The sequence below is a fragment of the Pleurodeles waltl genome, chromosome 6 (assembly GCF_031143425.1).
Source record: "Pleurodeles waltl isolate 20211129_DDA chromosome 6, aPleWal1.hap1.20221129, whole genome shotgun sequence".
NCBI lineage: Eukaryota > Metazoa > Chordata > Amphibia > Caudata > Salamandridae > Pleurodeles > Pleurodeles waltl.
Genome location: NC_090445.1, coordinates 1,449,608,341 through 1,449,752,519, shown reverse-complemented (window position 1 = coordinate 1,449,752,519; position 144,179 = coordinate 1,449,608,341). Strand labels below are relative to the sequence as shown.

Genomic DNA, 144,179 nt, shown 5'->3' with positions numbered 1-144,179 from the left:
GCTCGCTGTATAATGAGGGGCATGTGTGTGGGGGGTACCCTTCACAGAAGGTCTTGCATTGAAGAAAATGCCCATTTGCAAAATTCAGTACAGCATTATGGCGGCAGCACACTGTTAACACTGTCTAGGTGCCCAATAAACTACATGGTAGAAAAACAGAATGCTCGGGGTCTCTCCTGAGAGTGCAGCGGTGAAACATGAAGCAACAGCGCAATCCAGCCCTGCGTGGTACCATTCATGTGCACCCCGGCTTGCCTTTGGATGGGCACGGGAGAGCATTCATGCCCACTCCCAATGGATGCCCCTCTTTCTAGCTGTGCACAGTAACTTAGCAAAGGTGCCACGGGCCTTAATTTAAGTATCGAATACGAGCTGCTTAAAGCCCCTCTTGGTAGTACAGCAATGCGCACAATTGGCTCCTCCCATCCGTGGTTACTGGTGCCACTGCACCTGCTACACTATTGATAAATACGCCCCTGGCTGTGTACCCTTACCTCGTCTGTGCGCAGTTTGTGAGTCTCCCATTCTCTGGAGTCTTTCACCTGCATCTGAAAAGAGGTGCAGGCAGAAGGACAGAGGCTTCCCTTCTCTGCATGTCACACAACATGCAAATCACGAACTCATCACTTTGCGCAGGTGTTTCATGTGCACCCTTATAGCGGCCTTTGTAGGAAGGTTGGTGCAAGCATATGGAGTCCATCTTGAAAAAAGGAAGTGTCTTGGAGAGAAAAAAGTGGGCGCCAGAGCCCACACCATTCCTGTGGCACTTACATAGTATAGCTTCATATGCTTTCTCTTACCCCAAGGGAGGGGAACAGTTCATACTGTCCCAAGCAAAACAATTTTTGTCTATGGTGACCCAAAAAAGAGCCAGTTTGTTACAGGGTCAAAAGCACACAAAAAAAGTATTTTTGAAGATTAACAGCAAGGCAACGCCTGGCAATAAATCAGCTGAATCACAAGTTCAATACCAGGTAGTATTTTAAGAAAGATACGTCTTCAGACCAAAGGAATAAAAGAATAGCGTGTAGATTCGATGGGAGGAAGTGAGCCGGTTTTAAGAAAGAGCCTGGGGTATGAAGGCAACATACAGCCGCAGACAGAGCCCGTGAAGTTTGAAACATCTGAAATGGCGCACCTTCATAGAGAAGGGAGCAAATTCAACACAGTGGAAAATCAGCAGAGCGGGCTGCTGACTGTGGAAGAACGTAACTATCTAGAGCAAAGTCTAAATAGGTACAGTTTCACAATCTGATTGGATAAATACTGGCCTTCTTGTGAAATGCTGAACAAAAAACAAGGTGCCAGCACATGTGTAGTGATGGCAGAGAATATCTCCTTTCTCCAGGTTTTTACGGACACTATTCCAGTCCGCCTGTTTGTGCAATAATGTAATGTATTCTGAATGCTATAGTCTTGTTTGACTCCCATTGAACTGATTACACTACGACGCCAAATGTTTCTGACATACTATATTCAACTTGTTAGTTTCATGTTTTATTTACCTTAACGCCGTGTCCATAAGTATAGCACGTGTGATAAACAGTGTTTTTACCTTTGATTGATGAAATATAGTTAGCTGATTCAATCAGGCAGAATAAACCAATAAGGCCTATTTTTTATTTTCTTTTAACAGTAAAAACAACCAGATTAATCTATTAATATCCTGTAGTTATTAAGGCCAGGCACCACTGATGATTACCTTCTAGGTGCAAAAAAAGTATATTTATTTAACTTTAAAAATGCATTATATTTGCGTAAATAGCCATTCTATTCAGGCTTATATTCTATGGAACATGCATGATCCAGACAACTCTAGAGGCTAGGGGACACATGTACAAAGGTGATAGTTTGAGATTACCAAATAGCAAATTTTTGCAATTTGCTGTTTGATAATCGCAAACACCAATGTATAAATGTGTCTTTGACATATTTTGTGATTCCCAGTGGGTCACAAATAGACCTACCTTATGAATATTAATGAGGAAGGTCTCAGTATGAGACCCAATGGGAATCGCTAAAATCACAGGGATGGTGGCCTGTTGGTGAATGGGTTACCACCTACTTGAAGTAGGTGGTAAAAAGTGAATGTTTTGCGACCACATTTCAGTGGCAAAACATTCACACATATCTCTGCGATTTGGTATTAGGAAGGAACTCCATAAAAACGCTCCTAATACAGAATCCCAAATTCAATTTGCTATTCAGTATTAAGTTACCGAGTCACAAATAGGGCTTTTTACAAGTAAAAAAGTATTTTTGTGTTTGCAAACGAGCAGATTCTGTTAATCAGTCCGTTAGTGACAACAAAAAGCCTTTGTACATGTGGCCCTAGATTCGGTGTGCCAAGAGCGATAGTTTTTCGAACCATGACCCACAATTCTCTACAAGGATGAACACCTCACTGCCGGTCATTACGGACACTCTCCCTGCTCCCAAACGTGTAATCTACAAACCACTGCTTACAGGTGTTACAGGTGTGTTAGTATAATTTGGTCAATGGGAGTTAAACAAGAATAGGGTATCCCGAATGCATTTGGTGTACAGTCTTTAAACATGTAAACAGTGTAATCCTAGAATGTTCCAGTTCAATCAATGCTTCAGTTATGATATAACAATAACTAACTAGCTATATTTTGAGACATGGTAAAATAAATACTGAAGTCTTCATCAGGGCAGACCTACAGAGATCATTCGAGTAGCATCTTTTAAAGAGACCCGTAATGTAGCCTGATTTCAACCTCACTGAACGAGCCTCAAAATTACTCTGCGCTCTTAAGCAGCTACACGTTTTTCAGAGTGCTAATAAAAGTATAACATGATTAGAAATCTTGCATGTAATGACACGTTATTTGTTACGTATCACTGATATCAAGGTAATTAGTTTGAATTACAAGTTATAAGCATGAATAGCTTCATAAAACAAGCTCTTCATTCATTCATTTTTAGTTCAGGGTTGCTTGGCAGGTATACCTACATTAATGGATATGGCTGCAGAGATTTGGTTCCTTGCAAAAATCTATGAAGTCTGCACATACTTTGCAAAATTAATTAACGGAAAAGGACCTAGTTTGGGGTTTACAATTTATATTACAAAAACATGTACTACTTTGCTCGTGTGTGCTGTGTGAGTTGTTGGGTATGTGTATGTGTACTGGAAGATGGAAGAGAGGTGGTGTGTACTTGGTCATTTCCTCGAAGGCAGCAACATCTTTGGTGCTCAATTATTTGCAGAATCTTTTGTGTGAGTTTTACCCCTTTTCCACGTAAGTGAATTTGTCAAAAATCTAGGATTCAAATGCCACTTTTTTTTTTTTTACTATCATCGAATTTTTGGTGGCATTTTTTACTCTATTGTTTATCCAATAAACGGACATCTCCCCCTTTTCAGCATTGACCTGTCCTATTAGAAAATCGTTTTTTAATTAATTTGTATGGTCATTCCCCCATTTATTGTGTATTGTGTACATACTGAATTATTTTTATTTTCACTACTATACCACATTCCTATAAGAAGCCCTGTCATTGTCTACATTACGCTAACCATACCAAAGGAGGTGAGTTATTTGTGTGAGTCTATGAAGTGTTTTATTGAAGGTGAGCAGTGCTTAATTTGATGTAGTGATTGCAGGGTCCACCCATTTTGTAGAACTGCTACTTATGTTTGTTAATTTGTACCTCTGACACTCAACAGCACTGATGGCATCTTCTGAGAAAAACCTTGGGCTCCTACACTTATCCTTTTTGCAAATTAGGCACTGAAGGTGAGTTGCATATAACATTTCTATTGGTGTTGGACTCAATGTACATGGTGCCTAGGTTTGATATTTTGGGAAAAGAGTGGAACTTCTCACCACTGAACGAGATACGTTTGCTCCTGGCTTTAAGATGAAAATAAACAAACATTTTCTTTTGTAGAAAGCAAGCCCCCCATATTGTTTGAAGTGCTTCGATGGTCGTAAGCTACCTCGAAGTTAGTTGATGTCACCACTGCTGTGCAGCCTTCAGAAATACTTTAGCTGTCTTTGTTTGTCCTTTCTTATATACACAGTTTATTCTCAACCCCTTATCTCTACTCATTGTTCCTCACTATTTGATTAATAAACTTGTACTTATCGAAAACGTCAAGTCCCGGCACAAATCTCAGAGAAATTCATACTCAGGGTGTCCACCATCTTTTATCCGTAAGAAATTGTTCTTCCAGGCTTTTGTTTAGAGTTTGGATCAAAGACTTAACAATGTAAAGTGTATCAATATTTACTTAGAATTGTAAACCTTGGAGTCAAGCCACTCACCAAGCACTTCCAGGAGGCTGTTGCATTCATAGCTCGATTCACTCGGTGTCACCTGACAAAACCCGAGAGATCTCAATCATGGAGAGTGAAGCAAGAGAAATGTGCACATGTATGGATCTGTATGGATTAACAAGGCATGGTGTTGTGTGTTTGAACATAGTGGGGATATTTCGTGTTATATTTTAGTCTTTTGGTTTTTCATAGGCAATCTTCCTTAAGATTTTTATGTTTGTTCTCTGTGGATATGTTAGTATTCGTGATGCATGTAAACGCTTATTTGGTTTCTTTCATATGCATTTTCACTGTTTTCGGTTTGATCGTGATGGGGGGGATGATATGTTGTTATGTTATGTGTATTTGTAAGGAGCACTATAACCCATGAGGATATCCTGAAACAAAGCATGTGCACATCCCTAGACCTGTATAGGGTAGGTTGGTTAATTCAAAATCCAGGTCTTCAGTTTCTTGCTGAATTCAAGAAGAGAATAAAAATTAGCACTTGTATAGCGCACTACTCACCCGTTAGGGTCTCAAGGCACTGTACTCATACCGCTATGGAACCCCTCCTGGCTTTTCCCTGTGAGGCACCCACTCCTGAGCACCCCCAGGCATCCAAGCGCTGTTGGGGCCGTTGTGGAGATTAAGCAAGCTATTGCCCAGAGTTGCAGAGTGGGACCCATGAATTAGATTAGGCACCGAGGCGAGAATTATCTGGTCAAGGGGAATTGAGCCCAAGACCTGCCGAAGCAGGACTTGAACCCTGGTCTTGAGCCAGATCTCTGCTTCAGGGTCTGCCGCTCTAACCATTGAGCCACACTTCTCCACAAATAGAAGGCTTTAATGTGGAGTCGGAGGAACAGGCTTTAGGAGCAATTTAAGAGAAATCTTGTCTTCCTGATCTGGTTCTGTGTATGAGTGGGATGTATGCGAGTAGGAGTCCTGCGGAGTGGAGGTGTCTTGGTGGAAGGTGCTAGTGGAGTGAGATGCGACTGTTCAGCTACATGGGGCTAGGTTGTGAAGTGCCTTGAATGAGTGTGAGGAGTTTGAAATTAACACGTTTGAGTATCAGAAGCAAGTGAAGTGCCCTGAAGTGTGGTGTGACGTGATTTCTGTGTGAAAGCTTGAGGATGAGTCTGGCTGATGAGTTCTGGATGGTCTGGAGTCGTCTACTGAGCTGCTTGGTGATCCTGGAGCAAAGGATGTTCCTGTAGTCCTACTTGCTGGTCACTAGGGGATGAGTGATGTTTTTTCCAGGTTTGTTTGGGAACTTCTTGAAGTTCTTCCTCAGCATCTTCAGGGTGTTGGAGCAGAATGAAGTTATGTTGATTTGTGTGGTCATGTCCAGTTTGCTGTCAATGATGGTTCCGAGGTTCCTGGTGTGGGTGCTGTGTAAAGCTTTGGGGCTCAGTTCAGCCACCTACCAGTTGGAGTTCCAAAGTGAGGTATTCTTGCTGAAGAGCACTACTGCTGCCTTGTCTGTGTTAAGCCTGGGACAGTTAGCTTTCATTCATTTAGCTACTTTGGTCATGCAGGTTGGTGAACTTCTTTCTTGAGTTGGGAGTCTCTTCCAAGAGGGAAAGTATGAGTTGTGTGTCATCAGTGCAGGAGAGGATGTTGATGTGGTGTGCACAGATGAAGTTGGCCAGAAGGAACATGTATGAGTTTTAGAGGGTGGAGCTGAGTGGTGAAACTTGAGGTACTCCACAGATAAGGTGTGGGCTTCCAAGGAGTAAGGTGCCAGCCTGACAGCTTGTGTTCTATCTGTTTACAAGGAGCAGATCAGAAGATAGCAGGTGTTTGGATGGAAATATCAAACAGGCCCCTGATGAGGATGTGGTGTGAGACTGTGTCAAATTCTGCAGGGAGGTGCAGAAGAACGAGGGCTGCCTTGTCTCCTGTGTCAAGGATAATACAGATTTTGTCTGTGACGACAATGAGTGCTGTTTCTCTACTGTGGTTGGGCGTGAATCTGGACTGAGTTGGTCGGTGAGGTGTTGGTTGATTAGTTTCTCTAAGACCTTGGTTGGGTACGGTAGGAGGGAGATGGGTCCGTAGTTGGGGAGCGTGGCTAGTCAACAGTTGATTTCTCTAGCAGGGACGTGATGGTGGAATATTTACAGGTGTCGAGGAATGTGGCTGAGTAGATGGAGATACTGACGGGTGTTAATGCTTTGCTGATCAGTGTGTCCTTTGATGAACGTGTGGTGGGAGCAACGGTCAAATGGGGCCCCCAAGTGCTTCATAGTAGCTGTGGTTTTGATGGTGATGATGCCAGACCATAAGGACAGGGTTTATTCTTCAGCCATGATAGCAAGTTGAGTTTCAAAGGTGATGGGGTCCAGTTGAAGGTTGAAGTTGCTGTATATACTGTAGAGGTGTTAGAAATGGGGTCTTTGGTTGACAGTCAGGTTACCCCCTGTTCAAGCAAGGACCCTCACTCTAGACAGAGTAAAAGAGAATCACCCTCAGCTAACCCCTGCTTACCCCCTTGGTAGCTTAGCAGAGCAGAAGGCTTAACTTCAGAGTGCTAAGTGTAAAGTATTTGTACCAACACACAGTAACATAATGAAAACACTACAAAATGACACAACACAGGTTTAGAAAAATAGGAATTATTTATCTAAACAAAACAAGACCAAAACGACAAAAATCCACAATACACAAGTCAAGTTATCAATAGAAATGCAAAAAGAGCCCTTAAGTAGTTTTAAACACACACTACCACTGTTAGTGTGAAAAAGTACCTTGGTTGCATCAAAAATAAACCTGCACAGGTGAGTGTGTGTAAAAAAAGCCTTGCAATGCGTTTATTCCACTCACGAGCGGTACCTTACGTGGTTTCTCCTTTTGTCAGGGTGCATTGTTTCTTCTCTCCGCAGGAGAGCGATGCATCGATCCGGTCAGCACTCTCGGGTCCGGGCAGGCCTTGCGTTGTTTTTACATGCCCAGCGGATCTTGCGGCAGAAATCCAGCCGCACAATGATTAAAAAAACATGCAGCGTGGGTTTTGATCTCCAAGTCTCCGTCAGCGATGCTTCGCGTCGTTTCTCCTACTCCGTGCATCGATTCTTCAATTGCGTTTCTGCCGAGCGTCAATGTTCAGCTGCAGCGCACAGTTTCTTCAGCCGCAGATTGGAGTCGCATCAATCTTTTCCCCGCATGGCGCTCTGTGCGTGGATTTCCTTTTCTTTAGGCTGACTGCTTCTCCTTTCAGGGTCCCAGGAACTGGATGGTCACCACATGGCAGACTAGGAGTCTCTCCAGAGACTCCAGGTGCTGGCAGAGAGAAGTCTTTGCTGTCCCTGAGACTTCAAACAGCAGGAGGCAAGCTCTAAATCAAGCCCTTGGAGAGTTCTTCTCAAGATGGAAGGCACACAAAGTTCAGTCTTAGCCCTCTTACTCTGGCAGAAGCAGCAACTGTAGGATAGCTCCACAAAGCACAGTCACAGACAGGGCAGCTCTTCTTCCTCAGGTCTTCAGCTCTTCTCCAGGCAGAGGTTCCTCTTGTTTCCAGAAGTGTTTCTGAAGTCTGTGGTTTTGGGTGCCCTTCTTATACCCAATTTCTCCTTTGAAGTAGGCCTACTTAAAAGTAAAGTCTCTTTTGGATGTGAAATCCTGCTTTACCTAGGCCAGGCCCCAGACACTCACCAGGGGGTTGGAGACTGCATTGTGTGAGGGCAGGAACAGCCCTTTCAGGTGTGAGTGACCACTCCTCTCCTCCCTCTTAGCACAGATGGCTCATCAGGATATGCAGGCTACACCCCAGCTCCCTTTGTGTCACTGTCTAGTGTGAGGTGCAACCAGCCGAACTGTTAACTGACCCAGACAGGGAATCCACAAACAGGCAGTGTCACAGAAATAGTATAAGCAAGCAAATGCTCACTTTCTAAAAGTGGCATTTTCAAACACACATTCTTAAAATCAACTTTACTAAAAGATGTATTTTTAAAATGTGAGCTCAGAGACCCCAAACTCCACATGTCCATCCACTCCCAAAGGGAATCTACACTTTAATCAGATTTAAAGGTAGCCCCCATGTTAACCTATGAGAGGGACAGGCCTTGCAACAGTGAAAAACGAATTTAGCAATATTTCACTATCAGGACATCTAAAACACATTACTATGGGGGTCATTCCAACCCTGACGGTCATCGACCGCCAGGGTGGATGGCCACGGAAGCACTGCCAACAGGCTGGCGGTGCTTCAGCCGCGGTCGCCCAGCCGGGTCCGGCGGTTTCCCGCCGGATTTTCCCCGGCTGGGAGAATCCTCCATGGCGGCGCTGCAAGCAACGCCGCCATGGGGATTCCGACCCCCTTCCTGCCAGCCTGTTTCTGGCGTTTTTTTCCGCCAGGAACAGGATGGCGGGAACGGGTGTCGTGGGGCCCCTGGGGGCCCCTGCACTGCCCATGCCACTGGCATGGGTAGTGCAGGGGCCCCCTAACAGGGCCCCAGCATGATTTTCACTGTCTGCTATGCAGACAGTGAAAATCGCGACGGGTGCAACTGCACCCGTCGCACCCCTGCAACACCGCCGGCTCCATTGGGAGCCGGCTTCTGTGTTGCAGGGCCTTTCCCGCTGGGCTGGCGGGCGCTCCCTTGGCGGGCACCCGCCGGCCCAGCGGGAAAGTCTGAATGGCCCCCGCGGTCTTCTGACCGCGGAGCGGTCATTTGACGGGGTAAGTTTGGCGGGCGGCAACCGCCGCCCGCCAAACTTGGAATGACCCCCATATGTCCTTTCTTAACCATACACTGCACCCTTCCCTTGGGGCTACCTAGGGCCTATCTTAGGAGTGTCTGACATGTACGAAAAGGGAAGGTTTAGGTCTGGCAAGTGGGTACACTTGCCAAGTCGAATTTACAGTTAAAACTTCACACACAGACACTGCATGGCAGGTCTGAGACATGACTACAGAGCTACTTATGTGGGTGGCACAACCAGTGCACTTTACTAGGGACTTACTAGTAAATCAAATATGCCACTCATGGATAGCCAATTACATACACATTTTGTAAAGGCGCACTTGCACTTTAGCACTGGTTAGCAGTGATAAAATACCCAGAGTAACAAAAACAGTAAAATCAGAGTCCAGCACACATCAACAACCTGGGGAACAGAAGCAAAAAGTTAAGGGAGACCATGCAAAGGATGAAAAGTCTAACAAGAGGTGATTTTGTGATTGGAGGTGGTGAAATCTTTGATGATGGCGAAGATTTACTTGCTGCTCTTTGTGCTGCCATTGACATGTTTTGCAAGAGCTGTGCACTTGTTGTTCTGTATCCATTGGTGATAAGTCATAGTGTGAAAATGTATTTACCAGTGGAGTCTTGATTTGTTCTCCATTTGCACTCTAGTTGCTTACAGTTTCATCACCCTGAATTCTTCTGCGCACCAGCTAGCCAGAGGTTGGACTCATGTCATTGGGTTGCACTAGAGGGAAGCCAGGGAGTTGGAGCATGCAGTGATCCAGATGTTGAGGTTCTTGATGGCTTGTTTGTATCCTCAAGTGGGTGGAAGTCCAGTCCTCTTCTGTGATGCCTTTTCAGCTGTGGCAGGCGGGTCCAATGGTAATAGGTCTGTGGTGATGTGGGATGGCTATACTGAAACTGGTGATGGTGTGGTCTGTCCAGGTCATAGTTGTTGGCTTGTCGAATGTGATGTTGCTAATTGAGAGGAAAATCAGGTCAAATGAGTGTCCAGCACTGTGGCTGGGTTTGGTAATGTGCTGGCTGAGGCTGTGATTGCTGAGGTTTTCTAGAAGGGACCTAGAGTTTGGGTCAGTGTGCTCTCTTGCATAAAAATTAACGTCTCACACGAGGATGGAGGTGCTGGCATTGGTAATTACTGGTTGAGTGCTACAACGAAGTCCATGATGTCACTGGCAAAATTAGTGGTGCATGGTGCTGGTAGTCTGTATACGAGTGGTGTTTCATCCAGGGAGACATTGGCCGTGATGTGTAACTTGAACATGAAGTGTTCCATCTAGCTGGTGGGAGTATCCCTGTAGATGGTGCAGCTGGAAGGTTCTTTGAATATGATTATGACTCGGCCTCCAGCCTTTTGCAGATTGTCTTGCCAGGCAATCTTGTTGTCAGCTGTGATGGCTGTAGACATATTCGGTGCAGAGGTTGGGTTTGTGAGGAAGAGCAGCTCCGGAGTGTGGTCATGCAGTAGGCCCTATATTTCTGTGGCATGTTTAGTGAGCAATCGGGTATTGATGAGCATGTTTGAAAGTGTGGCATGTTGCATGTGTGGTGGTTGCACTGTGTAAGCATGAGTGGGTGGTTTGTTTGTGTGAGTGTGAATGAGAAGGACGCTGTGTGCTGTTGGTGTGGGGATTGGTGGGTGTGGGAAAGTGCTTGAGAACTTGCAGGAGGTGCACGTGAACACTCCTTCCATATTGTGTGGTGTAGTGTGCTGCAGTGCGTTGAGGGATGTCTGAGTTTGCAAGAGGATTGGAGAACAACAGGGCCGTGGTGGGTAGGGAGAGGTCCATGTTTCCTGGTGCTGGGTGCAGTCCAGGTGTGCAGACAAGCTTATCTTTTGCCTGACTTCTGCAAGCCAGAGATGCACCTGATACATGTGTTCACTGCACCTCCATGCTGCTTCTGCCATTAAGTGGTCCTGAAAGGGAGGAGAAGTGCAGGAAGAGGTGGGGAGTGTGCAGATGGATGATGGGAAATTAAGTCCTCTTGCTTGACTCCTTTTAAAATAGTTTTTGGTGGGTGTTTCTTCTCCATCAATAATACAGTATTTACCCACTTTTCAGAAATCTACCTTACCATCAGGGGTATGAGAGAATACCTCTGACACGTTTGTGTTATATAAATGACAATTCTGAAATAATTATAGACTATGTTGTAAGAGGTATTATGTTGGTACAAGGTCAGGGTTGTGGACTGGGTAAATAACAGGAGTAACCTGGTACAAGTTAGCCTGGGGAAGGACTTTAGTTCCTCCAGTTGTTGCTAAAGTAGGTCGAACAAGGTTTTTCCATGGACGTTTGGATGACTATGTATTGCCACACTAGTGAGACACAAATAGGGCCTAAGAAGGAAAGGACAGGACAGATGGACACCACCTATTAAATGAATGGAAATGCTTTGCAATGCACTAAAGTAGAGTCACCCAGATTACCTGCAGGAAATACACCACCTTGCAGTTTGTGAACAGCAAAAAACAATTATTATACTACACTGACTATAGGGAAGAAAGACAGATTAGGTACATAGGAGGAAGACCGTTTTCAGTATTCCACATTAAGTATGTACATGTTGTAACTTTGCAGCCTAGTGGAAATAAAACAGTTTGTGGGAATTGCTTCAATACTCCCATACTCCCACCACTCAAAGTGCTGTTGCATATCGAGGAGTTCGAAAGACCAATCCCATATTGATGGCACAGATTCTTTCAGACTGCTCATCTGCACATGAGTTTTGAAGGGAGTTGTGAAAATTATTTTTAACCTTTGGGAAATTGAAACAGCTCCTGACCATTTCAGTCACTCGTTGTTGCTCTCCTTGGGGTCAGTTTATTCTGCTAAAATATTTGCTTTACTTACCCTCTTTGATTCCTCATCTTGATCCAGTTCTTTATTCAAAGGTTCATACTTTGGACCCTTTATTTTGGAAATCTCCCCAGGTGAGCATGACTTTGCCAATACCTGTGGCTTAATCAGACCACTTTTTGCTTCTTTTCCAGGTCTCTTTAACTTCCCTATCCCTTACGCCAGAAGGTATTCACCTCTGACTAAGACGGAATTGGTCTAGTATCTCACCAGCATCCTTTATAGCATCTTTGGGGGTAAATTGCTGGATCCTTAGAAGCAACCCATATACATCAAACTCACAAGTAAAGAATTGGATTAGCAGTGCACTTGATGGTATATCCCTACTGACTACCTGCAAAACCACTCAAACCCAATCATCAGTGAAATGGTTTAATGACAAGCTCTGCCTGCTACAAAAAACTGCAAGTGCCTTGAATGCCAATGGCGTAAAGAATACAATGTCACTTCAAAGCTACAACTACAATAAAGCACAGAAGTCCTACTATAAACAGATCAAGCTAGTACACAGTCAATTTTACACTCATAAGATTGAGAAAGCACAAAATGAATCCTATGAACTGTTTCAGATAGTGAAATCTTTGTCTTCCTTGGAACACGTCTCCCCGCACTGGTGCCTTTGGTGGAGAAATGTAATGAAATTTCTCATTTCTTTCCAACAAAGTTTCTATGATATATAAACCAGAGAGATATTCAATCCCATTATCTGGCCAGAGCCATCTAGTTTCTCCAGTAACTTGCTCAGGATTACCACCCTGACCATATCAGAACTGCGTATGCTGGCCCTCAAAGTAAAATTGGGCTCCGCACTTGATCCAACCCCTCCAGGGATCGTGGAGCGAGGACTGGAGACCATTTCACCCAGTTTATGTGACCTACTAACCAAGACATTTAGTACAGGTCAACTTCCTTTGAATTGGAAACAAGCTGTAGTAATGCTCCTGTTGAAAGAGCCCAATCTGATACTCATTGCGGACAAAGGCAAAATTGCAGCAGGGGTCAGTCTGGATTTGAGTGTGGCATTTGACACCTTTTCCCATGGCCTTTTAGTTAATTGGTTGTGGTCCTGTGGGGTGCAGACCTTGTCCTAAAGTGGCTGACCTGTTTTCTTCAGAACTGCACTTATCAGGTGGTACAACAGTCATGTTCCTCGGAGGAAGTCACACTCTATCAGGGGTCCCACAAGCCTCTACACTGAGCCCGACTCTTTAACTTGTATATGCATCCTTTAGCTGACATGGTTGAGCGTCATGGTGTAAAAATAGTGTCATACGCCAATGACACTCAACTTATTATCACCCTGAGACAGGACAATAGGATCTCCGCGACAGCTTTCGAACCTGCCTGTCTACCCTGGTAGAATGGATGGATCATAGCTGCGTTAGAATGAATGCAGAGAAAACTGTACTACTCATGGGGAAACAGCCATCAATCTGGACCACAGTGATGTTTTAGGATCTCTGCCATCTCCAAAACCAAAAAAGAAGAACCTGGGAATCTCATTTGACAGCAATCTTATGTCTGACAACCAGATATCCAACTAGCAGGGGAATGTTTTGGCAGACTGAAAATGCTACGTAAGACCTTTGATCTTCTTCCGGAAACAGCCAGGAAAATAGTAATCCAAGCAATCCTGGTCTCCAGATTTGACTATTGTAACATACTCTATCTGGGGGCTACTCAAGGTAGATTGACGATGCTCCAGAGAGTACAAAACACAGCAGCCCAGCTACTCCTGAATATCCCTAGACGCTCCTCTCTGGGACTAACTCATACAAAATTGCACTGGGTCTGAATTGATAAAAGAGTACCATTCAAAGCTCTTTGTTTCTGCAATACAATCCTGAACACCAAAGCCCCCCGCTACCTTCATACTCTGATTAAGCCCTACGGTCCTAATAGATGCCTCAGATCTTTCAAAGCCAGGCTATCAGCTGTGCCAAGGTTGGAAAGAGGACGGGTTGGTGGCCACTCTTTCAACCTTCTGATCCCCAAACTGTGGAACTACTCCCTCTTGACCTGAGGTGGAAAATGCCAGAACAGACTTTCCGAAAAAAAAAAAAAAAAAAAAAAACTTGGTTGTTTAAAGCATCTTAATAGTCTCTTTCTCTGTAGTTCTGGTAGTCTGACTTCCTAGTGTGAGTACACTCCAATTTGGAGCAATGAAGCACTCTATAAACACTATAACATACATAATATTCTCGTTGCCAATGCAGGATCAATGCAACTAGGCAAGGACTCAAAGCAGATGAGCCCATGTCGGAGCTAGAGATTTAAAAAACTAAAAGAGTGGAAAACAAGTTTTAAATTCCCTACTCACCCGCTTGATTGATGGGCACTCGTGAGTTGGTGCCAAGACGAGCATTGGTATCTGACTGCAGTGGTACATCATCAAAGCCCTGCTCCCGCGAATGAGCACTTATTAACAGTAACTAGCAAGTAAAAAGTCTACTCAGAAAATAAAACAAAAAACTGGAAAACATCTTATGTAAAAGATATTCGTTTTCAGCAGTCTTCCCTGTATGGATGGTCAATCACCCACAATTCTCCTCACTCTCTGCCTCTTTTTCTTCTGTACACAGTTTCCCAAACACTTGGGCCCATATTTATACTTTTTTAGTGCCTCATTTGTGTCATTTTCTGATGCAAAAAACAGCGCAAACTTACAAAATACAATTGTAATTGTAATTTGTACGTTTGTGATGATTTTGCATCAAAGAACGATGCAAATGTGGCGCTAAAAAAGTATGTGAGCAATGTGAGCAAATTTGTAATTGGATGTGCAGTTATTTAAAAAATGGGGACAGTTCGAGTATATGATGTAGGAACCAGAGTTTTCCCATTTTCATCACTGACGCACTTCCAATGAGTCATGACGATTTCCTGCTTCAGAATGTTCCTGAGCGGGACAGTCTGGAGCAGGATATTGTAAAAAAAATTTTCAAAATAACAATAAAAAGCCTGCTTCCTCCCATGGAGCAAAACTACGTGTTGGGAGGTCTGTCTGTACAATGCGCGGCCGGTGTGCAAGAGCATCATGCAGGTATCTGGCTTTCTACTTTTCAAAACTAGACGTGGAAAGAATCTGAAATCGCACAGTGCAGTGCCAGTAGTAAAAGAAGACATACTAAGGGCTCAAGGATAAATCAATTTAATGTGCTACTATAAGTCTTCATGTTTTGTGTCCTGAACCCTGAAAGGCAATGTGGAATAAAATTGTGGCTTGGCTAAGAAGGAAAATTGACCAGTTGACACCAGAATTTGTGAATTTTGCAGAGTGCGCACTAATGCGAGACTCTATCATCATCAATTGTGCAAAAGATTGTTAAGAGAAATCATAATTTAGAAAGAACAAAATCAAATATCTAGCTTGGGCTATTTCTTCCTACTGCCTCTTTCCTTTGTCCCTATGTCTAGCAAGGCTGCAGTACTGTGCATTAACACCAGCGAAGCTCAAACTCTAATAGTTTACCAAGGCTAAATCGACCTGCATTTATTGTAAACTCATAAATCTAACTTGTGGGAAGATTTCCAGAGTGGTATATACCATACCTATCAACAATCTTCAACTGAAATAAATGTTATTTCCAATAGAGCCTCCATGCCACATAAATTACTTTATGCATTTTGGGGAACTGTTGGAGCTTTTCCCATGTTTCCAAGGATCTCCCGTTTCTGAAAGAAAAAAAGCACTATTATAACTGGTTCTTAAAGGACGCATTTGTGGATGTGGAACCCCGAACCCCAATATCTAGAACCGTACCCCAATAATCATGACCCCCTAATTTTTAGATCACCAAAATTTACCTTAGGTAGTTACACTCCAAGTTGATCTTGTACTAAAGGTACCCTCCTCAACATCAATGTACCAGATTAGTATAATAAATCATAAAGATCATTCAATAAATTCTCAAAAATCAAGTGGTACAGAATAAAAGCCATGAAGGCGCAAATGCAAAGTTATACAGAGTAATCAAATTCAGAAAAATGTAATGTTCCAAATAAGCAGCCAAATCATAAGGAAATCAGACAACGTCTGCAGCAGAACTTCAGGGTCTTTGGAAACTCTCTGTCACGCCACCAAAAACAAGGGGTTCTTATACACAATCCTTGCATGACATTTTAGGAGAAGTGGACATTCACAATGGCATGACCACAAACAACATCTTTCCTGGCAAATCAAAATATTATATGTCACTTCTAAGTTTCTAAAGAATTAGCCTATTTAAAGAAAAGTCTTCCATGTTTATTTCCCTCTTGATATGTTCAAATTAGTATGCAACATTTGAACAATGTCTATTCACAGTATGCCAAGCAATGCGACTACAGTGAAATGGCCTTAATACGTGCAACAGTTAGGAGCATTAGAAAGTTTCTTACGAGCACAATGGTAAAATCCATGACATAAGCCTATTTTTGTTCTGCAGAGCTTTGAATGGGGAACGTAGATGCATAGGGGAACCATATGTGAGGGGATGCATACAAGAGTGAGTAAATGACAGAGCAGCATTGAAACAGCATCCTTTTTATCCAAAGTGGAGTTTTTATATAAATATGGCACGACTATACTACACTAATAAACACACATATTAAATATGTTTCAAATGTAAACATGTTACGTCAGCATTTGCATATTTGATCCATCATAAAAATCTAAATTAATTAATATTATTTTTCATGAAAATTGTAACCCTAGAAAACCACTACTACATATGCATAGCAAGAATTGATCTAAGCAAATAACAATTTAAACAAGCATTTGCAATGCAATGGGTCTCGCTTTTGCTTGAGTTAGAACTATCAGCGTTGTAAATTCCTTACTGGACTTTTCTTGCCTCATAAATTGAAAATGAAAAGTAAAACAGTTGACATAAGCAAGCTGATTCCAAGGACCACGGCCACCATGAGCGAGAGTTCAAAGGAGAGACACTAAAAGGAAAAGAAGCTTGCTGGCAGTTAAATATATAGGCAAATGTGCAATTATCCATGTAACAGGGTCGATGGCTGAGGCGGTAACAAAAGCTCCCCAGGGAGGGACAAATGTAAAACATTTACCAATGATAACAAAGGACTTTTGAAAGGCAAGCCCATGAACGAATGATAGTGATGGGAGTGCTGTAAGCCTGGTTAAAAGCCCACAGATAGATTACAACAGGTCAGCGCGATTGCGCACCCGACCTAAAAATGAACACTGTGATAACCTAATGACCTAGTAACATAAATATTACATTCACCAGCACTTAATTTGCACCGGTGTTTGCCAGTGCTTTGCACTAACACTTATTTCTTGGCACTACCACTTATTGCTGACAGCCAACTCCATGGAGGCACTGTCTTTCTATTTTTGAACACTTCAAAACAGCAGAGTATTTAAAACAGCAATATACAATAAAATCAAAATAATAATTTAGAGCTTTGGGTAACACAGAATAGACCAAACGGATGCATTTGTTAAAGACTGATGGTTAATACACAATAGTGATACTGGCATTTGGCAGCCCTGGCAAGAGCAGTGGGTGGGTTAGGTTAGTTGCCTTCTGTAAACACCTCAGGCCCTGGTGCTTATTGTTTTACAAATTAAGCACTGAAATTAACTAATATAAAACCATAACCGCAAATAATGATCACAAAAATGTTAATTAGTGAATAAGTCTCCTGTTCAGTATGTTTAGTGAGAAAGTTAGTTTCAGTGGAAAGGTGTATTTTTCTGAGAACTAAAACAGTGCTTCATCAGGGATGTTACTAGGGAGTTATTTGGACAGATTATAATAAACACTCATAGGTTTTGATGAAAGGCCCGAATCTAATAGTCTAGCCAAAACGGGCTCTGCATTAAAAATGAACACATGAAGCAGGCATTAAGTAGGGGTGGTCATAACTTGTGTACGTCCCTGTACCGTAATCACACAGAATTACCTAAGAATTCAGAGGGATTGGATGGAATTACACAAGAAGAGTAATACTGCTTTAAGTGCCATATTTTTTAGCACAAAAATGTCCCCTTGTTTCCAAAATGGATGAAAGGATGCATTTTTGCACTATGAAATAATAATACATGCAACAGAACACGAACAGTGAGTGTGAGCTTTCAGTTGCTAATAATGCTCTTGGGGTAGGGTTTTCTCCCAACTTACTAATGGCATTTATCACTATTTCTTAGCTCACAATGCTCCCGTGCATCTAACAAGGATGCAAAAATGCTTGTGCACTAAACAACAAGGCTACATGCAGAAGAACTCGAACAGAGATCACAAACAGCCACTCGTTCTAGCTAAATGTGCTCTGGCAATCGGATTTTTTTTCCCCAAATTATTCTTAATTATGTAAGCAGCAGTAATTGCGTAATTATCAGTAATTCTACATCAAAGAGTAACAGAGAATTACCTAAATTACTCTGAATATTCTGGTGTAATTTAAATTCTGTCCAGGCCTATCATTTGCATGAGGAATATTTATATTTCTGCAAAACAATGGACGTTATATATTCTGTGTGTGGAATTGTTTAGAAATGTGTTCAGGTGTAGGATTTGTACTGGAAGGACATGCTTTCAGAATAAATAATATGCTAGAAAATGCATACTCACCTCTGCACCATGGGGTGAAACTCAGTGTTGTGCATGGAAGCCGAATCATAGGACCAACACACGAGCGGGCAGCTGGTCAGTCTCAGTAGATATTGTTCTTCACTGTTTTCCCCTTGTGCAACACAGCTCAGTAATTTATTTTCTTGTGCTGCTTTGCATGAAAAAGGAGTAAATCTGCTGCCATGCCTCAAACTCAGTTTCACAGTTACCTTTTGCTGTCTCTAAGACTGTCTGAGAAATACAGCTTTGATGATTTTCTGTATCAACAGCAACACATGAGAGAGGTTCACAAAATGAAATCTTGCATGCTGCTCACTGTAACTTGAAAGTGTCTCTTAGCCACTAAGGTTCCAACATTTACTAGGTTATGGTTTCATTACTCGACGCACTTGAATTCATACATAAAGTAATGCAATTGCTGTGTTTGAGGGCTGCATTACTAAATGATGTCTTCCACTTTAGATCTGAGGAGCGCGGGAGCACTGCAACTCCACCACAGCCTAGCTTCCACTGCTGATGGCAAAGAATTCACTGACCTCTTTGTGGGTGCAAAAGATTCGACTCATGCTCCAGTTTGCAGTGAGAGTGCAGGATTACAAGTCCCCATGCTTCTGGACCATCTCAAGCTACGTGCTCACCAGCAGAATGCAAACAAGGTACTCATTAGGTTGAGACAACATGACTGGGGGAAAAAGCATCTCCACCAATAAGGGGAACAACCTAACGCTGACCAACAGTCTGGTTAGAGCTCAACTGAGACCTCACAGATAGTAAACCACTTCAGGGGAGGCATCTAACACTTGAACTGTTACACACCTAGTAAGGGTTCAGCATAAAGGTCAAGCCTGAGGACACCAGTGGTAAAAGGTTCTGATTGAGCAAGTAACCCCTGACTTCAAGTAACCCCTGAAATGAATCTTGAGTCTCTTCCATCAGCACTCATCCGTAACACAGGGCATCTTGCACACTCCAAAATGGGTATCTTGCAACTCTGACACAAGCATTTCAACCCTCACGCAAACAGTAGGCAAAGGGTGTCTTCCAACCCTCTCTCATCCTGAACCACAGGACATTACATCAATTTGGAAAAGCATCTCTTTTAACTCTCAGTGTAATAACGAAACGGGTCTACTTCAACCCTCACCGTAATAACAAAATGGGTGTCTTTCAATCACTTGCGCTAAGGTAGCAATTAATAAAAGGGTTCTTTCAACATCACTCACACATAACTAAAACAGGCAAGGGGTATCTTTCAACCCTCGATCATCATTGTACCACCGGATACTATATTGAACTCATTAACAATTATTCCCTGCAAAATTGAGGGCCTAATCACCCCTCTACTATACACACCCAAGAGCACACACATGCTTGCTTAAGACACAGTGCCCTTCAGTGTACACCTAATAGGACCAGGGTCGAACATTTGCACTTTATTAACAATAGACCTTAGCATAGCATTTCACAAACAGTTAAACATTCAATGCAGCATTAAAATATTCAGCATCTCTAATGAAATTAACATTAAAAGAACACCATTCTTCAGCAGGTAAGATTCAGTATAGCATTAATCATCTCAAATTAATTGCAGCATCTCAAAATACATCAGCATTAAAAATTCTGTCTCTGGCTGGTGATTCGTCTTTCACCCCGGTGAGTGACCTCTCACTCGAAATTACTCTCAAGTCCCGATACTTGGAGACATTTCACAGTACTTCTCAAATCACAGTGGAGAGACCAGTCCAATGTTCATTACAAGTCGCCTGGTCCTCTTAATATGCGGTTCCGTGTGATTTTACGCAAAGTCCCTGGGCGAGTGCTCCAATAGCCGTGCAAATATGGAAACATTTCCTGGCCAGAACGCTTTATTATACACAGCCACAATGTAATGCTGGCCATGTTCTAGTCTTTTTCCTGTTGCTATGATGTAGGATTATATGCATTGCGGCCACTCTCCCTGATGCCACTCGTTTTCCAGTCTCTTTTTCCTATTGTTGTCACATCGGATGGGGTCGCACAGTTGTCAGCATTGACTCTCCCAGCTGACACAGTGCTTGGCTTGCTCCTCTGCACGTGGCCTTGACCAGCCCTCTCCAGAGAAAGTTTAATGCACCTCCGCTGGAGCTGCCACGTCACAATGACCGATGCTACAGCAACATGATGCACTATCTAGGTTAGTTACATGCGCCGGTTGTGCATATTTTGTAATAACCTTCACACCTCAGCATGCATTCTCACCATATGGGGGCTAAATCCTCCCACAAGTAGCAGCACTGCCATGTTTTGCCAAACCTGCCTCCAGTTGACCTCTACTTGACTTTAATTAAGGTTGTCAATTGTTCATGGACATTTTCAACACAGCACAGAGGGGGCAGACATACGATCAGACTGTATATTGGCGCTACGTAAGTATTACTGTTGAATAAGCCAAATCCAACCTTGATGGTAAGAGTCACAATAAGCCAGCATGCACTTTAAAATTAAGCAAGTCCAGCACCAGTTGACCCATCACTATGAATGCCACATGCACTGTACAAGTTACGCACTGTCCTCTCCAGTTACACTGCGGCTCTGCCAGTCATTACAAGGATGAATACTACCTGTGGACCCTGAATTCTCAATACAGTGTCAGCATATGGTTGAAAAGTAAGCAGGTCCTAAATGCCCTTCACAAAACGCAATCTGAAATTGGCACATACGTCATCATAAATCAGCATAGACTTTAAATTTAAACAGGTTAAACGCCCAAGACTGCAGGCTGACTGGTCACAAAGACACTAGTGGGGCTTTCAGGGCGTTTCTCTTTTCTTCTTATGTTTAAATCACCTTTCCTCTTTGCTTCTTGTAGCCAGAGTCTGAAACTTCTATAGTGGTGATTGGATGGTGTAAGTTCCGAAGGTGTTAGCCCTCACAGAAAAATTGGAAGCAGAGTAGGACCTCTTCACAGCATCCTCAACCGTTTTGTCTACCACATCAGAAGGATAGGATTCTTGTAAATGAATGGCCCCGTGGGAAGATGGCCTGGCCATTGGTAAGTCCGTCTTCACTATTTGTGGAAACTCAGCTGCAAAATGTTTCAAGGGACATCTTAGTATAAGGAATCTGGGAATCATTTGATGTTGCACGTTCATACTTTTCCTTGTTAGCACTTTTTTTACACTGTCTCATGAAGAGAGAGATAAGTTGCTTTTCAAGTTTATGGCTTTACGTTTATTTAAGAGTTTTCAGGTTGGTAAATAGTTCTCTGTAAGAGGTGGAAACGTCTTGTTATAATGAATGATGAAGACGGATGAAGAGATAATGGTGAGACTTGGTGAAGGATGACACACCTGGTCCCACACAGGAAAATATGATCAGTGTCCCAACGTAGTGGGATAATCATCTCAGCACTTCAGGAACATTTATTTTTTCAATGATTTTTAAACACTTTCTGCAAAAATTCTGCAAGTTACACTTCCCAATACTGAATGTCAAAAATCTACCTTTTCCATGATTTTGAAACACTTTCAGCAAAAATACTACAAGTTACAATTTCCAATACTTAATTCAAACAGGGTAAGTTGCAGCATCAAGAAAGCCATTGAATGGGACTAAGAGGTGACTAAATCTTCTTGCAATCCCTAGTCCCCCTTGTGACTATGTTCCTGAACTAACACCACAGAACTAAAATGCAATAAAAGCTATTAAGGCTCATGCCACACCCTGGGCTCATTAACAAGCTGTGTGGTTCCTGTAAAAGAAGCAACCACTGCTGACTTCTTTTTCCATGAAATGCCATAAGCCTGGTAACAGAAAATTAAATATTGATTTCATATTGGTGTTCCTACTGTCGTGTGAACTCAAAGTAGGTTTTTTTTTCTTCAGACGAAGGCAGACAGACAGAATCACTTCCTACACATAGCTGCCTGAGACTGTCACCTTACTGTTAGGAAGGGCTGTTTTGATTAGTTACGGTTGCATACATGTGTTTGCATCTCCAAAACTGGAAGGGAGCAACAGAGGCTGGGCAGTGGAGGCCCAAAAAATAATCAAAACGTCAAAGAGGGGTGGGGAAAGCAATGGACGAGCTTGAGGTGAGGAATAAGGGAACAACATGGAGAGTGCAGGGTGGAGGTCAGGTGTTTGGGTGAGGAAAGCAGCGCACAAAGCAAAGAGCGATAAAACACATGCCCTTGAATGGAGAGCCGAAGGAAACAAAATAAATGTAGTTCCCTAAATCTGAGTATTGGAATGATACAAGGCATCGAGTCAAAAAGATTGCAAAGAGGCTATACTCCAGGGAAGAAATAAACAGAAGAAGGAGGGGGTAAACACAGGATTGATAAGGAAACCCATTGAATACAAAGCAAGCAAATAAGAGTGATAACTGAGGCAACCAATAGTAAGCCATGGGTTGGGCGAAAGCCCACTGTAAGTTGTTGGTATAGCCCATAATAGGTTTTCACCTACCAGACAGTAAAAATCTGTCTGGGAGGGGAGGCCTAAAAAATAATTGGCTGTGGCTTATCAGTGCTCTCTCGTGGCCATTGGTGGAAACATTTCTTTATTGTTAAAAAAAAAAAAGTTTTTCCCTGATGAGGATTGAGGTGGGTAGGTAGACCTATTCAATATTACTAATGCATTTTATTTTATCTGACTTCATAATTTATTGTAACCTTTTTTGTAGAAACTCCTTTGTGGCATTCTTCAATGCAGGTAAAATCAAAACTTTCAGCACTAGTCCACCTTGTACCATTAGAACAAGTCCCTGAGTCCAAATCATGAGAGGCACAGGTATGCTTTTAATCATTCAACAGTGATATGTCCGGTACTGTTGCATTAGGTAAAAGTTAAACACGGTTACGCTTAGAAGCACCACAAATAATGCTTGATGCACTATATGAAACAAGTAATAATAATACAACTAACAATCGTCATTATTATTATTAGCATTATTAGTATTATTATCATAATCATCATTAATGATGATGACGAGAATTATATTGCCATTAGTAGTAGCACTACCATCTCACGTGTCATGGGTTTGTGGGCACCGCTATTTCTTGCCAGAGGGGTTTACACTAGAGCGTCTTGTAGCCGTTGTGTAATACGTTTGGGTTTCCCGGAGGCCTTTCTTCGTTGTTGCCTCCTGCTTGTGCGATTTGTACAATCTCGGACATGACCATTGGTGGGGGAGGGGGTCTAATTTCCAATGGACCAATTCACGCCCCCGTCCGCCTTCTGAAGAACGCACAAAGGCCCCTCTGTCTCAGCCGCTGCAGAGTGGCGCAGTCTGCCCGCCTCTCCCTGGCTGCTCTGCGTGCGCTTCCTGAGTGGAGGGGACAGGGTCTGCTGTGTGCGGCCTCACTCCTCCCTCCCTCCCTTTCTTCTACAGCTGCCCTGGTCATCTCTTCATCCCTCCGTTGCACTCTGTGGCTCCCGGTTCCATCTAACGCTGCCACTCTCTTTCCAGTCGTTCTCTGTACCCCCATTCACACCCTGTGACTTCCCTTCATATTTCCAAATGTGCTCTCATTCATACACAGTTACTTCCCTTCATTGCTCCCTCTGTACCCTCAGTCACAGCCTGTGACTCCCCTTCATATCTCCCTCTGTACCCTCAGTCACAGCCTGTGACCCCCCTTCATATCTCCCTCTGTACCCTCAATCACAGCCTGTGACTCCCTTCATATCTCTCTATGTACCCCCATTTACACACAGTGACTTCCTTTCGTATCTCCCTCTGTACCCCCATTTACACACAGTGACTTTCCTTCATATCGCCCTCTGTACCCCCATTCACAGCCTGTGACTTCCATTCCTATCTCCCCTGTCCCCCATCTCACTGTGGAGCTCTCCATTGGCTTCACGCCCCATACACACATAACCTTTCCCCTTCCCATCGCACAGTTCCCCCTTCACACTTGTGACTCAAACAGGACTTTGCTCTACACCAATCCCCACAGTGTCTCACTCTGTGACCCCCTTTACTCTCCCACTGCACCTTAATCACAGTCTGGGAGCCGATGCTCCCTCCTGCCTCACTCTGTGCTCTCGACTGCAGCCGCACTCTGAACTCTGCTTCTCGCGCTGTTTCTCCCTCTCCGCCTCTGTTCCAGTCTGTGACCCCGTTCCCGGTGACCTCCATTCACAAGCCGCGAGTCCAGTCCCCTTTCTAACTCATTCGGTAAAACTCTCTTGTACGCTACCTTCCGAAGGCCCGACTGGCCTTTATTCCTTTGGGGAATTCCCCGGGGGTGAAGCATTGGAGGCAGTTTTTGAAAGTCCAGGACCACCACTGCTGCATCTGTCTAGTCCCCCGGCCTCCCGAGATCAACTGCAGTGAGCACAGGGGGCTTCTAGAGAGAAAGATAGCGAGGGCGGGGGTAGAGAACGAGATCAGCGAGGGAGGAGAAATAGGAGAGAGGGGATGGGTGGGTGTACAGGAAGGTCACAGGCTTCTTGTGAACATCTTTGCCAGGGCTGCTATTGTGTCCTCAGCGGGCCCTGACCCTTCCTATCTCAGACTGTAAGACCCTCCTATTCTACAATATTCCAACCATTTATTTCACCCTGTGCCCACTTAGGTATTCTTCAACCCAACCACCCTTCCTGGCACAGACCCCGTGACTTCCCTTCACACTCAGAGTACCTTCAGAAACGACCTTAAAATTCCTACACCCTCAAAGAGAGCTGCATTCTTATCTTCAACAAATCTTGAATCGTCAAATCGTCAACAAAGTGGAAATAAAAGTATGTGTTGGAGTAGGAGGGCACTTCTCATTTCCTGCGTCTGCCTTATATCAGATTGAAGGTTGCAAAGGATCGTATATATTCAAAACTGACTTGTACTTACTTCCAATCAGTTTTAGATCAACAACTAGTCTACAATAAAATGGAAATGACTCTGTGCTGCAGCAGCCTTGATGCTACTTTATAAATGTGGAGGTTTTCCTTTATCTCACCCTTTAAAAGAAATGGCTGGGAAGCTCTTCCACATGTGTTAGTATGTGTGTGAACCTTTGGTCCTAGATGAACTCTAATCTCTACTGGAAGCTGATATTAAAGCTTTTATAAGTGGTTTCACCTTTCCGAATTCCACAATGGTACCTGCTATTCGATTTGCATTAGGTATCTGTTTTCGCACCTAATCGCAAAATGTCACACTGTAAATTGTATGGCCAAAAATTGAATTTGAGGGTGTAAAATTGTCATTATTCAAGGAATTGTGTTTCCAAATCTGATTCATTTGATATTTAATTGTATTATTTTTCGGTCTGGCGATTTAACTAATATTTTACATGAAAAATGCTTACAAAGGCTGTCATCCAGACCTCTTGGTCCATTGATTTGATATTGAGTCACTCACATTTCTCTTCTGTCCAATACCGCACAGAGAAAAGGGTAAGACCTTTTTTCCCATTGGCTAACTTCACTGTGAGTGATGGCATTGTGCTCTGTTACAAGGTGCAGAGTGCACGCCCACACACAAACTCTTCCCTTCAGTGCCAGTGACTAGTACGGTAATGTGCCCATCTTGAGACACAAATATAACTTTGCTTTTAGCTAAAAAACATAATTTCAGATTGACTAGGGCCCTGCAGCTTCCAGTACAACAAAATATTCGCAAAACCCATTGGAAAAAAAAAAAAAACTAAACAAACTTTGACAAAGATAAAAGAATGTTGGTCAATGCCAGAAGTTGCAGCTTTACAATGCTTGTTGTATTTGCCTGTTATTTGCACTTACATCATATTAATTTTATAGCATGGCCGTACTTTTCATTCTATACCTATTGTGCTGGCAGGGGAAATGAAACGTGGATTTGATATATGCATTAGGCAGATTTCTAATAATTACTGGAACATTTTATGTAACTTGTTAATTGTTTGTTTCAATTGTATGTTTTAAGAGTTATGACATTCAAAACGAAATACATATTTTAGCTTATAAATGTCCCAATATAGCATCCAAATGGCCCATAAAAGTATAGCTGCCAAACAATTATTTACAAAAACAGCAAGCTCCAAATACTCTTCTACATTTTGATCCAAAATCACTCCAAAAACTACCTTTGTATTGTGACCCACAGATTCCCCAAAAACCTTCCAACTGCCTTCCTTCAAATTCTGATCCACAAAAGCAAAAACGGACCTTCATATCCTGTTCCCCCAAATGACAGTATAACCTGGAAACGATCCCTCAACTTCTGTCCTACTAAAACACACCACTCAAAACCTACCCTTCGGATTTGTATTTCAGCATAACACGTCCCCAAAAGTTATTTTTCAAAGTATGTCTCCCAAAAATAGGACTTTTATTCAAACTCTGATGTGCACGATGCCTTATCTCATTAAACTGCACCATGAATAAGAAACATAACACCTTTAAAAAGAAAACATGGACTGTCAAATGTCGACCACAATAAAACCCGGAAATATCACAGATATTAAATCCTTGAACAGGAACATGCCACTATAACTCCCCGTATATATTATATAAAACGAGCGCTCTCAGTCTAGAAATGTGTACAAAGACACCAAGGGCACATCCAGCAGAAGAGGGGTGCACTACTCTAAGATAAACTAGTGGCACACCAGTGCTGGGTTATCTTTATGAAAAGGGCGCCAGCAGCTAACCAGGTCCGAATGTGCCCACATACACCTCCAGGGAAGTGGTGCTGGGTACTGAAATTATGCGATCCTGCAGCTGTGCGTTTTTCCAAATAATTATTGATTTGCTGCATTTGTCACCTAATCCGTCATCTGCTACATCGTTTGCAGATATTATAAAAAATGTTTGTAACTCAAACGGATCAAAAGTTACTAAAAACGTGACCACACGTGTTGCTGTGCAGTGGAAGCCTTTTACCAAAGGTTGACTGGTCACCTTTTAGTTGCACATTGCGTCGAGTGCTTAGCAGGGTCTAAAGAGCTGCTACCTTTGCCCACACAATGTTAACATCCGTACAAAAGGAATGATGGCTGAATTAGTATTGCTATTACAAAATATGCCTCATTAAACTGAATAATCGGTCTCTCCTTGACCCATAATTTAGTCAATCATGAGGCATAATTTGGCTCTCCCTTTTCGCAGATTTCTATTGGCCCTGTGTCTATCCGTCCCTCTATCCATTCATCCATCCTCCCACCCACTCTGACATGAGTTGACTTCGAAGAGAGGTCTTTTCTACACCTCCTTGTGCCTACCACACGAAGGGGGGAGTGTGTGATTCAGGAACCGCCCCTTTCTAATATCCCGTCACTCCGCCTCCCCACCTGTTGCTGCTGTTCTCCCAGCCTGAGATCACATGTGCTTGCCTCGCTGTCAAAACGCTCTTCTTTTGATCCGCTCTCGCATTTGCACAATCCCTTCTGGGACTGCATATGCAATGTCTCCTTCTGCCCTCTATTTCCTCATTCACCTTTCACTCTAGCCCTTTACTTTCCCTTTTCTTCGCTTCCTTTCACCCTCTCATTTATCTCTTTCTCTCCCCTTGTCTTCTCTTGCCTCTTCCTGTTGCCCCTCTCATTTCATCATTCTCAATTCTCTGCCCTCTATCTTTTCTCCTTCCTGACATCTCTCCCTTCTCACCCTCCTCTTCCCCACGTCTTTCCGTTTCTCCCTTCAAACTGCTCCCAATCCTCTTCGCCCATTGTTTCATTTCCCTCTGCCTTTATCTCATTTCCACCCTTTCTCTCTCCTAGTTCCCATTCTCTCCATAGACCACCCCAGGTCGCATCCTCCTCGTCCCTTTTCTCTTAGTGTCCTTTCCATCCTATTGTCTTTTCCAGCACGCACCCTTCTCTTTCTCGCTCTGTTCCCATTTGTCCTGTGCCCCGCGCCATCTCGTCATTCTATATTTTTAATTATCTTTCTTGCCTCTTCCTTGTTTTCGCTCACACGTATTCCCTCGTCTCCCCACCTCGCGGCCCCCCTCGTTTTATTCCCCCCTCCACCACATTCATCTCTCACACCACACTGCCCCGCTCCTTCCATTCTGTCTCTCCTCTCCACCTAGCTCCCCGCAGCCCTCTCCCTCCACGCGCACACTCCTCCCTCCCCGTCTCTCCACATCTCCCCATCTCATGCTTAACTTCCTGTGTCACTCCTGCCCTGTCTCGCGGACAGCGATGAGCTGCTGATGTCCCCAGCTCTGCACTGTGTCCAAGAACCGCAGCCCCGGTAAGCACCGCCGACATTTACTACTTATGTATCCATCACAGCGCATGGTCCGCCCGAACTCTGCAGGGGTCCTTCCTGCTCCATTCCGGACTTCGTGCGAGTGGTCCGCGGGGTGTTAGGTATAGCTGTGGTTGTGAGGCGTGTGTCATTGTTTGGTGGAAGGACTTGGCGTCAACCAAGTGTGGAGGAGACGAGGGTTGACAAACGGATTTGCGTGAGGGGTACAAGATTTTTGTGGGTTCTCGTTGCTGGAATTGAGATGCTAGAGTGGTTTTGGTGCTGAGCTCGTGGGGTTGTTGGAGGTGAGCAGTGAGGACGTTGCGTGTGCTCTTTTACCAAGAGGAGAAGTGTGTAGGGTGCATTATTTGCTGTGTACAGTGAAGGCGGCGACGATGGGTTGTGTGTAGCGGGATGCTGGGTATTTTAGAGGAGCTGAAAGGGAGACTGGGTATTTTTATGTTGCTGCTAGTGGTGGTGCGGAGATGCTTGCTGTGCGAAGAGCGAAGGAAAAGCGCTGTGCCTGGCCTACGCGTGCTGTTTTGTGTGGAAGCACAGTTGTGCGTGGGTCCTTGTTCTGGAGGCTCGGTTTCTGAAGGGAAGTGTGTGGGTGGCGGAGGCGCGCTTACAATGGTCTGTGTGTTTTGATTTTGCTTGTCATTGGTAAAGATAAACCCATCGCTCAAGTCCACGTTTCTCTTTCAATTTCAACATCGCATTTGATGTCTTTCCGACTAATTTTTAAGGATGTGCCTTGGCAATCTGCCTGCCACTGTCTTTCTGAAGGGCAGTCTGGTGCGAGTGGGAGAATGATAGCTGTACTCTCGGTGATATATCAAGCGGCAGGTGTCTTAGGGGTGGGCATTGTGTTGGCTACCAGCAAGCTGCTCTGTGGCAGTCACTCTGTCCTCCGCGGTCTCTGCTGCCAGAGGGCTGCTCTGTGGCAGTCACTCTGTCCTCCGCGGTCTCTGCTGCCAGAGGGCTGCTCTGTGGCAGTCACTCTGTCCTCCGCGGTCTCTGCTGTCAGAGGGCTGCTCTGTGGCAGTCACACTGTCCTCCGCGGTCTCTGCTGTCAGAGGGCTGCTCTGTGGCAGTCACACTGTCCTCCGTCACACTGTCCTCCGCGGTCTCTGCTGCCAGAGGGCTGCTCCGTGGCAGTCTCACTGTCCTCCGCGGTCTCTGCTGTCAGATGACTGATTTGTGGCAGCACACTGTCCTCCGTGGGCTCGGCTGTCAGGGGCTGCTCTGCTCAGTGGCAGTCACACTGTCCTCCGTGGCCTCGACTGTCAAGGGGTGCTCTGCTCTGTGGCAGTCACACTGTCCTCTGTGGTCTCTGCTGTCAGAGGGCTGCTCTGTGGCAGTCTCACGGTCCTCCGTGGTCTCTGCTGTCAGTGGCCTGCTCCGTGGCAGTCTCACTGTCCTCCGCGGTCTCTGCTGTCAGATGACTGATTTGTGGCAGCACACTGTCCTCCATGGGCTCGGTTGTCAGGGGCTGCTCAGCTCATTGGCAGTCACACTGTCCTCCGTGGCCTCGGCTGTCAGGGGCTGCTGTGCTCTGTGGCAGTCACACTGTCCTCCGTGTGCTCGGATGTTAGAGGGCTTCTCTGTGGCAGTCACACTGTCCTCCGTGGGTTTGGCTGTCAGGAGTCTGCTCTGTAGCAGTCACACTGTCCAGTGGTGTAACGAAATTTGAGCCCCCCTCCCCTTCATCCCTGAACATTAAATGGACCCCCGTCCCCGGACTCACACAGGAGCTCCGAGGTCAGAGTACTGTGCTGAGGGGGCCCCCTGGAGTTCGCCCCCTAACCACCACGCACCACTAAGGCTGCGGGGGCCTTTGTTTCGCCACTGCCACCTTCCTCCGCGGTCTCTGCTCTCAGGAGGCTGTTCTGTGGCAGTCACACTGTCCTCCGAGTGCTCCGTTGTAAGCAGACATATGTGGTCATTTCTGCAGCGAGTGATTTTTGCCTGTAGACTGGTCTCTTTGTTGACAGCTGTGTCCAGGTGGCCCTGAGACAGAAAGAACATCACTCTCAAAGACAGGTGTGTGGAGGCTGCTCTGTTATAGCCTGCGGTCCCCAAGGTTTACTGTTTCCAGCCTCCTCGCTTGCAGTTCTATTGCCCTTTCGTTGTGCGTCAGACTTCTTGCCGCTTTGTGGCACTCGCATTTAACTCTCTCTGGGCTGCTGGCTGGGGAATGTTTTGCTGCACTCGCACTGTCCTCCGTGTGGGCAGGGGTCAGGAGTTTTGGCAGTTGTAGCCTCGCTGCCCCCATGTGGGTGCTGTCCGTGGTCTGCTCTGTTGCAGTCTCACTGTCCTCCACGTGGACAGCTCTGTTGCAGTCTCACTGTCCTCCACGTGGACAGCTCTGTTGCAGTCTCACTGTCCTCCACGTGGACAGCTCCTGCAGATCGCTCTTTGCATTCTCGCAGACCTCTCCACGGAGCATGTCTGCAGCACGCTTTGTTAGAGGCTCGCTGTACTTCCGGTAGGCACCTTTGGATGGGCTCTTCTGCTGGGGCCTCACCCCTTCACTGCAGGTTGATGTTGGCAGTCTTATTGTCGTCTCTGCGGGGAACTTGCAAGCAGATGTCTCCTGCCTGTCCTACAGGAGCCTCGTTGTCCTTTGTGCAGTGTCTACGCTATGCTCTGCTGCAGTCTCAGCGTCAACATTCTGCCTAGATGTCTACAGACTGCCCCAGTTTTTGAAATGTCCATTTTTTTGGATGGTGTCTCTGAAGTGCTCTTCAGTCTCCCGGGGATTTGCACCTCAACTAATACACCCTTCTATCAATGCTACCCTCAGACCCTCCTATCAACGCTTTTCTAGCCCTCCTGCTCTTTTCCACGCGCATCTCCACTCCCTCTCTTCCTCGCCTCCCTCAAACCACGAGGGAAACTAACTCCTCCGGCTCCTTTCTGAACCCCTTTTAGTGCACAATGTCTCCCTTCTGTCCCTCACATCCCCCCGCAATCACCACGAGCCCAGCTCTCACATCTTATCCTTTCTCTTGATACAACCCTTATCCACCGTTCGTCTCCTCGTCACACCCACACCAGTCTCTGGACACCTCACACCTCGCACTGTCTGTGAGAACCGGCTGTTCCTAGTTGTCTTCCACTCCCCATTCACGCCGCTCCCTGGATTGCCCACGCTCCGGTGTTCTCTCACACCTCCTCCTGGTCCCACGCGCCTCTTTCTTCAACTATTTCCTTCACTCACTCTAGATTCTCCAGTCTCCACATTGCACCCCAAACACCCTTCTTTTCACCTCATCTCCTTTCTCTCTCATTCTTTCCACTCAACTCCACCACCCCCACCCCGTTGCTCCCCATTCCTAGGAATAATGCAACTACCTTATACACTGTTTTCTAGTAATATTTTTTATTAAGCATTCTGACTCTGAGGTTTTAGCGTAGTAACAATAAAAGTGAGCAATAAATATGCAAGTCTGTGGTGCGGAATTGAAGGGGGTGAGGCGGGGCATCGAGCGAGTGCTAAAAGGCGAAGCTGGGAATTTTATTGGGCCTGTGTTTTGTCTATTCGAGTGGGCAGTCGCCTTTTTTCCAGATTTCTTTGCAGGCCTTGTCCTTTGACACATGTGCTGCTAAATACAGGGGTGAAGGGGGCATCGGGATAACAGTGAAAAGAAAGTGCTTAGCGCAGGGAGTGGAAAGAGAGAAACGCTATTGTGTTGCCTAGAGGAGAGGAGAGAGGAGGCTGGCAGGACTGACACCGACATTGTGCTTCTACTGCTATATGTCGTGCACGGAGGATTTTTTCAGTCGCCAGGGTGAGGGCACCGCCCTCCTTTCTTTCCTGCTCGAAACCAGCCTGGAGAGTGATTTTGTTAATCCCAAGGTCCCCCGCGTCTTGGGTGTTGTGTAGGATATGAGTCTTTTGGGAGCTCCACCATAGTAGTCTCTTCTGTCACCAATCGCTGATTGCCTTAATGTTCGCATGTTGTTGTCATGGTTTAATCATTTGCGTGCTCTCGGGTTAGGCCTCAGCGGAGATTGACAAGATTCGCTCTTGCCTCAGTATGGGCCAGATGTACTAAAACATTTTTCCATAGACACAGAATGGGTAAAACCCTTTGATACATCTGGCCCTATGTTCTTCTGCTTTAGGGAGAGTGATTATATAAAGCAGCAAGTTAGTTGCAGCTCGTATATCATTCAACATGATTCGCAGCGAGTTCTGTACATTCAATATAAAGTTATAGCACAAGTTTGTACTTGGATGTTTAAATTGGATAGGAACGTATACCTTATGATTTTTTAACCCATTTCCAGTAGAGGTGGGCATAACTCGCATAACTTGTTGTTGCGGAATTATGCGGAATTACGCAAGCAGCTTGACCCTGCATTTAGCAATAATAGCCCAAAATGCACCCTCTTGCCCAAATCGCACCAGGAGATGGATTTTATGGTAAGGAAATATTGCGAAATACAAGAGTGCTCGCACCGTGTTGTTCTTGGGTAAGCATTTTATCCCAAAACCACACAAAATTACATGAACAGGTTTAATTAATAGTTTTCCTGTACTTTTTTGCTTCACAAGAGTAACACAAACCACTGAAATTACTCTGATTAGTCTGACGTAATTACCATTTTACCCAGGCTTAATTCCCACCTATCCCATTTAAATGTTTATGATACATTTAGTTTTGGTACCTGTGTATTCCTCACAGCGCTGGTCAAAAAAGTTATTTATTTGAGAGGTGTTTCTCTCTACTTTGTTTTAAGAGGGGCATATCTATTAATGCAGTAGGTGCAGTGGCATTGGGTCTCACAGCCAGTGCTTGAAATGGAAAAATAGAAATGCAGCTACTCTGTACCAGAGTACCTGCTCGTTTCTGAGAAGTGCCGGTACTCTCCAATTAATAGTATTACATTTTTCTTGAGAAGTGCAGGTACTCTTTCTCTCAAAATAAAAATGTGCCTGTACTCAGTACCTGACAGTACCGGCCCATTTAAAGCACTGCTTAGCGGTGTTGGAGACCCACTTCACCCAGATTAGTGACTGTTTTCTACTATAAAACTAGGGGACCAAATTCCTTCCTTCTATTAGGACCTGGCACTTTTGCTACACCCTTTACATAATGAATCACTGTTTTGTGCTATTTATGTTCTCATAGGCCATAGAAACAGTCTGCCTCAAGCAGCACACTTAGGGCAATCTGAGGGAGATGGAAAATCTTTACCATCATTTTCTTCATTGTAGACTAACTTGGGAGACTTCTCCAGAACTTTCCAAATTCCACTCAGCGAGTGCAATAGAATTGACCCATTCCTAAGCATTGCCAGGAGGTAGGCTTGCAAGCCGCTCCAAATCCTGTGGTAAACTCATCATGCATTTTCCGGCTGCCTCCACTTTTGTTGTTGAGCGGTCAGGTATGGGTTCCATGACTTAGAAGTGGCAATGGTAATGGCAAAAAATGTAAAAGTTGTAATTCATTCAAGGGATTGAAGTCTCAAAGAAAATACAAATATGGGCATCTCTGTCTTGAGATCTTGGGTCTCTAGACCAGTATTTCCAATTGCCCTTGTTTATCTTCGTGGCGGTGTGTTTGAAATATCTGGCAGTATGTTGCTGACTTTGCATTTTGGAGGTAAACAACGTTTGCCCTGCTTATTTTAGCATGTCTCTTTTAGCATTGGTAATTTATGAGTTGCTAGGCACTAACATCCAGTTTTTCAAGGAAATGCTAAAGCCCACCGTAACCAGAGGTGGACTCTTCACCATTTTAGAGATTAGAATGAAGAAGGAAATTCATCTGACAGATTCTTTTTTGGATGCAGCATTTCTTCCACCTACCAGAAGATTCTGTATTGACTCTCAACAAATGAATGGCTAAATATGGGTTAATGGAGATTGCTCGAGTTCATGCCACAGTTCATTTCTATCTGCGAGTGGTCCATCATTCCCTGTATCCACGAGGCACATTTTTGTTAGCAGATTCAGAGAGGCCTAACCTAAAACTCTTTCATATGGGGAAAAGAAACACTTGTCATCCAACCTGTTTTGGATGATGCTGAAGATTATTTATATATTTTTAAGATCATTTACAAATAAAAGTTTGGCCTTTCTATCTCTCTGACTGTTTCCCTGTTGAATTTTGCATCCTCTGGTTCCCTATTCTTGTAAAAAGAAAGAGTGCTACTATTTTTTTCAGACCTTTGGAACCATTCACTTTTGCATGCTCAGGTGAAAGATTTTATAATTAACAGGTATATACCATTCTGGTAATACGTATGTATGTATGTTTGTATGTGTGTATGTATTGGTAGTTATATAACACAAACCTATCTAAGAAGCAGCAGAGCTCTGTACATGACATGAGGGGTTGGCAGATGATCTTCAAGATTGCGTACATCAATGGGGATTACTGAAATACATGTTTGCACACATTACATTTCTAGGCACAAGGAGATTAAGTGATTTGCTGAGAATCACACAATGTTCACTCAACCACTGACCATCCAGGATTCTTCAGTAATCTGAAGAATTAATTTCAGAGACGAGGAGGATGCAGCACTTTCTTATTTCTAAGATCATTGATGACTCCTTTACTCTGTTTCGATGCAAACTGGCTTGAAATCTTTCCTCTATTTTCCCTTAATTGTCTATCTTCAGGGTCACTCATAGATTGGGGCTCATCTTTAAATCATAAGAGGAGGGTCCGCCTTCAAAATGTTCTATTCACATTACTAGAAGTGTGCTGTAGCATACAGAGTGGAAGTGATTTTTAATCAGTCTTCCTTTTTACATGCTTTAATGAAGCCCAGACATTTACTCCAGAAGGATTCTCGTATCTTTTTAGCCAATGAGGGTTATAGAATCACTCCTGCGGTTTTTTTCATGGCTTGTTTTTCTGCTGTTTTCAGATTATTCAACATGTCTTTCGCGCACACTCACCATCAAAACATTTTATCCGGGGACACCTGACAGGATGTAGAATTTGTGCCATGCCTAGTTAGAGTGGGTGCTCCTTACAGACATTGTGCATCACTTGTAGGTCTGCTCCGGAGACAGCTGTAGCTGTACGCCAGTTCTAAGTACTACGAAAAAAACATAAATGAAAATACGTACGTATTTACACACAAAGATTGGCTTTAGGTCAGCCCCCTTCATCTTTTAGTCTTTTAAAGCACTATTCACATTTTGCTTCCTCCCACCACTGCATGCAGTATGGTGAAATCGGGCATCTCATTTCAGCCATTGACTCTCTTGCTCTGTGACCTATGGCAAATTTCCTGCTCACGTGCACCTCCACGTAAGAAGAAATGCACTTCAGTGCCACGGCTTTGGTGCTATTCTCGCCTTTCCTTTGATATTTATTTATTTTCTTACCTTTCTTACTTTTCCAAATACTTAAAAAAAATAATAAATAAAAAAGCATTGTACACTTGCCAAAGTCAGAACTATGGACTTACTAAATACAGAACTAATTGTATTGTCATGCCCTTGTCCCATAACTGACCAAACGAAGTGCCTGATTTAGATCGTGGCAAATGGGTTGCTCCGTCACAATGGTGACAGGTATACCATCCGCTGAAATGTAAATCTCATTGGATACAATGGCATTTAGGTTTTGTTGGACCTGATACCCGTCACCGCTGTGATAGAGCAACCCATCCACTGAGTTCTAAATCAGGCCCTTAGTTGCCCTGAACATTTTGCAGTAAGACCTATCCAATGCTTCAGACATTTTTTTTATTACTGTCTTGTCCACTCTGTTCCAGTTGAGTATTACCCAATAATGAATCTTCGTTGAACTTTCCATGCATTTGTAAGTGTGGGGATTCTTCATTGGGGTCTACTGCCCAAACAATGGTAACCAATTTATGATCATCTTCACAAAACCTGCAACATCTCCATCTTTAAATGTTGGCCAATTTGGTAGCAGAATTATATTAGTTTTTTTTTTTAATGATGATGGATGCTCACTACTGGTTGATGGAAAATTCGGCTTTTATAAACTCTAAAGCATGCAGCACTGATTCCAGCCCTGTTCTGGAACTTATGTTTATCAGTATTCTTCCCATCTTTTTCTTGTGCTTTGGATTTTGATTGAGGCTCAATGCTTCTGTGGCCCTCTTGTTTCCAAAATTATTTAATTCGCAGTTGGCTAAGGCCTTACCTTTAAAACAAGTGGAATGCTAATATGATACTCTGTTGGTACCACTACTTTCAGATGATCCACAACTATGTCTAGGTTACCTGAATATCATACCTGTGGCGTCCTGTGTGTTCTGATGGCCGATTTGTTTCATACAAGATCCAATTCGTCCTTGCATACATTTTTATATGAGCGTTACTTTTGTGTTATCCGGAAGCGGTATAGCCTTATTCAAGACTTTTTGGCTTAGAATTTTAATTGTTACCATTTTCTCAATTTTGTCTTTCATGCAGCTTGCTTGAAAGCACCTGCACATCTCCAGGAATCATTGGCTGTTGCCTCATCACTGAGTGATGGGTTGCATTGAAGCTTCCTTTTAATTGTGTGAATGATGCCTGCTTTTCGTTAAATAAAAAATCGCACCTTGGTCGTTCTACTTCCAGTTCCACACTTCTCCAGTTTAGAAAGGTTCTGTATCTGTTGTCAAAGTTTTCTGGTTCTGCACAGTCCCCGATTATCCAGGGTTTATTTTGGTAGGTTAAGCTAAATACGCTCGCTTGTCCCTTTTCTTCCTTTCTTCCTGTTTTTCAAATGCACAACTGTCCAAGTAGTGACTCTGAGACAGAAACTGTTGTCTTAATGACTTTTCTCAATGTCTCCATAATTTGTCTAATTTTCATTCACTTGTTCTTCATTTCCTAATGCATTATTAAAGGCCACATCAATTCTGCTCTCACTTGAGGTGCTGGTTAATGGAGTGCTATGATCTGGAATTTTAAATTTACCAAGGATTTATGCTCCTTTTCTCTTCAAAATGATGGTATTTTTCTCTAATATTCTCATATGTTGATCTGGAAAGAGCAAAGTTTAAAAGATTTTCCCTTTCGAGACTGGGCAGGTCCACTTTTTTCTCATTTGACCCTCATATGTGAATGCATCCTGTTTTGTGGTTGAGGGGCGAAGCTTGGTTAGTAAGATTGGAGGAGTATGAGTTTCGGATTTTCCATCAATTACGTTGACATATGTTAAAACATATTTTATGACAAGCAGGGCACATACGAGGAGCTTATGGGGCAGTGGAAAGGTAGAGGAATGCGGATTGGTGAGAAAAAGCACAATATACTGTAAAATAAACATTTGTGAAGATTTTTAGAACAGAGTGAGGGAGAGAGAGTGTGTGCGTTTTTCTGCATGCATATAAACATTCCAGGTGAAATCCAACAGGCACCTCACCATACCCGACTGAAAGCACCTGTACCCAACTATTGACCAGAAAATACATTTATTACAGAGGAGGTGTAACACCCCAACCCCACCTCCCTCCCGAAGCTACGCCACTGTGTGTACTGCTATGCATTTTCCTTGCTTCCTGTTGCAAGACTTGCATAAATGGGTGATGACTTTGTGTTGCAATAATTCTTGTCTCAGGGAAGGAAACTGTGGGTTCTGCGGCTCTTTTTAATAAAGCTGACCTTGGAGTTTTTCCCCTCTTCCCAATTTCCCGTACTGGCTTTGGTATCCAAATCTTCTTAACAAATCTTAGGTTATTATCTTATAGTCATCTCTTTGACACAGATATTTTCTACTCATATTTTTTAGCATATTTGATTCTACATATATGATTTAATGGGGCCATACACGTGTTTGCCCTCTTTTGACATTCTTAGTGAAGAATTCAGCAGTGCAGTTCTGGAAATAGAAAGCATTTACTCCCAAAACTCATAAATTGAGAGTCAAGGTGTGGCAACAGAATGGGGATGGTGTCTCGAGGAAAAAAGTCCAGGAAAGTAGTGCCTGACATTCGAATCCTGCATTTATTTTTTTAAACTCTGCAACATAGAAATTGGCAATATGGACAAATGTGACAGCGAGTCTGTTCTGGCTTCTTAATTGGTCAGAACGAGGCTGAATTTTAAAATATCTCACAGGATTAAGGTGCCTGCTTCCTGAGCCACACTTTTTTACAAAAGCATCCCTGGCAAAAAATGCTCAAATCATCCTGCCCCCTGGTTGCCTTGTTCTATTTCTCTCTTCATCCATTGTCACCATTCTCTCCACTCTCTTTCCCTCTCCCTCTCTGGTCCTCTTTCTCTCTCTCTTTCTCTCCCTCCCCTTCCCCTCTCTTTCGCTCCCTCCCTCCCTGCAACCTTTGTCTCTCTCTTTCTGTCTCTCACTCTCTCCCGCATGACATCGGGATTTACTTCATGATTTGGGGATCGTGACTGTGGCACCAGAAGCGACCTAACCCTTTCTTGGCTCCAGCTCAATGGGGGAATGGCGGGTGGAATAAAAAGAGAGTCCAGCCCTGCCTATTGCAGAGATCGTTGTGTTCTCAGCAATTTTCAGGGGATAATAAAAATGGTAAGATTGCTGTGGTGGTTAATGCACTTCTTAAAGAAATCTGTGTTTGTCTTGTCATAGTTGTGACTTATTACATAGTATACAGGATAAATGTGACTAGTGCTAAGTACATTCTGTAACATGCAGATCACTGATTTGCATTTATAAATAAGTAAGCAGGTTACTGCTTTTAACACAGAGGTAATTTTGTTACTTGCAGTTCACAAGTTGCAGTCATTTTAATATAGGGTTGTGGCCTAGGAACTGGCTTTGAGGAGCTACATGCAAACTGCAAGACATGGGTTGAGAACCCTTTTGTTATTTTCACAATCAGTTGTGATTCTAAGGTACCTTAAAAGTGTTCTTTTGAGCAGTAATAAAGTCTCATTAGCACATGTAACCCATCCACTGAGTTACTTTTTAAACCCTGACTTTGTGTTTCTCCTGACCCTGCAGTCAACATAAAAGGCCTGATTTAGAGTTTGCCGGCTTGGGTTACTCCATCACAAATGTGACGGAAATCCTGTCTACCGTATTACGATTTCCATAGGATATTAAGGAATTGTAATACGGCGGGTGGGATATCCGTCATGTTTGTCACAGAGTAACCCATCCACCAAACTCTAAATCAAGCTCATAATGCCTACCAGTATGGATGATATGTGACTCCTACAGCCTGCTACCCTCATTGTCATAAGTAACATTTTAGGCACATTCATGGACACACTTATATAATTTATTGTCTCTGTTTAATGTATGTGTGTTCAATGTAAATATTTCTGATACCCTACATTCTGATGAGTAGCAGTACAAAATAATTAATTAAAAAAAACAATTGAGTGCTATTTAAATCATTATTTGTGTCATTGTTCATACAGACAGACACACCTGGCATTCTTATAGAGCATGCATATCTATTACCAGGAAGCTGAACCAAGTCAAAAACCTGCCTCTAAATCACAGCTTCTCTTAAGCACTTGTGAAGTGATAAGAAGTTGAATGTCTTTGTTTCCCTCCATTTCATTGACATCTAGGTTTTAGGCTGTAGGGAGCTCCCAGCAAGGGTGGGATTTAACCAAATGAAGGGCTGATGGCCTTTAACTGAGGTCTTTATTTTGGTCACCGCTGGAAGTAAATTAAGAAAGCCACCTCTCCACCTGCAGACATGTGTGCACTGCTGAATATGCTCCTGTGTCAGCAAATTACACCTGGACAAATTCAACATATTTCCCTTGATCAAGCCCGGATCTGGCTCAGTAATAGCATCTGGATACCCATCACTTCTTGTACTCCTGCAGTGTTATTCCCTTGTTCATGTGAAAGGAGTTTGATGGCAACTAGCTCCTTACATAGATCCTTTCCATGCATTCCATTTCCACCCATTTCAGAGAATGATCTTCGTTATCTTGAAATGACAAATATTTTTATCCTACCTGGAAAAGCAGTCTGTATGTTCTCATTATTTGTTTTTGTTATTGATCCCAATTAATATAAGCGGTTTTAATATTAAAGGTGAATCCTCTTATATCATTTTGTCTTGCATGCAGGCTCATGCAGGGTGTGTTCTCTGAAGTGATTCCCCCAAATACTAGCCTCCTGATGTATGCTTGTTCCACACAGCACTGGAGTTCTAAATAACTTCATCATCATCATCATCATCATCGTCATGTTGATTTATTTGGGTAGATCCTGTCAAACCACAGCATAAAATACACTAAAAACAACAATTATTTATATTCTATTATTATGAAAACTACAATTTAATACCTGCATACTATTTGTTTAAAATAATATCTAAAATATTTATATATAACAATATTACAGATGATTATTTTAAATCATGTACCAGTCAATGGATGTGATAGTGCTTTAGGATGATTGTGTACTAATGGTTTCAAGCTATGAGATGACAAGGGTTAAGAGTCAATGGTGTGATAAAGAATCAATATATGAAGCAATAAGGTTTAGGGTTATATTCTGATGGGGATCAGCCAATTGGAAGTAATGTTGTAGCATGTGGTGATGTATAGCGCACAGCAGCAAGTGGCGTGGCATTGTAGAACTGGTGCCTTGTCCTAAAAGGGTGATGGACCAGAGCCTGGAGAAGCAGTTATAGAAAGACTTAGTAATATTTGAACCAAGCAAGGTAGTCAGGGCATAGAATTAAAAACAGAAAAAGAGCTTCAGTCCGATGATTCATAATGTACAAAACATTGTTTTCTCTCTCCTGCTTGAACTAAGAAATACAAATACAATATTAAAGCATTATACTTCAGACCGTACTGGGACATTTTCATGATTAGTAAGTCGTAGGAGTTACAAGTCGATGATGTGGTAAATTTGTGTATGGTGTTGTTTATGACTAAATGCTACGTTATGATTTTAATTTATTTTTTACATTTTCATCTGTATTCATTTCCCCCTTATTCGTTGTTTATTGGTTTTTAGTTTGTGTTAAATAGGAAAATGAAACTGCAGTCAGTCAGCACACTGAAAAATACTCCCCTTTGGAAATATTGCAATTGTTACACAGTTTAGCTTTAATAAGGAATCTTGTATTTGTTAACACTTCATGCTCTGACCGTGCACGTACATTGGCTTGACAGTCAGCACTAACAACAAGAAGAGTATCTCAAACAAGGTTTCTGTTTTTAGGTATTATAAAACATATTGTTTCATCTTAATATACGTTTAAAAATCAATATAAGTCGAACTCAGGAAGCCTTTTTTATGGTGGGATAAAGGCTACTCTGGCTGCTAAATGTTATACATATGCCTAATATTAGTCGATAACATGATAAACGTTACCGATTTGATACAAGTCACCATTCTATGGTGTGATAAGGTTTTTGAGCTGATGCTGTGATAAACCTCATCAATCTATGGTGTTTTAAGATTTAGCATTCAATATCTTGATACGTTATAATTCTGTTATGGGATATGGGCTATACACTACTGATTAAAATTATCTTCATCAGTCTAAGATGTAATAAAGGTTATCACTTGGCAGTCTGATATGTTACGTATGTGATAGGGCTAGTCACACCACATTTCGGTTTAGTACATTACCAGTGTTTCATAAGAGTTAGCAGATGGTGTGCCATAGAGCAAAGGTATTATATTTGATAATACAATGATGTGAAGCGTATCATTAGTGTATGATGTGGTTACAATTATTAGTAGGTCATATGATCAGTTTTATTTATGCGTACTATCAGTCTGTAATATGACAAAGGTTATAAATATTGACACAGATCTCCATTAAATGGAGTGATGAGGATTTTCAGATGGCGATAAGATCCATAAATCTGTGGTATTTTGCATATTAGAATTCAATATCTTGGTATGTTATCATTTTATTACGTGATAATATTAAGTAGTTAATGATGTGAAGAGGATTATGAATCAGTGTCATGGTAATAGGTATTAGGAAATGTGATAATGTTTCTGGGTATATGATATGACGAGTCTCTCTCTTCATTGATATGTTTTAGTATTTGATGAGTAGTATGCTTCCTCCCTCTCAATGTGGAGTCTTGCAGGGATTATCCCTGTCCCCGCTTCTTTTTAATCCCTAGATGTGTGCTATTTGCTCAACAACTTGACCATCAAGTAAAATTTAAGATATATGAGGACATGCAGATAAAAAGCTATCTAAAGAACAGTATATTGAAGCATATCAGCAATGAGGAATGCCTAGCCAGTTCCATTCCTGGATGGAGGGAAGCTATCCATCAGGGTCGGACTGGGGCAGGAAATAGGTCCGGGCACTAAAGTAAGTGTCCCCCATTAGTGAATTAGATAGCTAAAAAATGGGCTGAAGTTTTAATCACACCAGGAGCACGTTCAGTTTCTTTTTGATTCTGTGTCCACCTTACCTAGGTTCCCCTCTCAAATAAATTTGACTCAGACCTAAGCTTCAGCCATCAAATTAACCAAGTGCTTAAAAGAACAATTTTCTGTCTGATGCTCTTCTTCACAGAATCCTCTCGTTCTGGCAAACTGACCGAAAGATAGAGCTTACACGTGCTCTTGCCATAGTCGTTTGTTTTTTTATTAGAAGTGTTTTCTCCTTTGAGGGCAATGGAAGAATGGCATATCTAAGTTTCCCAACCACAGCTGCCTGGTTTTCCTGGAATGTGTACTTCATGGCTTACTATTTTCTTTTTTTACTTCCTCTCTTTACTCGGAGCACGGTGACCACTGTTTCTGAAAGTGACCGACCTGAATGTTGAGCTATAAAAAGTCTCAAATAATGGAATAAATAAGCACATCTATATTGCAATATGTATTTATTAGGTTTGCAGTCTGACAGAGACTATCTATTAGGTGAAGCAGCTTATCACTTCAATATAAAACTTTAATGCACTATGTTGTAACAAGAGTCATCAGTTAATGGTGAATAAGATCATTAACCAATAATCTGATACAGACTATAAATGAGTGATATAATAAGTGTTGTGATGTGATAATGTTCCTGAGTCTATTGTAGTTAAGTGTGTGAAGTCACACAGGGTTTCAGTCTATGATGTGTCTTTGATGACAAAGGGTTATCAATCAATGACATGCTACATATTGGTAACCTGTGATGTTGTAAATGTCTGTTATGATTAATTATGTTTTTTTCTTGTATGATAAGGTTAGTTAGTAAATTGTCTTATGTTACAAAGCTGTTGACTTGAAGTTTAGTGACTGTTTTATATGCTGCACATTTTAGCCCATGGTGAAATGTAATAATAGTCTACATTGGAATAAAAGCCATTGATTCATAATATCAAAAACATTTTAGTCAATGGTGAAAATAAAGGAGTTGTCAGTCCATACTGTAACAAATGTCATCAACATATAATACCATACGGATTATCAATTTAAGATGATATTTGTAATCAGTTTAGGATATGATAATGGTCATATGTCTATAATTTATTATGTCAATAGCATCTGACATAAAGCAGATAATTCAGTTGCCATGGCCTGTCATGTGGATTCATTTGTGTTGTATGAGCTCCTGATGTAGGTTCGGGTTAGCATACCCTCTTCATGTAGGGCACCACAGTGTTCTACTGTCATGTGTTTTAAACAGCAGCTTTGCTTTGTGTCCTGCCTTTCCTCACAGCTGCATTAAAACACAGCTGTAATAAGTTACAGATGAACAGCTACTTTATTTCTTCATTATAGGTGCATCACAAGTCACCTGTAATAAGGTCATTAGAGGCCGGTATTTATACATGTATTGTAGTGGTAATTCCTGGCTTGTTGTGGGCATCCATGACAACATATGTTCATACATGGTGATGAATAATAGAGTCTATCCATGTGCCAGCTGTTCATGGAAATTAAAAATTTATATTTTGTGCACTGTTGGAAGGTGGGTCATTAGTTGTGAGACCCGCAAAAGTAATGGGTCAGCACGCGACCACCACTGGGAACCAAACACACCATTGTAGCTTTTGACTCTCATAGGATAGTGTTGCAGAGCAGTCCAAGGCTTACTCAAGGGAGGTGGTGGGGGCTGTTAATCCACATTCACGAGCACACAAGCATGACCCTCACTAAATGATTGTCCAGTCTATGATAAAGTAAAAGTACGTTTGTGTGTATACACACACGCACACACACACACACACCCTCAATACTATGCAACAATTTACAAATATACACAAAGTGATGGAATTACTCTTAGATGACATTGTGTAATCTCTCATGTCTCCCCCAAGGAGGAATATAACCCCACGTGGTAAAATAATCCCCAGTATCCCAATACAACATTTTACTGTAATGTTAAATGAGCGCTCCTAAATCTGCAATTGAGTACATCTACCTTGCCAAGAGATGGCTGTCAGTCTCATTACTCAAATTTGCATCAACAAGGAACATGTAGAGACATCTTTAAGCAATTTAAAGTTTAGGATTACTTTTGGATTACTTTCAAATTACTCTTGGTTAATGTTCAGATTACTGTTGATTAACATAGAATAACACCATCCTACACTCCTAAAAGACACAGTCCCACAATCCAGAACAAATGTCCAAACAAGCTTGTGCTTCCCCTAGCATTGGAACCCTTAGGGGGTTACCATTCTTTTGTCCCACCCTACCTAGGGTGGGGACACAAACTGCATCGGGGTGAGGCTGCAGTGCTCCTGGAGCTCCCCCTGTCGATGGGCACTTGCTTGGTGGTGGCCCCATCTTCCTGGGACCACCACAAGCTGGTTAGGGGCCTAGACCCAGGCTGGTGCCCCACAAGGCATGCTGGGGCAGGTCACATATTAAATGAGCAGCTCTCCCACTGAGCTGGGAAGAGACGTGGTGCTGCCAGAGCTGGTGTTCTTTCTTGGGGGTGCCCGGTCTCACCCAGACACCCCCACACCCGGTATGTGTTCCCTCATTGGGGGCAGTCCAGGGAGCCCACCCCTGGCCACCCACGCCGGCTCCCCACACGACCAGCACCTCTGTGTGCTGCTGCGGGAGCAGGCCTTTCCTGTGGTGCCTGCCCGCTCCTCCAGGCGGATGCATGCAGGGGTTGCTGCCAGACGGGCCACCTGGGGGAATGCAAATGCACTCCCCCCATCTCCTCTGCTGCTTCGGGGCCCCAGAATGGGGTCCGGGGCACCTCCTCACCTTCTCCTCCCCGACGTCGTCCTCTTCATGACTTGGCTTCTGGTGGGGCCCCGGGATTGGGTCCAGGCCCCGGATCCAATCTTCAGGGGAAGCGCAACGGCACTCCCTGGCTTCTTCTTTGGCCACGTCCCATTCCACATCCGGTGGCCATCTTCCAGAGTGCGCAACGATGTCCCCCCACTCATCCTTCTTCAAAGGGCCCTGGCATTCACAGGGCCCTGGGATGGTGTCTGGGCCCCCGTTCTACCTTGTTCACGGGGTGCGCCATCGCACTCCCCGACTATACTTCAGTCGCAGAGGGCCTCGGGATGGGGTCTGGGATCCCTACACCACTGGGGCATAGGGAGAGTGCAATGACATTCACCCTGCTCCTCTTCCTCTTGGGGCCGCCCCGTGCCTTGGCCCACCCCGGGGGGCACAGTCTGGAGCAGCGGCAGAGCCCCAGGTGCTTCGTCGCTGCATCTGGAAAGGTCAATGTTTGAAATACTTCTCCCCTTGATATCTCAGGCCCCCAAGGGCCGATTTTTGTGATAGGGGGCCTGTCCCACTGACTCCCTGCGCCAGCCTTTCCTCTGGGTGATCTCCATTCCTTCTGGGCAGCGTACTCTCCTGGAGCTAGTCTGCTCTTTCCCCCAACTAGTCCTCGGGGGGTAAGGGGCCAGCTTACCTGGCCCTGGCATGTGCCTCGCTGGGCCTGAAGTCCTTCAGGGGCAGAGTCCCTGCCCCAGGGGACAGTCAGGGGATTCTTCCTTCCTGTTGCCCATGACGCCTGTCTGCAGTCCCAGTGTCCAGCAGTGAGGCACAGCCAAGAGAGAGAGCTCTCCTCTGTGCAGGACCTTTTAAGTGGGGGAGAAAGTGTCCAGCATGTCTGCACCTCTGGCATATCCAAATGTGCCACATCATTTCCTTGCCCCTCTCCCCTCCTTTCTGCACAGTCTTCTGGGATAGCTCAAATGGCATCATCCAGGAATTAGTTGTCACATGTGCGCTGAAAGTCTCAGCCCCTCCTCCCTGACATTCCTCCCAGGGCCCCTCCAGCCTGCTCCTGGCATGAAATGACAGCTGGCTGATTGATGCAAGGTTCTGCTCAAGCAGCTGGACAGAGCAGGAATTGGCCCTAATCCTGAGCTGAGTCAGAGAAAGATGACATCCCTGGATGACCCATAAGTTGTACAACCATGCTCTTGTAACCTACTGCATTATTCTTTTCTTACAGGTTACAGTGTACCTTGGTGTGACTCTGGTCTCGGTGAACTCCAGAGGATGGGAGTTGCACCCTAGGCCATCCTTTCCCAATCGAGTGTCCCTACAGTGAAAAGACAGTAAGCACCCTGACTATCCCTCAAATGTGTACACCCTTCTCATGAGGCCTACTACCAGATTACCACCTACTCTGCATAGTCCCTCCTACACCAGGCTTACCTAAGCACAGTTCTTGGGCTGCGCACACCTCGAATCCTCCCCACGCAGCCCTCACATGGGTGCACATGCGTGTGCACATATGATCACGTGTAACCTGCCCGGGGCTTCCTACTCTTGCTGCACCACAGCACCCTTTCCTTAGCACGACGGCACCAGCGGTAAACATGCGCAGTCCATTTTACCATGAGTTTACTGTGTGTGAGTCCCCACCTAGGAGGCTCCCTCACAGTAAAAGGTCTAAAAACCAGGTTGAATTTTTTTTTTTAAAAAGGATGGGCCAGGGGTCAGTACTGCCCTCTCACAGGCACTGATTATTAAATTTACTCAGAATGAAAATATGGTATAAATGCAGACATTTAAGTGATAGTTTGTAACTATGTATGAAACCTATAATGTTTGAACAGAAACACTATTTGGTAAACTCAGTAAATCTAACGCAGTTGAATGATAATTCCTTGTCAGCCTTGATTTGGGTGGGTTGTTCCAATGTTGCAAACATTTTGTCCATTGCTATATTTAGTGTCCTTGTGGTGATGGCTGTCAAGACGTCTCAGGCAGAGGTGAAACAAGTGTATCAGGATTAATCATCCATAGTTATCATTAACAGCTGACGACCTCGGAGATCATAGAAATTTGCATTTACATTGACCTAAGGCCTCCTTATTTTGCCCCCCATAGCTTTTTATTTGTTTCTTTTAGTGTCCTTTAAAAATCATTTCTTCCAAGTGGTTAATTTTTCCTATTTGTCCCTTCTTTTAATTGGTTGTTCACTCACAATGAGCATGCCTCAGTTCTTGTGCACTTACACAGTAGTCCATTTTAACAGCTGTAAAATTGAGTACTTTTTCCTTTGTCCAACAGCACTGCACAGGAGTGCTCAATATTTCAGTGCTCCAAGCTCCCACTTTCAGTAAACAATCTGTAATTCTTGAGGTAGCTTGTATGATTTTGGAGGTCGCACAGCTTTTATTTTTTCAGCATGGCACCTGCTTCACGGCCGCCACGCTTCATGTCCACTGTGCTTCATTTTTCAGCCACACCCCTAACTTTTATCTACACAGCTTTTTTATTTTCAGTGAGCTGGACCTCGCTGAACTGCACATGCACCGTGTCCTCCACGTGCATCACTTTCTAACAAACATGGGCCCCTCCCTCCCGTTAATGTCCCAACTGCTTCTGCTTTCAGCCGCTCGTGTAACTTATCTACATGGTGCACGCTTTTATTTCTGCCTGGTTTCAATGAAATGATAGTATCCCCTTGTAACACGTTGCTCTGTGGGAGTGGCTTATAAATTGCCTCTTCCTAAAATGACTGATTCAAAGATGGCTGTGGACTGTTCTTTAATAGACATTTGAAAGGCGGAGGCCATCTTCAAGTGCCTGATTTTTCGTTGAATTTGGAAGTATTCTGTATGAACCCCATTCGCACAATGACCGCGCGTTTGTAAGAGGGGTCATCAAAGCACCAACGAGTCTCAGTGTGCACAAAATCATGCAGTATCACGGTGTGCATTCAATACATCTATTGTGTATCTCTCCCTTGAGAACTCATGACAATAAGCCCCAGAGCACACACTCTGACAGTGAGTGCTCTATCTACAGGTGGAGCGTAAACATCTTACGCACATTTTGACTCACCTGGCACCATATGTGCACAACCTGCAGCCCAGCCAGTCTATGGTAAACTAAGGGGGTGAGTACTGAGTGCAGTGAAATGGTCTGACACTGTCACACATAAGAGAAAATAGCAGTATATTTTCTGCTAAGTTCAGTTCAGTTCATAAAGCTTTATTCAGCACATATAAATGACCATGAAAGCATGAACAAAGAAGAAAAAAAAAAAAAAAAAGGCAACAGTACATATTTACAAAGACATTGCAATTAAAACTTACAGTTATCAATTATAGTTAATGGCTCATTGAGTAATACATATGGTCATTCATAAATATATAAAATGAATAATAAAATACATTAAAAACTCATACTTTTCCTGGAATTGATGCACTGATTTAAAAAGGTGGCAGTATAAAAACAAATATCTGCCGATTGCAGATTAAAAATTAAAGCCATGGCATGTTTAACTGTACGTGTTCCGTATTTAACAAACAGAGGTTTCAAAAATACTATACGAAAACATGTATACAGTTTACAGAACAGCAGAAGGTGCACAGTGCTCTGTGTAGATACATTATCGCACCTACATGGCCCAATCGGGTGTTTCTTAATATTTGGATGGGCTACTAAACAATGTGCCATCCCAAATCTTAGTCTGGTTAGCACAAATTTATGAGAATTCCTAGTCACCGTAGTTAGGTAAAATGGAAAACCCTCCATTAGATTGTATCTATTATAAAAAATGACGGAGGACAATGATCCGGCTATGGTTGCTCGTTTCCTTTCTGCATAAGTTAGAAATATACTTTTCATTTCTGCTTTGGAGATCGTGGTTGCTGCACTAGGATTATTTAAAATATTCAGATTAAAAATGTCTGAAAAACAGACAACAACATATTTAACCCAGGGAATATCTCGATATTTATCCAAACGTAAGCAATCCTCAAGAATAGTTCTGTTAAGTAGCTTCTCATCGCCAAGCCAAAAAGACCGCCAGATCATCAATGGTCTAAGTGATATCAGATCAGTTAAATAATTAATGGCTAATTCGCGGTGGCTTAATTCAGTTGAGGCAGAGATGGGCAAAAACAGGAGCTTTTTTAAAAACATATTTTCCTCCAACTGTAAGTTGTAGGTACAGCTATAACCCCATACTCCTGCCCCATACAGAGCAATAGTCACACATCTAGCTTGGTAAATCTTGAGCATATCCCTGGTTCGACGATCCCCAACTTTTGCAGCAAATCTATAAATACCATAAGCATTTTTTGCCATTTTATTCCGGATGTTATTAAATTCATTGTTCCATTTCCTGTCGTTAGAGAAGGTAATACCTAGGTAACAAAATGTATCCACCTGTTGCACCTTTTCGCCGTCTATAAAAAAGGCATTTAACGTTTTGGCTTTAGCTCCGCAGGTCATGGTATGCGTTTTTCCCTTATTAATTACTAGTTTTATATCTTTAATAAAGGAGGAAAAACTATCCATTAGTCGTTGTAATCCGACAGGTGTTCGAGAGAGTAAAACAGCGTCGTCGGCATATAGTAACACCGGCACCGGGACACCGTTGATCTGAGGAGCATCAGCATTAACCTTTTTTAAAATATCATCAATTCCATTAATGAATAAGATAAATAAAAGAGGTGCCAAAACACAACCCTGTCTAATTCCTCGTGTAACACAGATTTTTGGAGTACATTCTCCTCTGGTTCCAAAGCGTACGTTGGTTTTCAATTTCTCGTATAACCTAGCGAGGAAAAAGATTATGCCTTCTGGGGCTCCTAAATTTAACAGAGTTGGCCATAAAATGGAATGATCTACCATATCGAATGCGCTGCTCAGGTCAGCAAAACAAAGATACAGTGTAAGGAAATGCCTCCTTGGCATGGTTGCCCCCTGACTTTTTGCCTTTGCTGATGCTATGTTTACAATTGAAAGTGTGCTGAGGCCTGCTAACCAGGCCCCAGCACCAGTGTTCTTTCCCTAACCTGTACTTTTGTATCCACAATTGGCAGACCCTGGCATCCAGATAAGTCCCTTGTAACTGGTACTTCTAGTACCAAGGGCCCTGATGCCAAGGAAGGTCTCTAAGGGATGCAGCATGTCTTATGCCACCCTGGAGACCTCTCACTCAGCACAGACACACTGCTTGCCAGCTTGTGTGTGCTAGTGAGGACCAAACGAGTAAGTCGACATGGCACTCCCCTCAGGGTGCCATGCCAGCCTCTCACTGCCTATGCAGTATAGGTAAGACACCCCTCTAGCAGGCCTTACAGCCCTAAGGCAGGGTGCACTATACCATAGGTGAGGGTACCAGTGCATGAGCATGGTACCCCTACAGTGTCTAAACAAAACCTTAGACATTGTAAGTGCAGGGTAGCCATAAGAGTATATGGTCTGGGAGTCTGTCAAACACGAACTCCACAGCACCATAATGGCTACACTGAAAACTGGGAAGTTTGGTATCAAACTTCTCAGCACAATAAATGCACACTGATGCCAGTGTACATTTTATTGTAAAATACACCACAGAGGGCACCTTAGAGGTGCCCCCTGAAACTTAACCGACTGTCTGTGTAGGCTGACTAGTTCCAGCAGCCTGCCACACCAGAGACATGTTGCTGGCCCCATGGGGAGAGTGCCTTTGTCACTCTGAGGCCAGTAACAAAGCCTGCACTGGGTGGAGATGCTAACACCTCCCCCAGGCAGGAGCTGTGACACCTGGCGGTGAGCCTCAAAGGCTCACCCCTTTGTCACAGCCCAGCAGGGCACTCCAGCTTAGTGGAGTTGCCCGCCCCCTCCGGCCACGGCCCCCACTTTTGGCGGCAAGGCTGGAGGGAACAAAGAAAGCAACAAGGAGGAGTCACTGGCCAGTCAGGACAGCCCCTAAGGTGTCCTGAGCTGAGGTGACTCTGACTTTTAGAAATCCTCCATCTTGCAGATGGAGGATTCCCCCAATAGGGTTAGGATTGTGACCCCCTCCCCTTGGGAGGAGGCACAAAGAGGGTGTACCCACCCTCAGGGCTAGTAGCCATTGGCTACTAACCCCCCAGACCTAAACACGCCCTTAAATTTAGTATTTAAGGGCTACCCTGAACCCTAGAAAATTAGATTCCTGCAACTACAAGAAGAAGGACTGCCCAGCTGAAAACCCCTGCAGCGGAAGACCAGAAGACGACAACTGCCTTGGCTCCAGAAACTCACCGGCCTGTCTCCTGCCTTCCAAAGATCCTGCTCCAGCGACGCCTTCCAAAGGGACCAGCGACCTCGACATCCTCTGAGGACTGCCCCTGCTTCGAAAAGACAAGAAACTCCCGAGGACAGCGGACCTGCTCCAAGAAAAGCTGCAACTTTGTTTCCAGCAGCTTTAAAGACCCCTGCAAGCTCCCCGCAAGAAGCGTGAGACTTGCAACACTGCACCCGGCGACCCCGACTCGGCTGGTGGAGATCCGACACCTCAGGAGGGATCCCAGGACTACTCTGATACTGTGAGTACCAAAACCTGTCCCCCCTGAGCCCCCACAGCGCCGCCTGCAGAGGGAATCCCGAGGCTTCCCCTGACCGCGACTCTTTGAATCCTAAGTCCCGACACCTGGGAGAGACCCTGCACCCGCAGCCCCCAGGACCTGAAGGACCGGACTTTCACTGGAGGAGTGACCCCCAGGAGTCCCTCTCCCTTGACCAAGTGGAGGTTTCCCCGAGGAACCCCCCCCTTGCCTGCCTGCAGCGCTGAAGAGATCCCTAGATCTCCCATTGACTTCCATTACAAACCCGACGCTTGTTTCTACACTGCACCCGGCCGCCCCCGCGCTGCTGAGGGTGAAATTTCTGTGTGGGCTTGTGTCCCCCCCCGGTGCCCTACAAAACCCCCCTGGTCTGCCCTCCGAAGACGCGGGTACTTACCTGCAAGCAGACCGGAACCGGGGCACCCCCTTCTCTCCATTCTAGCCTATGTGTTTTGGGCACCACTTTGAACTCTGCACCTGACCGGCCCTGAGCTGCTGGTGTGGTGACTTTGGGGTTGCTCTGAACCCCCAACGGTGGGCTACCTTGGACCAAGAACTAAGCCCTGTAAGTGTCTTACTTACCTGGTTAACCTAACAAATACTTACCTCCCCTAGGAACTGTGAAAATTGCACTAAGTGTCCACTTTTAAAACAGCTATTTGTGAATAACTTGAAAAGTATACATGCAATTTTGATGATTTGAAGTTCCTAAAGTACTTACCTGCAATACCTTTCGAATGAGATATTACATGTAGAATTTGAACCTGTGGTTCTTAAAATAAACTAAGAAAAGATATTTTTCTATATAAAAACCTATTGGCTGGATTTGTCTCTGAGTGTGTGTACCTCATTTATTGTCTATGTGTATGTACAACAAATGCTTAACACTACTCCTTGGATAAGCCTACTGCTCGACCACACTACCACAAAATAGAGCATTAGTATTATCTATTTTTACCACTATTTTACCTCTAAGGGGAACCCTTGGACTCTGTGCATGCTATTCCTTACTTTGAAATAGCACATACAGAGCCAACTTCCTACATTGGTGGATCAGCGGTGGGGTACAAGACTTTGCATTTGCTGGACTACTCAGCCAATACCTGATCACACGACAAATTCCAAAATTGTCATTAGAAATTGATTTTTGCAATTTGAAAAGTTTTCTAAATTCTTAAAAGACCTGCTAGGGCCTTGTGTTAGATCCTGTTTAGCATTTCTTTTAGAGTTTAAAAGTTTGTAAAAGTTTGAATTAGATTCTAGAACCAGTTTTAGTTTCTTAAAAAGTATTCCAACTTTTAGAAGCATAATGTCTAGCACAGATGTGAATGTGGTGGAACTCGACACCACACCTTACCTCCATCTACAGATGAGAGAGCTAAGGTCACTCTGTAAACTAAAGAAAATAGCAATGGGCCCCAAACCTACCAAAGTACAGCTCCAGGAGCTTTTGGCAGAGTTTGAAAAGGCCAACCCCTCTGAGGATGGCAACTCAGAGGATGAAGATAGTGACTTGGAGGGAAATTCCCCCCCTCCAGTCCTACTTAGGGAGAGCAGGGCTTCTCAAGCCCTGACTCCACAAATAATAGTCAGAGATGCTGGTTCCCTCACAGGAGGGACCAACAACTCTGAAATCACTGAGGATAACTCCAGTGAAGAGGACATCCAGTTAGCCAGGATGGCCAAAAGATTGGCTTTGGAAAGACAGATCCTAGCCATAGAGAGGGAAAGACAAGAGATGGGCCTAGGACCCATCAATGGTGGCAGCAACATAAATAGGGTCAGAGATTCTCCTGACATGTTGAAAATCCCCAAAGGGATTGTAACTAAATATGAAGATGGTGATGACATCACCAAATGGTTCACAGCTTTTGAGAGGGCTTGTGTAACCAGAAAAGTGAACAGATCTCACTGGGGTGCCCTCCTTTGGGAAATGTTCACTGGAAAGTGTAGGGATAGACTCCTCACACTCTCTGGAAAAGATGCAGAATCTTATGACCTCATGAAGGGTACCCTGATTGAGGGCTTTGGATTCTCCACTGAGGAGTACAGGATTAGGTTCAGGGGGGCTCAAAAATCCTCGAGCCAGACCTGGGTTGACTTTGTTGACTACTCAGTGAAAACACTAGATGGTTGGATTCAAGGCAGTGGTGTAAATAATTATGATGGGCTGTACAATTTATTTGTGAAAGAACACCTGTTAAGTAATTGTTTCAATGATAAACTGCATCAGCATCTGGTAGACCTAGGACCAATTTCTCCCCAAGAATTGGGAAAGAAGGCGGACCATTGGGTCAAGACAAGGGTGTCCAAGACTTCAACAGGGGGTGACCAAAAGAAAGGGGTCACAAAGACTCCCCAGCAGAAGGGTGATGAGACAACCAAAACTAAAAATAGTAAAGAGTCTTCTACAGGCCCCCAAAAACCTGCACAGGAGGGTGGGCCCAGAGCCTCTTCACAAAACAATGGGTACAAGGGTAAAAACTTTGATCCCAAAAAGGCCTGGTGTCATAGCTGTAAACAGCATGGACACCAAACTGGAGACAAGGCCTGTCCCAAGAAAAGTTCCACTCCAAACTCCAATCCAGGTAACACTGGAATGGCTAGTCTCCAAGTGGGATCAACAGTGTGCCCAGAGCAAATCAGGGTCCACACTGAAGCTACTCTAGTTTCTGAGGGTGGGGTGGATTTAGCCACACTAGCTGTCTGGCCGCCTAACATGCAAAAATACAGACAGCAACTCTTAATTAATGGGACTAGAATAGAGGGCCTGAGGGATACAGGTGCCAGTGTCACCATGGTGACAGAGAAACTGGTTTCCCCTGGCCAATACCTGACTGGAAAAACTTACACAGTCACCAACGCTGACAATCAGAGAAAAGTACATCCCATGGCAATGGTTACTTTAGAATGGGGAGGGGTCAATGGCCTGAAGCAGGTGGTGGTCTCCTCAAATATCCCAGTGGACTGTCTGCTTGGAAATGACCTGGAGACCTCAGCATGGGCTGAGGTAGAGCTAAAAACCCATGCAGCAATGCTGGGTATCCCTGAACTGGTGTGTGTGAAAACAAGAGCACAGTGCAAGGCACAGGGTGAAAAAGTAGAGCTGGAGTCTGGAAAAATGGCCCAGCCTACCAAGAGAACAGGAAAGTCAGTTGGGAAACCAACTGCAACACAGCAAAAGAAAGGGAACCTCTCTTCTCAGGAAGAAGTTCTGCCCTCTGAGGGAACTGAGCCTTTGGAGCTTGAACCTTATCAGGTTGAGCTCTTAGGCCCAGGGGGACCCTCAAGGGAGGAGCTGTGTAAGGGACAAGAAACCTGTCCCTCTCTTGAAGGCCTTAGGCAGCAAGCTGCTGAAGAGTCCAAAGGCAAGAAAAATGGAACACATAGGGTCTATTGGGAAGATGGGCTCCTGTACACTGAGGCCAGAGACCCCAAACCTGGTGCCACTAGGAGAGTGGTAGTGCCTCAGCTGTTCAGAGAGTTCATCCTAACATTGGCCCATGACATTCCCCTTGCTGGACATTTGGGACAAACCAAGACGTGGGAGAGGTTAGTCAACCACTTCTACTGGCCCAATATGTCCAACATGGTTAAGGAGTTTTGCCTCTCCTGCCCCACCTGTCAAGCCAGTGGTAAGACAGGTGGGCATCCAAAGGCCCCCCTCATTCCACTTCCTGTGGTGGGGGTGCCCTTTGAAAGAGTGGGTGTGGACATAGTTGGTCCACTGGAACCTCCCACAGCCTCAGGAAATATGTATATCCTGGTAGTAGTGGATCATGCTACCAGGTATCCTGAAGCTATTCCCCTTAGGTCGACTACTGCCCCTGCAGTAGCCAAGGCCCTCATTGGTATCTTTACCAGAGTGGGTTTCCCTAAGGAGGTGGTGTCTGACAGAGGTACCAACTTCATGTCAGCATACCTAAAGCACATGTGGAATGAGTGTGGAGTGACTTATAAATTCACTACACCTTACCATCCACAAACTAATGGCTTAGTTGAGAGATTCAACAAGACATTAAAGGGCATGATCATGGGGCTCCCAGAAAAACTCAAAAGGAGATGGGATGTCCTCCTGCCATGTCTGCTTTTCGCTTACAGGGAGGTACCACAGAAGGGAGTAGGGTTCTCACCCTTTGAACTTCTGTTTGGTCATCCTGTAAGGGGACCACTTGCCCTTGTTAAAGAAGGCTGGGAGAGACCTCTCCATGAGCCTAAACAGGACATAGTGGACTATGTACTTGGCCTTCGCTCTAGAATGGCAGAGTACATGGAAAAGGCAACCAAAAACCTTGAGGCCAGCCAACAACTCCAGAAGTTTTGGTATGACCAAAAGGCTGCACTGGTTGAGTTCCAACCAGGGCAGAAAGTCTGGGTTCTGGAGCCTGTGGCTCCCAGGGCACTCCAGGACAAATGGAGTGGCCCTTACCCAGTGCTAGAGAGGAAGAGTCAGGTCACCTACCTGGTGGACCTGGGCACAAGCAGGAGCCCCAAGAGGGTGATCCATGTGAACCGCCTTAAGCTCTTCCATGACAGGGCTGATGTGAATCTGTTAATGGTAACAGATGAGGATCAGGAGGCAGAGAGTGAACCTCTCCCTGATCTTCTGTCATCAGACCCAAAAGATGGCACAGTAGATGGAGTGATCTACTCAGACACCCTCTCTGGCCAACAGCAGGCTGATTGTAGGAGAGTCCTACAACAGTTTCCTGAGCTTTTCTCCCTAACCCCTGGTCAGACACACCTGTGTACCCATGATGTGGACACAGGAGACAGCATGCCTGTCAAGAACAAAATCTTCAGACAGTCTGACCATGTTAAGGAAAGCATCAAGATGGAAGTCCACAAGATGCTGGAATTGGGAGTGATTGAGCGCTCTGACAGCCCCTGGGCTAGCCCAGTGGTCTTAGTCCCCAAACCTCACACCAAAGATGGAAAGAAAGAGATGAGGTTTTGTGTGGACTACAGAGGGCTCAACTCTGTCACCAAGACAGATGCCCATCCAATTCCAAGAGCTGATGAGCTCATTGATAAGTTAGGTGCTGCCAAATTTCTAAGTACCTTTGACTTGACAGCAGGGTACTGGCAAATAAAAATGGCGCCTGGAGCAAAAGAAAAGACAGCATTCTCCACACCTGATGGGCATTATCAGTTTACTGTTATGCCCTTTGGTTTAAAGAATGCCCCTGCCACCTTCCAAAGGTTGGTGAATCAAGTCCTTGCTGGCTTGGAGTCCTTTAGCACAGCTTATCTTGATGATATTGCTGTCTTTAGCTCCACCTGGCAGGATCACCTGGTCCACCTGAAGAAGGTTTTGAAGGCTCTGCAATCTGCAGGCCTCTCTATCAAGGCATCCAAATGCCAGATAGGGCAGGGAACTGTGGTTTACTTGGGCCACCTTGTAGGTGGAGGCCAAGTTCAGCCACTCCAACCCAAGATCCAGACTATTCTGGACTGGGTAGCTCCAAAAACCCAGACTCAAGTCAGGGCATTCCTTGGCTTGACTGGGTACTACAGGAGGTTTGTGAAGGGATATGGATCCATTGTGACAGCCCTCACTGAACTCACCTCCAAGAAAATGCCCAAGAAAGTAAACTGGACTGTGGACTGCCAACAGGCCTTTGACACCCTGAAACAGGCAATGTGCTCAGCACCAGTTCTCAAAGCTCCAGATTATTCTAAGCAGTTCATTGTGCAGACTGATGCCTCTGAACATGGGATAGGGGCAGTTTTGTCCCAAACAAATGATGATGGCCTTGACCAGCCTGTTGCTTTCATTAGCAGGAGGTTACTCCCCAGGGAGCAGCGTTGGAGTGCCATTGAGAGGGAGGCCTTTGCTGTGGTTTGGTCCCTGAAGAAGCTGAGACCATACCTCTTTGGGACTCACTTCCTAGTTCAAACTGACCACAGACCTCTCAAATGGCTGATGCAAATGAAAGGTGAAAATCCTAAACTGTTGAGGTGGTCCATCTCCCTACAGGGAATGGACTTTATAGTGGAACACAGACCTGGGACTGCCCATGCCAATGCAGATGGCCTTTCCAGGTTCTTCCACTTAGAAAATGAAGACTCTCTTGGGAAAGGTTAGTCTCATCCTCTTTCGTTTGGGGGGGGGTTGTGTAAGGAAATGCCTCCTTGGCATGGTTGCCCCCTGACTTTTTGCCTTTGCTGATGCTATGTTTACAATTGAAAGTGTGCTGAGGCCTGCTAACCAGGCCCCAGCACCAGTGTTCTTTCCCTAACCTGTACTTTTGTATCCACAATTGGCAGACCCTGGCATCCAGATAAGTCCCTTGTAACTGGTACTTCTAGTACCAAGGGCCCTGATGCCAAGGAAGGTCTCTAAGGGATGCAGCATGTCTTATGCCACCCTGGAGACCTCTCACTCAGCACAGACACACTGCTTGCCAGCTTGTGTGTGCTAGTGAGGACCAAACGAGTAAGTCGACATGGCACTCCCCTCAGGGTGCCATGCCAGCCTCTCACTGCCTATGCAGTATAGGTAAGACACCCCTCTAGCAGGCCTTACAGCCCTAAGGCAGGGTGCACTATACCATAGGTGAGGGTACCAGTGCATGAGCATGGTACCCCTACAGTGTCTAAACAAAACCTTAGACATTGTAAGTGCAGGGTAGCCATAAGAGTATATGGTCTGGGAGTCTGTCAAACACGAACTCCACAGCACCATAATGGCTACACTGAAAACTGGGAAGTTTGGTATCAAACTTCTCAGCACAATAAATGCACACTGATGCCAGTGTACATTTTATTGTAAAATACACCACAGAGGGCACCTTAGAGGTGCCCCCTGAAACTTAACCGACTGTCTGTGTAGGCTGACTAGTTCCAGCAGCCTGCCACACCAGAGACATGTTGCTGGCCCCATGGGGAGAGTGCCTTTGTCACTCTGAGGCCAGTAACAAAGCCTGCACTGGGTGGAGATGCTAACACCTCCCCCAGGCAGGAGCTGTGACACCTGGCGGTGAGCCTCAAAGGCTCACCCCTTTGTCACAGCCCAGCAGGGCACTCCAGCTTAGTGGAGTTGCCCGCCCCCTCCGGCCACGGCCCCCACTTTTGGCGGCAAGGCTGGAGGGAACAAAGAAAGCAACAAGGAGGAGTCACTGGCCAGTCAGGACAGCCCCTAAGGTGTCCTGAGCTGAGGTGACTCTGACTTTTAGAAATCCTCCATCTTGCAGATGGAGGATTCCCCCAATAGGGTTAGGATTGTGACCCCCTCCCCTTGGGAGGAGGCACAAAGAGGGTGTACCCACCCTCAGGGCTAGTAGCCATTGGCTACTAACCCCCCAGACCTAAACACGCCCTTAAATTTAGTATTTAAGGGCTACCCTGAACCCTAGAAAATTAGATTCCTGCAACTACAAGAAGAAGGACTGCCCAGCTGAAAACCCCTGCAGCGGAAGACCAGAAGACGACAACTGCCTTGGCTCCAGAAACTCACCGGCCTGTCTCCTGCCTTCCAAAGATCCTGCTCCAGCGACGCCTTCCAAAGGGACCAGCGACCTCGACATCCTCTGAGGACTGCCCCTGCTTCGAAAAGACAAGAAACTCCCGAGGACAGCGGACCTGCTCCAAGAAAAGCTGCAACTTTGTTTCCAGCAGCTTTAAAGACCCCTGCAAGCTCCCCGCAAGAAGCGTGAGACTTGCAACACTGCACCCGGCGACCCCGACTCGGCTGGTGGAGATCCGACACCTCAGGAGGGATCCCAGGACTACTCTGATACTGTGAGTACCAAAACCTGTCCCCCCTGAGCCCCCACAGCGCCGCCTGCAGAGGGAATCCCGAGGCTTCCCCTGACCGCGACTCTTTGAATCCTAAGTCCCGACACCTGGGAGAGACCCTGCACCCGCAGCCCCCAGGACCTGAAGGACCGGACTTTCACTGGAGGAGTGACCCCCAGGAGTCCCTCTCCCTTGACCAAGTGGAGGTTTCCCCGAGGAACCCCCCCCTTGCCTGCCTGCAGCGCTGAAGAGATCCCTAGATCTCCCATTGACTTCCATTACAAACCCGACGCTTGTTTCTACACTGCACCCGGCCGCCCCCGCGCTGCTGAGGGTGAAATTTCTGTGTGGGCTTGTGTCCCCCCCCGGTGCCCTACAAAACCCCCCTGGTCTGCCCTCCGAAGACGCGGGTACTTACCTGCAAGCAGACCGGAACCGGGGCACCCCCTTCTCTCCATTCTAGCCTATGTGTTTTGGGCACCACTTTGAACTCTGCACCTGACCGGCCCTGAGCTGCTGGTGTGGTGACTTTGGGGTTGCTCTGAACCCCCAACGGTGGGCTACCTTGGACCAAGAACTAAGCCCTGTAAGTGTCTTACTTACCTGGTTAACCTAACAAATACTTACCTCCCCTAGGAACTGTGAAAATTGCACTAAGTGTCCACTTTTAAAACAGCTATTTGTGAATAACTTGAAAAGTATACATGCAATTTTGATGATTTGAAGTTCCTAAAGTACTTACCTGCAATACCTTTCGAATGAGATATTACATGTAGAATTTGAACCTGTGGTTCTTAAAATAAACTAAGAAAAGATATTTTTCTATATAAAAACCTATTGGCTGGATTTGTCTCTGAGTGTGTGTACCTCATTTATTGTCTATGTGTATGTACAACAAATGCTTAACACTACTCCTTGGATAAGCCTACTGCTCGACCACACTACCACAAAATAGAGCATTAGTATTATCTATTTTTACCACTATTTTACCTCTAAGGGGAACCCTTGGACTCTGTGCATGCTATTCCTTACTTTGAAATAGCACATACAGAGCCAACTTCCTACATACAGGGAACCGGGTTTCGCTTCAGTATACTTCCCGATCAGTAGATCAAGATTGATGCACTGGTCGAGCGTACCTCGTCCCTTCCTAAAACCAAACTGGCTATCAGCCAGTATGCTATCCTGCTCAGCCCATTCCTCTAATCTTACTAGCATCACTCTACTCATAACCTTGACTGAGGAGTCGAGGAGAGAGATCGGGCGATAATTCTTAGCGTCAGATCTACTTCCCTTTTTATGAATTGGTACAATGATTGATTCACCCCAAGTAACAGGGGCCTCGGCACACACGGCAGCATTAAAAACAATGGTTAAAAGGGGGCCCCAGACATCTGGCGCGGCTTTATAAACGTCTATAGGTACCCCGTCCGGGCCCTGAGCTTTCCCTCCTTTGCTAGCCCGTATACCATATTTGACCTCACTAACGGATATTCCAAAGGCAGAGTAGGCCACTTATTGGGACTAGGATCATTGACTTTGTCAGAGTCAAAAATGCTGGAAAAATGTGCAATCCAACCCTCGCTAGAAACGTTAGAAGTCAACTGTGGTGTTTTTTCATCCCTTAGAAAAGGCGAGTTGACCGTGGCCCAAAATAATGTACAATTAGATAATTCAGCGGCTTGGTTGAGGGAATCCCAAGCCTGTTGCTGCAGTTCACCCTTCCTCTGTTTGAGCGCACATTTATATTCCATTCTTAATTTATTTACCAGTTTTTTGTCCCTGGGCCTCGCTGCTAAAGCCTGCTTGAGGCCAGTTAGTGCGGAAGTGCAAAGGTGATTAAACCATCTCGGTCCGTTCCTACTTTGTCTACTATTGCGACTGGTAAACTTAGCATCAATAGCTTTATTAATTTGGTTATAACAATATAAAAACCTCTCAGAGTCAGAACTATTTTGTAAAATAGAAGCAATGTCCAGCAGGCTCTCATTAATTATGGAGCTAGTTAAATCATCGGCTCTTTCACCAATCCATCTTAGCCTTACACCGTTAGTCCTATGTGGTTCTACATTAGAAATAATAATTCCCACATCCACCGAACTACCTGCCCAAAGTGTAGTGTCCAGAATAATACGGTTGTGGTCACTTAGGGTAGTTACTTCAATTCTTGGTGGATCACAGTAAGAACTAATATTAGAAGATGTGATCACATGGTCAATGACCGAGCTGGTGTGCCAATTTTTAAAAGTGGGAATGGATAAACCATTAACATCTTTACAGCACTCCACTATTTCCAGGTCATAGCAGCCCATGAACTTATGCAGTGCTTCCCCATAACTGTTATGTCCAAAATGCGGGACATCCCAGCCGGCACTGTTAGTAACCCCGCAAACCCTTTGTGTAGACAAATCGCACAAAGTAGTATTGAAGTCCCCTAACCAGATGAAATCAAATACAACATTCTGTTCCAGACATAGATTTTCGACAGCGCCGGCTAAGTCTGTTACTACTTTGACCCGGGTAACATCAAAAATGTTATTATAATAGTTGATCAATAAAACATTATGGTCTTTGTCATCCACAAGCCAGAGGATCTGCACAAGGTCCCCTACAGGTATATACTTTTTAACCACAATAGGACGACAGATCGTTACAAGTATAAGGAGACCGCCTTTCGCTCTACCCATACCACCTCCCAACGCCGGTAAATTGTAAGAAACGAATCCCTCATAGTTAACTTCATCTTTACACCATGTTTCTTGAAGACATAAAATGTCATGGGCATTAACAAACGTTAACCATCCCGGATCCCTCTCCTTCGATTTCAGCCCTGCCACATTCCAACAAACAATAGTAATAGTATCCTTACCCCTAACACAATTACTATCAGGCACCATACCATTGTTTCGTCCCCAATTCGCATTCTGGTTTGAATTGCTTAAGTCCCCACAATCGGGCGGTGCCCTTATATCCACCGCCAATTCAATTTCTGTGTTGTTGGGCATCTCTCGGGCCATGGTATTGTCTATACCGATATCCACACAGGGAATAATGATCACCTGGGGTAAGAACTGCCCTCCCTCATTAAGTCAATCATTTGCATCCAGAGAACTTAGGGGTTGAAACCGGTTTTGCATTGAAATATCAGGGTATAGCCTGTGTGTAGCAGGGCATAATCTACTTCCTCTACTCCCATAAGGGGCATATTTATGATGGCTGTAAAAGAAAGCAAGCGAGCGGGCACACACATTATTATCAGTAATTGGTAATGAGGCAGCTCTTAATAATACAGTGGCAGCATGTTGAGGGTGTTTAAAGTTTATAATGACACAGTCACCACTAAAACTTTTCTTAGAGCTCCCTATCCAATTTACCCTTCTGGTAGTCAGAACTTGATCTGAGAGTTCAGTTGGGAATCCACAATGCCTGTGCATCCAGGAAACGGTTTTATTTTTTAAAGACTCGTGGGTTTCCTGATGATTCCCCTTTGCAACAGGGGGAACATTAGCTAAAACTACCACATATGGTGCGCAGTCAGGAGGGAGATTAGTGGCGCGCCTTTGCCTTACCTCAGTCCAATCCTCTTTTCTATCAGGTATTAAAACAACCTGGCTATCATTACAGGCTAAGGACTGTGCTATCGGGTAGTTCTGTACAACACTCCTACTAATATCTAAACCTGTAACATCATCGGGAGGAGCAACCTGAGTATCATGATTGCTTATTGTTATTGGGGCTGACACACTATCTGCTTCCACCAGTGTTTTTTTGAGGAGATCGCCTAATCTATTAACCTCCGCGGTTAGCTGATCAATTTTTACCATAAGAGGTTTGACAATACCCTTGATCTTTAAGTCAATAATACTTACTAAGTTTTTTGTTTTTTCTGCATCTAGTTTAACGTCGTCGATATTTGCCATACTATCCTCATCCTTATCTGGATTCTTGAGGGGGCTAACTAATCTTTTTTTGGCGGGCCGAGCACCCCCACGTTTATTCTGGGTCTTTCTACATGCTCTAACCACTCTAGGTAGTGGGGTGGGTGGATGTTGCACTATGGGATCAGTAGAAACCTCTAGATCGACTAAGGTAGAAGTATTCTGCATAATCATTTCCCTATCAGGAACACCGGAATTAATGCAGTCACTACTACTGTCATCCAGAGCCAATGGAGCAGGTGAAAGTTGCACACTAGATAATGAGGGGGGGCTGCTAAGCCCTAGGGATTGTCTCCTCTCGCAATTAATTTTACTAACAATCTTCACTAAATAATTATCCAATGTCTGGGGTATAGAGGGGACTTTTTGTTTTGACATGCTTAACAGTCACAAATTATCACTCCTGTAGTCCCGTATAGCGCCTCACCAGCTCTTTCCCAGCAGTCTCCAACAATCGCAGCCCCTCCAGGGACTACGGCGACACAGGTATCGAGATGCCTCCAAAGCGCTCTGTCCTTTGCTGCCCACCTCGGCTACTTCCTCACTCTATGCGGCTGTCTCGACAGTACACAGACACCGACAGAGCCCGCTCTCGACGGCACACAAACACCAACCGAGCCCGTCGCACAGACACCGAAGGGGCCTGGTCCTGGCAGTTTACAAACACCGACAGAGCCCCTTGCTCTGCTCCGTCTTTGCTCCGTCTCCACACCTTGTCACTGTCTCGCTTCAGTCTCTGTCACTGTCTCGGAGCCCGCGATCCTCGCAGCCTAAGGGAGACTCGGGCCGACGCCACTCATCCTCAGGAATAATGTCATTACTTATTCACATTCACAATCGTCATCTGGGTTGCTGTTACCCACTTATATGCATGGAGCCTCTCTCTTCCCAGGCGCGACTCTCGACCGCCGGCTTCCCAAAATGCATACACTCCAGGAGGAACACTTCAGATCATAGAGCCCTCCGACTCCGCTCGCCCTGCCTCTCACTTCTGTGCTAGGTTTGCCTATCCACCCGCTCTGTTATTATTCCGGGCAGGGTCTGGTACCCAGCAGTGTACCCAGCAGTGGGCGCGCAGTCAGCAGCCGATGGGTCTCCGCACACCGGTCTTTTCTTGCACCCGTCCACCGCTCTGTTAAAAGTGTACAAAGAGCCGCTATCTGGGCTGCCAGAGGGTCCGTGCGTCCTCCCCCACGCTTCCTGTAGCGGAGATGTGGATGCGTCTCACATGCAGAACGTCGAGGTGCCTGCTTCCAGCAACCACGGCATCGCGCCTGCCGGATTCAGTGTCTACCCCCGGCCGCCTCCTCTGCTGTGCGGTCCGATGCAGCCACGGCAGGTCGTGCCCTTCCGCAGGCCCGCTCTCTTCCTCCCGCAACCGGGATTTCCAGGGGGAGCCGGCCCCAGGGCTCGCACAGCTGCTGGTCCGAGCACGCCGGGTCCCCTGCAGTCCCGCCCTCCGTCACTCCTCGCTCTCGCTCTCGGGGCCGGAAGTCAAGCCGGAAGTCAATCCCGGGTCTGCTAAGTATATACAGTCTTTGCTCCGGTGCTCATGTGTCATCCATGTGTCATCCACACATGCATAGCTTTAGCCAAGCTTCATTGTTGTACACCCATATCCATTCAGTATGCATTGCCACCCTTCAGAATTTATAGCCGTGGGCGCGCACGTCAGCAACATGGGATATTTGTGCAGCAACTGTTATTACACGTACTGTGACAGGTTGTATACTTTGTGTACTCAAATGTGTATCCATGCACCACAAAATCAGACACCACACACACACAATGCAGACCCCCGCAAAGCAGCCCTGGAAAGCACTAGCATGGGGTACCACTTGTGAAACCAATATTCTTCGTACAAGAATGTACCCACAGCCAACAGCACATATGCATAATTGCAAAACATACACTGTATGTACATGTTATGTGTGTAACACAGAGGTCTTTCTGTGCCTGCATCAGCAATAAGTGCCAGGCCTGCACCCCAAAATCAGCCGCTTTCACACGTGCTCTAGTGCACATTACTGAAAGCAGCATGGCACCAGTGGAACCGATCGTGGTCAAGTCAGGTTGCAGTCACACCCTCACCACGACGCACTAACTTTCCAGTATTCACTACAGCCTCACTGCAACATCCTTCCACTCGAACACTCACTAACCCCCTCACTGAGGCACATTTCCACTAAAGTACTCACTACAGCCCTCATTGCAATGCCCTCTCACTCCAGCACCCACTAGATCCCTCACTGAAACACACTCCCACTCCAAAACTCACTACAACTCTCACTGCAACACAGTGACTCTTCAGCACTCACTAAAACTCTCCCTGGAATGCCCTGCTACTCCAGCACTCACTGAAGCCTCATTGCACCACACTCACCCTCCTGCACTCACTAAAACCCTCACTGGAATGCCCTGCTACTCCAGCACTCACTAAAGCCTCACTGCAGCACACACACCCTCCTGCACTTATCAAACTATTCACTGCAACACACTCCAACGTCAGCACACGCTACAATCCTCACTGCAACACGCTCTCACTCCAGCACTCACTAAAACCCTCACTGTGACACCTACCACCCCAGCAGTCACTACAACTCTCATTGCAACACACTCACTCTCCAGCACTCGCTACACCTCTCACTGCAACACGGTCACCTCCAAAACTCACTGAATCCTTCACGGCATCCTCAGACAAATCTCTGCACTGACAAACCTCAGCTGTAACTGCACCCGCTTCAGTCCTCTCTGACCCTCATTGCACCCTCCTAGCCCTCATTCTGCCTGCTTCGATCGTGAAGCTCACTGCATACTCCTTCCCGATACTAAAGCATTGGCCCTCATTGCCCGTGTCTGTAGATTTACGAGCACCACGAGGAAAACAAACATACGGAGACTTAGGGGGTGATTCTAACCCTGACGGGCGGCGGAGGCCGCCCGCCAGAGTTCCCCCCTCCACAATACCGCACCGCAGTCAAAAGGCCGCCCACCAGCCCAGTGGGAAACACCCTTCCCACGAGGAAGCCGGCTCCGAATGGAGCCGGCGGAGTGGGAAGGTGCGACGGGTGCAGTTGCACCCGTCGCGAATTTCACTGTCTGCAATGCAGACAGTGAAATTCTTTGTGGGGCCCTCTTACGGGGGCCCCTGCAGTGCCCATGCCATTGGCATGGGCACTGCAGGGGCCCCCAGGGGCCCCACGACACCCCATACCGCCATCCTGTTCCTGGCGGGCGAACCGCCAGGAACAGGATGGCGGTATGGGGTGTCTGAATCCCCATGGCGGCGCAGCGAGCTGCGCCGCCATGGAGGATTCAGAAGGGCAGCGGAAAACCGGCAGGAGACCGCCGGTTTTCCCTTTCTGACCGCGGCCAAACCGCCGCGGTCAGAATGCCCTGCGGGGCACCGCCAGCTTGTTGGCGGTGCTCCCGCCGACCCTGGCCCCGGCGGTCCTTGACCGCCGGGGTCAGAATGACCCCCTTAGTGTGCTTGCAGCCACACACGAGAGTGCGTCACTGCAGCTCTCTCTTTATTATATACTCGTGCTCCGTGCCCCTCCCGGACACGCAGAGCACGTTATACAAACAAGGAGAGCCAGCATGGCTCTCCGCTTATTCTCTACATCCCCCCCATGTTTTACTCCACATGGAGATGGATTAACTGAGTGAAAAAAACTGAAAGAAACAAACTAAAGAACAAAACTCAAACAGTACAATTCTGTAACAACCAGTACCCCATCTTTCCACACTGTCCTCTTTAGACGCCCGGAGACATTCTCACACTGTCCTCATCAGTCTCCAACAGTGCTCCGTCATCAAAAGATGATGATGATATGCAGCTTACGACTAGTCAACTTGACAGACAAAGGGGGTCATTCTGACCCTGGCGGTAATTAGCGCCAGGGCGGAGGTTGGCGGTAGCACCGCCAACAGGCTGGCGGTGCTCCGGCGGGCAGAAGCGGAAAGCCGGCGGTGTACCGCCGACTTTCCGCTGCCCATGGGAATCCGCCATGGGGATTCTGACACCCCATACCGCCATCCTGTTCCTGGCGGGTCGCCCGCCAAGAACAGGATGGCGGTATGGGTGTCGCGGGGCCCCCGTAAGAGGGCCCCACAAAGATTTTCACTGTCTGCTTTGCAGACAGTGAAAATCGCGACGGGTGCCACTGCACCCGTCGCACCCCTTCAACTCCGCCGGCTCAATTCTGAGCCGGCTTCCTTGTTGACGGGGCTTTCCCGCTGGGCCGGCCGGCGGTCTTCTGGCTGTCGCCGCGGTCAGAATCACCCCCAAAGTCTTTTAGCTTACTACTTGGTGCAGGATTGTGGCGTAAGTCATACCTCACACTTCTAGTGTGCACATTTCCATGCCCAGGAACACAATTAGGCTGGGTTTGTTCAGTCACAGCTGATCCAGATGTACTTTCCATCTCTCCGGATGTCATGAAGGGACCACCATTGGTAGCATCCATCTCGCATTCTTCTTCTTCCACCAATTCTCTCCGGCCAGCCCTCCGAAAGTGTGACACATTTCGGGTCACTCTCTGTCTACCTCTGGACGCAGTTATCATTGACCCTTTTACTCCAATGACTTCCCATACTTCCGGCTCAAACGGTGTCCTAAACTTCCCTCCTCCTCTCCGACATCTTACTACTACTCAATCGCCTTCTTGAAACCCTCGATATTTGGATCTTCGTTTCATACTGGCCTTCTGATTAGTAATTGCTCGTCGTCGTTGAGTGGCCTTGACATCCAGCGCAGGAGGTTTCCATTTAGCACCAGCTGGAATGCAGTCACGTGGAGACACCTTGAACATCAGAGCAGAGGGAGCACACCCAGTGGTACTGTGAGGCGTTTGACGATAAGCACTCAAGAACTGATGCAAACACTGTTCACTGTCTTCCTTCTGCTCAACTCCAATTCGGAGGGCCCTATTCAAAGTTCGCATAAACCTTTCAACATCCCCATTTGCCTGAGGCCAGTAGGGCATTATCTTACGATGATGAATTGCCAACCCATCAAGATATGCACGAAACTCTTGCCCTTGGAATGGGGGCCCATTGTCCGTTCTAATTTCGTCGGGCAGGCCAAACAACGCAAACGTCTTTTGCAGAACTGGTCTTACATTTTCAAACGCCGTAGACGATACCAACTCGACCACAGGGAATTTTGTATACGAATCAATCAGGACAGCCGTCAATCTTCCATCCGGAAAACTTCCGAAGTCCATGCTCACCTTTGCCCATGGTTTCAAAGTAGCAGGTTCAGTTGCCACTGGGCAACTCGGAGGTTCCATCGATGTGATAATACAGGAGTGACACTTCCCCACCACTTCGTCCACTTGCTTATCCATACCAGGGAACCACACTTTGGCACGTAGCCTCGCTTTAGTTTTCCCAACACCTTGATGTCCTTGATGAGCCAACTCAACTACTCGAGACCAGAGACACTGTGGAAGCACGATTCTTCTTCCTCTTAGAACCAAACCATCATTATCTGTAGACAATTCATCACGCACCTTCCATATACCTTGCATAGCCAACTTCTGATCTGGGCATGACACACTAGTCTTCTCTAGAAAGTACTTCCATTTCTTATGGGTCAACGCCTCCTTGACATGACTCAGAACCACATCGTCCCGGGTAGCGGTGACGATGTCAGCTATAAGCAGAGCATTGGGACACACCGACTGTACGACCATGCTGACAAAGACCTCGGTACTTTCCTCATCTTGTTCTTGGTGTGCATCGAATACCTTTGGAGAAGGGTGACGAGATAGATAGTCTGCAGGATTACTCGCCCCAGGGCGATACACGACCGTGAAGCGATAGGGCTGAAGCAGAACGGTCCATCGTTCAATTCTCGGGGGCGCAAGGCGTGGGTTGCCCGCAAACAACAACACCAACGGCTTGTGATCAGTGACCACCTGAAACTCATGCCCATACAAATAGAGATGAAAATGGCGGCACGCCCATCGAATGGCCAGCGCTTCGCGTTCAATCTGTGCGTATCTAGTCTCTACCGCCGACAAAGCCCTACTTGCATATGCGACAGGGATCCACTCTTGATGTCTCTGTTCTTGCAATAAAACCGCCCCTAGCCCAACGGGGCTCGCATCCACCACCACTTCCGTTCTCCTGTGGGGGTTGAAATAAGCCATAGTTGACCTATCAAGCAATGCAGCCTTAATGTCCACAAACGCCTTGTGGGCCTCCTGAGTCCAGTCCCAGCGATGTTGCCCTTTCGTGAGCTTTCGAAGAGGTTCAGACATGGTGGCAAGTTATGGTATAAACCTTCCACAATACGTGGCCATTCCTAGAAAACTACGAACTTTCGTGGGACTTTGTGGAATGGGGGCCTGACGGATTGCTTCCGCTTTCCGTGGATCTACCTGCAGGCCATCTTTCGAGAATATATAACCAAAGAAATCTACAGATGTTTGATAAAACGCACACTTCTTTTTGTGCAGCGTCAGTCCCGCATCAGCTAACCTCTGCAAAGTCGATCTCAGATGACGATGATGCTCCTCTTTCGTCCGGGAATGTATCAAGATGTCATCACTTAAATTGATCACTCCCGGTAATCCGGACAATGTCTCTCTGATTGCATTCCGAAAAACCTCAGCAGCCGAAGATACCCCAAAACTTAGTCTCTTATATCTTCTTAACCCCACATGGGTCGAGAAAGTGGTGATATTCCTACTTCCAGGGTCTAGTTCCAACTGATGATACCCTGCGTTAAGATCCAGTTTCGAGAACCACTGTGCCCCATTCAAATCCGCAATGATATCATCCATTGTGGGCGTTATGTGTCTCTCTCTTTTAATGGCCTTGTTCGGCAACCGCATATCAACACAGAGACGAATCTCTCCCGGTTGTTTAGGCTTTGGCGCGATCACCAACGGTGACACCCAAGGTGTAGGCCCATCTACCTTTTCAATGACTCCTTGGTCCTCCAGCAGCTGCAATTCTTTCTCAACAACAGGACGCAAATGGAACGGTACTCGACGATGTCTTAGCGCCACCGGAACCACACTGCGGTCTAGGTGCAGTTTGATGCTCTTTCCTTTCATCCGTCCCAACCCTTCGAAGAGCTGCGGGAACTCATTGAGGAGCTGTTCCACCTGAGTGTCATGGACTTGACGTGCGAAGAACACCAATTCTAACTCTTCTGCCGTGTGACATCCAAGTAGAGTGCCACGATCCCCAGCCACCACATAAAACTTTACATCCGTTGACTTACCCCCGCTATGCACTGCCACCTCTACTGTTCCTTTGAGAGGAAGGGGGTCTCGTCCTCCATAGTTATATATTTTTGTCGACGTTGGAGTGAGTATCGGGGCAGGTACTAACTTCTTGAAAAGAGTTTCATCCATAACATTAACGGACGCCCCTGTATCAATGAGTACGGATACAGGCATGCCATTTACCTGAACGTCGCTCATGGGAGGCGGTCTCTTCTTTAGTTGTCTCCCTCCAGTGAAAGAAATTACAAAAATGTCCTCTTCTTTGTCTTCATCGAAAACTGGGCCACTCACCATGACATGGTCCCTTACTTCTTTTGTGCTTTTGGATACAGCTCTAACACTAGCATCTTTTCCTTTCATTTCTGTTGGCTTATTTCTTCTGGATCTGCACACTTTAGCAAAATGGTTTGCCTTACCACAGCGGTTGCACGATTGTCCTTTCGCCAGGCACCCCATGTTCGCTCGGTGCTCATAGCCACAACTTCCACAAACCCTGTCATTGGATTTGGCCGGGTTTGGTTTGCGCGGTGTTACCTGGCGTGTCTGGACAGCATCCACCTGTTCTTCCTTAATCTGGACAGCACGAGTTGACGATGCTGCAGCTAACGACTGGCCCCTTACGGCTGCCATCGCATCTGCTCGTACCGCAGACAGTTCATGCGATCGTGCAAGAATCAAAATATCGTCGAGTGACATACCCTGCTGTCGAAGAATAAGCTTCCTTAAGGCATTGGACCGGCAACCTTGGATGATTTGCGCTCAAATTTCCACTTGCTGGTTGAGTCCTGTGCACGAGCTCACCAGCTTTCTCAACCTGGCATAAAACATATCCATCGACTCAACTTCTGTCTGTTGCGCCTGTCTCAATTTAAAACGTTCAAAATCAGAATTAAGCTGAGGATCAAAGTGTCTATTTAAAGCAGTTACCGCTGCATCAAAATCAGACTTGTCTCCTGTATCAGGGAGAGAATCAAACAGCTCTTGCAGTTCATCTCCTCCCATCAACAGCATTACGGACCTACTACGGCCCCATCCGTTTCTCTAGTTGCGCAAAAATAGTTTTCTAGGCGATTTATCCATAAGCGCCATCTGGGCACAGCAGTGGCCGGGTCAATCAGTTGGCTAAACGGTAGTAATGACGTAATTGAGGAGTGCATACTATTATTCAACTGTGCTGGGAGTTGGGGATTACCTGGTGGAGGTGGTGGCGGATCGGCATTGTCCTGGGGCGGGGCACTCATATTTGCCCTCTCCACTGATTCACAGAAATCAACGTTTTATTTGATTTATTTACTTTAGAACAGTCTTTGTATTAAATAAATCCTGGCTCACCCACACTTGTTTTGTGTTTGTTGGTTACTACTGAGAGAGAGAAGAGAGAGAGAAAAAAAAAAACTCTCTTTTTTTATTTATTTTTATTTATTTACTTGATCGCAGGCCTCTGCCTGCCAGTAGTGCCTCCAGCTATCACAGGCACTCGTCTCCTGTGTTCAGAGGCGGTTGCCTCACTCTCATATATTCTATTCAATTCGTTTCCCCCAGCTCCAGGGGAAACATTCAGTTCGCTGCTCTTCCGCAGCGGCAGAACACTTCGAGGCAAGCACCCGATCCGGACGGCACCTGTGTCACTGTTGCTCTCCCGGCAACAGGACGCTTAAATCAGGCGCGCTCGACGAAGCGTGTCACACCACGTGGTGCGCACTTCAGGCAGGATCTCCCGTCACCAGGATTATCCAATCGGAGCGCTCAACGGAGCGTTTCTCCCCCCGTGTTTTTTTTTTTCTCTGGGGCGGGGCAGGGCGTGTCCCATCGCTCACCGTATTCGGCTTCCCCAGGCAGGGGCCAAGCCGCACGCTCTCCGGCACACACCACACCAGGCGGTCAGTTTCCTTTTCAGGCGGCCGACACCGCACCACTTTTGGTATGTTTATTCTTCTTCGTTTTTTTTTTTTCACCTCGTCACTCACTTGAGGTTTAATTCCTTGAATGTGTGGGACATCGACAACCCGCTCGTCGCCATTGTAGATTTACGAGCACCACGAGGAAAACAAACACATGGAGACTTAGGGGGTGATTCTGACCCCGGCGGTCTTAGACCGCCGGGGCCAGGGTCGGCGGGAGCACCGCCGACAGGCCGGCGGTGCCCCGCAAGGCATTCTGACCGCGGCGGTAAAGCCGCGGTCAGACCGGCAACACTGGCGGTCTCCCGCCAGTGTACCGCCGCCCTATTGAATCCTCCAAGGCGGCGCAGCTAGCTGCGCCGCCGAGGGGATTCCGACCCCCCCTACCGCCATCCAGTTCCCGGCGGTCCGCCCGCCGGGAACCGGATGGCGGTAGGGGGGGTTGCGTGGCCCCTGGGGGCCCCTGCAGTGCCCATGCCACTGGCATGGGCACTGCAGGGGCCCCCGTAAGAGGGCCCCTACAAGTATTTCACTGTCTGCTTGGCAGACAGTGAAATACGCGACGGGTGCAAATGCACCCGTCGCACCTTCCCACTCCGCCGGCTCGATTACGAGCCGGCATCCTCGTGGGAAGGTCGTTTTCCCCTGGGCTGGCGGGCGGCCTTTTGGCGGCCGCCCGCCAGCCCAGGGGAAAACTTGAAATACCCGCCGCGGTCTTTTGACCGCGGCGCGGTATTTTGGGGGCGGAGTGCGTCACCGCAGCTCTCTCTTTATTATATACTCGTGCTCCGTGTCCCTCCCGGACACGCAGAGCACGTTATACAAACAAGGAGAGCCCGCATGGCTCTCCGCTTATTCTCTACAGTGTCCAACCCTCACTCTACCCCCACCCGCCAGCCATCATGGTCCCTCTCTGACCCTCAGTGCATCAATCCATCTGTCAGTGAATCCTCCCTCACCCTCACTACCCCAGCTTCACCCTCATTGCACCTTAATGCCCCTTTTACACCCCCACTCTCTCTGATAACTCGGGGCAGTCGTTGGGGAGGAGCACGTTCACGGGTTGCAGGTGGAAGCTGTCAACTCCATCTTACCCAGTAAGTCCCCCATCACCCCATTCCCTGGTGAAACTGGAGCTCTGCGTTCAGCTGCCTGTAGCTTGTGCACACAGTTTATTATGTCACTGGGGACACCTGACTGCGGCGCAGACCGGTCCAGTCGGAGGCCCCAGTAAGACCAGGGGGTGGTACTTAGTTTCTCTGCTGCACCCCATGCTCCCCTCACACTATCTCCATTTACTTGCAGAGCACAGTGAGATTGTGGTGCGCCCATGGGAAGGTTGTGTTACATATGAAGGGGCTACAACGCTTCTAGCGTAATTGTGGGAGCTATAGAACAGTTCCACTGCCTAGCTGTAGTCTTACTTTCCACGGCCAACTTCACCCGATTGCCAAAGCTGGTAGATCTTCCATGGGCGAGACCTATTAGCTTTGTCAATGCTTGTTCACAGTAGTTATTTTTTTGGCATCGCCATCTATTGTAAGCAGGTGTGTAGTTGTACTACACACATCATTTCGAGTATTACAGCTTTTGGAAGTGCATGTGTTGGTATCAAATCAATATATCTGTTCATTTCACTTCTTTCTTTTATGTCCCTAGTAACCTGGTTGTTTCAATTAGTCAGAGTTTGTTGCTCCAACGTTGCATATTGCTTCATAGCCCTTGTGTTTCAATCAGGGCAACCAACTTTCTATAATAGTGAGTGACATTGAATTTAATGTGTTGTAGATGAGTGGTTTGTTTGAGGTAACTTGTGAATTCTCCACAGCAGTTTGTTCATTTTAGGAAACTCCTCATTTTATTTTCAAATTGCTTTGCCATTTCAGGTGTCATTACATTTCCATTGTTTAGCGATATTCTCTTTACAAGAAAACATATTCACATAATTAATTTCTTGCATGTACTTTTTTTTGTCAAGAGTTAGCCACAACGTATTCATTGTTGTTCAGCTTTGACGAATTTGTCCTCTGCATGTAATAAAATGTTGTCACTCACGGTGACAGAAGAAGTCATTATTAATAATTAAAGGTAGATTCTTTTGGGGGGTTTGCTCGGTTATGTGTGCCAATGTTCATGTTTTAGGATTTTGTGTGTTAGGGATTGTGGGCCTTGATCATTCAGTTTGCGCACCTTAGAAAAATGTCGTTGAGTAAAACATATCTTATCTTTCCGCAAATCCTGATTCGCAGAACCAGTAGATGTAGGTATTTATGGTCACGGATGGCATTTACCACTCCAAAAAGTCTGCTAGATGATGATTTTTTTTGCATAAATGTATTTGCGGGTTGAAAAACGTGTTCTAACCATGGGCAGGGGCATACCAGATGCCCCCACAGTGCAAGGGTCCGCCAGACTTACCCATACTGGATGGCCCCCTCAGCCCATACTGATGTGTGTGTGGGGGGCCCCCTTCAGCATATATTGCGGGGGGAGTCCTCACGTTTTGTTACGCCACTGCCCATGAGAGAGTGGGTGGGTGGTTAGGACTGACATCAGGAATATAGGGAAACTCTGAATTTTGGGTATTCCCAATTGTATTGCATACCTATTCTTAATTCGGGTAAGCGGGCATTTAGGGTGGGATAGAGCGATATACACTCGTATGTTTTTAGGTGTTTTAGGGAAAAGGGGCTTTTCACAGAAAAATATTTTCCATGTGGCGTTCGGAAATGTAAAAAGAGGCAGGTACACATTAACTCTAACCTGGAAACGCTAATCCAGACTCCCTGTAGAAATGTTAATTGTTCATAGATTTTGGAGCATACACCTTGGGACTTTAAAAATCCTCCAGTTTTGTAAATCTGTGCAAATTGTAAGCATAAGTGAATGGTGCATGAATTAATTCATTTTATCATGAGTCGGACCTCATTTTGTTTATAAAATTGACAAATGTTACAATTCTTTATCTGATTCTAGGTTACTCTGAGCCTTCAAATATTTTAATAATAACCATACAAATATACATTTGTGGAGGAGGGTTGTCCCACTCCTATTCATTTTGCTGTTAAAATGGTTCATCTTGACGATGTTTACTGGTGTATGTGTTAAAAATGTTTAGTTGAACATACAACTATTAACATAATTCTCATTCACTCTACACTTTTTTTAGGTGAGTAAAAGATACCTGAGAAAGTACGAGATTTTATCACTTGGCTTTTCTCATAGACGGCTACACAATACTTATTTTGAGAAGCCCCGTACTTTGTCTATGGAATTCTGAAGTTTGTTGCTGCAACAAAAAGCTGACTGGCAAATACACCCCATATTCTTCTCTTTCTGTCCCTCATCAGTGTATGGGGAGAGCTTGGGTTTCCTGTGCTTTTTGCTAAAATATTGATATGAATTGCAGTTTTATTTGCTTCTAAATATTTTCAGCATGATTAGCTAGAAACCAATGGCATTCGTATGGATATATGAGCTCCAGGAAGTTGTAATCATGGAAAATACATGTAAACTGTTGCCTGTCCAAAATAAATGTGTGGTTTGTTTATAGCTTCTACATCTAACCAAGCATTTTGATATCTGGTCTGTAGATTTCTGGAAATGAGAGTCAAGTAAGACTCACTTGATGTCACATATTACTAGTCACGTAAATGTCAGTTTCAGGCTTAATGCAAATTAAAATGTATTTTCAATGGAAGTGTACCATTAACTCAGAATACTTATTGTATGACATTATTGATCACAAGAAAGGGCTGGTTAAGTTTATAAAGTTAACACGGGTCATCCAATAGCTTTTCATGAATTTCAAAATCAGAGTTACTTACTGTAACAATATACTTTGCTAAATTACTATATGGATAGATGAGGATTGAGATTACTTACTTATGTCATATTTTTTGTTGAAATAATATTCATTTTGTAATAGTTTTCTGTTTGCTTGGTTGACTTTATTGTTATTTTCATTTCTCTTGATTAAAACGCAATGATTTTTTGATGATTACAAAAATTATGGAGGTAGTAAGAATGCTACAAGTTAAAATGAATAATGTATGTGTAGTTCATGTATGGAAAGGGTTAGTGGGGTGCTTCTGTTTTTTGTGTTTTGATTGTTGAATGCCAATATTCTTGATTGTAAAAGGAACAAACAAATCACTGAAAGAAGTATGGAGTGAGAATTCTCTATTTGTGTCAACTCACAGCCCTGGTTTTTAATACCTAGCTACTATATAATTTTTCAATTCTTATTTTATTATTTTCCTAAATTGCCATTCTGGTTTATTAGAATTATTACGTGTTTCCACACCATTCCACACAATAATGTTCATCCCACTCACAAATCCCCTGATCTCCTAATTCTCAACCCTTCGGCCCCTCAGTACTCTGAATCCTTTTCTCTCTGTCCTCATTTTTGTTTTCTTCATTGTTCATGATCTTTCTCCAACAAAGTGATACCCAACTGTTTCCGTTTTTCACACTATTACATAGGATTGTTCTTCAAACTCCTCCTTCTTCATGTCCCACGGTTTTCAAACTGCTACTCTTATCAGGCTGAATTACTGCAACTGCTTGTTTTTAGGTGACTACATTTTTCTGTGCTTGCACATTCTCAGTCACTGCATCCAGAATCTGGAACTTGTGCTCTCTCGTCGCCTGAGAGCAAACATCTAAAATAAATATGGTCCCTAAAATGTAATTACCCATGCAACAACCACAACATATCTCTTTTAAATAAAATCTGGCACCAGTACACTATTTTGTAATAAGGCTCATTGAGAAGGATATTAAATCCAAGCCTAGTTCAAGTTACAGAAAGACTTCTGTTTTCCAGCTGCTGTTTTTCAATTTCTTAATGAGATAAAGATTTGAATATGTGATCTTTATATACCTTCTCGGTGTACTTAGAAAGGCTTTTGTGTTCAATTTACATAGCATAGTTTGACTTTCGGTGGATGAAGTTTGACATAAGCATCAAGGTTCTTTTTGTATAACAAATGTTATTGATTTTCCTGTTTGAATATTACAGCCCAATTTAACAGGGTCGGGCATGTATTGCTTAAGTGCATCAAACTCGACATCAATGTTCCCATGCCCTATACCCCACTTGTGATGCCTCAAAAGAGATAAACATCAATAGAACAAACCCATATCCCCCTTTCCGCAACATACAACCCTCAGGCTTTGCTGTGTAAACCAGCTGCCTTATCAGTGTCATTCGTCACCGTCAGTGATGTTATTTCTGCTCACGTAATGCCTTTCATTGATTAGCTGGGTTCTAGTCCCATTGGGGGGACATATCGTGGCATAGATCATGTCACTGGTATAAAAGTAAGGTAGTGCTGCAGTGGAGTCTAAATTTTCTCAACATTTTGTTTTACTATTTCCAGCACGTATTATGTTAGTTTCTACAGGGCCATTATTTGCCATAGATTTCGTATCCACTACTCTGTTGGTGGTGCCATCCTCTTTTTCCAGAATGCTGTGATTAATAGTTTAGCTGCCCCTAGAAGATGCCTCAACATCACTTTGTCTCTGCCATCCCCCTTTTCCTGGGTGTCCAACTTCCATTACAAACAGAACCAAGGCAAGTCCTCTCAAGAATGTGAACCCAATTATGGAGTCTACGTGGCTTAAGATTTATTTCCAGAAAGTCTGAATTGCTGGGCATTCCCACCAGACGTGAATGAATGTTCCTTTGTCTATACCACATCTCCAGCAGCAGTCTGATGCGGAAGAGTACACGATCTTAAGTTCATTACGTGTGAAGTACCACCTCCTGAGTAGTTTATACTCCACCTATCTCTATTATAGACTATTGACATTTTTGTGGATAGCTTTTCATCATGAGGTCAACTTTTTTATCTCTGTATGTGTTTGCCACTTGACTTTCCCATGCATTTTGGTAGGGCCATTTCAATGCTGCTGCTTTGTCCATCAAGATTTTATAGAGTGTCCCTATGGTCCCTGTCATGATGTCACTTAAGTGCTCTGCAGTTTTTCAAATGGTGCAAAGGTTCTGATTGCCTGGGCTTTGATCTCTGGGTGCATAACCCAGTGTAGTATTTGAGCATTTTGCATTTTATTGGATTTGGTTACCTTGAAACCTCTTTTGCAATCTTGGAAGGTTTTTACTGTATCCTTGTGGGAACATGTTGTGTTTCATGAGACAACCCCCTTTTTTCAAGTTCCGGAATCTCCCTGTGTCAAGGCCCAGAGTGAAACAGTGTATATGGTGCCATTGATGTGGAGAGACCTTGGGCCAGATGTAGCAAACTTCCAAATTGCGACTTGCAATTTGCGAGTCCCAGCGACTCGCAAATTGCAACTCGCAATTTGGAATGCAGTACGGTGTCTCAGACACCGACTGCGACTCGCTATGGGGTCGCAATGACCCACCTCATGAATATTCATGAGGTGGGTCGCAAATTGCGGCCCCATAGCGAGTCAAGGCACTTGCAAACACGGAGGCCTGCTGTAGTCAGCAGACCTCCATGTTCGTGACTGCTTTAAATAAAGCAGTTTTTTTTTTTTTGAAGTGTAGCCCGTTTTCCTTAAAGGAAAACGAGCTGCACTTAAAAAAAAAACCGAAACCTTTAGTTTCGGTATTTTTTCAGGGCAGGGAGTGGTCCCTTGGACCACTCCCTGCCCTGAAGAAATATTTTTGGGTCCATTCACAAAGTGGAAGGGGTCCCATGGGGACCCCTTCCAATTTGCGAGTGGGTTACCATCCACTTCAAATGGATGGTAACTGCCACTCCATTTGCGACCGCGTACGCGGTCGCAAATGGAATTGCATCCCACTGCGAGTCGCAAATAGGAAGGGAACACCCCTTCCTATTTGCGAGTCGGAAATGCATTTTGCGAGTCGGTCCCGACTCGCAAAATGCATTTCTGCATAGGAAACTCACATTTGCGACTCGCAAACGGCCATTTTTGCCGTTTGCGAGTCGCAAATCGTTTCCTACATCTGGCCCCTTGTGTCATGTATATGTCATCCCATATTTCTAGTGTCATTTTAGTTATTTCTGATTGGTAGCACGATCTGGGTCATTGAGATTTAAGCAGCCACGACAGCTCCCAAATGTCCTATCCTGCCACCCCTATATCCATAAAGAGCAACTGTTTTTTTTAGATTCACGCTGTGACCATTCTGGTAATATTCAGAAATTGGCTTCTTGATAACAGTAAAAAGTTAAAGGGTTATTACAAAATTCAAAAATAAGTGACACAGAATAAATGGCATAAAGGCTGTCAAATGCAAAGTTACACAGGGTATGCAAAATCAGAATTATTCTAAGTACCAAATAAGCAGCAAAATAAAAAAGAATTCAGACAGCATCCGTAGTTGAACAGGTAAGTCTTCTGGCTCACCTCCAAAATTAAGGGGTCTTATACTCACATAACAAATCAGGCAAACTGTGAAATCAATGTGGCGTGAGCACCAGTATAACTTATTTTGCAAATCAGTACACAAGCAAAATTACACATTATTACTTTAACACATAAGCCTCATCCCATTAAAAAAAACGTTTTAGAATCCTCTATGCCAGTGGTCCCCAAACGTTTTAGAGCCATGACCCACTTTTTAGTGCAACACACTTTTGCGACCCAACTACCTTTAATGGACATGAGGTGAGTGATTTTCAAATGCGACAAGAATCTTGTGGTATTGCATTGTCATTTCCAGACAGCACATTTTCCATTGAAATGGCTACTACATTTTCACAAGTAGACAGTTTTACTAATAAAACGGTATCACAAATAAATGATAATGTGTGAAAATCAGGATTCTGTGAATATGTATAATTTATACATCACCAAATAAGTATCTTGATTTGTTTTAATCCTATCGAAATTGCTTTATTTTTACTTTGCTAACTGCTGGAAGCATATAATTCATTTACAGGTATTTATATTTTGTTATGTATTGTAAAACACAACATCCTGCTTTGTCACATAATTCACTTTAGAAAACTCCTCTCACATTGTAGTCAGAGAAAGAAAAGTAAACCCCAACCCTCATGTTAAAACAATAAAGCAGCCTGACACTTAACCTCTGTCTTTGAATCAACAGTAAATGTGACAAGGTAAATACATAATTTGAAGCCATTTTTATTTTATTATTCTGACTTTAGCTAACACTATCTGGAGATGTTTTAACTGCCATGAAACATTTAAACAATAGAACTTTTAGGAAATGAACGAACTGGTATGCACAAGATAAGGCAGCAGAACAGACCTTGATAATATTTCAAAATGTCAGAGATTAGAAGAAAGTTAATTGAAAGCAACAACCATTACACATCAGCTTGACTGTGGTCTGAGGAGTCTGTGTGAATCAAATACATGCTGGGGGGAGGGGAAGCAAGAGTGCGTGACATTGATGGCATCTGTCTTGTCTAAGATGATGTGTAACAGGAAAATGTGACATAGCTTTAACACATTAATAAACACACTTTTACACATATTATAAAAAAAAAATAAGTTTCAATTGTAATCGTATTAATTCACCCTATATATGCTAAATAAAATGTGAAACCTTATATTAATCATGGTTATTAGTGCACAAAATGTAAACCCTGAAAAACAATCTAACACCATTCCAAGAACACATACAACTTTTCACTAATCATGATGCATCCCTTCTTTGTTAAGCTTTAGGAAAGCTACAGGTTTCCAGCTATGAAGGGTAAAACAAGTGTTAGCTGCCTGCAACAAAAATAAAAATAACCAAAAGAAATTAAAAAAACGCCCACCCAACTGTGTACTAACAAGAGACAACTCCTTTATAGAAATAAAAAGCTGGAAGAAGCCAGATAAGATGTTAAAAGAATAAATATATTGACGTGTGATACAAATCTAACACATGGACTAATTAGTAACAAATTTATCTGTGTCTAATTGTGATGATTATATTTGTCTCAAATATTCTATTAAGCCAACATTTGATGACGTGCTAATTACATTTGTTGGTATTTAATCCAGAGGAACTCTTATCCTTACAATCTCACAGTGTCAGTCTCCAAAACTTATATTTAGTTCTACTATCTTCTAAGATTTTAGGGATGACTCTGCAAAGACATATTGGCACATTCGAGTTACACTCACTGATAAAGGCAGTTTAAAGGGAACACTCAAAGATCACCCCCATTGAAGAGATTTGGCTCATATCATAGGAAAATATTAATTCATCCTTTTAAAATGCGACACATATTAACCACAAAACCACCCAAAATGCAAAACATTAAGAATGCTGACACGTTTGTTTTTTGTTGTCGGCATTTGTATAGCAAACAGAAGGCTTTACACCTTAAGCAGTAGTCCAGGACATTCTTCCAAAAGATTATGAGTTTTCCATTGAGGACCAGACCCTGACTCAATTTCTGAAGATTTCCTCTAAGGTGTTATGAATGAGTTTGTTACAATGTTACAATACTGTATCATCTTGAGTAAGCTATGACTAAATGCTCCTGGAAGGTGAGACTAAGAGGGGCTATACCAAATCAGTTAGTGCATACTCATAAAGTATTAGCGCACCCAAGCCCGGCAGAAGTACAGTTGTGTAAGGCAGTTTGTGGTAATGAGTGACCACGTGTGTCATAATAGCCCATAAAATGCATTTTGGCCCGTGTGGGATTTATATTAGGAATTCTGCCTTCAATTGTTCTTTTCTATGACATTGCGTGATATGTACAGATGGAGTACGCTGCTGTGAGTATAATGATGGCCATCTCTATAGTGTACTTGTTGTGCAATTGAGTGCAATGTTCTGTCTGAAGTATACAGTTGAATGTTGTGCACGTGGTGTGCAACTGGAAATGTGTGCTGTTGTGAGCTCAGTGGTGTCCAGCTGCACGTCGTCTGTGCTTAGCTGATGTACATGCAATGATCCGCTGATTGTGTGTTCTGTTGTGTGTTGTGTTCATGCCCACAATGGTTCTGGGAAACCAGAAGTAAAGCTGCAATCCACCCATTAAAATTAAATCTGAAATGCAGGAGACTTGGGGGGGGGTAGAGGGCAGTATTTGCAAAAGGGGGGTGAGCAAAGAGAAAGCACAAAGAACAGAGAAGAGACAGTGTACAGTTGAAAGCTGTAGAAGGTTTAGAGGCAGGTTTGATGTACTGTACTCTACTGAACTATGGCACAAAAGAGGTAGGCACTAATGGAAAGAGCTGCAAAATTGAAAACTTATATTTTTTGGTTCACAGCTCTTTTGGGGAACATGCAAAACATAAATTCACATGAAAATTGGTGCATATTTGCAAAGTTTATAGTTAAGCCTTTCTTTGTACAATATGTGGAATATACAACTGAGTGATCATCAATGACAATGATGCAGCTAGAGCTAAGCCGAAGGATTTGCAGTTTCGACGGTGGTATTTTTCTGAATACCACATAAATACATATCATGTACATAGTGTGCACTACATTTTGCGGTTGCATAAAATATTGTATTGGTATGCATACTAAATTCCCTTTTAAACCAGAAACAAATGCAATTGCAGTTGATGAGATTTGACCTCTGTTTCAAGTTATGCTTGTTGTTGCCCAGTTCTATCATACTTGGAGAACTTAAAGGTCAGGCTCATTGTTGCTGCTGCAGAATAATTTGTAGTATATAACATAGGGGTGTGCAGGTTTGCACAGATACCAGTGCAGAGTTTCGTTTCTGAGCAGCCTATCCCCATCAATGCACAGGCCACTTGGTATGTTTCATAAAATGTTATGCTGAGGATATTGTTAAAGATGACCCCTATATATTTGGATTGGGGATGATCTACCCAGGACATGATCCACGGTGGAGTTGATGGTCCTGTAAAAGGTTATACTGAGAGAAAATTGCAAGCACCATCAGGTGGCTTGCTTTCTATGATCCATTACGCATACAAGAGCAGAACTTACTGGAGGGCTCTGCTGGCAATATAATAGTGCTAACAGTGTATGCTACTGGATTTCTGCATGGGTTCCTGCAGGGTCAGAGACACTTTATTTGTAGGAGGGCCTTCCAAATGCAGATAAGGCGCTTCAAGTTCCACGGCCGTTGGTGAAACATCTTTTCTTAAGACACCGTGATTGGGAGAATGAGCAGCAGCATTCAGTATAAAACCAGCCTTTTGTTTGAAGAGTTGTGTTACAGAGACGCATAGGAAGAGTCTCCCAAGCACTCCAAGGATCTGAAAAGGTAACCGGTGACTCTGTATTTCCCAGTAAAGGGGGTTTTAAAAGACACTTTTTCCCATCTAGGATGGCCCACTACCCTCCTCTGTTTGTTGAAGACCATTTTAGCTCAAGTACCTTGATAAGAAGTGGATAGAAATGGGCAACAAGGTGTTTTCATGGCCCATCTGGTTAGAGAGTGATTTCAACATGTAATCTCTCTCCATCTGAGAATTTCCACTTGTGTTAAAATATGCCTCCTACCTCAGCTAGTGTCCATTGTATGTGAAATGTCTCCTGGACATTCAGTGGTTCTCTTGTGGAGTTGTTTAGGACAAGGCTGTTCTGAGACACCCATATTTGGATCTGGATTGGGCAGGTATGAAGGATCGGATTTAGGGAGAACTGAGTTGTACAGGTAGTTTCACGCCTTTCTATGTTCTTTTTCACAGTGGCAGCACATTTTTGCATCTGAAGCATCACTTTTAGTTTACATCTTTACTTAATACTTTTCAAGCTAGATTCAGAATTTTCTTTAAATGTGTCCAGGAAAAGGAGGAACTAATTTTTAAGTTATCTCCTTTCAATGCTTTGATTTAACTATCTCATTACCTCCTCGTCCCTCTTCTTCTCACAGTCCTCTCATCTGACTTTATCTCTTTATCTGCAAAAACCTAATTATCAAACCTGACTATTCATTCCCAATCCAAGATGGCCCAATTCAAAGGTAATACAAATATCTCACTTCCTGAAAAGAACTTCCTGTTTCTTTTTTCTGCAGCCAATTGCCATCGTGGCTACAGGTATGTTTTTCTATGTTTTTGTTGTTTTTTATTCAGACCTGCTGTAGCGATTTGTTTTTTTAGGGATTTTGGTGGTCGCTCGCATATTCAGGCATGCAAGACCACATTGGGTATCTGTGGCCTGATGGGCTTGTGACGGCCTCGGGAAGGTTTTTTATGTGTGATTTATTTTTCATTTCAAGTTATTCCCCTGGTTGTCTTATTGGTATTTTGGGCTTCGGTGCCGGGTGCATGGCACTTCTTGCACTGCCCAGTCCGTTTATAATGAGATCTGATGACGGTTAGCGTCTTCCTGATCTTAAAACAGCTCCTCCGCTTTGCTGATGTGGCACATCTGAGGTCTCCCGCCTGTCTTTTTTGGATGCGGGAGTGTGCACCATACTGGAGTGTTATCATGGTTTCCAGACGGACTTTATCTGGAATTTGGTTCTTGTGTTGGTCTGGCTCCCGCTTCCTCTTGTCAGCGTTTGAGGTGGCTGCGCAGTCAGTCTTGGTGGTCCTTGGTGTCCTTTCTTGTTGCTGGCTGCCTGGTGGTGTTTGGCAGCAATGAGTGACCCAGAGGACATCTAGTGGTGGCTGGGCCATCCACAGGGGACTCTTTAACCCCTGATCTTCAGGGTATTATTGCAGCTGCAGATGAAGCTGTGTTTCGGGTCAGGGAGGGGGCTCCAACTCGTTCAAAGGTGCCTATTTTGGATCCTCCCATGGAGGGGGATGAGGATGACCAGAAGGGCGGTTTTGTGTAGGGCACAGATTTGGCCGAAATTCTGAAGCATGTCTGAGACAATTTGGGCTTTGCTGTGTCAGGTCAGACTCCGGCTAAGGATGATTTTCTCTTTCGGTATCAGTGGGATGAGCTTGAATCTATGCCCTTACGCACTTCCATTTGCTGTGTCCTCACAAATGAATGAAAGGATGTTGGAAAACAGTCATTCCCTTGCTTCTTGTTGAAACATTACCCTTTGTATCAGTTTCCAGGAGGAATTCCCTTCTTCCATGAAGATCGAAACATCATGGCTGGGTTGTCCACCAAAGGGGCTGTGGTGTCGGAGAATGCCCACCCTTCTTGACAAGATGCTTGAAGGGGCAGTGAAGCAGGCTTATGTGGCTTTGAACTTTGCGGTCTATGCTAATGCCCACCCCATATATACCATTCAGTTCTTCCTTAAGGACTTCCATTTCTTGGCAGATAAGGTACAGGAGGGTGCAGATTTTTTTACCCTCTTGGCATTATTGGAGCAGCAGGTGCACTTTCTCTCAGACATCACATTTGACACTCTCTGTGCCTCTGTGGCAACTTCAAGCACTGCCATTGTGGCCCGCCGCATCAGCTGGATGCTCTCTTGGAAGGCCATGCTGTTCAAAAGGCAGTACTCTTGAATCTCCTGTTTATGAGTTCCAAGGTGTTTGGCAGTGATTTGGAGAAACTGATCAAGAAATATGCAGAGAACAGAAAACTGGTTACTCCTGTCTGGCTTGTCCCTAGGAGCAGGAGTTTTGGTTACATATGAGGTTTTCCCACTGGGGGTACGGCCCCTCAGCACCAGCCCTTTCTAGGCAGGGTTCACAACCCCGCCCCCACTGCTCACAAATCCCAGTACTCTGCAGCTTTTGCCCCCACCTCTCCCACGACATGACTGCTCTAGGTTGTGGTCTGGGGGGGTAATCTACAGTACTTTCAGGACATTTGGGCTTGTTCCATTTTGACTGCATGGGCTGTCCAAGTGGTCTTCAAAGGATACAGCAAACATTTCAATAGTGCTCCACCTCACCATTTCTTCAAGACTCCTGCTCCTTGCTCCCCAGAGAAGTTTGCTGCACTGCTATAGAGGATTCGGTTGCTCCTCCAAGAAAGCAGTCATCATTATGGTGCCTTCTGGAGAGACTCCATGGTTATTAATCTTTGCTTTTCTGGGTGAAAAATGGGTCGGGGGAGTTCTGTCCTGTGTTGGACTGAAGGGGGTCTATCACTTCATCCCGCCAGTGCCATTCAAGATGTTGCCTCTCCAGATGATTCTGCCCCTCTGTGAGAAAGTAGCCTCTTTAAAGCCTTGTTACCCCCACTTTTGGCCTATTTGTGAGTATATGTCAGGGTGTTTTCACTGTCTCACTGGGATCCTGCTAGCCAGGGCCCAGTGCTCATAGTGAAAACCCTATGTTGTCAGTATGTTTGTTATGTGTCACTGGGACCCTGCTAGCCAGGACCCCAGTGCGCATAAGTTTGTGGCCTATATGTGTTCCCTGTGTGATGCCTAACTGTCTCACTGATGCTCTGCTAACCAGAACCTCAGTGGTTATGCTCTCTTTACTTTACAATTTGTCACTAACAGGCTAGTGACTATATTTACCAATTCACATTGGCATACTGGTACACCCATATAATTCCCTAGTATATGGTGCTGAGGTACCTAGGGTATTGGGGTTCCAGGAGATCCCTATGGGCTGCAGCATTTCTTTTGCCACCCATAGGGAGCTCTGACAATTCTTACACAGGCCTGCTAGTGCAGCCCGAGCGAAATAACGTCCACGTTATTTCACAGCCATTTACCACTGCACTTAAGTAACTTATAAGTCACCTATATGTCTAACCTTCACCTGGTGAAGGTTGGGTGCAAAGTTACTTAGTGTGTGGGCACCCTGGCACTAGCCAAGGTGCCCCCCACATCGTTCAGGGCAAATTCCCCAGACTTTGTGAGTGCGGGGACACCATTACACACGTGCACTGTACATAGTGTCACATGTACAGCGTCACAATGGTAACTCTGAACATGGCCATGTAACATGTCTAAGATCATGGAATTGTCTCCCCAATGCCATTCTGTCATTGGGGGGACAATTCCATGATCCCCTGGGTCTCTAGCACAGAACCCGGGTACTGCCAAACTGCCTTTCCAGGGTCTCCACTGCAGCTGCTGCTGCTGCTGCCAACCCCTCAGACATGTTTCTGCCCTCCTGGGGTCCAGGCAGCCCTGGCCCAGGAAGGCAGAACAAAGGACTTCCTCTGAGAGAGGGTGTAACACCCTCTCCCTTTGCAAATAGGTGTGAAGGCTGGGGAGGAGTAGCCTCCCTCAGCCTCTGGAAATGCTTTGATGGGCATAGATGGTGCCCATCTCTGCATAAGCCAGTCTACACCGGTTCAAGGATCCCCCAGCCCTGCTGTGGCGAGAAACTGGACAAAGGAAAGGGGAGTGACCACTCCCCTGACCTGCACCTACCAGGGGAGGTGCCCAGAGCTCCTCCAGTGTGTCCCAGACCTCTGCCATCTTGGAAACAGATGTGTCTGTGACACACTGGACTGCTCTGAGTGGCCAGTGCCAGCAGGTGACGTTAGAGGCTTCTGATAGGCTCTTACCTCTCTTGGTAGCCAATCCTCCTTCCTAGGTAGCCAAACCTCCTTTTCTGGCTATTTAGGGTCTCTGCTTTGGGGATCTCACCAGATAACAAATGCAAGAGCTCACCAGAGTTCCTCTGCATATCCCTCTTCACCTTCTGCCAAAGGATCGACCGCTGACTGCTTAGGACCCCTGCAAAACCGCAACAAAGGAGCAAGACGACTACTAGCAACCTTGCAGCGCTTCATCCTGCTGGCTTTCTCGACTGTTTCCAGGTGGTACACACTCTGGGGGTAGCCTGCCGCCTCTCTGCACCAGGAGCTCTGAAGAAATCTCCAGTGGGTCAACGGAATCTTCCCCCTGCAACCGCAGTCACCAAAAGACTGCATCACTGGTCCTCTTGATCCCCTCTCAGCACGACGAGTGTGGTCCCTGGAACTCAGCAACTCTGTCCAAGTGACTCGCACAGTCCAGTGATTCTTCAGTCCAAGTTTGGTGAAGGTAAGTCCTTGCCTCCCCACGCTAGACTGCATTGCTGGGTACTGCGTGATTTGCAGCTGCTTTGGCTCCTGTGCACTCTTCCAGGATTTCCTTCGTGCACAGCCAAGCCTGGGTCCCCGATACTCCTTCCTGCAGTGCACAACCTTCTGAGTTGTCCTCCGGTGTCGTGGGACTCCCTTTTGTGACTTCGGGTGGACTCCGGTTCACTTTTCCTCTAAGTGCCTGCTTCTGCGGGTGCTGCCTGCTTCTGTGAGGGCTCCCTACTTTGCTGGGCACCCCCTCTGTCTCCTCTTCCAAGTGGCGACAACCTGGTCCCTCCTGGGCAACAGCAGTACCCAAAAACCTCTACCGCAACCCTTGCAGCTAGCAAGGCTTGTTTGCAGTTTTTCTGCTTGGGAACACCTCTGCATGCTTCATATCCATCCTCCAAAGGAGAAGTTCCTAGCTCTCTTCTTTCTTGCAGAACTCCAAGCTTCTTCCAACAGGTGGCAGCTTCCTTGCACCCTCAGCTGGCATTTCCTGGGCTCCTGCCCACTCTCGACACTGTCGGGACTTGGTCCCCTTGTCTTACAGGTACTCAGGTCCGGAAATCCACTGTTGTTGCATTGCTGGTGTTTGTTCTTCCTGCAGAATCCCCCCTATCACGACTTCTGTGCTCTCTGGGGGTAGTAGGTGCACTTTACACCTACCTTTCAGGGTCTTGGGGTGGGCTATTTTTCTAACCCTCGCTGTTTTCTTACAGTCCCAGTGACCCTCTACAAGCTCACATATGTTTGGGGTCCATTCGTGGTTCGCATTACACTTTTGGAGTATATGGTTTGTGTTGCCCCTATACCTATGTGCTCCTATTGCAAGCTACTGTAACTTTACACTGCTTGCATTACTTTTCTTGCTATTATCTGCATAATTGTGGTTTGTGTACCTATATCTTGTGTATATAACTTATCCTCATACTGAGGGTACTCACTGAGATACTTTTGGCATATTGTCATAAAAATAAAGTACCTTTATTTTGAGTACTTCTGTGTATTGTGTTTTCTTATGATATTGTGCATATGACACCAGTGGTATAGTAGGAGCTTTACATGTCTCCTAGTTCAGCCTAAGCTACTTTGCCATAGCTACCTTCTATCAGCCTAAGCTGCTAGAAACACCTCTTATACACTAATAAGGGATAACTGGACCTGGCACAAGGTGTAAGTACCTCTGGTACCCACTACAAGACAGGCCAGCCTCCTACACCCTCTTAGGGAAGGGCAAGTTCCTGAGTTCCTGAGTTCCATCAATCTCTTGAATGCTTATCCCCATATCTCAGTATATTCTTCTCACCAGAGGTTCCTACGGTTTTCTGTCCAGGACAACCACTACCAGTTCCCGGTCTTGCCCTCTTGGGTTGGCGTCAGCACTAAGTGCATTCACCAAACTTTAGGAATCTTTGGGGGGGGTCATTTACATTCTGAGAACATACAGTTCTTCCCTCATCTTGATGACTGGCTGATTGCCTCATCTTCTTTTTTCAAGGCACAGGTGGAGGTTCTCCATGTGACCATGCTGTTGCAGGAGTACAACTTCTTGATCAACTGGAAGAAATCCCAGGTTAAGCCATCCCAAGATCTCCTCTTCATGGGAGCCAGTTTCAGGATGCACTTGGGGGAAGTTTTTGTGAAGGAGAAATGTTGTGTTCATTTCCACTCCCATTTGTCCTCTCTCCTTCTTCGCCCTTTGGCATCTGCTTGGATGTGGCTTTGCACTCAGGGGAGATGTCCTCCACATTGGGCATGTCCCTTGGGGAAGGATGCACCTGTATCCTCTGGTTCACCATCTGGTGAGGCATTGGGACCCATTGTCTCTGGAGTGTTAGACTATGGTTCTGGTGACTCCTTGGATCCGCAAGGATCTCGAGTTGTGGTTGGATCCGCTTATCTGAGCAGAGGGTTTTCTTTGCTTCCTCTCCCTGTTCTGGTTCTCATCACCGATGCCAATGGGATGGATTGGTGTGCCACTTTAGGGGATTCCACTGCCCAGGGGCAATGGAGTCAGTGGAAAGCTTTTCATTCTTCAAATTGGAAGGAGCTAGCAGCTGTCCTGAAGTTTTTTTTTGTTTCTCCGGCCCCTGCTGTTGCAGTCCGCGGTGTGAGTGCGGAGGGACAATCAGATTGTCCGTTCCTATCTGACTCAGCAGGATGGCACTGGTACCTCGCTGTTTCTCCTTTCCTGTGGGCCGGATCCCATCTTCTGTCTCTTTCTGCAGTCTACCTCTTGGGGAGGGAAAATGGGCCTACTGATGCTCTGGGTCGGAGGTTTCCATCCTCTATGACATTGTGTGTGGTCCTCGTGATCTTTCAGTCCATTCTGTTTCGATTCGGTCACTCATGGCTGGATTTATGTGCCACCGTGAAGAATGCCCTTTTTCCCCACTGTTGCAGTCTGGTTCTGTCTTCAAGGACTTTGGCAGTGGATGCTTTGGCAAGGCCCTGTCCCAGTGATTTCCTGAATTGCTATCCCCCATTCCTCTTCTCCCTCTGGTGGTTCAGATGGTGGTTCAGGACCAGGTGGAGATTTTGTTGATTTACTCATCTTGGACGAGGTGCCCTTGGTTCCCTTGCCTTCCCCATTCCTCTGTCAAGCCCCATTAGGTTTTGCCAGTCCATCCATCCCTGCTCCGTCAGTCGCTTCTTCCTCTGGACACTCTTCCGAGGTTGTGGCATGCAGTTTGACACTTGAGTGGCAGCCCTTTTAGCTCAAGGATGTTCTTTGGATGTTACGGTATGGGTCCAGCAGTCCCAGTGGCCATCTACCCTTAAGACTTATGGCCGTCATTGGCAGAATTTTGCATTTGGTGTCATGATAAGGTTTTGTCACCTTCCTCATGTGACCTTGCAGCAGTGTTGGTGTTCCTTATGGATGGTTCCCAGCTTGGTCTGGCTGTACCTCCGTAGTCAGTGGGTGGCTGTTCAGCTTTTTGGGAAGGCTACTGTTTTGTCTGCTGCTCCTCTGGCAACTCACTTACTGCAGGGCTGTTTTCTTCAGTGTCCTATAGTTAATTTCCCTGTGACTCCCTGGGTTTGCCTTTGGTTCTGAGTGGTTTGTAGGGGGCCCTGTTTGAGCCTTTGGAGTCAGCAGACTTCAAGTTTCTTTCAGCCAAGGTTGTTTTTCTGGTGGCTATTTGCCCTGGAGGAGGGTGGAAGAGATTGGGTCTTTGTTGTTCTCCTCTCCTTTCCATCATTTTTTTCTGGATGAGGTAGTGCTTTGTCCTAGTCCGGCCTTTCCCCTAAGATGTTTTAACATTTCATTTGGAGTCTGATATTGTTTTGCTTTCCTTTTGTCCCTCTCCGATGTCGGGTGAGGGGGTGTGTTTGCATTCCTTGGATGTGCATTGTGCACTTTCTGTGTAGTTGCAGTGCACTGCTGGGTTTCACAAGACTGATGCTTTGTCTCCCATGGCCTGGCTAAGAAGGGTCTCAAGCTTTCTCTCTTTACTTTATCCAGTTGGATTAAGTTGGCTATTTCTCAGTCCTACTCCTTGGCTGGCCAACCAGTCCCGGAGTCTTGCCCTGGGTGGTCTACCAAGGGTGCTTATGCCCCCAGGGGGCTTTTAAGGTGCTTCCATTAGTGACATTTGCTTTGCTGCCACATGGGCTTTACCGCATACTTTTAACCGCTTAGGTGCGGGCGTCGGCCACTGGCCGACGCCCACACACCCTCCCTGGTGCGGGTCACGACCAGTGGCCGACACCAGGAAGGGCATTAATAAATCCTCGGGTGCGTCGCACCCGAGGATTTATTTTTTATTTTTTTTTCCCCCCCCGGGAGACACGGAAGCTACCGTGTCTCCCCCCGCCCCCCACCCGCCCCTTTGTGACGTCAGCGCGCCGCGAGGCGCGCTGACGTTGCAAAGGTGTTTTCCCCATGAAGGCAGGAAGCAGCCTTGCGGCCGCTTCCTGCTTTCATGGGGAAAACGGCCTTTTTCACGTTCGGGAAGGCCTCGTAAGAAAGGGGAGAGTCTCCCCTTTCTTACGAGGCCTTCCTGAAAGTGTTTCCTGGCCCCCGATCGCAGCACAGCTGCGATCGGGGGCCAGGAAACACTTTCAGGAAGGCCTCGTAAGAAAGGGGAGACACTCCCCTTTCTTACGAGGCCTTCCTGAAAGTGTTTCCTGGCCCCCGGTCGCAGCTGTGCTGCGATCGGGGGCTAGGAAACACTTTCAGGTTTCCTGGCTCCCCCGATCGCAGCACAGCTGCGATCGGGGGGGTCAGGAAACATTTTGAAAAGGCCTCGTAAGAAAGGGGAGAGTCTCCCCTTTCTTACGAGGCCTTCTGAAACTGTTTCTGGCCCCCGATCGCAGCACAGCTGCGATCGGGGGCCAGGAAACCCCAGTAGACACCAGGGATTTCACTTTTGGGGGGCAGCCCCCCCCGGAAAACGGGCCGCCCCCCCCCCGGATAATTTTCCGAAAAAAATAAAAAGGTAGGTGCCCCCTGGGGAGGGGGGGGGGGGGGGCGCGATCGCGCCCCCCCCCCCCCAGGGGATTTAAAAAAAAAAAAAAACAATGAAATGACAGGGGGTCGCCCGTGGCAATTTTTTTTTTAGATGTTGTAGGGTTTCCCTGGGGGCCATTTTGGCCCCCAAGGAAACCATACAACAACTAAAAAAAAATATATGTATATATCTATATATATATATCTATGTAGATAGATATATCTAGGTACATGGATATATCTATAGATATATCTATGTAGATATATATTTATATATATATATATATTGGTAGATCTGTATCAAAGAGATTTATAAAGCGCGCTACTCACCTGTGAGGGTCTCAAGGCGCTGGGGAGGGGACGGGGGGGAGGGAAAGGGGCTAGGAGGTTCACTGTTCAAAAAGCCAGGTTTTGAGGCCCTTCCTGAAAAGAAGTAGGTTTTGGGTCTTGCGAATGTGGGTTGTGAGTGCGTTCCATGTTTTGGGTGCAATGTAGGAGAAGGATCTGCCCCCGGTGGTGGTGTGTTTGATGCGGGGGTCAGAGGCGAGAGAGAGGTCAGCTGAACGGACGTTTCGTGTGGGGGTGTGGAAGGTGACTCTCGTTGAGGTAGGCAGGGCCTGTGTTGTGGAGTGATTTGTGTGTGAGGATGAGGATCTTGAAGGTGATCCTTTTGTCAATGGGGAGCCAGTGGAGGGATGTTAGAAATGGGGTTTTTGGTTGGCAGTTAGGTTGCCCTCTGTCCAAGCAAGAACCCTCACTCTAGTCAGGGTAAGTCACACACAATCCAAAATCAGCCTGTGCTCACCCTCCGGTAGCTTGGCACGAGCAGTCAGGCTTAACTTAGAAGGCAATGTGTAAAGCATTTGTGCAATAAATCATACAACACCATAGTATAACACCACAAAAATACACCACACAGTGTTTAGAAAAATATAGAATATTTATCTGGATAATTGTAGGTCAAAACGATCAAAGTTGCAATACGAATTTGTAAAGATATCACTGAAAAGTGATATTAAGAGTCTTTAAGTCTTTAAAAAGCAATAAAGTGTCTTTCAAGCACAGAGTACCTGGTTTCTGGTGGGAAATCTCCTCAGAGGGCCACAGGAGAAGAGATGCGTGGAAAAAGGGGTGTGTGCGTCGTTTTCCGCTCAGCACACACAGACTTGCGTCGTTCTTTTCCACGCGGGGAAGTCGGGCGTCGTTTTCCGGCGCGCAGACAGTCTCTTTTTGTGGATCGCGAGGATTACCAGATGTCCCGGGTCTGTGCGTGGATTCTCCTGCTTATTTTCCGGCTGCGCGTCGTTCTGCGGGGCTGCGCGTCGAAGTTTCGATCTCACGGTAGGCGTCGCGTCGATTTCTCCTTGGAAGTCGGGCGGCGTTGTCCTTGCGAGGCCGTGCGTCGAAATTTTGGTCTCACGGCAGGCGTCGCGTCGATTTCTCCTTGGAAGTCGGGCGGCGTTGTCCTTGCGAGGCCGTGCGTCAAAGTTTCGCACTCACGGTAGGCGTCGCGTCGATTTCTCCTTGGAAGTCGGGCGGCTTTGTCCTTGCGAGGTTGTGCGTCGAAGTCTCGATCGTCCCGAGGGCGTCGCGTTGATCAGCGTCGGTGTGCGGCGTTTTTCTCGCCGCGAAACAAGCTGTGCGTCGAAATTTTCGGCGCACGGAGCGTCCACGTGAAAGGAAGAAGTCTTTTTGGTCCTGAGACTTCAAGGAACAGGAGGCAAGCTCTATCCAAGCCCTTGGAGAGCACTTTCACAGCCAGACAAGAGTTCAGCAAGGCAGCAGGGCAACAGCAAGACAGCAGTCCTTTGGAGAAAGCAGACAGGTGAGTCCTTTGAGCAGCCAGGCAGTTCTTCTTGGCAGGATGTAGTTTCTGGTTCAGGTTTCTTCTCCAGCAAGTGTCTGATGAGGTAGGGCAGAGGCCCTGTTTTATACTAAGTTGTGCCTTTGAAGTGGGGGTGATTTCAAAGAGTCTCTAAGAAATGCACCAAGTTCCCTTTCAGCTCAATCCTGTCTGCCAGAGTCCCAGTAGGGGGTGTGGCAGTCCTTTGTGTGAGGGCAGGCCCTCCACCCTCCCAGCCCAGGAAGACCCATTCAAAATGCAGATGTATGCAAGTGAGGCTGAGTGCCCTGTGTTTGGGGTGTGTCTGAGTGAATGCACAAGGAGCTGTCAACTAAACCTAGCCAGACGTGGATTGAAGGGCACAACAAGTTTTTAGTGCAAAGAAATGCTCACTTTCTAAAAGTGGCATTTCTAGAATAGTAATATTAAATCCGACTTCACCAGTCAGCAGGATTTTAGATTACCATTCTGGCCATACTAAATATGACCTTCCTGCTCCTTTCAGATCAGCAGCTGCCACTTCAACAGTGTATGAGGGCAGCCCCAATGTTAGCCTATGAAGGGAGCAGGCCTCACAGTAGTGTAAAAACGAATTTAGGAGTTTTACACTACCAGGACATATAACTACACAGGTACATGTCCTGCCTTTTACCTACACAGCACCCTGCTCTAGGGGTTACCTAGGGCACACATTAGGGATGACTTATATGTAGAAAAAGGGGAGTTCTAGGCTTGGCAAGTACTTTTAAATGCCAAGTCGAAGTGGCAGTGAAACTGCACACACAGGCCTTGCAATGGCAGGCCTGAGACAAGGTTAAGGGGCTACTGAGGTGGGTGGCACAACCAGTGCTGCAGGCCCACTAGTAGTATTTAATCTACATGCCCTAGGCACATGTAGTGCACTCTAATAGGGACTTACAGGTAAATTAAATAGTCAATCATGGATAAACCAATCAATAGTACAATTTACACAGAGAGCATATGCACTTTAGCACTGGTTAGCAGTGGTAAAGTGCTCAGAGGTCAAAAGCCAACAACAACAGGTCAGAAAAAATAGGAGGAAGGAGGCAAAAAGTTTGGGGATGTCCCTGTCAAAAAGCCAGGTCCAACATGACCCCCCACCAGCCTAAAGCCAGGGGAGAACAATCACTATCCTGATGTACTTCCCTGTTTGAGGCGACAGAACAAGGACCCAGGCCCACAACAGCAGGGGCATGCTCCAGTTCTTCGCCTTCCTGACTCCAATTGGATCCCTCTGTCCATACTCTCAGGGCCCACTAAGCCCATCCATGGGGAACCTTTCTCCTTTCCTGCGGATCCCATCTGTGCAGCACCTAACCTTACATTGCTCACAGATGTATCCCAGGAGCAGGATAGTACCACCAGGACCAACACAGTGGTGTTGCCCATTCTATCCCCGGGGTGGGACACTTGTCCCCTCCCCAGGGATAACTCTGTCCACCCGGACAGCAAGCCACAGTGATTACTGACAGCTGCCAGGGATGAGAGCCAGGCCCCAGGCCTCTCAAAGCTCTCCAACCACTGTGGCTGTGGAGAGTGGGGGGCGGTAGCCCCAGGTGCTGGGCACCCTTTAACCACTCTCCCTTCCACCAGGTCAGGGATGACAGCCTGAACCTGGTCCTCCCCTCTGGGGCTTTGTACCCTCCCTCCTGGAGCGGTACCCCCAGAGTCCAACATGGCCAGGGGGCTTACAGAAGTCGCCCTGTACCATTCCTCCACCAGTGCAGGGCTGTTAACCTGCCACTGGCCCTCCAACCTGGGGTCTGTACCTTCAGGTTGGACTAGGGCCCGGGGTGAGGCTTCCCTCCCCCTGCCCTCCCTTCTGGGGTCCAGCACCCTCCAACTAGGAGTGGCCTCCTCAGAAGACAACATGGTAGGGGCACTGTTATCAGTAGCCCCTCCCTCCAGGTCCGGGGGGACACCCTGAACCTGGTCTTCCAGCCCAGGGTCTGTACCCTCAGACTGGATCACCGCCTGGCAAACCAGGACTTCCTGGGAGGCACACCTACCCCCCACCAGGTCAGAGTTTAACCTCTGCACCTGCCCATTCAACTCAGAGTCACCACCCTGAAGTTGAACAATTGCCTGGCACGCCAGGACTTCCTGGAGGGCACACTGACCCTCCACCAGGTCAGAGTTTAACCTCTGCACCTGACCATTCAACTCAGAGTCACCACCCTGAAGTTGAACAATTGCCTGGCACACCAGGACTTCCTGGAGGGCACACTGACCCTCCACCAGGTCAGAGTTTAACCTCTGCACCTGACCACTCAACTCAGAGTCACCACCCTGAAGTTGAACAATTGCCTGGCACACCAGGACTTTCTGGGAGGCACACCTACCTCCCACCAGGTCAGAGTTTAACCTCTGAGCCTGGTTCCCCAACCCAGGGTCACCACCCTGAGGTTGGGCAATTGCCTGGCACGCCAGGACTTTCTGGGGGGCACACCTACCCCCCACCAGGTCAGAGTTTAACCTCTGAACCTGGTCATCCAACCCAGAGTCAACACCCTGAGGTTGGACAATTGCCTGGCACAGCAGGGCTTCTTGGGAGGCACACCTACCTCCCACCAGGTCAGAGTTTAACCTCTGAACCTGGGTATCCAACCCAGAGTCAGCACCCTGAGGTTGGACAATTGCCTGGCACAGCAGGGCTTCTTGGGAGGCACACCTACCTCCCACCAGGTCAGAGTTTAACCTCTGAACCTGGGTATCCAACCCAGAGTCAGCACTCTGAGGTTGAACAATTGCCTGGCACGCCAGGCCTTTCTGGAGGGCACACTGACCCTCCACCAGGTCAGAGTTTAACCTCTGAACTGGGCCATTCAACTCAGAGTTACCACCCTGAAGTAGAACAATCGCCTGGCACGCCAGGACTTCCTGGAGGGCCCACTGACCCTCCACCAGGTCAGAGTTTAACCTCTGAACCTGGTTCTCCAACCTAGGGTCACCATCCTGAGGTTGGACAACTGCCTGGTACACCAGGGCTTTCTGGGGGGCACACCTACCCCCCACCAGGTCAGAGGTTAACCTCTGAACCTGGATATCCAACCCAGAGTCACCACCCTGAGGTTGAACCATTGCCTGGCAGGCCAGGACTTTCAGGGAGGCACACCTACCTCCCACCAGGTCAGAGTTTAACCTCTGAGCCTGGTTCTCCAACCCAGGGTCACCACACTGAGGTTGAACCATTGCCTGGTAGACCAGGACTTTCTGGGGGGCACACCTACCCCCCACCAGGTCAGAGTTTGACCTCTGAACCGGGTTAGCCAACCCAGAGTCACCACCCTGAGGTTGGGCAATTGCCTGGCACCCCAGGACTTTCTGGGAGGCACACCTACCTCCCACCAGGTCAGAGTTTAACCTCTGAACCTGGCCATCCAACCCAGAGTCGACACCCTGAGGTTGGACAACTGCCTGGCACGCCAGGACTTTCTGGGGGGCACACCTACCCCCCACCAGGTCAGAGTTTGACCTCTTCACCTGGTAAGCCAACCCAGAGTCACCACCCTGAGGTTGAGCCATTGCCTGGCATTCCAGGACTTTCTGGGGGGCACATCTACCCCCCACCAGGTCAAAGTTTAACCTCTGAACCCGGTTATCCAACCCAGAGTCACCACCCTGAGGTTGAATCTTTGCCTGGCATGCCAGGACTTCCTGGGGGGCACTCTCACCCCCCACAAGGGACACGCCGTCCCCAAGGGCCACACAAGAGTCTGGTTGGCGCAGGTCTCCCGACCTCTGCCCATCCGGCAGAGTCTGGGTTTCCCCCAAACCAGAAACGGTCTCACCTGGGTCATTCCGGGGGGGCTCTGCTCTCAGAGCTGACCCCTGACTTTCAAGATCCTCCACTGGGGTCTGCCACCCCCTCTCAACCCTATGTCTGGACTTCTGCACCCCCTCACTAGGAGTGGTACTGCCAGACACCAGAACTGTTGGGATGCTGTCTACAGTCATCCCCCCAAGTTCTTCGGACACTGCGGGGCTTCCCTCAAAAGGTGGCCCTACGGTACAGGTTAGGCTCTGAGACCTACCTGGGACACTACAATCCTCTCCCACCTCACTTGGTCGGGAACCACCTAGACCACTCCCTTCAGGAGCACCCCCAAATGCCTCTCCAGACTCTCTGGTACTCACCCAAAAGTCTGCCTCCACTGTAAGTTCCCTGGGGTCAGAGAACTCACACTCCACCTGGTGTTGGCGTAGCTCTGGAAAATAAGGACCAGACATATGCTCTCCAGCAATTACACCACTCTGCCCTTCACATGTATTAACCACAGTACCCTTCACCCAACCACCTAGTAACTCAGCCTTGGAAAAGCACTCTACATCACCCTCTTGAGACTGGTGAGACAGTTTCTGTCTGTCCCTGACACTCAACCCAAACTCTTCTGGGATGTCTCTACACTCTATATCCAGGACGTCCACCAGGGGGGAACCCTTTTCTCTGTCACTCTCTGCTAGAGTCAGTAAAGTGTCCCTCCCCCCAGTAGGAATATGACTCCCTGTGCCAGTTCCCCAATCCTTCTCAGGGACCCTGTGCATAACGGGAACTACCTCATACCCTTGAACTGCCTGGGGTGTGTCAACTCCCTTCTTCAAGTTGGGCACCACATCTCTGGGCTTGTGCCCTTCTTCAGCAGTACTAGATGCAAGATTTTTGCTGCCACCATCTGAACTGGACTCAGCCCTTCCGGCCTCCAGTTTCAGCTCTTTACAGCTCAGCTCTTGAGCTGCAATCTTTTCTTCTTCCAGGGCTAAAAGTCTTTTTGCCTCAACCTCTGCAAGATACTCCTCTAATTGTTGCTCCTGTCGCCTTTGACTTCGGAGCCATTCATCTATTTCTGGGTCACTGTCCAACTCTGAGTAGCCTTCCTCCTCATCTGAGTAGTCTTCCTCCTCATCTGAGGGGTACTTAGTCATTTGGTTTCTTGCTGCCTCTCTCTCTGCCCATCTTTCCTCCCCCCAGACTATGTAGTGATGGAGCATCTCCGCTTTAGTAGATCTCCTTGCTACAGGAAGGCCCCATTGTCTGCAAAGCTTCCTTAGGTCAGCCTTAGTGAGGTGGTCAGTACGAACAAAGAATGAGTAGGTAAGCAATCCCATTTTGATAAGATCTTATCAGCAAAAACCAAAATCCAAAGTCCAAAATATCAATAGTATATCCAGGAGGACATCAGAGAACCAAGAGCCAAAAAAAAGATGAAAAATCAAGTTGACCTTCCACTGTGGGTAGGTAGTGAAATACTTAGCTACTGTATGTCACTGCACAAACACAAGTCCTATCCTCACCGCTGATCACCAATGTTAGAAATGGGGTTTTTGGTTGGCAGTTAGGTTGCCCTCTGTCCAAGCAAGAACCCTCACTCTAGTCAGGGTAAGTCACACACAATCCAAAATCAGCCTGTGCTCACCCTCCGGTAGCTTGGCACGAGCAGTCAGGCTTAACTTAGAAGGCAATGTGTAAAGCATTTGTGCAATAAATCATACAACACCATAGTATAACACCACAAAAATACACCACACAGTGTTTAGAAAAATATAGAATATTTATCTGGATAATTGTAGGTCAAAACGATCAAAGTTGCAATACGAATTTGTAAAGATATCACTGAAAAGTGATATTAAGAGTCTTTAAGTCTTTAAAAAGCAATAAAGTGTCTTTCAAGCACAGAGTACCTGGTTTCTGGTGGGAAATCTCCTCAGAGGGCCACAGGAGAAGAGATGCGTGGAAAAAGGGGTGTGTGCGTCGTTTTCCGCTCAGCACACACAGACTTGCGTCGTTCTTTTCCACGCGGGGAAGTCGGGCGTCGTTTTCCGGCGCGCAGACAGTCTCTTTTTGTGGATCGCGAGGATTACCAGATGTCCCGGGTCTGTGCGTGGATTCTCCTGCTTATTTTCCGGCTGCGCGTCGTTCTGCGGGGCTGCGCGTCGAAGTTTCGATCTCACGGTAGGCGTCGCGTCGATTTCTCCTTGGAAGTCGGGCGGCGTTGTCCTTGCGAGGCCGTGCGTCGAAATTTTGGTCTCACGGCAGGCGTCGCGTCGATTTCTCCTTGGAAGTCGGGCGGCGTTGTCCTTGCGAGGCCGTGCGTCAAAGTTTCGCACTCACGGTAGGCGTCGCGTCGATTTCTCCTTGGAAGTCGGGCGGCTTTGTCCTTGCGAGGTTGTGCGTCGAAGTCTCGATCGTCCCGAGGGCGTCGCGTTGATCAGCGTCGGTGTGCGGCGTTTTTCTCGCCGCGAAACAAGCTGTGCGTCGAAATTTTCGGCGCACGGAGCGTCCACGTGAAAGGAAGAAGTCTTTTTGGTCCTGAGACTTCAAGGAACAGGAGGCAAGCTCTATCCAAGCCCTTGGAGAGCACTTTCACAGCCAGACAAGAGTTCAGCAAGGCAGCAGGGCAACAGCAAGACAGCAGTCCTTTGGAGAAAGCAGACAGGTGAGTCCTTTGAGCAGCCAGGCAGTTCTTCTTGGCAGGATGTAGTTTCTGGTTCAGGTTTCTTCTCCAGCAAGTGTCTGATGAGGTAGGGCAGAGGCCCTGTTTTATACTAAGTTGTGCCTTTGAAGTGGGGGTGATTTCAAAGAGTCTCTAAGAAATGCACCAAGTTCCCTTTCAGCTCAATCCTGTCTGCCAGAGTCCCAGTAGGGGGTGTGGCAGTCCTTTGTGTGAGGGCAGGCCCTCCACCCTCCCAGCCCAGGAAGACCCATTCAAAATGCAGATGTATGCAAGTGAGGCTGAGTACCCTGTGTTTGGGGTGTGTCTGAGTGAATGCACAAGGAGCTGTCAACTAAACCTAGCCAGACGTGGATTGAAGGGCACAACAAGTTTTTAGTGCAAAGAAATGCTCACTTTCTAAAAGTGGCATTTCTAGAATAGTAATATTAAATCCGACTTCACCAGTCAGCAGGATTTTAGATTACCATTCTGGCCATACTAAATATGACCTTCCTGCTCCTTTCAGATCAGCAGCTGCCACTTCAACAGTGTATGAGGGCAGCCCCAATGTTAGCCTATGAAGGGAGCAGGCCTCACAGTAGTGTAAAAACGAATTTAGGAGTTTTACACTACCAGGACATATAACTACACAGGTACATGTCCTGCCTTTTACCTACACAGCACCCTGCTCTAGGGGTTACCTAGGGCACACATTAGGGATGACTTATATGTAGAAAAAGGGGAGTTCTAGGCTTGGCAAGTACTTTTAAATGCCAAGTCGAAGTGGCAGTGAAACTGCACACACAGGCCTTGCAATGGCAGGCCTGAGACAAGGTTAAGGGGCTACTGAGGTGGGTGGCACAACCAGTGCTGCAGGCCCACTAGTAGTATTTAATCTACATGCCCTAGGCACATGTAGTGCACTCTAATAGGGACTTACAGGTAAATTAAATAGTCAATCATGGATAAACCAATCAATAGTACAATTTACACAGAGAGCATATGCACTTTAGCACTGGTTAGCAGTGGTAAAGTGCTCAGAGGTCAAAAGCCAACAACAACAGGTCAGAAAAAATAGGAGGAAGGAGGCAAAAAGTTTGGGGATGTCCCTGTCAAAAAGCCAGGTCCAACAAGGGATTTGAGGTGTGGAGAGATGTGTTCGTGTCGGTGGAGGTCGAGGATGAGTCGTGCTGCTGAGTTCTGGATGCGTGTAGTTTGCACTTGAGTTTTAGAGTGGTGCCGGCGTAGAGGGCGTTTCTGTAATCAAGCCTGCTGCTGATGAGTGCGTGAGTGACAGTTTTTCTGGTCTCTGTGGGGATCCATTTTAATGTTTTTCAGTATACGGAGTTTGTTGAAGCATGAGGAGGTAAGAGCGTTGATTTGTTGGGTCATAGAGAGGGAGGAGTCTAGGATGATGCTGAGGTTGCGTGCGTAGTTGGCGGGGGTGGGTGCAGGGCCTTGCGTGGTGGGCCACCATGGGGGGTCCCAGGTTTTTTTGGTGAGGGCCAAAGAGGATTATTTCGGTTTTGCTTGAGTTGAGTTTCAGGTGGTTGGCTGTCATATATACATCACTTTTGTCAATATGTGTGTGGTTTCCCTGGGGGGAAAAGGGTCCGACTTGTCTAGTGGCAGTTTTAGTGCCATAAAGAAGCGCAGAAGGTTTATATGCCTACTGCAAAGAGCACATCTGTATTTTATGTAAATAGCTGAGTACATTAGTAAAGTCTATGGAGAGATGAAGGGCACTTTTGCTGGGTGGTAATGAGGGAATCCGAGGAGGAGGGAGTGGGAGCACCAATAATGATTGTTGGACTGGGCGCAGGAGGTGCTAAAGACTGTGACGAATGGTATGTGACAAGGTGTTTTTTGAGTGTCTTGAAAGTACGTGCTGATTGAGGGAAGAAGCGCAGGTAAGGTGGCCTCTACTGTTGCACGTATCTCACACACACCATCGATTTTGTGACTGTCTACGTAGGCTAGTGTTTTAGAGCAACAGTTTAGCCAATAGCAGAGATGGCATCTTGATGGATGACTGCTGCCTGCACTCGGGTTATAGAGGACCGCTCTGACATAGGATCAGAGACTGAGACATCAGATACTGAGACAGCATCTGAGGGATAGGACAATGGCGCAGACTCTGGGAGTGATTTTTCAGTCAGAGGAGTCCCATTCGAAAACTCCTCTTCCAGTACATTATGAGGGAGGTGATGAGGACAGTCCTGCTGTCCCTTCGCAAGCTGTTCGTGCAACTGGGTAATAGTGAGTTAGGCCAACCCAGAGAGCAGGTGAATGCGGCGGCAAGCAGAGAGAGAGTGCTCTCTTGGGAGCTCACCAATTTAGTTCAGCCCCAAATTCCACCACCCAAATCATATTGTGGAGACATCAAAATTGTCTATGGCAAAACAAACTGGTTTTGTAAGGCAGGCACCTGTGTTTTTGGTCCTGGATTCGGCGGCCATATAGAGAAACACACTAAACCCAAACATTTCTGGAAACTAGACATTCGGGGGAGTCCACAGAGGTGTGACTTGTGTGGATTCCCCAAAGTTTTCTTACCCAGAATACCCTGCAAAGCTGAAATGTTGAGAAAAAACTCTATTTTTCTCGCATTTCTGTCACACAAACTACAGGAATATGCTGGGATCCACAACATTCCTACCACCCAGTGACTCCTCACCTGTCCTGATAAAAACACTACCCCACTTGAGTGCCTACACCTAGTGCCTGTGTCAGGAATGGATCACCCCAGGGTCAACAGCTGCCTCACGTAAGGACCAACATTGACCGTTGTGTGATCTATTCCTGTCGCAGGCACCAGGCCTAACCACACAAGTGAGGTATCATATTTATCGGGAGACTTGGGGGAACGCTGGGTGGAAGGAAATTTGTGGCTCCCCTCAGATTCCAGAACTTTCTGTCACCGAAATGTGTGGAAAACGTGGTATTTTAGCCACATTTTGAGGTTTGCAAAGGATTCTGGGTAACAGAACCTGGTCCGAGCCCCACAAGTCACCTCATCTTGGATTCCCCTGGGTTTCTAGTTTACAAAAATGTGCTGGTTTGCTAGGTTTCCCCAGGTGCCGGCTGAGCTAGAGGCCAAAATCCACAGGTAGGCACTGTTTTCTATGAAAAAATGTGATGTGTCCACGTTCTGTTTTGGGGCATTTCCTGTCGCGGGCGCTAGGCCTACCCACACAAGTGAGGTATCATTTTTATCGGGAGACTTAGGGGAACGCCGGGTGGAAGGAAATTTGTGGCTCCTCTCAGATTCCAGAACTTTCTGTCACCGAAATGTGAGGAAAACTTGTTTTTTTAGCCACTTTTTGAGGTTTGCAAAGGATTGTGGGTAACAGAACCTTGTCCGAGCCCCGCGAGTCACCCCTCCTTGTATTGCCCTAGGTCTCTAGTTTTCAGAAATGCACAGGTTTGGTAGGTTTCCCTAGGTGCCGGCTGAGCTAGAGGCCAAAATCTACAGGTAGGCACTTCTCAAAAAACACCTCTGTTTTCTTCCAAAAATTTTGATGTGTCCACGTTGCGCTTTGGGGCGTTTCCTGTCGCGGGCGCTAGGCCTACCCACACAAGTGAGGTATCATTTTTATCAGGAGACTTGGGGGAACGCCGGGTGGAAGGAAATTTGTGGCTCCTCTCAGATTCCAGAACTTTCTGTCACCGAAATCTGAGGAAAACTTGTTTTTTTAGCCACTTTTTGAGGTTTGCAAAGGATTCTGGGTAACAGAACCTGGTCCGAGCCCCGCGAGTCACCCCTCCTTGGATTGCCCTAGGTCTCTAGTTTTCAGAAATGCACAGGTTTGGTAGGTTTCCCTAGGTGCCGGCTGAGCTAGAGGCCAAAATCTACAGGTAGGCACTTCTCAAAAAACACCTCTGTTTTCTTCCAAAAATTTTGATGTCTCCACGTTGCGCTTTGGGGCGTTTCCTGTCGCGGGCGCTAGGCCTACCCACACAAGTGAGGTATCATTTTTATCGGGAGACTTGGGGGAACGCCGGGTGGAAGGATATTTGTGGCTCCTCTCAGATTCCAGAACTTTCTGTCACCGAAATGTGAGGAAAACTTGTTTTTTTAGCCACTTTTTGAGGTTTGCAAAGGATTCTGGGTAACAGAACCTGGTCCGAGCCCCGCGAGTCACCCCTCCTTGGATTGCCCTAGGTCTCTAGTTTTCAGAAATGCACAGGTTTGGTAGGTTTCCCTAGGTGCCGGCTGAGCTAGAGGCCAAAATCTACAGGTAGGCACTTCTCAAAAAACACCTCTGTTTTCTTCCAAAAATTTTGATGTGTCCACGTTGCGCTTTGGGGCGTTTCCTGTCGCGGGCGCTAGGCGTACCCACACAAGTGAGGTATCATTTTTATCGGGAGACTTGGGGGAACGCTGGGTGGAAGGAAATTTGTGGCTCCTCTCAGATTCCAGAACTTTCTGTCACCGAAATGTGAGGAAAACTTGTTTTTTTAGCCACTTTTTGAGGTTTGCAAACGATTCTGGGTAACAGAACCTGGTCCGAGCCCCGCGAGTCACCCCTCCTTGGATTGCCCTAGGTCTCTAGTTTTCAGAAATGCACAGGTTTGGTAGGTTTCCCTAGGTGCCGGCTGAGCTAGAGGCCAAAATCTACAGGTAGGCACTTCTCAAAAAACACCTCTGTTTTCTTCCAAAAATTTTGATGTGTCCACGTTGCGCTTTGGGGCGTTTCCTGTCGCGGGCGCTAGGCCTACCCACACAAGTGAGGTATCATTTTTATCGGGAGACTTGGGGGAACGCCGGGTGGAAGGAAATTTGTGGCTCCTCTCAGATTCCAGAACTTTCTGTCACCGAAATGTGAGGAAAACTTGTTTTTTTAGCCACTTTTTGAGGTTTGCAAAGGATTCTGGGTAACAGAACCTGGTCCGAGCCCCGCGAGTCACCCCTCCTTGGATTGCCCTAGGTCTCTAGTTTTCAGAAATGCACAGGTTTGGTAGGTTTCCCTAGGTGCCGGCTGAGCTAGAGGCCAAAATCTACAGGTAGGCACTTCTCAAAAAACACCTCTGTTTTCTTCCAAAAATTTTGATGTGTCCACGTTGCGCTTTGGGGCGTTTCCTGTCGCGGGCGCTAGGCCTACCCACACAAGTGAGGTATCATTTTTATCGGGAGACTTGGGGGAACGCCGGGTGGAAGGAAATTTGTGGCTCCTCTCAGATTCCAGAACTTTCTGTCACCGAAATGTGAGGAAAACTTGTTTTTTTTAGCCACTTTTTGAGGTTTGCAAAGGATTCTGGGTAACAGAACCTGGTCCGAGCCCCGCAAGTCACCCCTCCTTGGATTCCCCTAGGTCTCTAGTTTTCAGAAATGCACAGGTTTGGTAGGTTTCCCTATGTGCCGGCTGAGCTAGAGGCCAAAATCTACAGGTAGGCACTTTGGAAAAAACAGCTGTGTTTTCTATAAAAAAAATAGGATGTGTCCATGTTGTGTTTTGGGGCATTTCCTGTCGCGGGCACTAGGCCTACCCACACAAGTGAGGTATCATTTTTATCGGGAGACTTGGGGGAACACAGAATAGCAAAACAAGTGTTATTGCCCCTTATCTTTCTCTACATTTTTTCCTTCCAAATATAAGAGAGTGTGTAAAAAAGACGTCTATTTGAGAAATGCCCTGCAATTCACATGCTAGTATGGGCACCTCGGAATTCAGCGATGTGCAAATAACCACTGCTCCTCAAAACCTCATCTTGATCCCATTTTGGAAATGCAAAGGTTTTCTTGATACCTCTTTTTCACTCTTCATATTTCAGCAAATGAATTGCTGTATACCCAGTATAGAATGAAAACCAACTGCAGGGTGCAGCTTATTTATTGGCTCTGGGTACCTAGGGTTCTTGATGAACCTACAAGCCCTTTATATCCCCGCAACCAGAAGAGTCCAGCAGACAAAACGGTATATTGCTTTCAGAAATCTGACATCGCAGGAAAAAGTTACAGAGTAAAACATAAAGAAAAATGGCTGTTGTTTTCAGCTCAATTTCAATATTTTTTTATTTCAGCTGTTATTTTCTGTAGGAAAACCTTGTAGGATCTACACAAATGACCCCTTGCTGAATTCAGAATTTTGTCTAGTTTTCAGAAATGTTTAGCATTCCGGGATCCAGCATTGGTTTCACACCCATTCCTGTCACTAACTGGAAGGAGGCTGAAAGCACCAAATATAGTAGAAATGGGGTATGTCCCAGTAAAATGCCAAATTTGTGTTGAAAAATTCGGTTTTCTGATTCAAGTCTGCCCGTTCCTGAAAGGTGGGAAGATAGTGATTTCAGCACCAGAAACCCTTGGTTGATGGCATTTTCAGGGAAAAAACCACAAGCCTTCTTCGGCAGCCCTTTTTTCCCATTTTTTTGGAAAAAACAAAATTTTCACTGTATTTTGGCTATTTTCTTGGTCTCCTCCAGGGTAAACCACAAACTCTGGGTACCATTAGAATCCCTAGGATGTTGGAAAAAAAGGACGCAAATTTGGCGTGGTTAGCTTATGTGGACAAAAAGTTATGAAGCCCTAAGCGCGAACTACCCCAAATAGCCAAAAAAGGGCTCAGCACTGGGGGGGAAAAGGCCCAGCAGCTAAGGGGTTAAGACCCATTATTGTTCGTGATGGGGGGTGATGTGTCCTATGTCATTGGTTCTGCTGTGTTGAGTTCTGTGGGTCCTACTGCAGAGTGATGTTTTTGGGTCATTGTATTAAACTTCTTTTTCGTTGCCCTGTTGCTCTTGTGTTTTGTTTGCAAAATCAGTTGTGTGGCTTGGGTATGTACTCATGCCATGCCAACATTTTAGTAGAGAAAAGCAAAACATTTAGAGAATGTATTTCATCCTTTGACTTCTATTGGGGCCTGAATCAGATTACTTTTATGTATGGGATTTGCAAGTCTGCAGCTGCAGGATCGGATATTAGATATGCAAATGTACAGTTTTTTCCTTATCTGTCAGGTTCATGGAGCAAGCGCAATGGCAGCCAGAGAAAGCAAGATGCAAGTGCTGTGCACTGGCCTTCAGGAGCAGGTTACTGGCAGTGCATACTCCGAGTTACATAAGACCAGGTCTTGTCAGTTGAAGCCCACAGAGGAATCAGGTTTTCACGTGCAGGAATCGGGAGGCGGGAGTCTAGTCTTGAAATCAGTAGTCTCCCATCTGAATCCAGAGGGTTGGAATGTATGTCATACATGAGGACTGTGAGAGGAAGATAGATGAGGAGGTAGTGCCCGGTTACTCACAGTAATTTTAATTACTCTGAGTCCATGCCTTCCTCGTCACAATCCTGAGTTCCCAACCACCTCTCCCTGTTTTCAACTGTTCTCTTTCCAGGCTTTATGATTTCAGCAAGTCCTCCACAGGAAATGAGGTATTTGTATTATCTTTTAATGAGGTCATTTTGGATTGGGGAGGAAATGTCAGGTTTGGTAAGTAAGTTCTGCAGTTAAATAGATAAACTCAAACATGAGGACTGTGACGAGGAAGACATGGACTCAGAGAAATGACAATTACCGGTGAGTAACTGGGCACTCTTCACTATCTCTTTTCATTTATCCAGTCTTCTCCATTTCCTTCACTGTCATCTCCTCTCTCTATTTATTTCTTACTGTCTCTGCCTTCAGTCCACTTTATTTATCCTCCTTTGCTTCTATTTCCTTTTATTCCAGCATCTCTCTCCCAGAAGTCTAGCTCCTCCTATTTACTTCTAACTCTCTCTACCATCTCTTCTATTGCAGGTGTGCACCATCATGGATCTTACATCTTTGCCAAAACTTCTCTGGACGAACGACAGCAAATTCCTCCAAAACCACTTCCCAGATATATTTGCGACGGTTTATACCACGCAAGAGATTCCCGAGGGAACGAGTTTTGGGCCCTGCTTGTTCCCATACACCTTCCTCGATACGATAGGATTTATAGCTCTCAAGTGTGTAGATACAAGAAACATCCACTACGTCTTTAAGGTACAAAGTTTTAACATTCAATAAAAATGTAAAAAACGAAGAAAAAACAAAAATAAAAAAAACTTTCAAATTTAATGTTGCACGTTTAATATAAAGAAGTGAATGCCTAGCAAAAACATGTTGGCCTACTGCAAGTGAAACCAAAAATGCACATTCAGATTTGAACCTGCTTTGGTGTTTAGTACGTTTACTGAGGTTGTGCATACACAAAAGAGGGAAAGGAGGAGTAAGAGAAAGCCATAAAAACAGAAATGAATGGGGGAGAAGGCGTACAGGAACCCGCAGAAGTAAGACAGAGGGTCAGGAAGTGTCTGGTGGTAAATAAAAGAGGCATTTTTGTAAAATCCAGAACAAAATGTCATGACGTTCGACACCATGACATTCAAGAGCACCGACTGCCAGTTTCTGAGAATAATCTTTGGGCCCAAAGACTTAGGTCCAGATTTATGGTGGCCTAGCGCCTTTCTAACGCCACGTTAGTGTCATTTTTTTAACACTAATGTGGCATTGGAAGTTCAAAAACACCCCGTCATATTTACAAAGTGCCGCAATGCATGCATTGTGCCACTTTGTAACTCCTCGCGCCACATCATGCCTGCACCAGGCATAATGTATGCAAGTGGGGGCGATCTGGTGCTAGGGGGCTGTAAAAATGGCACAAAGGAATCTATAAGATTCCTTTGTGCCATTTTTATCAACATTCTTTAACGCCTGTTAAGTCCATGTGTTAAAAAGACGCTCCCATTGTGTTCAATGGGCCTCTGGGTGCTTTGAGGGATTAGCGTCAAAACTGTTGCCGCTAATCCTGCAAAGCGCTGGACTAGCAGCAAAAATTATGACGTTAGTACCCATGACTACCGCCATGATACGCCGTAATTTAAATACGTCACACACATGATGGTGTCAGGGGGGCGCTAAGGGGCGCAAGAAAAGTGGACCTGTACTAGATGCATCACCACTTTTCATAAATCTGCCCCTTATTCTTTTACAAATTAAGCGCTAGTCACTTAGACTAACTTTTAACACAACCTACTTCTGCGTATGAACTAATGTCAGTTCTCATAATGTTGTTATGTTATGTTAACAGAGATTTGTGCAGCTCTGTATTGCCAGCAATATGACTTCACAATAATCACATAAGGGTGGCAACATCTACACACACCCTCGCGTGTCAGCATTTGGAAATGCGGGTATTCAGCCATTATAGTGTTATTTCTGTATTCACAAATTTAGTTACGGTGGTGGCTTTGGGGCATTCCTGGGTGGATCCATGTGTAGAATTTATTAAACCACAAAACTCATATTTTTGTACGTAGTAACTACGGGTAAGCCTAATCACTTGAAAATTTTGTGAGGTTATGCGGAATTGAATGAGGGTAATTCTGCATTTAGCACAATTTCCCCCTCACATCCACCCATCCGGCCATATATCCATCCATCCATTTACTCAGCTTTTTACCTTTCTATATATCTACCAACCCAACCATTCCTTTATCTTTCTATAATCCAGCCTTCATCCACCTATTCAGTTATATTTTTGCAATTTCATCTCTCAGTCATTCCATCCACCGATCCAGCCATCATCATCTATCCACCAATCCATTCATCTATCCATCAGTCCATTTTTTCCCATTAATCCATACTTTCACCATTACATCCATTCATTCTTTAAACAACACATTCTTTTCATCCATTCACCCTTTCATCACTCCATCCATTTTTTCTTTTATCCTTCCAACTATCCATTTTTCTTCTGTTTCTTTTATCTTCTCCTTCCATTCTTTCACCTCTCATGCCTTCCTTTTAACTTCCCTTCCTTTCACCTTTACTTCCTGCCTCCTTTTCTTTATCAACCCATTTCTTTACTCTCCTCTTTACTTTATCTTTCTTACTTTTCTCTTTCCTCCCTCTCTCTTCCTAGTTGCTCCTCACTCAATCTGTATTTTCCAGCATTTTCATAATTCCTCTTTCTTGGTCTCCTTCACTATATTTTGCTTATTTGTCAGCTCTCATCTATGATTTTCCATTACCTTGTTATTAATGAGCGTTTTTCTGTAGAGCTGCAGACAGGCGGACTTCATAAAGAACCAATGATTGTTTTTGGGCTGCAGCCTGCCAGCCCCTCAGGCCCAGTGGCACTCCGACCCCTTTAGCTGCTGGATTTGGAGGGTGGGGCAAGGGGTGTTCATGATGCTGTGAACTGTTTCTTTGATTTATTCCTCTTGCATTTTCAACAAGCACTTGTAATTTTTCTCTTGCATTTCATCATGTATAGAACCACATCCATCCCATAGTTTTTCCAGGGTTTGGCCTTGATGCTCTGTTGCATTCGGTAATTTAGATGATATGCTTTCCGTGCAGTTGTGAACCGCAGAAAAGCTTAACAGCAATCTCAGCTGTGCTGACTGAGACCAGCTGCTCTGTGTTAGTGGCTGTTCCATCCCTGTTTGGGAATGAGCTGTAAGCCTTCCTTTCACCACCAGCTGGAGTCTACGGTATTGAACAGCAGCTTCAGCCTTGTGCTCATTCTCTGTTTTCTTGATTCGACTCCCCAGAGGTCGGTCAGTCTTGCTTTTTTAGCTTACACCAATGAATCCTGGTTTGCTCGTGTTCTTCCTCATGTCTCTCTTCACTACATTGTTAGAATTTGCCTTACATGGTAATTTAGGCCCTGGTTTGTGGCCTACCGGCTCGCCAAGTCAGTGGAGGTTTTGGTCTGTGTTCCTGTGGTGGAGGGCCTCTAACGGTAAGTAAGAGATTCCTGTCTACCTGGCATGGATTTTTAAAGCCTTCACTGCTGCCGGTGGTGTGGTGCTTTTGCAGAGCAGCAGGAATGTTTTTTTTCATTCTCTTGCGAAGTTTTTGTGCTTTTCAGGAACAAACTCCCAAAGCATGAGTTTTCTATTGAAAAAATATATATAACTATCCCTAATGTGTTGGGACTTTTCTCCCTGGGAGTGGGGCTCATTCCATTTTATTAACTTGTTGGGACTTCGAGGATTTTCCTGGCAGTCTGCCACTGGAAAAGTGTACGTCAGAAGACCGGCATTAAATAGAGCACACTTAATGATGTATTTTTACCGATTGTGCTGTGGTGTAAAAGCGCATTGGTGAAAGGTTTCTGACAGCAGAGACAGCTGAAGTTCTGCTGCTGGAAATCCAGCTTCTTCACCCACCACTAAATTAGGCGGATGAACCCTGATTTAAAGGGGCCTTTAGTCACCCATTTGTGATAATACTTATGACTCCTTGTACGCCAAGTTGTCAGCAGCTCTTCATATCCATCTCCTCTGACTTACAAGAACTTGGCACCAGATCTATCAATACTTGACAAGAGCAATGCTGCAAGACAATTTACTGTGCTGCGTGAAATGGAGAGAGTAGGAATGAGCCATATTTTCCAACATTCCTGCCCTCTCTCTCTGTACTGGCGTTCTGTGTGCTTCCTAGCATCAATGCAGGCACCCTTGCGCCATGGTTCAAGGTTGCCTGAGCTGCAGGCAGGATTGTTTTTGTTCAGTAAGGTCCAACTTCACCTCCACCATCAGTGAGTTCCAACAGTTGTTTTTTAAAGTAAAGTGATGTAGAAATACCATACATTAATATAATCAATGCCGTGGCCGCAGGATCTCCTACCAACATTCCCACATACACCCAACCCCATTCTGCATTCGTGCTTGCGGCGGTATGGTGTGTGAGTTTTTTTTCCCCATTGGGCTTCAGATCAGCGGGTACCCGCGCACCCGGGTCCCCGCAGATCCACAAAGGATTCACTTCCCTAGATATATTTTTTTCAGTTAATAACTTCAAAACTACTGAATGGATTTTCAAAAAATCACAAAAGCATGTTTTTTGGACCAAGATCTAGCTTTCTGCCAAATTTGGTGTAATTCTGTTTAGCGTTTTCGAGCTGTAGTGGTGTCTAGTATGCCTATTGGAAACTGCATGGCAAAAACACATTTTGGGACCCACCCCTTTTCCTCAGCCCTTGCTTGACGAATGACCCCAAAACCTTCCACACAGTGACTGAAGTAAGTCGCAAGCTAGTTTAGAAAATGTTGTGAAGATTCGTCAAACGATGCCAAAGTTAAAGGCAGAAGACAAAATGCTATTCCTATGGAAACAAGGTCCTAACTGTAACTATATATATATATATATATATGTTAATGGATGCTGCAGTATAGTGTCTCATTCTTTTGTGTCACTAGACTCTACCTATATCCATTTCATGTACTCCGAGTCTTACATTATCAGTTCTGCCTCAGTTTTGACTAAGTGTGGTGTGCCCTATCCAAACAGTGTGACTTCAGTGCAGTGTTCTTGCACAATGTTTCCTCTGGAAACATTATTGCCTTCCTGACATAGTTATAGAACCTGCATACCTATCCCAAGACAGCGCTGACCAGGTTTCAGGGTGCCCTTTGTTGTTACGATTCCAAACCTGGTCTAGTTTTTTTCTGGTCTATTTTCAGTGCCCATTATGGGGTCAACTGTTAAAATTATGCAACCCAGTTATCGCATAGAAATGTAATTGAAAGACTCTGTTCTTACCTGGATAATCCTGTTGACCTGGGCAATGATCCAGTGTTCCTTAGCAAGCCTTTTGTATATAGTGGTTACTAAATACACCTCATGTACTGCCCAGGGGCTTGGCTTTGGCCCATGACATTGTATACAATAATACTACAGAGGCATTAGTGCTTTTTGCATCTTCCCTAAAATGTTTTTCTTTGTGCTCTATCTTTTTGCCCCAAATCTAAACGAGTTAATGGTCAGCGTCCACTCCACACCCATACAATTCCTGAATTCTTGTTGGCTGAGGCCTTCTGAATCATTACGCCCACCTTTCTTCCTGAGGGTTACATCACTTTTATCCTTTGTTTCTATTATCCTGGTCTTTATATTAATAACCATCCCTTAAGTTGCCTGTGCTAAGATTTCAATTTCTTCATGTTCTTCTGATATCTTCCTATGCATTATTCTGTCATGTTATCCGAAGCTTCCAATTCCACGTTTTTAGCCTTCTGTCAAATTATCGTTATCTTAGCTATCTTAGATTATCTTTATCTTACTAAACCTGGCCTTCAATTGTATTATCTGAAACTCCTGCTCCACAGCCATGTTATCTTGCTCTCTTCCCACCTGCTCCCTCCCTCGTGTACTTTAGTCTGTAATGGACCAATGCATATCTCTTTCTCTGCGACCTTTATGCTCACTCATTCTCATAGCACAAATCTACCAGTAAGAGTTTCTCTTTCGGTTGATTCGGTTCCTTTACTGTGTATCATGCCCATTTTAGAGGTAGGGCTAGCGATCTGATAGTTGGTGGCATGTCTTAATGACTGTGATGCAGGCCAGGTTAAGAGAGAGAGCACGAAGAATCAAACAAAGTGTTGCGCTATACAACAGTAGAGGACAGCAAGACATGCAGAGGAAAGGATAGACAGGCAGTTAGATAGATAGACAAACAGACAGGGAATAAGACATTTGAACTCCCAAATGCCATCAAATCAATTGCAAAGACACGCATGAACCTATGCCTTTGGGGAGCATGCAATTACATAAAAGTTTGTGGTGTTATCTAATCCAATACAAACGTATTGGAGTGTTGCTCTTATGTTAATAGTTGCCCCATTTGGTTTTGGTAGAGCCAGGAGAAGTATACAACAGAGAGAAATAATTAGTGAATTTGGAAGGAGATCTGAGAAAGTGTCAGTAGAGGACAAGAGAGTATGACTGGTGCCAAGAGGGGGGAAAGCAGAGAGTGTCATTAAAGTGAGTGGTGTAGAAGAAAAGATATGGAAGCAGCAAAATAATGTAAATGCTTTTGTAAGCAACACAAGACACACCATCAACTAGAGAACAATTTGCTGCTTTCACAATTGTAGAGCAAAACGACCAACACCCATTTCAGCCCTGAGAGAGGAAGTTCCATTAAAATCCAGCTCCGTAGTTAATATAATTGGAACTGTTTGTTGTATGCATGCTATGGAGTACTGGCACAGAGATTATCTAGAGTTCATTTTAGCTTCCAATCCAACTTTCACAATATAGAGAGAAAGGCAGAGCCAAGTGATAGAGAGGTAGAAGAGAGAGAAGAATAGGGTGTAGAGAGAGAAGGGAGATAAGTGAGAGACTTTCAGCTATGAATCTTTTCTGTGGACTCTCTTCACCCATCCCACACACCTTCCTGCACGTTTTGTCATCTACCCCACGCCTTACCTGTTCATCCTGCTGCATCTCCTTCCCACCTCTTCTTCCCACACACCTGCAGCTCCACCCTTCTGCCCCCCTGCTGCCCAACCCCTCACAGGACATACTTAATTGTGGCCACACCGTATCCCCTCTGAGCAGGTCCATAGGCCATATCCCAATTACTTCTTGCTGTTCTGTGGTCCATTTCTGACTTGCTGCCTCATCTTCTCTCTCCCTCCCATTTTTTTTACCATCTTTGACCTTTATTTACCCCTGTGGGACTCTTGCTCAATTGTTCCATTTTAGTTTTGACACTTTTAACCAATTGCTAATCCTCTTCCTTTGTTGTCTGTTTGCCACTTTTCACCCCTTTCAGTGCAATGTACCTCTCACTCTACTGTTCATTTGTTTAATACTACTCACCCCTTTCTGTGCTTCTTGCTCTGTGATTTCTGCCACTTTTCATGCCTCTTATGCTTTTCAGCTTTTCTTTGTTTCTGTGCGCTCCACTCAGCCACCAACTGTGCCTTTTCCCAGCCTGCCTACCCCTGCTAATTACCTGCTCGTCCTGCCACTTCTCCTTCCTGTCCCTTCTTCTTGCCCGCTTGCAGCCCCACCCACCAACCCTGCAGTCCTCCCCCTCCCTGGACCTGCTTAATGGTGGCAAGGGCAAATCCACCCAGCCAACATGTGCTATGGCATGCCAGAGGCAAGCCTGTCTGTGCCTGTTCTGGCATGGATCTCATCCAGTGCCAGAAACCCTTGTCCATTTGCCTCCCAGTGCTACTCCACTGTGCTCCTCCAGCCACTTGACCAGGGATGCTGCTCCCCTGCTGCTGAAGTGCCACACCACACACTACGATAGGAGCCTTCATTTGCACCAATTGCCAGTTCTCCTGCAGTCACCCACCCACTCACCCCACACAAGCACCAACAATGCAGCAACACCCTCAACCAACACCACACATCACAGCAAACGTGCACATCAACACTCAGTCACATGGATGGTACTCAACACAAGATCTCTCAGCAAAAACACAACAGAAATCTAGGACCTGCTGATCAGTGAAGCAACAGACCTCCTCTTTCTCATGGAAGCTTAGCTCAGCTCCACATCAGCACCTGATATTGCTTCAGAAATCCCAATGGGCTACAAGAAAGCACAACAGGACCACCCTCACAAACCAGAAGTAGAACTTGGAGTCATCTACAAGAACACTACCAAGTACTCAACATTCACCGAGAACACCACTCCATTCATAGAACATCTGCGCCTCAAGTTGCAAATCTCATAAAACTTTACCCAGAATAGAACCCTTGCTTGCCTACCACCCGCACCTCAAGGCACCTTCACTGGCCTCATCACCGACTTCATTGCCCCCCCTCACCGACTCCAAATCTTACATACTACTTGGTGACCTCAACTTCAACCTGGAAGACAGCACTGACTCCTGCTCCACGTCACTCCTCGAAAGCCTGAACAACTTACCCAGCTCATCACAGGACAAACACACATTGCAGGGCATACACTTGGCCACATCTTCATCACTATCAACAGCATCAAATACAACACCACCTCCCTGTTCGAATGGACACCATCATCCACTTCCAAATCAACACACCGCAAGTCAGCACACATAACAGTGTCAGCCTCACAATCCGCAGCTGGGGCAAAGTTTCAGAAACAGACGTAATCATCACTGAACAACCCAACTCCACGGACAACACCACCGAGGACATCATCCATAACACCATTGCACCCATTGCACCCAACAAGCAAATAAGTTTCAACAAGCAGGCCAGCTGGCACACCGAGGATAGTGAAATGCTAAACGGCACTGCAAACAGCTGCAAAGAAAATTGTTAGCCAGACATGAAACCCCTGATAGAGCCACGTACGCAGCTGCACCGAGATTCTATCACAGCAACTGGGAGACACCAAGAAAAGAGCACTAGTTGAACCCCTCAATGGGAGCTCCAAAAGCTACATGGAGATCCTCTTAATCGTCAAAGACTTCACCACTCCCCACAGCCTTCATCAGCTGCATCACCCCCTCTCAAGAATTCTGCAACAACCCGTCAGACTTCTTCCACAGAAAATCGCAACCATGTACAACAACTTCTCACACTGACCCAATCCCAGTGACCTCATTGCCAACCTACCCATCACAAACCAAGACTGACACCTGATCGAAAGGACAACTCTCACCAGAGATGACACTACAATGATCATGTGGACCAGCGACTCGAGGGCCCCATTGGATCCATGCCCCCACTATGTCTACAACCTGTGACCATCACCAACCAGCAACACCTTCACTCACATCATAAACACCTCAATCACATCTGTCACATTCCAAGAAGACTGGAAGCATGCAGTCAACGTCCTCCTCAAGAAGCCACCTATGGACCCAACCCAACTGAGTAGCTGCTGACCTATCTTCCTGCTCCCCTACACATCCAAAGTGAAAGAGAAGTCCATCACCAAGCAACACATAACCCACCTTGAACTACGACACAGGCTGGACAACAGTCAATCAGGATTCAGAAAGAACCACAGCACTGAAACAGCACTCATTACAGCCACTGATAAAATCCAGACTGTCATAGACTGAGGAGGCATAGTGGACATCACCCTGCTTGACTTCTCTGTGACATTCAGCACAGTATCACACAAGACTCTCTTCAGAACACTCTATGAGATTAGTATCCAAGGACCTACGCTCAACTGGATCTGTTCCTTCCTCATGGGAAGAACCCAAAGAGTCAAACTGACACCCTTCACATTGGAGACTAAAAACTTGATCTGAGGATGGCTCAAGGGAGCATCCGTCAGGCCCACCCTGTTCAATTTCTACATGACACCACACATCATCTGAGCTCAGGGCATCAATATCATCTCCTACGCTGATGACACAAAACTCATCCTCTCCCTAATGGACAAGACAATCACCACCAAAACCTACTTCACCAATTGCATCATCATGGATACTGAATGGATGAGTACCAACTGCTTGAAGCTCAACTCTGATAAGACAGAAGTACTGGTCTTTGGAAACACCAGTGTCTCACCCAAACAAGGCAGCTCATCAGTGGCCTTGAGTTAGCACTTCTAACAGTATACAATCTAGGTACTCTGTCACTAACTGAGACTATGGCAGCTTCCATGTTGCATATATCTCCTTGTAATAATGACACATTATCTCAAAGATCTGAATTTGATTGCCACATGGGGAGGATGTCACCATAATTGGTCTACGCAGGTGCTTCTCATGGATCAGCCAAGACAGTAAGCTGACTCTTTTACCAGCATCATTAGTTGCCTAAATGTGAAATCATGTATGCATAGGCTCTCAGTAGTTTCATTGCATGCTCCCCTAGTGCACAACAGGTGTCTAGTGCTCAATTGAACATGTCAAGAAGCATTTTTGGTCATTGTTAGAAATTGGGTTATTAGTTGACTGGGGTGAGAGCACTGGTCAAACAGCAACCACAATCCTAGCCACGATAAGACACAAGCAAACTCCAAATTAACCTGTGCTCACTCTCTGGGACCTTGGCACACAGAAGTCACGCGTAACCGGGAGGCAATGTGTAAAGTATTTATGCAACACTTCAAACAGTAAAACAGTGAAACACCACACAAGGAGGATCTTCCACAATGTTAGAAACATAGAACGTAGTTTGATAAATAAAACAAAACCAAAATGACAAAAAAATCAATAAGCAGACCTCGAGTTATGAATTTGTAAATATTAAACTGTAAAACAGTGATTAGAAGCAAGAAGCGCCAACATGGTATATCTGGTCGTACTTGACCGAGACAAAGTTAAGAGTTAAGGCTGACCTGAATGGACTGTGGGCTGGCTACAGGGACCCAGTTGGGCTGAACAAAAGTACCTTACATCTGGGTTGCAGAGCAATGCGTTGGTTCTGAACCACGCAGTAGAGGGGATGTCTCCAAGCAACAGCAGTGATGCATCAGTTCTGAGGTCTGGTGAGGCTGTGGTGTGACTTCCCAATCTGTCGACATCAAGGATGCGTTGGACAGTCGAGGTGAAGCATAGTTTCCGATGAGCTCAGGGGATGCGATGCAGAGTTGTGACATCATCATCAAGGCTGCTGCTCATGGGAATGAGAGGACCTTACACCAAGAAAAATGCACAGTGTCAGTTCTGAAGGCATATGCAATGGTTATGAGACATGAGGTACAGTGGCAATGAGATTCTGGTTGCACTGGTTCTGATGCACACCAGTGACAGTGTGCCGGTTATGCTCTAGCAACAGGGGATGTGTCAGTTTTGCTGGAGAAAAACACATCTGGCCGCTTCCAAGGATCCAGGACTGGGGTGGCACCACTTGGTAGGGCAGACTCACAGTGAGGTGCAGGAGCAGAGTGGCTGGAAGTGTTATCTGTCCCTGAGACTTCAGATCAGGAGGCCACTCAACTAGACCTTGGAGTCGCTCAGGGTTAAGGGATGAATTGATTCTTGTCCAGCCCTTCTCACTCCCAGGCAAGCCAGCAGCAGGCACAGACCAGGACAGCAAAGCAGGAGTCCAGCAATGTAGCAGTCTAGCAGAGTGGCAGGCCTTCAGCAGCAACGCAGTTCCTCTTCTTGGGAGAGTTTCCACTGGTCTAGAAGTATAATGAAGTGGTGGTGTCTGAGGTCCATTAAATATACTTTGATGCCCTGGTTCTGGAAGGTGGGCGAAGCTTCTGGACAGTGGCTTTGAAGTGCAAGGAATCCCCTCCCTCCCCTGCACTAACTTCAAGTCAGCTGGAGTGCAATACATGGCCAGTAAGCCTATTGTGTAGACAGGACACAGCCTATTCAAGTGTAAGTGAGGCTGTGCCCAGCTCCTCCCTCCCATCCTGCCCAGGATGAACCATTAAATCACACCTAAGCTCCCATTGTGTGTGACTGTTTAGAAGGAATGCACAAAGTCCGACTGCAAACTACACCTGGTCATGTGACCAGAGACCGGCTGCAGGCACTACATTTCTAAGGCAAGAAAATGCCAGTTTTCCAAGAGTGGAATTTTCATTTTCAGATTTACAATTTAAAATCTGACTTCACCATAATTTAGGATTTTAAATTGTAATTCCAGAGACTCCAAACATGAAGGGGTCATTTTTTTCTCATTTGGAAGCCACACTAATAAGATGTAATAAGGCAACTCCAAAGTTATCCTATTGGAGAGTTAGGTCTTGCAATAATGAAAAACGATATTAAGAATTTTTCACTACAAGGACATGTAAAACAAAATGTACCCATCCTACTCTTTGAATACATTGCACCCTGTTCTATGGGATGGTCAGTGACTACCCCAGGAGTGACCTATATGTATTAGAGATGAATGGGTGGGCCTGTTAAAGATTTATTTTGCTATGTCGACATGGCAGTGTAAATTGCACAAGCAGGCATTGCAGTGGCAGGCCTGAGTCATGTTTTTCAGGACTACATAAGTGGATGGCACAATTAGTGATGCAAGCACACCAGTAGTATTTACTTTTCGGGACATGAGCACATGTAGTGTACTTTACAAGGGACTTATAGGTAAATTAAATAAGCCAATTGGGGAATAACCCAATAGTACCATGTTTTCAGGAGTGAGCACCTGCAGTTTAGCTCTGTTTAGCAGTAGAAAGGTTCTGTGAGTCCTAAGGCCAGCTGAAGTAGGTACAGCATGATAGAGGAAGAGATGCAAAAAGCCTATGGGAAGACCATCCTATGGCTGACAAGTCTAACAGTCATATATCCAAAGGGATTTTGAAACCAAGGTGCAAGATTGTGATATAGTACTTAGGCAGGTTACACCCAGAGGTGAAGCTCTCCCTATACTTAACATTTAGATTGGGGATTTTTCCCACTAAGTTGCACCAAGCCTGGTTTGGAGGAAACCTTAAGCTGAGCAACTATAGTGACTGGTCGATGGCAAAGATACTATGATACACTTTACGCTGTTTTACACAAAACTTATTAATGTGTGTGGATGCAGGTTGGATCCACAATGTAGGGCAAAGGGTGCCTGGTTAGCAGAGGAAGACTTGATAATCTGCATTAGAGTGGCGACCCTCTTGTTGTAGCTGTTTCTGCTTAACTATGGTCAGTGTGGATAAAAATATGACATCTGGTACCATCATATTTTTTGGTCTCAATTTTAACTGCGGTACAATATTTTATTGTGTCAATTTGTTTCTGATCTGACAGATGTGGGTTTTACTTAGGATGGAATGTGTGACTGTTCTTTGAATAGGCCCTGACTTAGCTTTTGGAGGTTTTAATTATGATATTGTGTAATTCATTTATTTTATATTGTATGGCTAATGTTTTTGACAATTCAGTAAATAAATTAACCAGGTGTTACTCTATTGCACTATGTTCCCATGATTTCCAATTGCCTAATCTTTTTATTCCTAAGAACTTTGCCTTCAGAGTTGCCAATATCCCATTAGATATTTGTGTACACTCCCAAAAAATGGCTTTTCTTTGTGTTTAAAAATGGCACATTGCTAATTAAAGGTTAGCCTGTGTTCTTGATGCTCAAATAAAAAGATTACATTAATGACTGGTGCTTCTCAAGAACTGCAGTAGGCCTACAATACCTTTTACAATAGAACGGAAGCAATACTGATTTCTGATTAGGTGTTGATTTTATGCAGGTTGATGCCTTGGGTGCAGCGAATGGTCCAGCCGGGCCAGCATGGATGAGGCTAGTACAAGCTGCCAATGACTGCAGAGACCAGAACCTGGAGGCTTATCTAAAGAACAGCCAGTTGTTCTTTCGATCTACACGGAAAATACCCAAAAATGCTGAGCTTCTCGTCTGGTATGATGAAGCAATTTCCCGTCTGCTACGTTTCCCGGAAAAAAAAGACTTAAACTTCACAAAAGGTAAGCAAAAAGTTAATGGGTCATTACAATTAGAAGAGAGAAAAGCGGGAAAATGTTGAGTTAAATAAGGTGGTGGTATATGGGAAGCTGTAGACCAGTTGGACAAATCAACGTAGGCGTTGGTTGCTTATTATACATCATGAATGCATCTGGCTAAACTGTCATGCTTTAAGATTTTTTTATTCTATTAAAAATATGTCTTTCCATGTTATGATATCCAGAACAATTTCCAGTGTCTCTAGATTTCATGATCCCTTTTGCATCACCTTTCAAGCAACATGGCATTACAGTACCAAGAGACATTATTCTAGTGCAGTGCTTAATTTGAGACAGTGGTTTGCAGTGCTAGGCACCGCCACTTAGTTGTCAACACCGATACTTTTGAAAGTCTGCCACATGGTGGCATTATTTGTCTAATCTGGAGATGAGCACCACAATGGTTTTTATTAATTCAGTATACATTTAAAAATGGTTAATGCCTGCCACCCAAGCCATTCTTGTAGCTTTGGGGTCCTAGGATAGTCTGGATCATCACACTTGTAGGAGTTTGATGGTTGGTAGTTGTGGTGGTACTGTCATTGGCAGCCCTGGCAGGAGCAATGGGGGATGCAAGTTGCTGTAGCCTCCTAAAGAGGGGTCTGACACTTATGTTTTCACAAAGTAAGTACTGATTTAGTATGCACTATATAAATGTAATACATAACTCAATTAATCAATCAACATGGTAGGTGTAAATCCCCTTAACTTGCCCTTCTGTGGTTTTCCTCAACAGCAATATCTGATTACTCACTGACAATCCCTATGATTGGACACAGAGTATCACTCATCTTTTGCAAACAAAAGGCAGCCTCACTCTGGTGCCACTCATTTTTTATCTGCCTTATCTGATTTTAAATAAGTGGTTATTTACCTCGAATTTGGTGGCACAAAAAACCTGCACGAATTGTGAGCATTTTTAATGTTTAATGCTTCAAAGCATTTGTTGGGCTCACAAGATTAGTGATCATGCTGTCTAGTAAAACGTGAACGCTGCCCCCACACACCTTTTTACCACATTGAATAGGTACCTGGCAATCCTGCTCAACAGCCGGTTTCATTCCAAAACCATGTTGTCAGTCATGCACTGAAGCCAGCAATGTAGAGGAGCAAGGAATGTGTGAGGACCATCAACACTTATTTTAAGATGATCCTTCGTGCATAATCATGCAGTGTTTTGGCACCCATTTTGCCTGCCTCTTTCTTCAACGACTTCACAGGCATATAGAAAGAGACACAAAAAAGATACAAGTCACTGATTAATTGATCGATTCCTACCAAAGTCAGTGACATTAGATGAATGTCAATTTAGAACAGCTACATAAACTGTGGGCCTGCTTAATGGGATTTCTATTTCGCCAGAAGGGATATCTTTCTCTGTTGTGATGGAGTAACCCCTCCCACAAACTCTAAATCTGGCCCGAGTGATTTATTTAATTTTATTTAAAGTCACTGAAGGTGAACTACATTTTATCTGCTACATTACTAAATGGTACAATCAACTTTCACTTAAATTCAGTTGTTTATGTTTCTGATATATGTAAACGTTCTTGACATATCCTTTACTGTGCTTTTCCAGGTTACAAATGCTCAGACTGTGGCCAGGAGTTCGAGAGGGAATACCCCTACCTTTCCCATGTTCGCTTCCTATGTGTGCAAGAAAAGAACAACCTACTCTATAAAAATGTTCCAGACCGAAGAACTGGGAAAATCAGTACAATCAAGGAGACCACCAACTTCCACAACCTTGCACGAGATCTTGAAGGAAAAATGTCCAGCAAGAAAGAAGAAACTGAGGTTTGTTCAGATGAGCGGTCTAGACTTCAAGAGCCTGAGATCCATAAGAGCAGGAAGTCTGTGTTACTGGAGAAAACCAACCAACAAATCGAAGATCAGTGTTCTACACGAGAGGCTATAATGCCAGAGGCCATGCAGAGCACCTCCGCCTGGAAGGTGAGTTCCAAAAAAACCTTGAGCTACAAGAAGCATTTCTCTTGGAAAGACAAGGAAAGTGCTTTCACTGAGGTCCAGAGAACCAAGGAAAGACTCAAACTTGATAACAGCAAGGAGTCCATATCAGAGAGTGCGCCCATGCTGCCCTTTCCAGAACAGGGCTTGTTAGGGCCGACCGGAACTTCTTCGGGCAGTGCCTTCTCCTTGGTGTGGCCCATGAGGGCTAGGGGAGAAGAAAAAAGTGCTTTCAGCAAACCCTCAAAGGGTGAGGTAGAAGGAGTCGGTCGAGATAACTTGTATCCTGTGAGTGAGCCCACACAGAGCCTCGGGGATGTGTTGGGCTTCATCAGTGCCTCGGATGTCAGGTACTTTGGAAGTAATCCCTGCAAGTCGACAGTTTTTGGCAATGATCTGTGCAATTCTCAGGTAATGTTGCAGGCCAGCCTCAGCAGAAATCCAGCTTTTCCATACACATCGGAGGAAATACCCAAGCCAACTGGGATCCAACTTCAGACCTCTTCTTCTCTAACTCTCCTTCCACCGACCTTCACATCCTTGGGGGTGTCGGCACAGAACTGGTGCGCAAAATGCAACCTCTCCTTTCGCATGACAGCCGATCTGGTTTTCCACATGAGGTCGCATCACAAGAAAGAATCCGCGTTGGAGGCGCAGTTCAAGAGAAGGCGGGAGGAGAAGTTGTCTTGTCCCATATGCCATGAATACTTCAAAGAACGGCACCATCTATCCCGACATATGACTTCCCATAACTAGCATAGTTGTGAAATTGTAGAGCATTGTCACCCCTTGAGACATTAAAGGCTCATAGCTGAGAGCTGTGGCTTGAACTCCTGCCTGTAACTCTCCCTGTGGACCCTTGCATTCAGAGATATCTGTACAGAAATTAATAACATTTCACATCTTTCTATGAATTATATTTATCAAAGTTATTTTAGTGTTTAGACAGTCATGACCTTGCACTGAGCGGATTTTCTGTGGCAGTTTAAACGTGAAATAAAATGTATTGTTTCTTTCACACCACTTTTACAATGTAGATTCCACTCTGCAAAGCAGACAGTATGTGAGCACCTGGCTGCGTATGAGGCACCCACGAAGTGTGACACCTTCAGGAAAAGCACCATGGTAAAGATTTGGAGTACGTTTGCTGCAGATCACGCTCTGACACAGATGTACAGTTGACTGTGGAAAATATGCGGCGTGATTCAGACTTGCTTTATGATTGCAACAGACCGATACTTGATACAGATGTGTGACTGCAGGATAGCACCCCATGAAACAGGTGCTAATGTGTGCAGAGGAACATACTGCGAAACAGATGTGGAGTAGAGCTTCAGAAAACTATGGGGCATATTTATACTCTGTTTGCGCCGGAATTGCGTGTTTTTTTTTTACGCAAATCCAATGCAAAACTAACTCCATATTTATACTTTGGCGTTAGACCCGTCTAGCGACAAAGTTCTTGGAGTTTGCGTCATTTTTTAGCGTGGACACCTACCTTGCGTTAATGATATGCAAGGTAGGCGTTCCCGTCTAAAAAATGACTCCAAGGCATGTGCGGCTTATTTAAACTCCCGTGCAAAAATGACGCACAGGAGTGGGCGTGTCAAAAAAAATGACGTCCAGCCGCTTTTGCGTCATTTCTTAACGCCTGGTCAGGGCAGGCGTTAAGGGACCTGTGGGCTCGGAAGGAGCCCAGAGGTGCCCTCCCATGCCCCCAGGGACACACCCTTGCCCACCCCAGGAGGACGCCCAAGGATGGAGGGACCCATCCCAGGGAACTTAAGGTAAGTTCAGGTAATTTTTTTTTTTTTGTGGCATAGGGGGGCCTGATTTGTGCCCCCCTACATGCCACTATGCCCAATGACCATGCCCAGGGGACATAAGTCCCCTGGGCATGGCCATTGGGCAAGGGGGCATGACTCCTGTCTGTGCTAAGACAGGAGTCATTTCAATGGGGGTTGGGAGTAAAAAAAAATGGCGCAAATCGGGTTGAGGCCAATATTTTGCCTCAGACCTGACTTGCCCCATTTTTTGACGCCCAAGCTCCATTTTCCCCTACTCCGGCGCTGCCTGGTGTGGGTCATTTTTTTTACGCACACCAGTCAGCTGCGCCGGCTAATGTCATTCCATAAATAAGGCGCCCGCATGGCGCTTTGGAATGGCGTTAAAATTTTTGACGCACAACTGCGTTGGCGCAGTTGTGCGTCAAAAAGTATAAATATGGCCCTATATCTTAATACAGATGCCCAGAGTAGCTGGCAGAACAGAAATCGTGATACAGACCTGGGGTTTGACTTCTACCGTAGAATTACTGTGGCTGATTAACCAGTGTGATGCGTTTGCAGTATGATGTCCTTAAAACAGTGCATGGTGCAAATGTACAGAAGGACGGTGGCCGAACAGACTGCATGGCGGATATGTTCAGAATGGCTGATGCAGAGCAAAACAGGATACAGATGTGCTGTGTGACTGCTAAAGAGCAGAGACTGCTGCAGATTTACAGTGTGGCTGGTACGGGAGCGAAAAGAGCATGATGCACATTTGCAAAGTGACTGATGCAGAAGTGTGTCTTGGCTTTGGTAAAACAGACACCATGATACAGATTGAAAAGGAGACCCAGCACATCGAAGTGTCCATGGATATCCACAAAATTATCACATTTCTTCAAAAATCAACAATTGACAGGAGATCGGATGGCGTTCTGCCTTGGAGCGCGTTACATACTGCAATTAATGGCCCTTAAGAAGTCCGTTTGGACGAAACGCGTTGGCTATGATTGATTAGATATTGTCATTGTGGATAAATAAAGAACAAAAAGTTTTCATAAGAACTCTATTGAATTATGTGATTTTTGAAGAAATGTGATAATTTTGTGGATTTCAATGGACACTTCGATGTGCTGGGTCTCCTTTTCAATCTTATGAGCCCATGGCTATTTGGGGTCTAGGGGGTTGGCCCTCACGACCCGTGCAGCGAAAAGTGCCATAAATTGCATATATATAATAAAGGAAGAAGGTGCGGTTTCAATTCACCTTGAGCCCCATTTTTTATTTATTTTAAGAACCATGATACAGATGTACTATGTGATGGCTAACAAACCTTCATAGCATATATGGAGAGGGGTAAGAGCCACTTGCAGATAGCACCTCCTGTGTGACAGACAACACGAAAGACATGCGCAAAATGTGCTGCACTGCAGGCAGCATGATGCAGAAGTGAAAAAAAACAGATGCCTAAAGTGCTACTTTAATATAGAAATCTCGGTACAGGTGTGAATCATTAGTGCTGCAAAGGTGTGTATGGTACAGATGTGCACCGCGACTGATACCTAGCAGATGCATTGATACAGATCTGGTGTACACCCAGCATGATAAAGATGTGCGACGAGAAAGATGCACGACGCAATACGATACAGATGTGCAGTTGGCCATTGTTAGAAATGGGGTCTTTGGTTGACAGTCAGGTTACCCCCTGTTCAAGCAAGGACCCTCACTCTAGTTAGGATAAAAGAGAATCACCCTCAGCTAACCCCTGCTTACCCCCTTGGTAGCTTGGCAGAGCAGTAGGCTTAACCTCAGAGTGCTGGGCGTAAAGTATTTGTACCACCACACACAGTAACTTAATGAAAACACTACAAAATGACACAACACCAGTTTAGAAAAATAGGAAATATTTATCTAGACAAAACAAGACCAAAACGACAAAAATCCAACATACACAAGTCAAGTTATGATTTTTTTAAAGGTTTAAAATAAAAAGAGTCTTTAGGTAGTTGTAACAACACACTAGCGCTGCTAGCGTGTAAATGTACCTGGTTTGCGTCAAAAATAACCCCGCACGGGCTGTGCGCGTCGAAAATAACCCTGCACGGTTATATGCGTCGAAAACAACTCGGCACGGCGATGCGCGTCGAAACAGCCAGCCACGCGACGGTCCGAAAGTCCCGCGGCGCAGGTTGCGATCTCTCAGCCTTCGTCAGCGATGCTGCGCGTCGTTTCTCCTGCTCCGGGCGTCGATTCTCCGGTCGCGTTTCCTGCGGCGTCGTTTCTCAGCTGCGGAGCCGGCGTCGCGTCGTTTTCTCAGCCGCGATCGGATTCGCGTCGATCTTTTCTCCGCACGGCGCTCGGTGCGTGTATTTTTGTCCTTAGGCTGCCAGCCTCTCCTTTCAGGGTCCCAGGAACTGGAAGGGCACCACAGAGCAGAGTAGGGGTCTCTCCAGAGACTCCAGGTGCTGGCAGGAAGAAGTCTTTGCTATCCCTGAGACTTCAACAACAGGAGGCAAGCTCTACATCAAGCCCTTGGAGATTTCTTCTTCAAGATGGAAGGCACACAAAGTCCAGTCTTTGCCCTCTTACTCTGGCAGAAGCAGCACTGCAGGAAAGCTCCACAAAGCACAGTCACAGGCAGGGCAGCACTTGTTCCTCAGCGATCAGCTCTTCTCCAGGCAGAGGTTCCCCTTGATTCCAGAAGTGTTTCTCAAGTTTGTAAGTTTGGGTGCCCTTCTTATACCCATTTTAGTCTTTGAAGTCACCTTCCTTCAAAGGGGACTCACACCTTCTTGTGAAATCCTGCCTTGCCCAGGCAAGGCCTCAGACACACACCAGGGGGCTGGAGACAGCATTGTCAGAGGCAGGCACAGTCCTTTCAGATGAGAGTGACCACTCCACCCCTCCCTCCTAGCAGAGATGGCTAATCAGGAAATGCAGATCACACCCCAGCTCCCTTTGTGTCACTGTCTGGTGTGAGGTGAAAAACAACCCAACTGTCAAACTGACCCAGACAGGGAATCCACAAACAAGGCAGAGTCACAGAATGGTTTAAGCAAGAAAATGCTCACTTTCTAAAAGTGGCATTTTCAAACGCACAATCTCAAAATCAACTTTACTAAAAGATGTATTTTTAAATTGTGAGTTCAGGGATCCCAAACTCCACCTGTCCATCTACTCTCTAGGGGAATCTACACTTTAATCATATTTAAAGGTAGCCCCCATATTATCCTATGAGAGAGAGACAGACCTTGCAACAGTGAAAACGAAATTGGCAGTATTTCACTGTCAGGACATATAAACCACATTACTATATGTCCTACCTTATCCATACACTGCACCCTGCCCTTGGGGCTACCTAGGGCCTACCTTAGGGGTGCCTTACATGTAAGGAAAGGGAAGGTTTAGGCCTGGCAAGTGGGTACACTTGCCAAGTCGAATTTACAGTGTAAAAATACACATACAGACACTGCAGTGGCAGGTCTGAGACATGATTACAGAGCTACTTATGTGGGTGGCACAACCAGTGCTGCAGGCCCACTAGTAGCATTTGATTTACAGGCCCTGGCACCTCTAGTGCACCTTACTAGGGACTTACTAGTAAATCAAATATGCCAATCATGGATAAACCACTTACATACAATTTAAACAGGAGAGCATATGCACTTTAGCACTGGTTAGCAGTGGTAAAGTGCTCAGAGTTGAAAAGCCAACAGCAACATGTCAGAAAAATATAGGAGGCAGGAGGCAAAAAAGTCTGGGGATGACCCTGCAAAAGCAAAAGTCCAACACGACCCCCTACCAGCCTAAAGCCAGGGGAGAACAATCAATACCTTGATGTACTTCCCTGATTGGGGCGATAGAACAGGGACCCAGGCCCACAACAGCAGGGGCATGTTCCAGTTCTACGCCTTCCTGACTCCAGTTGGATCCCTCTGTCCATACTCTCAGGGCCCACTAAGCTAACCCATGGGGAACCCTTCTCCACATCTACAGACATCATCTGTGCAACACCTAACTTTACTTTGCTCACAGATGTATTGCAATGGGCAGATAGTACCACCAGGGCCAACACAGTGGTGTTGCCCACTCCACCCCCGGGGTGTGACTCTCGTCCTCCCCCCCCCAGGGGCAACTCTGTCCACCAGGACAGCAAGCCACAGTGGCCCCAGACAACTGTCAGGGATGAGAGCCCGACCTCAGGCCTCTCTAACCACTGTGACTGTGGAGAGTGGGGGGCGGTAGCCCCAGGTGCCTGGCACCCTTTGACCACTCTCTCTTCCACCAGGTCAGGGATGACAACCTGACCCTGGTCCTCCCCTCTGGGGCTCTGTACCCTCCCTGCAGAAGCGGCACCCCCAGAGTCCAAAACTGTCAGGGTGCTTGTAGAAGCAGTCCTGCACAATTCTTCCATCAGTGCAGGGATGTTAACCTGCAACTGATCCTCCAACCTGGGGTCTGTACCTTCAGGTTGGACCAGGGCCAGGGGTGAGGCTTCCCTCCCCCTGCCCTCTCTTCTGGGGTCCTGAACCACCCAACTAGGAGCGGCCCCCCCAGAAGACAACATGGTAGGGGTACTGTTAGCAGTAGCCCCTTCCTCCAGGTCAGGGGGGACACCCTTAACCTGGCCTCCCAATCCAGGGTCTGTACTCACAGACTGGATCACTGCCTGGCAACCCAGGACTTCCTGGGGGGCATACCTACCCCCTACCAGGTCAGAGTTTACCCTCTGAACCTGGTCATCCAACCCAGGGTCACCACCCTGCGGTTGAACCACTGCCTGGCACACCAGGACTTCCTTGGGAGCACATTTACCCCCCATCAGGTCAGAGTTTACCCCCTGAACCTGATCATTCAACCCAGAGTCACCACCCTGCGGTTGAACCATTGCCTGGCGCACCAGGACTTCCTGGGGGGCACACCTACCCCCCACAAGGGAAACACTTTCCCCAAGGGCCATACAAGAGTCTGGCTGGCGCAGGTCTCCTGACCTCTGCCCATCTGACAGAGTCTGGATTCCCCCCAGCCCAGAAATGGTCTCACCAAGGTCATTCCTGGGGGGCTCTGCACTCAGAGCTGACCCCTGACCCTCCAGGTTCTCCACTGGGGTCCGCAACCCCCTCTCAACCCTCTGTCTGGACTTCTGCAACCCCTCACTAGGAGTGGTACTGCCAGACACCAGAACTGGTGGGACGCTGGCTACAGCCGCCCCCCCAAGTTCTCCTGACACTGTGGGGTCTCCCTCAACAGATGGCCCTATGGTACAGGCTAGGCTCCCCTCCTGGGGTTCCCGCAGGGAACCCTCCAGGACCTGGGACCGGATCTCGGGCACCTTGGGCCTCAACCCATCCCCATTCCCTCTCCTCTGAGACTGGACATGGGGTCCCTCACCCATCCCACTACACTGGGACCTACCTGGGACACTACAATCCTTCCCTACCTCACCTGGTTGGGAACTACCTAGACCACTCCTCTCAGGAGCACCCCCGAATGCCTCTTCAGACTCTCTGGTACTCACCCAGAAGTCTGCCTCCATTGTAAGCTCCCTGGGGTCAGAGAACTCACACTCCACCTGGTGTTGGCATAGCTCTGGAAAATAAGGACTAGACATATGCTCTCCAGCAATTACATCACTCAGCCCCTCACATGAATTAACCAAAGTACCCTTCACCCAACCATCCAGTGACTCTGCTTTGAAAAAGCACCCCACATCACCCTCCTGAGACTGGTGAGACAGTACCTGACTGTCCCTGACACTCAACCCACACTCTTCTGGGATGTTTTCACACTCCATAACCAGGACTTCTACCTGGGGGGAACCCCTCTCCCTGTCACTCTCACTTAGAGTCAGTAGAGTGTCCCTCCCACCAGTAGGAATATGACTCCCCATGCCAGTTCCCCAATCCACCTCAGGGACCCTGTGCATCACTGGAGCTACCTCATACCCCTGAACCTCCTGGCGTGTGTTAACTCCCTCCTTCAAGTAGGGCACCACCTCTCTGGGCATGTGTACTTCTGCAGCATCACTGGATATACAATTGTTGCTGCCACCATTCCAGCTGGACTCAGCCCTCATGACTTCCAGCTCTTTCAATTTAAGCTCGTAAGCATAAATCATTTTTTTAATCTCTAAGTCCCTCCTCCTTTCTGCCAGGGCTAAGGCTCTCTTCTCCTCGGCCCTCTTAAACTCTTCCAGACTCCGGATTCGAGCTAGGGGCCTATCATCTCTTTCTGTTCCCTCCTCAGGGCCACTGCCCTCCTCTTTGGAGTAATCCTCCTCCTCAGAGTAGTTATCCTCCTCAGACTCATTTGGTGGTGTTGCCTGACAACGTTTCAATTCATCCTGAAACAGGGCTGACTCAAGATCCTCCCTTCTGGATTCCTTGTTCACAGCCAGTCCCCTTTCCATGCAGAATGCTTTAAGCTGCCACTTTTTATACATAGATAGGTGCCAGAAATTGACTTCCATTTCTGCAAAGGCTTCACAACCAAAAAACAAAGTCCAAAAATATTATCAATACTTCCAGGAGGACATCAGAGAACAAAAAGCAGAATCACAAGACAAGTAGTATGTGGTCACGTAGTGGTCTGAGATCAAAACAGTAGTGTACACTTAATTACTGTATGTCAAGTACAAATACAAGTCCAAATCCCGACCGCTGGTCACCAATGTTAGAAATGGGGTCTTTGGTTGACAGTCAGGTTACCCCCTGTTCAAGCAAGGACCCTCACTCTAGTTAGGATAAAAGAGAATCACCCTCAGCTAACCCCTGCTTACCCCCTTGGTAGCTTGGCAGAGCAGTAGGCTTAACCTCAGAGTGCTGGGCGTAAAGTATTTGTACCACCACACACAGTAACTTAATGAAAACACTACAAAATGACACAACACCAGTTTAGAAAAATAGGAAATATTTATCTAGACAAAACAAGACCAAAACGACAAAAATCCAACATACACAAGTCAAGTTATGATTTTTTTAAAGGTTTAAAATAAAAAGAGTCTTTAGGTAGTTGTAACAACACACTAGCGCTGCTAGCGTGTAAATGTACCTGGTTTGCGTCAAAAATAACCCCGCACGGGCTGTGCGCGTCGAAAATAACCCTGCACGGTTATATGCGTCGAAAACAACTCGGCACGGCGATGCGCGTCGAAACAGCCAGCCACGCGACGGTCCGAAAGTCCCGCGGCGCAGGTTGCGATCTCTCAGCCTTCGTCAGCGATGCTGCGCGTCGTTTCTCCTGCTCCGGGCGTCGATTCTCCGGTCGCGTTTCCTGCGGCGTCGTTTCTCAGCTGCGGAGCCGGCGTTGCGTCGTTTTCTCAGCCGCGATCGGATTCGCGTCGATCTTTTCTCCGCACGGCGCTCGGTGCGTGTATTTTTGTCCTTAGGCTGCCAGCCTCTCCTTTCAGGGTCCCAGGAACTGGAAGGGCACCACAGAGCAGAGTAGGGGTCTCTCCAGAGACTCCAGGTGCTGGCAGGAAGAAGTCTTTGCTATCCCTGAGACTTCAACAACAGGAGGCAAGCTCTACATCAAGCCCTTGGAGATTTCTTCTTCAAGATGGAAGGCACACAAAGTCCAGTCTTTGCCCTCTTACTCTGGCAGAAGCAGCACTGCAGGAAAGCTCCACAAAGCACAGTCACAGGCAGGGCAGCACTTGTTCCTCAGCGATCAGCTCTTCTCCAGGCAGAGGTTCCCCTTGATTCCAGAAGTGTTTCTCAAGTTTGTAAGTTTGGGTGCCCTTCTTATACCCATTTTAGTCTTTGAAGTCACCTTCCTTCAAAGGGGACTCACACCTTCTTGTGAAATCCTGCCTTGCCCAGGCAAGGCCTCAGACACACACCAGGGGGCTGGAGACAGCATTGTCAGAGGCAGGCACAGTCCTTTCAGATGAGAGTGACCACTCCACCCCTCCCTCCTAGCAGAGATGGCTAATCAGGAAATGCAGATCACACCCCAGCTCCCTTTGTGTCACTGTCTGGTGTGAGGTGAAAAACAACCCAACTGTCAAACTGACCCAGACAGGGAATCCACAAACAAGGCAGAGTCACAGAATGGTTTAAGCAAGAAAATGCTCACTTTCTAAAAGTGGCATTTTCAAACGCACAATCTCAAAATCAACTTTACTAAAAGATGTATTTTTAAATTGTGAGTTCAGGGATCCCAAACTCCACCTGTCCATCTACTCTCTAGGGGAATCTACACTTTAATCATATTTAAAGGTAGCCCCCATATTATCCTATGAGAGAGAGACAGACCTTGCAACAGTGAAAACGAAATTGGCAGTATTTCACTGTCAGGACATATAAACCACATTACTATATGTCCTACCTTATCCATACACTGCACCCTGCCCTTGGGGCTACCTAGGGCCTACCTTAGGGGTGCCTTACATGTAAGGAAAGGGAAGGTTTAGGCCTGGCAAGTGGGTACACTTGCCAAGTCGAATTTACAGTGTAAAAATACACATACAGACACTGCAGTGGCAGGTCTGAGACATGATTACAGAGCTACTTATGTGGGTGGCACAACCAGTGCTGCAGGCCCACTAGTAGCATTTGATTTACAGGCCCTGGCACCTCTAGTGCACCTTACTAGGGACTTACTAGTAAATCAAATATGCCAATCATGGATAAACCACTTACATACAATTTAAACAGGAGAGCATATGCACTTTAGCACTGGTTAGCAGTGGTAAAGTGCTCAGAGTTGAAAAGCCAACAGCAACATGTCAGAAAAATATAGGAGGCAGGAGGCAAAAAAGTCTGGGGATGACCCTGCAAAAGCAAAAGTCCAACAGCCATCAATAGGTTGCATCATGATACAGATGCTCACAGTAATTACTACAGATGGAACCAGCTCCGCTGCATCACAGCATGGACAGGGAGTGACAGTGATAATGTGCGCTGCAGAAGATTGCATGACAAAGGTGTGCAATGCGACTCAATGCACAGATTATGATACTGATGCCTGGTGTTACTGACGGATAACATAGCATAAAACAAATGGGCAGTTTGGCTGCTGCAGGGCAGAAACACAGAGACAGATGTGGAATTGTATGTGTTAGAGCTCATAGCATGAAAGAGATGTGCAGACAGCGGGATGCTGAGGTTAAGTTGTATGTATAATGTGTGTGACTCGTGCAGCCCTCATACAGATGTGTGACGAGACTGCTTTAGAGCAGATAGCGTGACATACCTATGCAGTAGTAAACCTACAGCTTTACCAGCCTTATACAGAGGTGCTGCGTGTGTGCGTGTGTGTGTGTATGCGCACACACACGCTACTTGAGTGCTTTTGAAACTCCCATTAAATCACAGAAGAAGTATGCTCTCTAAGGAGTCCACAGGAGCAGGAAGAGGACACCAACAGTCTCCCATTCGTTCATGTATACAGAAAATATGCTCCTTAATCCTCCTGGTCATAGTGGGGGTCACACACTCTTTGGTTTGTATTTATCGTCAGAAGCAGAGGATACCTCTTAACATCTTACTGAGCAGGTGAGTGATCATTGATCCTTCCATTTACCAATTCATCAATCAGGGTAACGTTTCCTTTAAACTGTTTTCTTGTCACTGACAAGGTTCTCACACTTCACCATCCACCACTGCTCATCACCTCGTCATTTTTCAGAAGCTTCCCTAAAGAGGTCCTGGTGTCTCTTGCTGACCAGTGGAGACCCTGGTGTCTTTGCTTCCCATGCTTTCCAGGAGCGGACTGGTGTCAGTCTGTCTCTTGCAGATCACAGATGGTCTGGTGCTAGTGAGCCCCATGCTGAGTCTAAGGGGCTCTGGTATCACTGCTTCTTGTGCTAACCAACGCATGTCCTGATGGGATTTACATTGTGACCAGGAGATATTCCTTGCCCCTTCTACACATCAAGGCCAGTAGAGGTCCTGGTACCATAACATCTAACATTAAACAACAGTGGTTCTAGTGCCTAAGCTTCGTATGCACCCCAGCAGAGGACCCAATGCCACTTCATCACATGATGGCCAACAGAGCTCCTGCTTTTATTTCTTCAGACCATGAACAGCAGTAGCACTGGTAAACCTGCTTCCTCGCAAACAGCCGTCCTACCATCCATGCTTTCCATGCACCCCAACAGAGGACCCCGTGTGGTCTCTTCACATCACAACCAGGAGTCACTCTTGTAACCCTGCTTCACATGTCAACGCTGGTCCTAGTTTCCAAGCTTCCCATGCATCCCAGTAGAGATCCTGATGCGACTTTGTCACGTCAAGGTCAGTAGAGGTACTGCTGGTATTTCTTAACATCATTCATGACCAGCAGTGGGCCTGATAACACTTCTTCCCATGACAGCAGCAGCCCTACTGCCCATGCTTCCTATGTCCCCAAACAGCGGTCCTATTTATGCTGCTTCACATCATGACCAGCAGAGGTTCGGGTGCTTCTTTACATCATGACCGGCAGCGTCACTGGTAACCTAGCTTCCTATGCCAACAGTGGCCATAGTCCTGTTAACGCGTCCCTTTATGTTAATTTATACACATTAGGACTTGTTTTAGGGCGATGAATCTTTTGACCCAGTGGTGAGACACCGTAGAACAAGATAGCTGATCAATATGTCAAGCAATATATCGATAATATTATCAACATATAACACCACAACATACTTTATTTTAGACATTGGTTAAACTGTCAGCGAAACCATGACTTTACAGTCATGAATAACCACACCTTTTGGGAAGTTTTGTGAATTTTATTCCCTATTGATTACAATCTAATAGCAGGAGTATTAATCTCACACCCATGAAGCAAAAGAGCATAGTCACAATATGGCAACTGAGATACGGTTTTGACAATGCGGAGATGATGAACATAAACAACGAATGTAAGAAACATACAGATCAGAATGCATAAACATCATATACACCTTAATTCAGCATAGCACAATGTCAGTCATGTTCCTCGTGTCAGTCAGGGTGAACCCCTACACTAACCACTAATTGGCATTAGCATGTTGGACTTCATGCAAAACAATTTAGAACACCAATTTAGAAAAACATCTAACTAGGGTCTCTAACCAAAATACAGCAGCTGGTACCTAGAAAGAAAAAGCATATAGGCAAATCACAGTAGCAATAGTCATAATTACCCTCCTCAGAATGAGTCAGCATACAGGATCAGTCTTCGTCTTCAGGACATCAGTTAATCCACGTCAATCTATTTCGTCTAAGGGACAGGGGACACTTCCCTCATAAGGAGGAAAGTGTAAAGGGGCAGTCTAAGGATGAGGATGGTTTATTAAGTCTCAAATCACCAAGCAGAGTGACAGAGTTTCTGGATGCAATCAATATTTTTCCCTACCTAGTTCTCTCGAGTCTCCTGTGTCATGGGTTTTTATCCCTTTTTCACAATACATTCCCCCAAAATTCTATTGGATAGTCGCTACACCCCACTATCTTCAACCTATCAAATTATACATTAAGTAATGCACTTGTCATTCCATGATAATTTATAACACTTTGATTGGTCTTCATAATTGACGTCTTCGTAGGTGGCACATTCGGGGTTACTTCATTTTCTGGCACGTTCATCAGGTCAAAAGTTCCTTTGTCCATGGTCGAATGTCCTTGAATGTTTCAACTAATGTTACAAGAACGTATAAAACTTATACTAAAACATCTAGCAAGCGGATGGGAATATCACTAGCATTGTTATATAAAGCGGAGAAAAGAACAAATGCTGGGTCATGGCCTTTTGCGAGTCAGCACACTGAGGAAACAGAAAAAATATGCTTTAATATGAGAGCTACACAGCTACTTCTTCGACTCACGCTAACTTAAGGCTTATGGTTCTAATAAACGTAATCCTCATAGATGTTAACATATTCAATTAATCGTAATGCAAGCAATTATTTCTTATAATCAACATTAGTATATTGTGCATAATAGCAACTTCACACTTATAAATCATTAGGAATATTTTCAAGCGAATACTATTTTGCGCTCGTTTTGTACACAGCATTGTTAAGTATAAGCATTTCACAATTTTAATATGTAATATTTAAACTACGCTCTCTCAGTCCCTCCTCTGATGATGCTCGTCATCACACAAATTTCTCTTTGATCTTAATTTTTCACCTTGCGCATAACACGCATTTCAACATCTTGCCCTTTATGTGAGCTTTCCCATATCTCATTGAACATTTTCTCTCTTTCATTTTCTTCATTTCTTCTGGCTCTTTTGGTCCAATTTCTTTTTACCTTGTCATTAATTTCACATGCCCCCCACAGTCCTAATAGACAAATCAAGACAATTAGTAAACCCATGAGAATTTTTGCAAGTACCCCATTCCAAATGTTGGTAAACCAGCTTCCAACTCGGGCAATTCCCTTTCCAAATTTCTCCCAAACACCAAGTTCTTTTAGATACTTCATATCTGTACTATCTCTAGTAACGTTAGTAAGCATGCTTCTAATTTTCTTACTGTTATCAGGTATGAATGAGCAACAATGACGCTCATTAAGCATTTTGCAAACTCCTCCACTCTTTGCTAAAAGAATGTCTAAATCAAGCCGGTTTTTAAGAGTCATAGCCCTTTCTGCAGCAAGTTCAGTATCCATCAGGAGTATAGTCCCTGTAAAATTTGTCAACATGTTATCCACTATAGTAGACAACTTTTGAATTTTCATGGAATTCAAGATAACCCCTACTGATGGGATTATGGCTCCAAATATATCACCAATGACAGCCGCCACTGATTCTCGTTTTTGTCTAGGATGTTGTAATTCAGACGTTTTAGGTATTTGTTTTAAGTCATCAATTTGGTATATCTTTGGGAATACTATTCCCAAATAACATGTCCCATACCATCCCTTAGGGAGACGGTAATACGCATTTAGCCCACAGATGTAATAGATTCCAGGAATTGCTGGATCTTGTCCATTCAACATAAAGGTCCATTTACTCTGAAACAAAAACACATGCCTGCATTCACTCGTTCCCACAAACAAATTATCTTGATCAGATTTTGGCCTATATACACAGAGCCTACCTACGTGTAATGCATCTATAGCTAATTTGCCTTGCGTCTTGATTGCAGTATTAGCATAATCATTCGCATAGGTGCGTTTCTCTAATCCTTTTTCTAACCTTTCTTTCAGTACTTTGCGTCTATCATCCGTGTGATCTAAAAAGCTTTTCTCTACAGGCGACAATAAGCAAGTCAAATTGTTGCGATGTGCATAAGCAGTGCCAAATGTAAGCGTTGGCTCAAAGAATCCTCTAACTATTTTTATATTGTGTTCTTTAGCTAATTTATTTAAGAACTCAATCACAGGCACAAAGGAAAACACAACATCCAAATTTGAATAAAAGTATTGCACATGCTCTTGATTATAGAATCTTGTTAGTAGCAAGCTGCAACTAATTCCATAAGTAAGAGGGAGACTATGATAGGTAACTCCCTCCTGCACAGATGAAGGAATTTTAGTACATACATAACAATCTTTTGCATCCATAGTTTCCACATACTCATTTAGTAAGCGATAGAAGACATTAGTAGATAGATCTCCCTTTGCATTAGTTCCTTCATGCATATGTCTTGCATCATGCTCAAATCTCTCCCACGGTGTTAGTGCAGTAGTAGTTTCAGGTTTTGCAGTTGCGTTAATAGTTTCTTTCTCCCTCCATGGCATTCCCACAATCACTCCTACAATCATCACTGCACACACAACACCTATTATAAGACCTAACCAACCACACACCTTGCTCCCTTTGCTACTATTTCTATTTTAAGCCATGTTTGCATAGAATCAGAATAGCAGATCAACAATCAACTCGAGAATAAACTCTTTTTGTTTTTTTCTGTGTATATTGCAGCGTTTTCACTCACTCCAGGACCCTTTTCGTCAATTCAGGTTAGCAGCTTGTCGTAATCAGGTTTCTTTAAAAGTCGAATCTGGTTTTCTAATGTTACTTCCGTTAATTTCTAAGTCTCTCTTTCTTTCCAGTTTTCGAATTTTTTCAAATTTAGCAAAGTTTTTCTTTGAATACTTTCAGGTACTGTAGTATTGGCCTGGTACTTCTCGATCAAAACAGAATGCTAGAAACTCTTGTTGCCATTCAGAGGTTGTAGCATATGCCCATTCAGGACCTGTATATCTTCTGTTTGCAATTCTTTTTCTTTTTAATCTTCGTTCACCTTGTATTTCTCCCTCACTCAGATCATCTGCTTGTGAAGTATCACTCTCTTCTATTATGGTGTCATTTGATACCTACCTTATCTTAGGATGTGGGTTGTCTGGCCAATTGTCACCTCTATGTGTCTTGGTTCGATGTTTTCCTTCAGGACGTTGGACAGCACCCTCCTCTTGTGATATGGTGTTTTCTCTTGACGGACCTGCAACTGGTTCGGGAAGCTCTGACACGCTTTGATTTGAATTTACGTTTTCTCCTTCTCTTTCTTCTTCTGGTTCTATGTTGGGTTCAGATTCTAACCCGTATTCGTCTACTTCTGGGAGAACCTCTCCTTGGCTTAGTTCTCCTGCTGCCTCTACTGAGATAGGCACTCTGTCACCTCTCTCGAACTCATTGATAGTTTGAGGGACAAGGCTGTTCTCAGTGGGCTCTCCGGTAGTCTCAGTTCCTTCTTGGCTGTTCTCTGATCCGGAGACTTCTCTTCCTGAAGTCTCTGTGCCGGAAACTTCAAGTTCCTCTTCAACAGGACACGTTACCTTTTTCGTATGACTGGCATGTATCCAGTTGGGAACTCCGGCACACTTCACAGTGGTAGTAGTTGTTAATATCACTTGATATGGCCCCTTTCAACGTGGTTCTAAACACCATTTTCTTACGTGCTTCTTGACAACCACCCAATCGCCGGCTTGTATGGTGTGACCTGGATCGCCAATCGGTTGCAACGTGTTAGCTTCCACCTGGTGAGAAAAAGAGCGAATCACGTCAGCCAAACCTTTGCAGTAATCCAACACCATATCATCTGTAATATTCACTAGTGCATTTTCAGGTACTGCTGGTAATCTCATAGCTCTGCCCATGAGGATTTCATGGGGGGACAGTCCTGTTTTCTTGTCTGGTGTGTTTCTTAATGACATCAGCACTAGAGGTAAGGCATCTGGCCACTTCATATTAGTTGTTGGGCACATTTTTGCCATCCTTGATTTCAGAGTACCATTCATCTGCTCTACCAATCCTGATGCTTCAGGGCGATAGCTACAATGCAGCTTTTGTTCAATATTGAGTGCGGCACACAGAAGTTTAATCACCTCATTGTCGAAGTGTCTTCCCCTATCGGATTCTATAGAAACCGGAAACCCGAATCTGGGTATCAGTTCCCTGAGTAGTAACTTTGCAACTGTAAGACTGTCATTCCTACGTGTGGGATGTGCCTCAATCCAATGACTGAAAACACACACAATCACCAACACATACTTCAATCCTCCACAAACAGGCATTTCAATAAAATCCATTTGCATTTTGTTGAATGGACCTCCAGCTCTCCCAATGTGGCTCAAAGTTACCACAGTTCCTTTTCCGGCATTCATCTGTTGACAGATGACGCACCTGTGGCAAGTGATTTCTGCGGCATGTCTGAATTTTGGATTAAACCAATCAATCTTAAAGGATCTGATCATGGCATCTCTTCCCAAATGTGCCTGCCCATGATAGAGCCGGGCAAATTGTGATAAAAGGCTATTCGGCAAAAACAACTTTCCCTCCTCTGAAACCCATAGGTCATCAGCTCTTTGTACACATTGCATTCTTTGCCAGGAACGTTTTTCTTCCTTGCTAGCACAACCTTGTAATGTTTTCAGTTCATCTAAAGTGTCAACCACTCGTAATGCTAGGTTTAAACATGTGTCATTTTCAGTTTGTGGTAACAATTCCAATTGCTCCTTAAACGATATACAGTTCAGTGCACAAAATCTTGCGACCTGATCTGCATAACCATTTCCCATAGACACAAAATCTTGTGATCTGGTGTGGGCACTGCACTTCACCACGGCAATTTCGAGAGGTAACTGAATCGCATGCAACAAATCTCTTATTTGTTCACTGTTTTTCACAGGGGAACCAGAGGAAGTCATAAAACCCCTCTGTGACCAGAGTTGGCCAAAATCATGACCAATTCCAAATCCATATCTGCTGTCAGTATAGATAGTGACTTTCAGATTTACGGCTGCGTGGAATGCCTTAGTAAGGGCGATTAATTCTGCCACTTGTGCAGAAAACACTCTCTCGAGCCAGAAGGCTTCGCCAATGCCAGTTATGGTGCATACCGCATAACCGGCTCTCAATGTTCCTGTGGAATCTCTTAGACAGGACCCATCGACAAACATAATACAATCATTTTCTTTTAATTGGGTATCCTGTATGTCTCGGCGAGGTTTGGTGCACAGTTCAGTCACCTCAAGACAATCATGTTCAAATTCTTCCCCATCCTTGACTTCAGCACTTTTATTAGGAAGTAAAGTTGCCGGGTTCAGTACAGTGCATCTTTTAAGAGTGACATTCGGCGACCCCAATATGATCGTCTCATACCTAGTGAGACGTGCATTTGTCATGTGTTGAGTCTTAGTTCGTGTCAACAGAATTTCAACTGAATGTGGAACCATTACTGTCAAAGGGTGTCCCATGACTATGCCTTCACATTGTAAAAGGCTCTGACCAACTGCTGCAAATGTACGCAAACAACCCGGTAAGGCTGCTGCAACAGGGTCCAAGGTAGCTGAAAAATATGCTACAGGGCAATTTGCATCTCCGTGGACAAAACAACAGAAAAGGTTTCTTGTAGTCTGGCATTCCCAATACTGGTCCCCTGCACATGCATTCCTTTAATTCTACAAATGATTCAAGCTCTTCTTTTGACAAAGTTATAGTATATGGCTCATCTTTGACTTCCTTTCCTGTCAGTTTTATTAAAGGCTTTGAGATGATTGAGAAGTTGGGTATCCACTGGCCACAGTAACCCACCATTCCCTAAAACATCCTGACATCTCTTTTTGTTGTTGGGGGATTCATTTGCAAAACAGCTGTTATCCTTTCTTTTGATATTCTTCTGGATCCTTTCTCAATCAAATGTCCAAGTATTTCACTTCTTTTTGACAATATTGTAATTTTCTGGGTGATACTTTGTGTCCATTTCTCCCCAGATGATTTAGTAATGCAATGGTATCATATTTACAACTGTCTCTGGTTTTGGATGCAATTAGCAAATCATCGATGTACTGCACAAGAGTCGAATTAAAAGGCAGCACAAGAGGTTCCAAATCCTTTTTCAATATCTGATTGAAGATGGATGGTGACTCAGAAAACCCTTGAGGAATTCTGCACCAACTGTACACCTTATCCAGGAATTTGAAACTGAACAAAAATTGACTGTCCTCATGTAGAGGGATTGAAAAGAAGGCTTGTGATAGGTCTACTACGGTAAACCATTCAGCGTCACAGGGAACTTGGAACATTATTACTGCTGGGTTAGGTACCACAGGGCAGCATTTAATTACAATTTCATTTATTTTTCGCAAATCTTGCACAATTCGGACTTTTCCACAGGGCTTCTTTAAACCCATTATGGGAGAGTTACACGGACTGCTCAAGACTTCTTTCAGAACTCCCTGTCTGAGAAAATCTGCAATTATTTGTGACACCTCAATGAGGACGTCTTGTGTCATGTGATATTGTGGCACCTGTGGGAACACTGCATTCGGCTTGATCTGAACTTTGACTGGTTCTACCCCT

The 144,179-nt window shown here is 45.6% G+C and overlaps 1 protein-coding gene across 1 annotated transcript; it reads left to right on the top strand.

The window, feature by feature from the left end:
- Positions 1 to 39,015: 39,015 nt before the first annotated feature.
- ZNF488 (zinc finger protein 488) lies at positions 39,016 to 125,558 on the top strand. Its single transcript, XM_069240899.1, has 4 exons — positions 39,016 to 39,094; positions 109,364 to 109,591; positions 122,451 to 122,682; positions 124,298 to 125,558. Exons 1-4 carry the CDS (start codon positions 39,092 to 39,094, stop codon positions 125,440 to 125,442), a joined length of 1,608 nt encoding a protein of 535 aa, XP_069097000.1. The 5' UTR covers positions 39,016 to 39,091; the 3' UTR covers positions 125,443 to 125,558.
- Positions 125,559 to 144,179: the final 18,621 nt, after the last annotated feature.

Excerpts from the sequence above, each read along its gene's own strand:
- ZNF488 (XM_069240899.1), top strand. Across the intron at positions 109,592-122,450 it reads ACATCCACTACGTCTTTAAG|GTTGATGCCTTGGGTGCAGC; the intron begins GTACAAAGTTTT and ends GATTTTATGCAG. Across the intron at positions 122,683-124,297 it reads AGACTTAAACTTCACAAAAG|GTTACAAATGCTCAGACTGT; the intron begins GTAAGCAAAAAG and ends GTGCTTTTCCAG.